This window comes from Nyctibius grandis, chromosome 19, assembly GCF_013368605.1.
Source record: "Nyctibius grandis isolate bNycGra1 chromosome 19, bNycGra1.pri, whole genome shotgun sequence".
NCBI classification, from domain to species: Eukaryota; Metazoa; Chordata; class Aves; order Nyctibiiformes; family Nyctibiidae; genus Nyctibius; species Nyctibius grandis.
The window spans coordinates 8658948-8782218 of NC_090676.1; the positions used below are offsets into that span (position 1 = coordinate 8658948).

The 123271-nt window shown below is 49.6% G+C and overlaps 5 protein-coding genes across 8 annotated transcripts; 2 read left to right on the forward strand and 3 right to left on the reverse strand.

Moving 5' to 3' along the window:
• Positions 1-32637: 32637 nt before the first annotated feature.
• SNAI1 (snail family transcriptional repressor 1) lies at positions 32638-35477 on the reverse strand. Its single transcript, XM_068416326.1, has 3 exons — positions 35386-35477; positions 34270-34773; positions 32638-32991 (listed from the first exon to the last, which is right to left on the reverse strand). Exons 1-3 carry the CDS (start codon positions 35462-35464, stop codon positions 32810-32812), a joined length of 765 nt encoding a protein of 254 aa, XP_068272427.1. The 5' UTR covers positions 35465-35477; the 3' UTR covers positions 32638-32809.
• A 4544-nt stretch (positions 35478-40021) lies between these two features.
• RNF114 (ring finger protein 114) lies at positions 40022-46821 on the reverse strand. Its single transcript, XM_068416193.1, has 6 exons — positions 46673-46821; positions 45876-46026; positions 44685-44791; positions 43813-43927; positions 42795-42902; positions 40022-42018 (listed from the first exon to the last, which is right to left on the reverse strand). The coding sequence occupies exons 1-6, from the start codon at positions 46795-46797 to the stop codon at positions 41953-41955; spliced, it is 672 nt and encodes a 223-aa protein (XP_068272294.1). The 5' UTR covers positions 46798-46821; the 3' UTR covers positions 40022-41952.
• Positions 46822-47692: 871 nt separating this feature from the next.
• SPATA2 (spermatogenesis associated 2) lies at positions 47693-56771 on the forward strand. 2 transcript variants are annotated; one of them, XM_068416194.1, is made up of 3 exons: positions 47693-47920; positions 50855-51280; positions 53058-56771. In XM_068416194.1, exons 2-3 carry the CDS (start codon positions 50963-50965, stop codon positions 54309-54311), a joined length of 1572 nt encoding a protein of 523 aa, XP_068272295.1. In that variant the 5' UTR covers positions 47693-47920; positions 50855-50962; the 3' UTR covers positions 54312-56771. The 2 variants fall into 2 exon arrangements, with proteins under 2 accessions (XP_068272295.1, XP_068272296.1); XM_068416195.1 differs by having other exon boundaries at positions 47693-47910.
• A 25389-nt stretch (positions 56772-82160) lies between these two features.
• Positions 82161-89021, forward strand: LOC137672334 (opsin-5-like). Its single transcript, XM_068416484.1, has 6 exons — positions 82161-82242; positions 84101-84188; positions 85820-85982; positions 86590-86717; positions 87337-87665; positions 88467-89021. The coding sequence occupies exons 1-6, from the start codon at positions 82240-82242 to the stop codon at positions 89019-89021; spliced, it is 1266 nt and encodes a 421-aa protein (XP_068272585.1). The 5' UTR covers positions 82161-82239.
• Positions 89022-93628: 4607 nt separating this feature from the next.
• Positions 93629-118589, reverse strand: SLC9A8 (solute carrier family 9 member A8). 3 transcript variants are annotated; one of them, XM_068416128.1, is made up of 16 exons: positions 118481-118589; positions 117623-117801; positions 115709-115789; positions 110691-110749; positions 109129-109212; positions 108088-108189; positions 107361-107395; positions 106134-106277; positions 104703-104841; positions 102759-102864; positions 101803-101919; positions 100182-100264; positions 98339-98450; positions 97679-97899; positions 96459-96605; positions 93629-95213 (listed from the first exon to the last, which is right to left on the reverse strand). In XM_068416128.1, the coding sequence occupies exons 1-16, from the start codon at positions 118486-118488 to the stop codon at positions 95106-95108; spliced, it is 1725 nt and encodes a 574-aa protein (XP_068272229.1). In that variant the 5' UTR covers positions 118489-118589; the 3' UTR covers positions 93629-95105. The 3 variants fall into 3 exon arrangements, with proteins under 3 accessions (XP_068272229.1, XP_068272230.1, XP_068272231.1); XM_068416129.1 differs by lacking the exon at positions 118481-118589 and having other exon boundaries at positions 117473-117715; XM_068416130.1 differs by lacking the exons at positions 117623-117801; positions 118481-118589 and adding an exon at positions 117334-117402.
• Positions 118590-123271: the final 4682 nt, after the last annotated feature.

A 123271-nucleotide genomic window follows, 5' to 3' on the forward strand; every position in this document is an offset into this window, starting at 1 on the left:
CATCTGCCTGGGCAGCCAGAAGCGAAACGCTTCACCAGGACATGAGTATTTTGGTGCTTTTTTCCTGGGAGAGAGTCAAAATGACTCAACACTGACGGGGGTTTTTGGTGCGATGATGTCCATGCCTGATTTTTTAAATAAGTTTCCAAGTTTCATTTCCACATTATTCTCTTGGTTAATTTTGCTTCGATTTTTTTCATGTTAAGCACTGTGCTAGATACTTTTGCTTCAAATTTTCTATAAAATGATGTGCTAAATACATTGTGAATGCAATAGATTACATGGACATGGTCATTTGGATGGCACAAAATTTGATTTTATATAAATTGCAGTCCAGGAATGAGAAGGAGGGTGCATCCCTGCGGTGTCACATGGAGACCTCATCCCTTCCACCATCTCCTCCACCGTCTCCTCCACCGTCCCCATTGCTGGCCAATCCCAGCCCTGCTTCTCCCTGTGGGCCGAAGGCAAGTGAAGACCATGGTTGTGATGCTTCATTAAGAACAGAGTGGGGAGGAGAAGGGAAGTGACTCGTCTCTGTCACCACTGGGCTGTGTGTCACCGGGGAAGGCGGAAAGCCATCCACCTCCGGCCCATGAGCAGCTGGCATGGCCACGTTCACCCGGTCCAGCTGCGCCTGACCCAGCACCGCATTTCTGCCAAGCAAATAAAACCAAGATACCCACGAGCTAAATAAATAGATGCTGCTTTGGTCCGGGGGGGTGGGAGGGTCTCAGGCGAGGGGAGACGGTGAGCGGGACCACCATTGATGCCAAGTTTTGGGTTGCACCTTGCAAAGGCTGGGCAGGAACTGGAGGAAGCCGCGGCGGCCGACAGTGTCCCTGGGAGCAGGGAGAGGAAACCGAGGCAGCCCCAGCGCCGCAACCTTTCCTCCCTCCGGGAATGTGCTGCCTCAGCAGGAAACGCCTCGAGCTCCCCCAGCCGATGGGCTGCTGCTCCCCGCGATGGCTGCGGGAGCCCGGGGGGTCCAGGGAAGAGGTTTGGAGGTGCCCTGGCCAAGGGCATCCTTTGCAGGGGCTTGGGAGGGGCGGGAGGGCTCTGCTGCACAGCGGCTCACCCGCAGCGGCTGCAGCAACCACACACCGAGTCATTTGATGTCTCACGTGGGTAAAAGAAAAGGGATCTGGAGCGAGTCTCGGTGCCAAACAACCCACCGTGTGGGTCAGGCTAGCTCTCACATCCCACAGAGGGGTTTTTTGGCTTCCAAGTCCCGGTAACTAACGTCTAGCCTTTTTCAAGTGGTAACGAAGTTATCTGGGAAATTGGAGCAAAGGATGGGAAAAGCTGACATCGACTCCTGGTTTCTGTTCTCCATCCACACCGTGATGTGTTTCTGGGGAAAAGCAGCATCCCACTCAGGGTGCAGAGCTGCTGGCCCCACTGCAGGCACCTGGGCAGCCCACGGGGCTGCTCTGCGTCCCCCAGCCCCTGCCTGCTCCTGAGTTAGTGGTGGGGATGAAATACAGGATTGCCAGAAGGACGGAGAACCTGGCTCGGCTGGCACAGCCCAGCATGTGGTGGGTGAGATCCTGGGCTCAAACACAGCAGAGCAAAGCTCAGCCCCAGCCATGGAGGACGGCGTGGTGCAGGGGTGGGAACCACGCTGTAAAACCTGTGTGCTCCCCTCCAACTACAAACCAAAATGCTTGCTGAAGGAACAGCCCGTGCTCGCTCGAAACTCAGCCCAGGTGAGCCCATAATGGGATCCAGGCTTCCGCTAAGCCTGGCTGGAGGTTGCCAGAAGTTCAGGCTGGGCTGGGGTTGAAGCTTGTGATGAAACCTGCGGGTCTGGGGGCTGCTCACAACCATCGAGCGCAGGGACTCCACCGCTGCTGCCTCCGCTTGCCTTCAGCTAAGGGTAAACTCGGAAAGGGTTTTGGTTAGCGCGGCACTGGGATGGGGAGGTGGTTTGATGGCAGCAGGGTCAGTCCCCGTAGGTGAAATACCCTGAGAAGCACTGGTGCACAGGCAGCAGAAGACACCCTGCATCGGAAACGGAGCCCATTCCGGTGAGGAAGCGGTGCGAATGCCATTTATTCGCAGGGTTTTGTTTTCATTGACTCCAGCGTGAGTCAAGCCCTTCCTGCCCGCGCTCTGCCCGGCGCGGTGCCTCCGGCTGGCACGGCCGCTCTGCGAAGGCGCCTGTCCTTGGAGGTGGGAGCCGCAGGAAGGCAGGACAATGTGGCTGGGGCAGGTGCTGGCTGGCCCGTGCCGCTGGCGATGCTGCCACCGGAACAGACGTGTCCATGAGCTGTGACCCAGGGAGGCCCTGACGAGCTGCGTGAATCACGGGCTGGCGGGGAAGAGGGGAGAAACACGGCAATGACAGGGGGCGGCTGCAAGGTCGGGGGACCTGGGGCCGTGCCTGCGCTGGGAACTGCTGCCTGCGGGACGGTTAGGGCTGATTTTAGGGGTGGGATGAAGAGGACACCCCGGGGCCAAGCTCTTCATGCCTTCGCTGCTGTGGGCAGTGTGGTGGGCTGGGTTGGAGCCACCCAGCCCGTATCCTGTCTCCTGCAGCCAGCCAGGAGGGAGGCAAGGGGCGAGGGTAAGAATAGCCCGGCCGTCCTTCCCGGCACCCCGTGGGCCAGGGATTTCCTGAGCAGGGCGGTGGCCCCGCGGCTGACGGTGGCCATGGCGCCGTGGCTGTGCGCGGCCACGGGCCGGCCAGCTCTGAGTGTCTGTGCCATCCGTGCAGCTTGGTGCCAGGCAGTTGCTTCTCCTTCTGTCCCATCCAACAGCAAGAGCTGGTGACAACCAGCTGCGGGCATTTCAGGTGGCAATGCCAGCAGGAGCACGATGGGGGAGGGGATCCAGCTTGAGGTGCCGTGGGACCATTCCAGCTCTGAGCCATTTCAGCTCAGAGAATGGCCCCTTAGGGGTGTAGGAACGGGGGCATTTAAAACCAGGCTGGTGACAGCCATCAGAAATACCCTGGCAGGAATGTGTGATGGTTTCCTAGCCAGTTCGCTTCCCTCCAGAGATGCTCCAGCGTGGGTGAAAGCAAACTAAAGACCAGTCGTAAATGGCTTTTACTCCTCCAGCTGAGAGCTGCAGCCCCCCGTGCCCTTGCCCTACAAGCACTAGGACACCACACCAGCTAGGAAATCCATAGCCAGCCACTCGTGCAGCCCCGCATCAGAGGGAAACAGGGGCCGCTGCAAACCGTGCAGCCCCGCAGACCAAAGGGCTTTGTGTGAGAAGCAGCCGGTTCCCCGCGGCTTCCTCTGCCCTGCTGCCTGTGACCCACCGCGTCCTCCGAGCCCGGAGCCAGCCCCGGCAGGAAACAGGTGGGATAAATATTTGTGCAAACCAGAGTGAAATTTCCCTTGAAGGCCGTGCAATGTGTTTCCCTCGCGGTGGTTATGAATGGGAAGGTAACGGCCGGCGCAGCGGCAGGTGCTGCCAGGGAGGTGTGGGAGAAGTGCTGCCGTCTTCCCGGGGAAAGTGAGCGCGTTGCTCTTACTTCATCGAGAAAGCAGGCTCGGAAAGCTGCTGGGGGCTGCAGGAAAAGCAATCCTGGAAAAATCTATGCATTTAATTGCTGTGGCTCAAAACCAAGGCTTGTGGGAGCCCTGCAGGGTTGGGGCCAGCACACCCCACCCCAGGAGAGCCAGGGGGCTGTGGGACCGGCACATCAGACCCCATGTGCTGGGAGGGAGCAAAGGCTGCTACAGTCCCACCATGATGTTTCTAAAGACCCACACCTCCCCTTTGCGAGGCTGGTTAAGAAAAAGCACCGAGGACAACATCCCCCAGCAGTGCTGCAGGCACAGCCGGTACCCACCGCACGGCGTGAGTGGGTGGCCGCGGTGACAGCACACCGGGGCCGGTGTGTGCACGGAAACAAGTGTCAGTGATTTGGGGTCAGATACCTGTTTCCTGCCGTGGGCTGTTCCCCTGCAGATGTTCCCCTGCCTGCTGGGAGGGGGCCGGGTGGTGAGAGCGTGAGGGGCTGCGTGGGTCTGGTGCCCTCTGCAACCAAGGTGTCGCTGGAAAGGATGCGCTGGTGGGGCTGGGGCAGATCCAGAAGGTCTTGCTCTCCCCTTGGAGAGCAGTGGTCAGGATTTGGCCCTCTGAGCCTACCAGTGCCAATGAGAGGAAGGAGAGGAAAATGCACTGCAGCGATGCTGCTCCATCTTCCCGAAAACAGGCTACAGTGGGAGCCTGCGGCTGTGGCACCCACTTCTGGCAGTGTGTAGGTAGATTCAGAGGGCTACCTTCAACTAGAATTAAAATTGAACAAACTTGAGATCCCAAACAGCTTCATGTGTCTCATTTCATAGCCAGGCGGTGGGAAAGGAGTGGGAATTTTCTATGTAAATGAGTGGGCGAGGGGCGCCCGGGCAGCACAGGATACAGGCGGCTCTGAGCTAACACGCACTCATTACAACCCCGACATCTGCTCTCTGACCTCTTGAGCTCTGATTGCCAACAAACCTGCCACCGCTGCCTTCCCCTCTTGGATTTCCTCCTCCTCCTCCTCCCGCCTGTGGCGACCAGGAGCTCCCTGGCCGAGGGGCAGGTGGGAGCCATGGGCGCCCACATCCCCCCTGCCGTGCTCCGGTAGCTGAGCCCTGTGATTTGGGGGCTGGAGGGTGGGGACAGACTCTGCAAACCAACAAGGCTTTCACAATAGTTTGCTTAAGGGCTTGTGACTTACAGGCTTGTGCTCAGGTGCTCCAGGCAGGCAGGGAGCAGCCCTGGCCTGGCTGCCCGCAGGAGCCTGGCACACACTGCCCCGGAGGGGACCGGGGCCCTGCATCCCCCTCGGGGCACTGGGGATGCTCAGGGAGCTGTCACCATCCCCTCGGCACCCTGGACCTGCCCGATGCAACCGCAGCAAAGAGCTGCTCATCACCCCGCATCGCCCGGGACCGGGCGATCCACCCAGCAGGAACCAGCACGGCCGATGCGATCCTCTCCCCTCCTTTAGCTCTTCCCCTTTTTTCCTCCCTCTCCTTCCCCCCCTTCCCCCAAAAGCTCTTTGTCTCGGGGCTCTGCGGAGGAAGCAGACCTTCTGAAAATAAACTCTTTCTGCTTTGATCTGGTTTATGGGCACGCACTGTTTATAGCTCCGCGCGTACGACTTGACACCTTCCCACCTGCGGCCCCAGCAACTGCTTCTTATCACAGCCACTTTGGATATTAACAGGCCGGCGGGGAGGGTGATCTGGAGGTCCCCAAGGCCCCCAGCCCTCCCCACACCTCACCGCCCACCGCTCCCCAGGCAGGAGGGAGACAGGCTGGTGTCCCCCTGCATGTGCTAATTGCATCAGCCCGTGTTTATTGGGATGTTTATCTAGACTGGTGATGATGGGAGGGTCCTCAGGGGCCAGATCCATCCCTTCCCCACAGGAATTATCTCATTTGACCTGTGCTTTCAGCACAGCCCAGGCCGGCATCGGGTTCCCGTGCCTTCCTTCTGACCTGGCGGATGTACGCGTGTGGGAAGGGGGGGCAGGAAAGGCCTGGAAAGCCCCTGATTTGCTTTATTTTGACCTGCTGAAGTGTATATTGAGGCAGGTGTCACCCACCTGGGCTGGGGAGTGGAGCCCACGCAGGCACTGCAGCCCCGCTGGGGTCAGCACCGGAGCGCTCGGCTTCCCGGCAGGGCCATCGCCGCATGAAGGGGTGTGGGGGGACAAGCCCTGCACCAGGGTACGGGGGGCCGCGCTTCAGCTCCCCGCAAACCTGCGAGCTTGGAAAGGAGCTTCGCCACACAGCCCCGGTCCTGCTGTTGGGCTGTGGCACGGCAGTGACATGGGAACAGCCATGTCAGCCCTGTCCCTGGCTGCTGCACGCCACGTCTCCTCACTGCAGAGCAGCTCTGATTCTCCGGGGCCAGGACACCAGCTTGTCTGGGGCCTGAGGGAGGGCAGGTACCGCTGCTTTCTCTGGAGCCTGTTTCATGGAGCTTTCTGCTGTACTACAGCATCCTGGAAAGGGCCCGAGATGTTGCAATAAAAATGAGTCTGTTAATAAACAACGTCAAGCCTGAGCTGTGCTCACAATCACCGTTTATCCAGGCTTGCCTTCAAAACATCCGCCAATGGGGCACATCTGCTGCTAACACATGAGTCAGCGGCACGGACCAGACAGCGGGCCCAGGCAAGTCACCTGCGAGGCCTGGCCCCGCACCAGGCTGGCTCACCCACGCTGGTGGGGAACCAAGGTACCACGGGGTTTGCACCAGCACTGGCCCTGCCTGAACACCCCCAGATCCCCCATGGGACCCCAACATCCTCCCACCTCCCACCCCCAACTCCTCCACCCCCCCCCAGGCAGCCGTTGCTCCCACCCCAGGGCTGCGGAGGTGGCCCCGATTGCCGCGTTTTGGCACTGACCCCACGTGAGCCCCCCGCCACCGTGTCCCATGGAGCTGTGGCTGCGTCCCCTCTGCACAGCCCAGCAGCGCTGGAGCAGCACGGGTGATGGCAAACACCTGCTGTGCCACCCGGGTCAGGAGCTGACACAGAAAAGCAGTTGAAGTTTTGGAAGTCTCCCCTCCGAAGGGTGGGGGAAAAAATAAATTAAAAAAATGTCAAGGCTCATTCCCAACAGAAGGTCTTGAATTAGATCAGCTCTGGTCAGTTCTTCCATCTTCCTTCAGACACTTCTGAAGTATTTAGGTTTTGCTTTGAACATACAGAACGTTTTTAAGTGCATTGAATTAGCTTATATTTCATGGGGGAAAATATCATTTGGGCTTGGAAAAAATGAGGTTTTTGACAGAGCTGCAGTGGTGGGGGCATGTTTTCAAGCAGAGAAATTAATCAAAATCAACCTTTTTCTTCTACACTCATTGCAGCTCATTGATAGTTTCCAGCTAACAGCACCTCTTTAAAGCGTTCCCAGCCGGCTGTGGTAGCAGCACTTATTTCCTACCTCTTGCCACACAGAAGGAGATGGTGGGTAACACTTGGAAATCCCATTTAAAGCCAACACACAGGCGTAACGGGGGGACTCCCTGCCATGAGATACTTCCGAGGTCCAGCACCCGGGAGCAGCCTGGGGAGCGCTCGCTGCCAGGGGCAGGGGATGCTCCTCAGCCCCCGGGGCTGGGACAAGGGGCTCACAGTTACACCCTGGCTGGCGAGCCGGGGGGAGTGAGGGGTCCTGCCCGCGGGTCACGGGCTCTGCCGCAGCACCTGCTCCAAGGTCTCGCGCCGGGGTTACCTAATCTCCGGGCAGGCTAATGCAAGCGGTGTCTTGCACAAGTGGCTGTTATCGGCATATTTTGGGGCTTAGTGGTGGCGTGCGGTGAGGGGTGGGGAGGGCTCTTGGCTGTCAAGCGCCCCGGGCTGCAGCCTGGCGCCGGGGCTGGGGGAGCAGCCTGAGCTCTCGTGCTACAAGCCAACAGCTCCAGAGTACGGAGACGCGTGGAAAACGGCCCAGAAATCCCGAGGCTTGGCCCAGCGCGGGGAATGACTCGCCCTTGGCATTCTCCCCCTGGCACATCGCTGCCTTCCCAGCAGCCTGCAAGGGCAGGGGATCCCGCCACCCTGCAAACCGTGATCCCCCAGCGTGGCAGAACCCGCACGTGGAGCTGCTGCTGGATGTGGGAATCGCTGTGTAAAACACCCAGGGGAAGATCTGATCCTGCCACGCACTATCTCACACAGGCCCTGCATTTCTCACCCTCTACTTTCCGCCCCACCTAGCTGCGATCCAAGCCCCGGGTGAGGGTCTGCGGCCAGCCAGGCTGAGCAGGGGGTCCCTGCCACCTCCCTGGGGAGCGCGTTAAACACAACATCCCAGTGCAACCCAAACCCTCCCCCTCACAGAGAAACCTGGCCATCCTCCCCAGCAGACAGTTGCCAAAGCAGCATTGCATAGGAAGGGGCCAGTTGTGCTTCATGTATTAAATATCTGGGGGGAACCCTCGGGGAGCAGCTGCGCCAGCGCCATGGGGACCTGCAAAGCCCTGTGCACCTGGAGGATGAACTCTGGCCTGAGCGAGGGGCTGCGAAGCGGCTGGCATGCTTCCCCTCGCTCTGCTGCTAACTTTATCAGGGTAAATCGTGGTTGTTTGCTGCGGTTGCAGGATAATGCTGTGGGAAGGCCCTCATGCTCTGCCACGGCACGTGCACATACAGCCTCACAGCACCCATGGCGATACAGCCCCCCCGTGATCTCACCTGGCCCGCTCAGGAGGAATTCAAGAACAGGTCTACTGCAGGAAAGACCGACACCGAAATGAGAGCAAACAGGTTATTTTCGAGGCAGGAGAAGCTGCCCTGACTGTGCCCGATGCACAGAGCCAGCCCAGCCCCGCTTCTCAAACGTGGTCACCGTACTGGGGAACCAGCTGTGAAATAAGGCAGGGGTTTAGTTTCTAAGCATCATCTATGAACCCCAAACAACTACAACAGCAGAGGAAAGCGAGGCAGCTCTTGTTACGGAGCCTCCTGGGCACACACCGGCACAGGTCATGGAGGAGTACCAGCATCCAGGGCTTTCAGGGCAGCTCTGGGGCACGCGGAGCAGGACTGAGCAGCCTGCCCACTTCCCACGGGGCGGGCAGCGAGGAGAAGTCAGCCCTGCGTCCCTACCAACCACAGTTCAGTGCAGAGGCACCTCTCCCTTCTCCTCCACAGCCCTGTGTTTAGGTGACGAGGGCCAGAGGAGCATTTTAGTGGCCACATCCCCAGCTGTGTGCACAGGGGGAGCAGGGCTTGGCCGTGCCCCCCAGAGCCTCCATTGCCCCCATGCTGCTGGCATCAGGGTCCCCATAGCCAGGGGCGGCAATGCCAAGCCACGAGCTAGCCATGTGCTATCAATCACTGTTGAGCCACGCGGTGCCTCCCACCCCAAGAGCTCCTTGAAAGAAACTCCTAATTTTCAACACCTACTTAAGGCTCTTCAGGCTGCGTCGCTGCTGGCAGACGTGAGCTCATGCTGACGCTCACAGGCATGTGCTGCCCCGCTCCAAGGCTTACGCCCACGGCAAAACATCTCCCCCAGCTCTCCACCCCTCAGGCAGGCACCAGGCAAGCACCACCTGAAAAACAAAAGATGGGGGCACAGGCAAACCCCCCCCACTGCCAGTGTTGATCCCAAGGCATGGCAGCCTCATGGGTTTAAATAAGAAAGCCTTAAAAGGACCTGGCTCCTCCTTTGCACTCACTCAAGCCCACGTTCATAGTTCACTTGGAGATGCAGGTATTAGTGGGTGTCCCCTAACAGGGGGGCACAGGAGAGGCCTTGTGTTTGCATCCCCTGCTGACACAGGGACTACCCCAGGCCCTGCAACATCACCGAGTTCACAACTCACCAGCACAGGGGTTGGGAGCAGGGGTCATGCTGCCCTCCGGCGCTTGTGCCAGAGTGTGGTCCTTGGGATGGTGCTCCTGCCCACCCCAGCCTGCCCTCTGGGCAGCCCAGACCTTCCCTCCCCGGGTGATGGTCCTACTTCAGTGGGAAGCTAAAAGGCAGACGGCTTTCAGCTGCTCCTGTGCCAGGGTGTGAGCAATCAAGCCCTGGGGCTCCTGCTGAAGGGTGCCTGTGCTTAAACACCACTTCCCTGGAGGCACTGTCAGTGTGTCACCACAGGGCGCGGGTGTGTCACCCAAGGGGCTCCTCCGGGCATGCGGAAATCATGGGTGGCACCCAAGGGGAGGCTGGTCCCTGTCCCTCAGCCCTGTGCACAGGCTGGACGTGGCGTAAGGCAGCAGAGCCCAGCCCTGCTCCCCTGTGGGGCCTGCCACGGCCGGGAGGTCCCTGCCCCTGGCATCCCGGGCTGGGCGAGCGTGGCCAGGACTGGACGGCTCTCTTGGTTTCTCACCAGTCCTTGGCTACCACAAATGTTTTCTGCTGGCTAACCACAGCCCTGGCCGCGTGTGAAGGTCCCAGGCCCTGGGGGAGGGAAGCCTTTGGTGATTTCCTCCTGCTTCATGCAAGCCGGCCTCCTGCAAACACCACATGAAAGAGCTGGGAGGAGGAGAGGGCACAGGAAAGGTCCCAAGGAGAAAAAAACTTTGCACCCTGGAAATGGGCCATGTTGCCAAGCCAAAATAAAGCTGGCCAGCCAGAGATGCCAGGTTGTCCTAAACCACCCAGGCAAGAGATGCCCTGTGTGCAGGGCACTGGGCATCCTCGGTGCACGGATTCCCAAGGCATTTATGGTGTGTGAAACACAAGAGGTGTCGGATACCGAACACACATGTGGGGTGAGGTCCCTCATGGGGCTGCACCTACAGAGTCGCCTCACACCCCAGAGGAAAGGCAAGAGCTGGGGAGGCTGCTCAGCTTGGGGGCAGCTCCGCATCGCAGGACAGGCGGAGGCTAGGTGGGGATAAAGGGGTTAAAAATCCAGGAAAAAGCTGCAAATGGATTTCACAGATGGCCCTTTGGCAAACCTTCCCAGGTTGCACGCTCTGGCTGTGCAGGTCCTTGGACACCAGTGCTGCCCTGTGGGCGCTGGGGCAAGGGGGGCTGCCCCACTCTCGGGGACCCCCGTCCCCTCCGGCACCCCCCGGAGACAGTGTGGGGCCGAGGCTGGGACGCAGCAGCTTGGCCTTGGTTTCAGCAGGAGGCATGGAAAGAAAAAAAGAAAGATGAGGTCACTGCAAAGCAGTGGTGTAGGATGTGATACAGGAGTGGGGCGTACGGAGGAACAAGGAGCTATTGTAACCCTGCAAAGCAGGGGAAAAACCAGCTGCGGGGATGGCCGCTCACCTCCTGCTCCCGCCAGACACTTGGGGGGGTTCACGTGTCTGAGGGCACGTAAAAACGTCTAGAGGAGGAGTGGGTAAAAGGAGGTGGCTGAGGTGGGGTGGGATGCTGCGGTGCAGGCATGGGCACAGCTTTTCTCTCCATTGCACCAGCCCTGCTGCGGGAAAGTACAATGTCTACCAGTGCTGCCAGCTCCAGTACAGTGAAACAGCTGGAAAACACCTGGCACAGCCCTGGGAATGCCCCGTGTGCAGATCTGCCCTGTTCAACCTCATCCTCCCTGCTCCCGGGGTGTTTGCTGGGGTTGGGCCATGGGAACGGGGCTGGTCGGAGTCCGTGGAGCGTCTCTGAGCCGTGGCGGGGGCTGGAGCGGGCTCCTGGGGACAAAACCAAGAGCCTTTCCCTCCTCCCACCACGCTTTGGGCCTCCCAGAGCGCTGTGCCTGGTTGGCAGAGGGTGGCTCGGTGCCGTGGGGTTGGGCATGCCTGCACCATGGCACGGGCGACCCATCGGGGCTGTTACCCCGGGATGCACGGGACGTGCCCATCGCTCTGGCCGGGGCCACACGCTGACCCGAGCCTCCAGCCCCAGAGCAGCCCCCTTCCCTCCCTGTGCCCCGACACCGCGCCGCAGACCCCCAGCCCTCCCGTCGCCGTCGCCCCGGCCCTGGCCGGCCCCGCGGTGGCACGAGGCGGCCGTGCCGCAGACTTTCTGTCTGCACGGGGACTTCCCGTCCCCGCACGGCTCTGCCGGCGCGAAACCAAAGACCGGCTTGTTCGGCTGCCTGAGCCGCCTCCGCGCTGACTGCCCTGCTCTGTTCCCGCTAGGAATAATATACCCAGAGCTCTGAGCATAAATTGAGTTTCCCAGAGCCAGGCTGGTGGGGAGACTTTAATGGGAAGGAAAATAAACTGTGTACTCGGCGTGCGGGGAGAGGTGTGGTGCTGGCGCAGGGGCGCCGGGAAAAAGCTCCTCTTGGTTTTCTCTTTTTTTTTTTTTCCCCTGGCTTGTTTGCAGAGGGAGCACACGTATGCATGCCCTCCTGTGCAAGTTGTTTGCTTCCCAGGATGCCAAGGAAAAGAGACGTGTTTTAAAGTAGCTGGTTGAGAGCTCTGATCTGCCAAAGCGTATCGGCGGCTCAGCGCCGAGCCCGGCCCTCGGAGGAGGCAATTACTTCGCGAGAAGCTGCTGCTTTTCTCCCCAAGTTGCTCCTCTTGAGCCTGAGTACCCTGAGCTGCGGGGCTCCAAAGAGGCTGTCGTGGCACAGGCACCAAGGAGGGACCCGCCAGGAGGGATGTTGCCGTGCCGGGAGGGTGACGGCGTGTTTCTGATTTCTCAGCACAATGCTGCGATTCAGGGCTTGGGAAAGCGCGTGAGTCACGCCGCGAACTTCCCCGGCCAGTCACCGCTGGGAAACACGCTCGCATCTGCTCAGCCAGCCTCAAAACACCTCCCGCTCAGGAATAATCCCCTCCGCTTCTCCCTTCCCACCCGCTTGTGGTGCCGGCTGGGGCTGGGGCTGCTCCTGGGAATGTCAGCCCAGGGACGAGGGTACAGGGGGAGCGGTGAGAGCATCCAAGGGGGGAAAAACAGTGCAGGATCTGGATGCCGGAGAAGAAAAGTGCCCGTCTTTAATTGCTTGGCCGTGCACGGTGGACAGCAGCAACCCCGGGTGCTTTTGAGGCAGCTGGGACCTGCACCCGCCACGTCCCCCCCGGCAGAGGAGTCTCTATTGACTTAACTCTAGGGCTGCCCCTAGTCGTGTTTGCAAAGCCTTTGAAGTCCTCGGGGAGAAGAGCAGGGCCTTCAGATGTGCCTGTGACTCTGTCACTCAGGAAAAGCCAACCCTCTATGACCAATAATTATACCGAGCAGGAGCCAGGAGGCCGGGGGGGTGGCAGGCGTCCCCCCGACCCGCAGGCAGCCCTGGGCTGGCGGCAGGAGGGACATGGATGGGCTTCCCCAGGGCGATGGGGCGGCTGAGAAAAGTCCACAGGTTCGGGAAACAGTGGTTCTCTGAAAATGTTTCCTGTCAGCTTTCACCAAACGTCAGAAATACAAATGGGAAGTGAAATCCCACTTTTATGAAAATATTGCCTTTGAGCTGTAAGGAGGCTTATTAAGGGGAAGGGCGGGTTTGAGTTTCTTTTCAGTGTGATGCTCCACTGTCCGGCTCCCCATGAAGGCAGCATCCTGCCGTGTCCCCAGGGCCACGTGCTGGTGGCCGTGTCCCACCTACGTCCCCCCACTTCTACAAAATCCAACTGACCCAAGGCAGGTGGCCGCAGGGGTCCTGGGGAGAGACCCCGGCATGGCTTGGGGCAAGCTGCCACTCACGGGGGGTGAACCCCGCAAAGCCCAGCCAGGAGCGTGGGGAGGTGCCCCCCGTCCCGTGTCCAGCTTCCTCCGAGGACAGCCATCCCCCGGCGCCGGTGACTCTGTCTGTGCCGTATCCTGCTGAGTAACGCCGGTCCACATCCATACATGGGGAAGAGCTGGGCGAGAGGCTTTCTCCCCCGTCAGACCTCTCCCTCGCTCAGTAAATAACATTCCTGCTAACGCTGGTATGTAGAAAACTTTCCAGCTCTCGGGCTAACGTCAGCGTCACGGCTCCATCACCCACCCCCCGTGAGCAGGGTCTGTGCTCCCCTCGGGGCGAGGGCTGCACCCCGGCCGGACTGTGGGGTCCCCGCTCACCCACCCCTCCTGCCTCTGTCTGCACGGGCAGCATTTTATTTTGGGGAAACGTGAATCTTTCAGACAACTTGTGGTTCCCTGAGCCCCATCAGGGGTTGATGAGGGGGTGCCTGCGAAGCCATGAGTCCTCCAAGTGACTAAGGCACCTGCACAAAGCCTCGGCTTGCGTTAGCTCCCTCAGGCCAGGCTGCACAGCCGCCTCCTGCCGAACCCCGGCTCCTCCGGACCCCAGCTCCAACGCTCCTGCCGCAGAAGCTCTGGGGTTATTCACGGGGTGAGAAAGAGCCGAGAGAAGAGGTGCTGGGTGCAGGCAGGGACCAGGGCGACCCACCCGCGTGCCGCTGCCCGGCCCCGCTGTGTGCAGCCCGTGGGTGACTCAGGAGTGATTCCCTTCCTCCTGCCCAGCCCGAGCTCAGGCTCGTTTACAAACCATCTCCCTTTGTGCCCGCAGGAGCAGTGGCAGAGGAACGAGTTGGGGAAGGTGGTGGTGGGCTTCCCTGCACCCCCCCCAGCCTCCACCTGCCGCCAGCTGTGACCCACAGCTGCACCGCTGCCCCATCCTAGCGTAAAGCATTGGCATGGCCACCGTCAGTGCCACTGTCACTGTGGGTGGCACTTGTGTTTGCTGCTCCGTGCTTCAACGGCTGTGGTAGACAATGTCGGTCTAACATGGGGCTGGTGCAACACCGTCCCGGGTTACCCCGTGATGCTCTTTGCACAGAGCTGCGGCACTGGGCTGGTGCTGAGGTGTGATTTCGATGGCTAATTAACAGCAATCTCTATGCGCTCACAAACTGAGAGTTTAGATTTGCCCAAGAATTGCCTGGGACAATTTAATGGTGTTAATTCAAAGAGCGATCCATTCCTCAAGGCTGTCTTGAGGACCCGACAAGAGCCAGCTCAGGTTTGCCAGGCAGGAATATTTGGGGTCACTCACCCTCCGCATAAACCAACCAGTGCGGGGGAAGCTAAAAACTGACCCCAGGCCCATGGTGGCAGTTAAGGTGGTGTTGGCAGGTGGAGCTGAGCTACGAAGTCCATGGAGGGTTCATCCACGAGCATCCTCAAAGCTTTTGGGTTTTGGTTCCAGTTTTATCCCCTCCTGGGATGCAAACACAGCCCAAAGCTTTGCCCAGCGCTGAGCATCTGGACTGGCCTCATCCCCAGGAGCGGGTACCAGGGTGTCCCTCCCTGCTGCTGGCAAGCGTGGCCCTGGCCTTCCCTGGCACATGCTGTGACACATCCCTGCAGCAGGTCCAACCCCGCACCAGTCCCGGGGCCACGGAGCATCCCTGGCTCCACGCTTCAAGCTCGCTGTGTGCTTCCCGCGGCGGGGAGAGGCCGGGTCCTGGCGCGGCGTCGGGCTGCGCTCTCTCCCGAGGTGGGTGTGAAGCCAGCAGTGCTTCAGCAGCGGGGACCTGGCCCTCTCCGCGCGCCTCCCTGCCAGCTTCTCCGTGAGTAATGACACAAACGTGCTTCTCGCCCTGTCCCCAGCGCTGGGCTGCTCACCGGGGCGTTCGCAGGCTCCGTTCTCGCTTCCCCGTCTGTTTTACATCAGAGCAGCTCCCGTCCGTCTGTCTGTCTCCTCTTCTCCCCCTGACGCATCTTCCAGACGGTGTTAAATGCCCAAAAGGAGAAGCGAGGCAGGCAGGCAGGCTGGAGGCAGATCTGGGGTCAGGCAGCCCCCCTGGCACCGCACCCCTAGGGCCAGCCCTGCGTCCCCACCGAGGTGACAATAAGGACATTTGCTAGTTGGCAAGTGCCGAGAGCTAATCCTGCCCCCGAGTGCCAGGAAGGCACCTGGGGACTCGCCGACAAGGTGAAAACTATCAGCGGGCTCCCCTGAATGTGGGGGCACCAAAGGGGATCAGAGCAGCCCCCTACCCTGGTGGCACCCACTGTCACCTCCACTGCCATTGAGGGATCAGCTGCGCCAGCGTCGTGCCCCGGCTGTGCCGGAGAAGGGCTGGCCCTGCTCGTCCCGGCGGTGCAGCCCCAACGGGAGGAGTAACACAGCCTGAAATTGGGTGGAGGAAGGATCCACGTGGGTGAGAAAAGGGGCTTCTCCCAGGAGGGGACTGACAGTGAGAGCCCCGCGCTGCCCCGGGTGCTCCCGCCCCGCTGCCGGGCATTGGAGGACAGATGTTACAGCTGTGGGACCACGGATCAACACATGGATGGTGGGATCTGGGGAACTTTGCACTGGCAGCCCAACTGCTCATTTGCTGCGGGTCTCCACAGTAAAATACTTGTCTTAAAAGCAGCCTCTGGAGCTGTAGGGTTGTTGAGAGACACGCTCGGCTGTTCACGCTGGAGAGGTGGGGGAAGCGCTGGGCTCCCATTGCCCCCAGCAATGGAGTAATTCGGACCGGGCGATGTGGCCAGTGAGGGGTGGCCATGGGTGCTGCCGGACTCCCTGCAGCACTGCCTGCACCGGGAGGCTTCGGGGATGGGAAGTGGGTTCATGACGAGCTGTAGTTATGAGGAAGGGAAATGAAAAGAAAAGCATGGTATTTCCAACCATCCCCTAACGTGCCTGAAAATCTGGTGGGATGGCTGTCTCCATCAGCACGCCAACGGAGCCTGCCCTGCTCCCCGAGCCCAGCCCGGAGAGGGAGAGGAGTGGAAACAGCAGGGAAACAGAGTGTTATTGGGGGGGAGGCATTAGAAAAGCTCAGAGGTGAGGGGAGAAGATGGAAAATGCCCTCCTTGTTTGGGACCCTGGGCCTGTACAGCCTTGTGTAGTGGTCAGTGCAGTGTGAGCAGCCCATGGTGCCAGAAGATAGCTTGAAGAGTTCATGGATGTGTGAGGGAGGCAAAGAGGGAGCCCAGAGCCTGGGCAGCCACGTAACCCAGAGCCATCCATCTTCCAGAGGCTGACCAGCACATTTAGGGGTGTGAGGGACACTGGCCCTTGCAACTGGGAGGCTGCTCAGCCCTCCCTCTTAGAAAAATCAAACCCTTCCCAGCAGAAAGGGAGATGCTGGGCAGAAGCCTGTGAGAGGGGACGGCCGACAGCACCCGCTGGGGCAGGGACGTGGGATGCGGGACGTGGGACATGGGACACAGGACATGGCACACAAGGACCTTTCCTTCCAACAGACCCTTTGGGGTGTCAGAATGGCTGATGATGCTTGTTAGGGTTAATAAGTATTAATTATTAATAACTATAATACTTTGACCACCTGTGTATAAGATGTGCTTTTTTTCACCCTTAAACTTCAAAGCTCTTTAGAAAAAATGAGTCAGGTTCACTAGAGTTGTACTATAGATGGGGAAACTGAGGCAAGGAGGGGACTGAGGCTGGGACCACATCTGCCTGGCCAGCCAGCAGCACCAGGAGAGGGCTGACCCGTGGGGACATGGCACAGGGGCTCTCCCAGCAGCAAGAGAAGCCCCACAGCTCTTGCCCTGTGGTGGGATCAGCGCTCTTCTCCTAAGCCCTGGATCAGGCTGCATTTCAAAAATGCTCCCAAGTGCTGCTGCAGCCCAGCTAGCGGGACAGGACTGAGGAGGAAGATGTGGCTGGGGCCTGGCTGCAATCCCTGCAGGAGCCCAGGGATGCCAGCGAGATAATGAGAGGGGATGTTAAACATTGCTGCAGTCACAGGGCTATTTATCTGACATGAACAGAGGCAGCCAGGAATCCTCCAGGGTGCACAGCTCAACTTAGACCCCATTAAAGTTCCTTTTATTCCCTGTGTTTTGGCTGAGGTTAAAACAGCGCCTGAATCGCTCCTGCGGGAGCCGGCTTCCACGCCTGGCGTCAGGGCTGCTGCTGGCTCCAGCCACGGCCACGGGGCTGGGGCCATGCTGCCCCCGCTGCGCCCATCTCCCTGGCACCCCTGGCATCCCCGGCACCCCCAGCACCCCCAGCACCCAGCCCAGTGCGGGTGTTGGGCTGAGCGGGGCTGGGATGGGCAGCTTCGTAGGGCAGGGGACCGCAGGTGCGGGGCAGAGCACGCAGGAGGGGAGCTGATATTCCCCCTTGGACTCCAGCTATCCTGGGACCCGGAGGGCTCCCGGCTCTGGCAGGGCTCTGCGGGACGGGGAGAAGAGCCCGAGCTGGGAGGGAGAAGCCGAAGAGGCCGTTTTCCCAGGAGCCAGGCTTGGGCTGCCTGTGTGCTGCCATCTTCCTAGTGCTGGCACTGCCATGAAAGGATCTTCCCATGCCCTGAGATTTTCTGGGGCATTTTTTTTTTCTATCCTGAAATAGGAAAAAACCTGAAAAATCTCACAGAGATCAGCACAGCAGGCTGAGCAGAGCCTCTCAGCTAAAGAGCTTACCTTTCAAGCAAAGCCTGCTGTGAACTAGGGACCTATTTAGTTTTAGAGGTGGATACACCAAAATGAGACAATTCAGAAACTTCTCAAACATTTTTTGGACCCCTGAGCTCCTGTCCCACGTCTCCCCACCAGCCGCTCCTGGACGTGGCTTTGGGGCTACAAAATGACTGTGGTCAGGGACAGAGGTGACACAGAGCTGCTTTATATGGCCACACTTTATATGGCCACACTTTATATGGCCAAAATTTATATGGCCAAGCCAGGTGCCCACAGCAGTGCTGAGGGGATGCCCAGTGAACACGAAGTGCCACCACCCCATCATCACCCACCACTGCCCACATAGGTGAGCAGGACCAGGAGCTGTTCCCCGAGGCAGGGCAAGGCAGGAGGGCAACGAGGCGGGGAATTCGGATTCAGAAGAGGAACAGACAATTTCCAAGCCGTCGTGTCAGTGCGTGGTGATGAGCCGGGGCTGCTTCAAAAGGAACCAGCTTTAAATGGATCAAGCCCCGAGCCAAAAGCATAAACACTAGGAGGAAGTTTGGCTAAAGTTAAATCATGTTTTATTTAAAAATCTCCCTCTCCCTGTTGTAAGATGGAAACTCTCCATCTGAAAAGTGAAACTAAGATTGGAAACAGTCCGCAGTCATTAAGTTTATGCTACTTTTTTTTTTCTCTCCCGCTTCTCAAGTAAAATATCAACTGGCTCCACTGTCAGGGACAGGAAACATTAGTAATAAGTTCATAGATTTACATTTTCCCCAGGGAAATACAGGAATATCAGAGATCAAAAGTTGGAGAAAGGAGTTATTTTTATACAGAGTGATTTGCAACCAGCATTCATTGGGGGGAGTAAATAAATTACAGGCCCTTCACTTTGGGGTTGTTTAAGTTCTTTTTCTTTAATGTCATCCCTTTTAACTACTGTAGAGAGTCTGTCAGGACTTACACAGAGCAGAGAGGCTTCCCTGCCTGTGAAAACGGTTGTTTTCCAGCAAAAAAAGTTAGTCACTGCCATTAGTTGTCGTAGGTGAACATCACGTACTGGCCCACGGGCGGGTGGGTGCGAGGATGGCTCGGGGCCGGACAGGGGACAGGCCAGCTCAGCACGGATGGGCAACGCAGGGATATGGTTCCGCTGGCCAAAAAGGTGCTTTTGGGGCTTTTAGACCCAGCATAGTGTACCCACGGGAGGGGACACTGGTACTGGGGCTGGGCGCAGCGGGATGCTCAGCACCAGGGCTGTTCGGACCTCGCCTCCGCCTGCCCCCATGGGCGATAAGAGGCCCCGGTCAGGGCTGATTCCATGAGGGCAAGGCCATGGCCATGGGCACCCTGTTCTCCAGGTGGGCAGGGATGGCCCCGTGGGCTTTGCTGCCGCCCAGGCTTGTCCTTGTTGCAGCCCGGCGGGTGGCTTGCAGTATCCCCAGCACCTCGGGGTGTCCGCTCTCTCCTCGGGGTTCCTGGTTCAACAGCACCGAGCAGGAGCTCCAGCCCGGGTACAACCTCCTCTCCATGCGGGGTCCACAGCAGCAGCTCCTGCTCCCCTGGGAGCTGCACCACGGGGGACTGGAGTTCTTGGTGGCCGTGTCCCCTTCCACAGCATGGGGGACCGGAGCTCTTGATGGCCATGTCCCCTTCCACACCATGGGGGACCAGAGCTCTTGGTGGCCGTGTCCCCTTCCACACCACGGGGGACCAGAGCTCTTGGTGGCCATGTCCCCTTCCACACCACAGGGGACCAGAGCTCTTGGTGGCCATGTCCCCTTCCACAGCATGGGGGACCGGAGCTCTTGATGGCCATGTCCCCTTCCACACCATGGGGGACCAGAGCTCTTGGTGGCCGTGTCCCCTTCCACACCACGGGGGACCAGAGCTCTTGGTGGCCATGTCCCCTTCCACACCACGGGGGACCAGAGCTCTTGGTGGCCATGTCCCCTTCCACAGCATGGGGGACCGGAGCTCTTGATGGCCATGTCCCCTTCCACACCATGGGGGACCAGAGCTCTTGGTGGCCGTGTCCCCTTCCACACCACGGGGGACCAGAGCTCTTGGTGGCCATGTCCCCTTCCGCACCACAGGGGATCAGAGCTCTTGGTGGCCATGTCCCCCTGCCCTGGAGGGGGGTCAACCGCCAGGGCTGAACCGTGCCGGCAGGCTCTGGGGTGGCAGGGAGCCAGTCCCAGTTGTGGTGGAGACACTGGAAACTTTGATCAGCTTTTCATCTCGTGTCATTAAAGGTGAGGCACTTGCTGGCTGGGCAGGATAATGAATGTTGGTCTTAAGTACCACTGGAAAAACAATAAAATACTCTATTAGGGTGACACAGCGGTGAACAATGAACGTTAAACAACTTCACGGCTAGCGGAGCTGCACAGCAACACTTAGCCCCGGCGTCTGATGGATTCCTGTTTGGAGTGCGCCTCGCAAAGCGACTCTCCATCCACCCCGGGCACGGATGGCTGGGAACCGCTCTCTGCTTCTCCTGCTTAAAAATACATCCACATAAAACGCACTTTAAGAATCCCTTAAGGTTCATTAATGTCACAAGTAGAGGAGGAGAAAAGAGCTGGAAGACCTTGAAGTACATGTCGGAAACACTCCAGAGAAAACTGTAAATGCTGCTGGGATGAACTGCAGGCTCTGGAGGATCAGTCGCACTGGAAGACTATTTATTTTCCAGTCTATTTTAAACACTGGACTGTTTCAGATAAGAGTTGCCTGTGGTGGCAGACAGGATCGTGGGACTGGTGTGCAGGAACTCATGCCAGATTCATTTCTGGGGAGTATTTCCTCCCTGCCTTGATAAATCTGCCTTGTCTGCTGTACCAGGTTACTTCCTTTGGAGTTCTCTCTCCTTATTATTACTTATTAAAATTGCCTGCAAATAGCACTTGGGCTTCATGCAACATCCTGTACGAACAATTCATCCTTCTTGTTATCTCGAAGCTGACAATTCCCACCAGAGCCAGAGAGGATGGGTGGAAAAATGTCTTGAGAAGAAACAGAAATGGTCATCCCTTCTTGCAAGGCTAGAGAAACCACAGAGGGGAGGCTGGAGAGGGCAGGAGATAAGTGGGGTCTTCCCCCCTTCAGAGACAGAACCATGAAAGGGAAGAAAATGAGAAGAAATGCAGCCGGCAATGCCGACGAGCACCCTCCTTCACCTGCTGGTGCTGGGGTCTTGGGCTGGTGTTCAGAGGGGTCAGCGAGCCCCCCGCGACCTGACCTTGCAAACTCACCCCCGCTTTGCCTAGATCTTATCTAGAAAATCGCTCTCATGTTACACGGCTTGTTCGGTGCCAGGCTTTTAACTCCCCGGACAGCGCAAGTGGTGACCGCAGACAGCAAACCCGCGTCTTCCCTCTGCACCTCCCAACACAGACATGCAGGAGAGGCCCAGACGGGGTCACCAGCCCCTGGACTTTGAAACTTCGCTGCATCCCTTTCCGCAGGGAAAAGATAGGGCGTTTCGGTGACCCGGGGCCACGTGGAGGGGAAGGGTTTGGGAAGTCGAACAAGGACACTTGTTCCTCCAGTGGTCTGCAAAAGGCATCTGTGCTGGGGATGCTCTCCAGGAGGATGGGCTCTCCTCGCCCTCCTGGCCTCCACTGCTTCATCCCCGGCAGCACAAGCCATTGGGATGCAGCTCCCCAGCCCTCGTCTCACGCAGTGCTCTCAGCTTGATGGAGCCAAAAAGTCCAGCTCGGGTCCCGCAAGTGTGGGGCATTGCCATCAGGGGACCTGCGCTTGGTCTAAGACCATTTCCACCCTGAACATCACTCGTGGACACACAGCGGGGACAGAGGCAGCTCCCTGGCTCCATCCTGCCAGCCCTCTCCAGCGGGGCTGCATCCAGCCCGAGCCATCCCCGCCCAAAGCAGCCTTTGCTCCAGCACATGCCCTCGGTCCCCCAGCGCGGGCACCGCAGCCCTGCTCGGAAGACGGCACTGCCCTGCGCACGTGGGCTTAATCACAGAGCATCTGCTTCCCATTGCGGCCGCCCCGCGCAGGTTTCCCCTCGCAGCCTCCTGTGAGGGTGCTAATTTTATATACACCGGCTGCCTTCAGCGTGGCCGGCGGGAAAGCTGCGGGGCTGGGTGGCAGCATGGGGGGACAGGGGGCCAAGGCGGTGCGGGGGGGAAGGCTCCTCTTCCCACTGGGGCTGTGGGGAAGCTGGAAGCAAGTCTCAGAGATGCTTGGCCTGGCCTGGCAGTGTGGAGAGGTGCCAGGGACCACTTTCAGAAGCCTCAGCAGTGGTAACGTCCCAAGCCCGGGTGATGCCAGCCCGGTGTCGCTGGCACAGCCCGACTCTCCCGAAAGCCGGGGGGTTGTGCGAGGTGACTCCTCGCCGCGTGGTGACGGGCAGCCCCAGCGCCAGGCAGGCACCTTAACTAGCAGTTCCCAGCCACAGCTGGCAGAAATAGCAAATGCCAGATAACGGATAACGGTGCCAAACGACGGATAACTGCTCCAGACATTTTGGAGAAACCTCTGGAAAACAGCCACTTCAAGGGAGCTCAGTTTTGGCTTTCTAACTTGAGGCTCCCCACATTACTTTTGGAAGCATTAGCCATTATTATTTTTCTTCTTTCTGTCTAATCACAGGGTTTTGCCCGCCGCTCGATGATAACAGGCGTCTGAGCACTTCATGTCCCCCCCAGAGCAGCCACGCACCGTCACCCTCCCCAGCTCCCACACTGTGGTGGTCACCACTGCTGTGCCAAGCACTGCCATCACCCTCCACCCAGGGGCAAGCCCAGGTGATGCTGAGCAAGGGGAGACCCGGCAGCGCCTTAGTGAGGGGCAGGGGAGCTCTGCAAACCCGGGCACAGTGGTGGGCGGCCAGTGCAGGAGCTCGGCGCCGAGTGATGCCGAGGGTCCGCAGACCCAGCCAGGTGCCTGCCCGCGGGAGGAGCGGGGAGAAGGAGGTGGCTGTGATGGGGTGGGGATAACCCTGTCCCCGCGGCCAGGGGCTGCTGACAGCAGCACGCCACCCTCTGAGAGCGCTTTGGGCTGCGCGAGGGAAACCTCAGAGTGCTTTGATCTGCACTGGAGCTCCTTGATGTAACGCAGGGACAGGGTGAAGGCGGCTGTGGGATCAGCCCTTCGGCTGCCACCTCTCCCCAGCAATGCCAAGCAGCAAGGCAGCGCTGGCCTTGCCAATGGGGACCGTGGGGGCACCCGAAATGTGTGTGTGTGACCAGGCAGGGCTGGGCTGCACGGGGATCAGAGGTCCTGGTGTCATCTACTTTAGGGGATGCTTTGCGTCCGCCCTCGCAGAGCCACCAAGGGCCATGGCAGAGCTTTGTGGTGTGGGGCTGGGGACGGATCCTGCTCAGCAGTGCACCCCAGACCCGGCACTGAGCCCCTGGCTGGGGGCTGGCAGACCAATTTAATGGGGGAAAATGGGTCACAGGAAGCAAAGGGCCAAGCCTGGCGCAGCTGAGAAAGCTCGAGTCTCTGCTCCAGCTAGAATGAGGCCATGTTGGCAAGATCCCACAGAGCCCAACAGCAGGGGCTGCAGAGGGGGGCCCTTGCGGAGAGTCCTTCACGATGCACTGGAAATCCTCCCCGCAGCACTGCACCCAGAGAGCAGCTTAAACCCCCGCCGGCGCAGCGCCCCGGGTTAGCAGCCAGCTCCCTGCTCCATCTGCCAGCAAAAGCCAGCTAAACCCTGGGCAAAAACATACCCGGCAAGTGTGTGTGCAAAACTCCGTCTGCAAACCCCGTCAGCTGCTAACACTGCAAACCACCCTCAGAGAAATTTTTAACTCTAGAGCAGAGCCCTGTGTGCAGGGCAGGCAGGTCACACCACGGGCTCGGGGTGGGACCGGAGCACTGCGAGCGAGAGCATCCTTATGCGGTGCCTCTGACCGGCGCGGTGCATGTGGTCCCTATTGAATTGGCTGCTTTGCTGCTGGATCGCTTTCAGAAGAGTTTTTCTGCAATTATTTTAAGTTTCCCCAGTGCAGATTGGGAGTGAACTTGTGCTTCGGGAGATAAACTGCAAATCGTTTGGCATCAAGGGAAGCTGTTAATTTGCCAGCAGCAGAGACAGAAGGAAAATGAAAATGAAGAGAGATAATTCATTCCCCTCGCAGCTTGGTTTTGAGAGAAAATAGGGGCTGCGGGCTGGGGAGACGGAACTAGAGTTGGTTATTAATGGCTCAGCGCTGAGGCCAGGCCAGCAGAGAGAAACCTGCAGCCGTCAGAGCCCCGAGCCACAGGTACGCGGGGCCAGTGGGTACGGGACCCATGAGGGTCCCCCGGGAGGGTGCTGTCCTGGTGCCCCTTCTCGTGTCTTGGCTGGTCTGCTGGGCTCGCCTGCTCCCCACCACTGGGCTCAGAGCCCCATACGGCTGCGGCTGCGGTTTGATACCCGCACTGTGCATAGAAAAGAGCACACGTGGAGACAATGTGCCACGACCAAGGATGCGGAGTCAGTGCCGGAGCTGGGATGTGATACCTGTGCCTGCTCAGCTGCTCCCTGTGCTGCTGACCTGCCCTCACTCAGTGCCATGAGGGGGGTTTGCAGGTGTCCCCTACCTGAGGCTCCTACTGCAACGGGGAAAGAGCTCCTGGTGCCTAGGAGCCCGGGCGTAGGGCTTGGGCATGGGGCTCACCGCAGGGACCGCTCTCAGCATGCCCCCGCCACGCCGGGCTGGCCGGGAGGATGCTCCAAGGGTGACAAGGAGAGGGCTGGGGGTGCCCCAGCTGTGGCCGTGTGTGAGGGGCTCCTTGGCACGCGTGTGCGCCACGGCCCCTCTCTGCTCTTCCACCCACTGATGTTATCCTCCGGCCGAGAGCTGGAGCACACCGGGAAAGGCTTTCTGCATCTGCCTTGCCTGCGCTCGCAGCTCCCCCGCGCTCCCTCCCACCTTTATTTATGGGACAGCTATTTCCTTTCGGGGAGAAGCAGCCAGTGTTATGAAATGGCAAAAGGGTTTGAAGGAAAACAAGGTGTTTGCTTAAATTGTGGAAGATTTGGACTTTCCTGTAGGTGATGGTGTGTGACCCCCAGACTTCCCCGCCAAGGGCTGCCCTGCAGCCGGCGAGGACCGCAGCCTCTGTCCCTCATGCACGTGCCAGCCACTGTTTGGGCATGGTGCTGCCCAGCTGTTCCTGGGATGTTCCTGGGATGCTCCTGGGATGCTCCAAAGACCATTTGAGGGAAACCAGTGTCTGCATTTAAAAATAGGCCCTCGGGTCCTGGGCTGAGTCACAAGTACTAATAAATAAATTTTTCCAGCAAATGGGGTCCCCACATCGCTCCCTCCAGGCTGGTGGAAGTGGTGATGGAAGGCTACTGCTCCAAAGTGAGGGTTTAAGGGGGAAAGTCTGGATGATATTGATCACAGACAGCAGCTGCCGCAACCAGGGCAATAAACTTTCCCACCCAGGTACTTCTTTGACCTAAAATAACTTCTGTGCTTGGGCTGAATCTTTCTGGAGTCTGAGCAAGGTTATTTTTTATGGGGGAGGGAAAATCCCCAAGCCCAGCTCCTCCCACAGCAGCACGGCATGAAGGGGGCATCTGGCTGATGGATGCCCCAGGGAAGGAGGACATGGGGTGGGCGAGGTGCCTGCGGGCTGGTGTCCTGTGGGGGGCTGCAGCAGGACGAGGCCCCAAGCACCAGCTGTGCAGCTGTCTCGTGAGGGGCCGTAGCTGAGGATGCTCTGGCCGTCGTGGTGGGGGGATCTGGGGGACCAGGTCCCTGCGGAGCACAGGAGCCCAGTGGTTTTGAAGCCAATGGGGTGGGCAGAACACTGGGAACATTTCCCAGCCCCGTGGTACTACCCTGGCTGGGCACCTCTGCGCTGGCTGGGAGCTCCCTGCACCTCCGGGTTTGCTCTATCACCGCCTCAAATAGAAGCCGATACCTTTATTTACAGAGGAAGGGCTCCATTTCGCTTCCTGCCCCTCTCATCGGTGAGTCGCCGGCAGGGTGGGGGCAGCTCCCGCGCCGGCTGTTCGCCCCTCGGTCCCACCGCCGGCGCTGACATCCTTCCCTGACACACATGGGTTTCCTGCGCGAGGCTCTCGCACCACTTCCTACCCCGCTTCAGTTTCCACCGAGCGCTGAGTGTCACAGAGCGGAGGAAGAGAAAAAATAAAAATAAAAATAAATAAATAAATGAAAAGAGTGGCTTTTCTTTCTGCCCCCACCGTGGGCTGAAGTGAGGCGCAGGCTGGGCAGGCGGTGCCTGTCCCCACAGCTGGTCCCCCAAGAGCATCCCTGGCACCGGCTCACCCATCACCTCCAGCCGGGTGATGAGGGGTCACGTCCTCAGCTGCGGCTGCCCATGGTTTGACACCAAAACTCTTTTGCTCCCTGGTTAACAGCCTGATTTCAGAGGTTGGTGAGCAGGGCAGGTGCTCTGCACCCCCGCACATCCCCAAGCTGCTGGGGCTGGGTGCTGCCACCCCTGTCTTGGTTTTAGGGTGGTGGGGGGCTGCCCCGGCCGCGGTGGTGGGATCGCTGCCCCTACCCTGCCCGTCGCAGGGCCACTCTCCAAACCTGCTTTCTGCCTCATCGGGAAAGCAGGGAAAGCGATCAGTGGCTCCAGCCCTGCCTTTAGAAAGTGGATTAGGGCCAGTGAATAGGAACTGTCTCTCTAATGAAGTGCTATTACCAACAGGCTAATTGAGTAATGACATAACGCAGGCCCTTGAAGCTCTTTATAACGGGCCATGACTCCGTGCCGTGACACGCCGGCACTTCCTCGCCTCGCCCCGCTCTGCCTCCAGCGCATCACCCGTAAAGGAGGCTTAATGTGCTGCACAGTCCTCCCGGAGTGGCCACAGACAAAGTGTCGCCAGCGTAACCCTGCGTGGAAAATGTGGAGGTGGAGGGGAACCCGGATTAATTAGCTCGGGAGACGCCGATCTCCTCGCATGTGAAACGTGAGCCTTTTTATTGGGAAAAGTAAAACAGGCCCCGCATTGCTTTCAGGGAGCCCAGTAAAACAGAAGGTGATCCATAAATATGTATGTTATGCTGGATTTAAAATACTTTCTGATGATTTTCTAGGCAAATCTCCAACGAGTTACAGCACAGCGTTGCTATTGTAAAGGGGTCGGCGCAGGCTGGTGACTCCTGCGCTTACATTGTGGGGAGGACGCGGGTCGCTGCTGTGCGTGCGCTCGTGTCCCTTGTGCCGAAGTGCTCATCCTCAGGTGGAGAGAGCAAGCACAGCGGCTTTATGGGGTTCATTTTTAACCCACGGCTGTTAAGGGAGCGGGTTGTGAAGTGCCTGGGGCTCTGGTGAGGGTGTCTCTGCAGAGAGGCTGTTTGCTCAGTGTCACCCACCTGCCTGCACTGCCCCCGGGACACAGACCCGCTCCCACCCCACACGAGCTCTCACCCGCTGTGGGGGCAGCGCCAGAGGCCCCCAGAGCCTTCCCCATCCCCGGGACTGGCTCAGAGCGAGAAAGGAGAAACAACCGTTTAACCCACAACAGCATCAGGCTTCTCCGTCCCCCTGCGGCGCCCCGAACCCTCGCGAGCGCAGCTGGGGGCTGCCCGTCCTCCCGCCAGCTGCAGCCACTGCCTCGGCGTGTGCGCAGGGGACATAAATAGTCGGAGGGTGAGACAGCCCTGGGAAGGTGTTTCTCAACCCTCGAGTGGAGCTGCCCCACGCGCTCAGGGTGAGGAGTTTGTGCTCGCTTCGCGCAGGAGAAAGCCGGTGAGGATTTACAGCCTGACTTTTGAGCCAGCGAGGCAGGCGCTGGCGATGCTTTGGCAGGTGGCCGATGCTTCGCCGGGGCACGGTGCAGCCCCGGGGCAGGCATCGCCCCTCGCCCCGCTGTGCTCGCAGGCAGCGTGGCCGGGGAGAGGCGATGCTCTCGGAAAGGTGAGCGCAGCTGGCGGCAAGACCACAGCGACGCTGCAACCCAGAGCACCTGCACCCGCAGGGAGAAATCGCCTTTATTTTAACCCTCCAGCCTCGCGCCCCTTCCCCAGGTCTCCCTGGCTCCCTCTCTCCGTGTTCGCCGTGCTCTTTGTCTCCATGGGAAGACTCGCACCTCCCCAGCCCCACGCTATCAGTTCATCATCCGATTAAAGATTAATTTGAGATTATTGCTCGTGTCAATAGCCCGGAGCCAGAAAAACAATAGCTACACCTGCAGCTTGTTTGTGAACCCCGATCCTTACGGCGAGCTGTTAATGGACGGAGGCTTTCACCGGGGCTGCCTGTCGACAGCGGCTCGCTGAGCCCTGCTGCCCTTCTTCTCCAGCCGAGGATAAACATCTTCCAAGGCAGAAGTCCCAGGTATCTCGAGTGGGAAACTCGTGTTGTCTCTGCTGATCGCCCCACAAACCATCCCAGCTTCTGCCATGAAGCTCCGGTCATTCCCTTCCCCAAACCAGAAACAGCCACCCAGCAACTGACTTTAATAACGGGCCTTTCCCTGGATCCTGACTGGTTTCTGTTTGTTTATTCAGCTTTTTCTAGGTAAGGTAAGAGCCAAAGAAGAATTAGATTGCTACACTTTGTAGGGGCTGAGCTTTGGCTGCCTTCTGGAGATGCACACTCGAGTGCTGGAAACCCTCCTCCGGAGGCTGCGGGGAATCTGGGAGATCACGATGAGAACATTTCCATTGAACAGTTTTGCAACGACAGGAGAAGAAAGTGGAAAATTTTTTCCTCCCTACTGCCCTGGAGGTGGGGGAGGCATTTTGGGAGGCAGTGGCAGGGCTGTCCCCCACCCGCCGCCTGCTCCCCACCTCGAGGTGAGCTCTGCATGGAGCCCCCAGCGCAGCTGAGCGTGAGACAGGCTCCGTGTGTTCCTTGTTTAAACACTTCCCAGCCCTTCTTCTTGTTCCCTCTTTCCTCTTCCCAGTGCCCGGATGCCTCATGGGGGGATTTGCCAAGGACTTTGGGTGCACAGTGGCCCCGGAGCTGCTCATCACCCTCACTGCACCAGGGCCAGGTGTGACTCGTGCCCGTCCCCGAGAGAGATGGGGACAGAAAGGGGTGAAAAAGGCAGTTTTGGGAACTGCAGCCCCCAAATCACCAAGCAGATGAAGCTCAGCCTTTGCAAAGGTGGCCATAATCTACCCGCTTCCCTTTTCATCCCCTCTGGGGTGCTCTGGGTGCCCGCAGAGACAGGACGAATTCAAACAACGGTGTGGAAGCCTTAAAGCCCTTTTTAACCCACTATCTCTGTGTGGGTCTGCCCCAGCTCTCTGCCCCAGGGGGGTCCCACGGCAGGGCGGGTTTCCAAACACCCTTAAGTCTCCATTGGGTCAGGGACGGGGGGGAAAACCTCTCTGGAAGAAAAGGCACTTTGTGGTTTCCCCAGAGCCTTTGAAAGGGCTCCAGGAGCCGAGGGGCCGTACGTGCTCATTTAAAGGTCCCGTGGAGGTCCGTGGAAATGAAATGGCGGAGTTCAAACACTCGACGCCATGGCCGCGCGGCCGCCCGGGGAGCACGGCAGCCCGGAGCCGGCACCGCCTGCACCCTGGCACCGCGGCCCCTGCCAGCAGGGCCCCCCGCTACCTGCCGGGCCCTTGATTGAATCCTGGGTTTTACGAGCGCTGACACTGTAATCTGTTACAGATGGTCACACAAGGTGGTCACCAAATGGTTCCTCCCATTAATCGCCGCCTGCCGCCCCCCCCATCACCCCCACCTCCAAAACTGCAGCCTGCGCTACCTGGGTGAGACAGCGGGGCTGCGGGCAGCGGCTTTACAGTGTGTTGAGTTCCTGTGGCATTAAAACAGAGAGAGGGGGAAAAACAGGGAAAAAAATCTGCTGAGGTTTTGCCATGAACCCTCTGGCTTTGCCATGCAGCGCTCATTGCCTGGGCAAGCGCAGAGGACCGAGGGCAAGGGGACCACAGCTGCCAGCTGCCCTTGCTGCCAGGGATGCTGCTCTGGGGGGGGGTTTCCTTCTGAAAATGAAACGAAAAAGCAATTGCAACTTATCCTCAGGCCCAGCTCCTGGGTGCAATTCTCCATCACAGAGTCCCAGAACTCTATGGGGGGGCAGAGAAAGGACAGAGGGGATTGCCCACGTCCGCAGCAGGTTTGAGCTGGACACAAGGGTGTCCTTGTCGTGGGCCCCAGCCCTCCGCTCACCCCAGCAGCCCTCAGTGTAGAAATAAGATACTTTTGCAGTAGGAAAACAAGCAGCCGGTCAGAAGAGGAGGGATCTGGGTCACATCCATCACCCTGCGATGGGGCAGCAGCTGGTCCAGACCTGGGCATAACTTGGGGAGGTCAGAGGCACTGCCCCAACCTGCAGGACGGCATCTGGGCAGCCGTGGGTGCCCGGGGCGCAGGGTGCTCCTGCCTGGGCGGCCGTGGGCGCCCAGGGCGCAGGGTGCTTGGGCAAGGCAGGGAAGGAAGCAGATGCAGCAGCAGCCCCAGTGCCAGTGGGCTGAGCTTTTGTGATTCAGAACAGGCAGCATTTCTTTTTTTTCCAGTGTTTTAAGGCTGCATTTGTGTTTGAATGCCAGTGGGATTTGTCAGTCGGAGCCTAGGCTGTCCTCCACCCGGTTTATACCTTCTCTCTAAAAGCCTTGCGTCCCAGCCAGGCTCTGGACAAAGCCAGGAACACAACTGAGAGCAGGAAAGATTGCTAAGGGGGTGGTTTCTCACAACTCTCATCGTCGAAGCCCATTGAGAGGGAGCTGGCAGGGTTCCCCTGTGGGTGCCAGCGCAGGGAAGAAGCAACAGCCCCAACGACGTGGGGAAAGGGTTCCCATCCGAACCGGTGACAGCCAGGGGTGGGGGCAAGCCGCAGCCTGTGCGGCGGGGCTGGACGCACGCTGCAGGGCCCCAGAGCCAAGCAACAACTGAGGGCTCTGGCGTGTCAGAGCCCCAAAGCCAACCCTGACCCGGGCTGGCCGAGCAGGGCTCAGCAGGCTTCTGCTCCCTCCTTGTCCACTCCTCCACCCTCCTTTCCAGCTCCTGCAGGTGGTCCGTTCTTAAAATTGGTCTTTTTTTAACTATTTAGCTGCTTTTGTGGCTCCAGGATTTTATGGATGGAAAGCTGAAAGTAATTAGTGCCCCTCCCCCGCTTCCTGTTGGGAAAAGGAAGAAAAAAGCACCGAGCAAACCCAAAACTTCCTGCCCTGCTTAATAATCAAGTAATGAGTCCAACTCGGCTGGGAAAGTCGGTTTATACTGGGTGAGCTCTTAATTAAAGCCGGGGTGAGCAGCAGCTCTGCTCCCTTTTACAGCCACACGCATCTTCCTGCTCCCCTGACGCCAGCGGGCTGGAGGGGGGATGAGTGCTGGAGGGCACATGCTTTTATCTCCTGGTTGAAAGCAATGTCCTGGAGATGGCATCGAGGAAACGCAGGGGAAGCAGGACAAAAATCCCAGCACCTGGGCACCACGACGGGCTGCGCTGTGCCTGAAGCACCCCAAACTCGAAGGTGGCTGCAAAGGTACAAGGCATTGGGAACGTTTGTGCATGGCGTCATTAGGAAACCCCTCCCTGGGGTATCCGGGAGCACCTGCCACTCTGTCCCCTCCTGGCTGTGGGCATGCAGGGGACAGCCCCACCTGCACACGCTGGAGGGCTCTGCGGTGACAACAGGATGTGTCACCTCAGTTGCCACACCACCCACATCAGGTCACCCACCCGCAGGCTCAGCTCACTGGGGTGCCCGGCGCTCCAGCCTTCCCCAGGGAGGCTCAGGGGCTGCCAGGGGCCAGAGGCAGTCCCACCACCCCAGCCAGGCAGTCCCCTGCTCCCCAGGGAGCACCAAGGGACACAGCCAGGCTACAGGTGCTCCAGTAGCCCCGTGGGGAAGCCAGCATCCACCCAGGCACGCTGGGAGGGATGTCCAAGCCCTTGCACTTTCCCATGCGGAGCCAGGCAGATCCGCTGCACCCCCAGCACCCCTGTCCCCCCCAGCCTGCATCACCACACAGCTGCCCCTTCCCTAGCCCCACGGCAGGAACTGACTCAGCCTGCCTTTTCCTGCCCTGAGAGGCGACTGCTCTGCAGATCCCCTCCTCTCAATGGCACTTGCCCTTCACCTGCAGCCAGAGGCCAGGAGGGCATGGTGGGAGCAGGATAGTTGAGCCCAGCACCCCCAGCCAGCCCAGCACCCCGGTCCCTGCAGCACTCCCCCACCTGCTGCTGCATATTCACCCCAAGCACCCACAAAACCCTATTATAAATTAACCATTTTATTGAATATCAATAAACTGTATATAATTATATAAAAAGTTTCATCAGTACAAAATTGTAGCACAAAAATATAAATACCAGTGTACCTTTGAAATGTAAACATCCTCTTTGTAATGATTCCGTGAAAACAATGTCCAAAGAAAGATGCATTCAGGAGGCACCTGTCAATACCCATAAATAGGGCTTTTGGCACACACCTGTCGATGGGCAGCCTTGGGACAGGCCACCATTGTATCGGCTGACAAGTGCCTGCTATTAGTCACAGCTCTCTTGAAAAGCAGTTGTTAAGAGTCATATTAACAGGTGCTTGAGTGCATAGCTGCTCTGTAAACAGGGCTGGTGTTTGAAATGGCTACCCATGCCTTTTATGGACACTGTTAATCTCGCAGGCATCGCAAATTGTCATTGTGCTGGGGAAGAAGCAGCTGCTTCACAACTACTGGGATACTGTATTATTGCATAGTTACACCTTCTACAGGCAGCGTATATACACTTGGGGTGGGGGGGAATAACATTTTTGTCCTTCGTTAAAAAAATATTGGTTCTTAAAAAGTTGCCAAGTGGTTATGGTAAAAAAAAAAACCAAACATAAAAAAAACCCAACCCCCCCAAGCTACAAGTTTGATAGGGGCAGTGGGGTGCAGGTCCAGCCCTGCAAGGTGCTGAGTGCGGGGGCACCTGCCGAGGGGCAGCGGCAGCAGCAGGGCCGGCTCAGGGCTGTGCCCCCCTCACCGGGTTTCACGCACTCGCTTTGCACCGGGGTCCAACCCTGCACCCTCAGACGCCGGGACGGGAGAAGGATGAGGCCTTCGCATTGCACAGGAGGCACCGAGCAAGGAGTGTGAGGAGAGCTGGAGTAGCTGCGTCCGGCCCGGCGCACGCTGCGATGGCGACGGAGGAAACTAACTCCTACAGAAACTAGTTATAACATAGGGATTTGCGTGGTGAGCGGCCCGGGGAGCGGAGTCCTCAGCGGGAGCCGGAGCAGCCCGTCTCCTCATGCTTGTGGAGCAGCGACATACGGGAGAAAGTCCGGGAGCAGGTTTTGCATTGGTACTTCTTTACATCTGAATGGGTCTGCAGGTGGGCTCGGAGATTAGAGCGGTCAGCAAAGGCCCGGTTGCAGTGTGTACAGGAAAAGGGCTTTTCACCTGTGGGACAAAGAGAAACGCTCCCAATTAACCAGTGCATCAACACATGGGGAATATCAAAGAAGGAGCCATTCATTAGCCCAAGTGTGTGAGGAGCACAATGAAAAGAAGTGCTGGCTGCTATGGTTGGGTGGGAAAGGCGGACTAGGTATGTAGAAAGCCGCGGACTGGGGAATTGCCTACTCCCAGAAAAACCTCTCCCACGAACCACAGCAAATTCATGCTGGAAACATCTGCAAGCAGCAAGGCAGCCACACATACAAACGAAGACACAGTATTTGTCTCCCGCCTGGAGCCAAGCGCAGCATTTGCAGAGCGGCAGGAAAGCCAAGTGCTATGTGTTAATTATATCATAGCAGGCAGCGGCTGGAAGGCGCCAGCGCCAGGGCAAGTATAGCTATTTCCTCCGCCGAGCCCCGCGCTCCCCCTTCTCCCGCCCCGCTCGCATTGAAAACCCTGGCCAGGGCGAATTCCTCCCAGAAAGCCTCTTTTGGAGGAAACAAATGTGTATGCTCAATTTGGAAAGCACAATTAAGTCTTCTCGGCTTCCTTCAGCCATCATCTTTAGTACATTAAGAGGGTGTGAAATCAGTGCCAAGTAACAATTATGCTATCCCCGCAGCCCCACAAAGGATGCTCGGGAGATGCATTGTAGGGGCAGCCGTGGCAGCGGGGTGGGCTGCAGCTGCGGCACCCGGACCCGCACCAACAGGTGTGGGGGGTGGCCGGCCCCGCGCCCCCAGCACCTGCCCGCTGGCCTCGCCGAGCCTTGCTGCAGTGCATCGCGGCAGCGGGTGCGCTTTGAGCTGAGCTCATCGCTGCTGAGCGGGGTGGCGGGTTGGAGGCCACGGTGGTGGGCAGCTGGGTCTGGGGAGCTGCCCTGGCTGGGGAGACTGGCCAGGAGCCCTTGGTGTGAGCAGGGAGGGATGCTTCGGGCATGGCAGCGCACAGGGAGGGAGTGCTCCAGCTGTCTCATCGCCCCAGTTTATGAAATTGAGCTGAAGTGTGTGTTGTCACACCATGGCCGACGGGCTGGCTCACGGGCAGGCACAGCACTAACAGCAGCGGCACAGATTTACGAGCCAAGCCTTGACCCTGCGCTCAGTTCCAGCCAAGAGGATATTTAAAGGACATTTTAGAGAGATGTGCCAAGGGGGTTTGGGAAGCCCTTATCTTCACAGATAACACCCAGCCCACCGATTCGCTGGGGGCCATGGAGCTGGGAAGCAGGAGGTGATAAGGGAGGGAGGGAGGGAAAGGGGCAAGAGCCAGCGTTACCGGTGTGCGTCCGGATGTGGCCCTGCAGCAGCCAGGGCCGGGAGAAGGCCTTGCCGCACATCTTGCAGACACAGGGCAGCGTGTGGCTCCGGATGTGCATCTTGAGAGCCCCCAGGCTCACGTACTCCTTCTCGCAGTACTTGCAGCTGAAGGATTTCCTGGCCTGGGCGTCGCAGTGCAATTGCTTGTGCTTGGAGAGCCCGGCGAAGGTGGAGTAAGCCTTGGCACACTGGGCGCAGCGGAAGCGCTCGGCGGCGGCGGGGGCCGAGGCTGGGCTGGGGGGCCCCGAGCTCTTGCCTTCATCCTCCTCACTGGAGAGCGTGGTCAGGTCCAGCGCTGGGGCCGCGCCACCCGCCGCCTCGCTGCCCGGGCCGCCTGGGAAGAGGCTGGAGAGCAGCCCCGCGTCCCACACCAGTGGCGGGTAGTAGGCACCAGGGCCGAGCACCTCGGGCGGGGGGATGACGGGCAGCGGGCACGTCTCGTAGAGCAGCGGGGTGGCCAGCACTGCGGGGGGGGCGGCAGCGCTCAGCGGGGGCCCGATGCTCCCCGTGGGAACGGGAGCGAGGGGACCTCAACCCACCCCCGGGGGGGCCCCGCACCCAGGGCAGCGGGGTGCCCAGCCCATCCCCGCGGGGCTCCGCACCACCCCCGGGGCAATGGGACCCGACCCCAGGCCATCCCGTGGGAGCCCCGCACCCCACCCCGGAGCCAGAGGAGCAAAGGGACCCCAGCCCACCCCGCGGGAGCCCAGAGCCCCAGCCCACCTTGCTGCGAGGGATGGGGCGAAGGGAACCCCGCGCCCCTGCCCACCCCCGTCATGGGTTGCTCCCCGCGCTCCCGTGCCCACCCCACGGGGGAGCCCCCAGCGCCTCTGCCTACCCCGGGGTACCAGGGGGCGGCTCCACACCCCGGGACACGAGGGATCCCGCGCCTCACCCCACCCGAGATGCACGAAATTGGAAAAAAAAAAAACAAACCACCCCCGCACCTCTGCAAAAGTCAGTCAACCCCCCGCTCCCGTGCGCGGACACGGGGCGATCCCGCACCGCAGCCCCCGCCCCACCCCGCGGAGCTCCCCACGTGCGTGGCCCGTCCCGCCGCGCCCCGTCCACGCACCGGCCTGGCTCTCCAGCTCGCTGTAGTTGGGCTTCTTGCTGGCCGAGAAGTGCTTCTTCACCAGGAAGGAGCGCGGCATCTTGCAGCCCCGGTGCCGCCGCCCGCTGCCGGGCCGCCGCGCCGCCGCGCCCGCTGATATGGGCCCGGGGCCGGGGGGGCGGTGCGGGGGCGGGCGGGGCGGGGCGGGGCCGCCCCCGGGCCCCGCAGCCAATGGGCCAGGCGGGGCGGGCACCGAGCCGGGCCGAGCCGTGGGGATTGCCCACGGGGGTCGGCTCCCGCGGGACGGAGCTGGTGCTGCTGCTGCTGCTGCTGCTGCTGCTGCTGCTGCTGCTGCTGCTGCTGCTGCTGTTGATGATGATGATGAACGAGCCACTTCTGGCTTCTCCCCGGAGTGTTTCCCTAGTGCCACGCTTCCCGCGGGGACCAGCCGGTGTCCCGGAGGGAAGCAGGGCAAGGGACCATGCGACAGACCCACGGCCTCTGTGCCCGAGCCGGGGAGACCTACAGCAACGGGGCTGGAGGAAGGCACTGTGCCGGGAGGGTGATCCCCGGGCCTCCCCCACGCGTGGCTGTCCTTGTCCCTGCCCCACTGCTGGGGACTGCGATGCAGATGAGGACAAGCCTCCGCCGTGCCCTGCTGCTCCAAAGCACGGCTGGGACACAGCCCGGGGGGGGAGCACAGTTCGCTGCAGGTAATTAATCCTCTGAGAAGAGGCAATATCTTGGGGGATGGATCCAGCGCAGCCCTTGGTGTTTCCCTCCCCCAGGCAGGGCTCCGGAGCACCTGCCCAGACATGCTGCTCCCTTCTGCCAGGCAGGTCTCAGGCAGTGCAGCCTCCCCGAGCAAGCTGCCCTCCGGTTTCCTCCCCTCCTGCCTTCCCAAACTCCTTCCCCACGAGCGGCGGTGTGGGTCACACAACCCCAGAGAGGCACACACTCCTTTTGGTTCTCTGCTCCCAGGGACACGTGCCCATGGGAAGGTGCCCAGGCCTTGCTAGCGGGTGCTGGGGGTCAGTGGTGAGCAGAGCCAGAGCGGTCCCTCTGGCCTGGCAGTTAAAAAGCCCAGCCCGGGCTTCCAGCGCGCCCCGTCCCTCCGGCTCACGCAGGGATTTCCCCGCTGGAAGGGCTCAGGGCACGGGTCCAGCCACCTGCTGCAGGGGCCACACTCAGCTCGGGCCAAGGCAGCTGCTGGCGGCGGGCGGCTGCGGGAGGAGGAAGAACGGGACCTGCTGGGAATGCCTCCTCACTCCTGGCCAGCACCCAGCCCTGCCACTCGAAAAAGGGCCTGTGGTGCCGGTCCACTCGTGACGCAGCCATCACACACCGCTCCGCCAGCCCCCGCTGACCAGACGTTACAGTTTAGCCACAACCTGCATGAAATGCAGAAGTGGGGAGCAAAGCTTTACACTGGCACAGCTGCAGTGCTGGGGGCTGAGCTCACTGTCAGTCTTTCCTCAGGGCAGGAGCAGCTTGGAAAGCTTGTCCTGCCAGCCACAGGCAGTCCTGTGGAGACAGATGCGTTTGCAAACTCTTCCCCTGCAGCCACGTTCTCTGGAGCTGGATCCGTTCCTTCTTCGCTGCAGAATTGCCCATGGCTTTCAGCAGGTGTTTATCTGCACAACTCATCTCCGGATCAGCCTGAAGTTCAGGGGGAATTGTGCCCCTGAAGGCCTTGGGGGATGCAAATCACAGAGGCCAGGTCCGCCCCATTTCTCGCAGGGATCTGGAGGTGCAGCACCCCACGGGGCAGGGGGCAGCAGCCCGGGTGCTGCCGCAGGTGCCTCCCCCCGCGCCTCGCCGGTGCCCCCCCACGCTCCTCCACCTGCCGCGGATGTGGTTATACTGGGGGCACTTGTGCGAGGAACCCAACGAGGTGGTTTTCTTTCAAGAAGCAAAGCTTGCTCCTCTGTTCTTTCTGAAATGTTAATTATCAGATCTGTTCCAACCACTGCGCGTGGAAAAAAAGTGCATATGCTAAAGAAAAAACCGAGATCAAGGTAGAGAGTGACCTGACCTGCCTGTGCCCGTGAGCCAGCAAGCTACAGGACAGAAAGCAGGCGACCAGAGGGGAGGGGAAGCTCTGCAATGATTCACGGGCTGGAAACGGCAGTGGCTTCTCCGCCGTCCCAGCCTGCACCACAGCACCGGGCTCTGGTAGCTGCTGAGCCCCGCGCTGGTCAGAACAGCCCTGGCACCAGCCCGTGGCACAGCTTCAGTCCCAGACCCACATGGACCAGCCAAAGGAGCTCGCAGGCACATGCTAACCACCTCCAGAGTGGCAAGTCTGCTGCAAATTGTTCTTTTTACCTTCTTTGGCCCCATGGCTACACGAAGCGTCTCAAATACCGTGCTGCAGAGCAAAGCTCCTGCTGCCAAGGGAGACTGTGATGGGGTGAAGGGAAGTTCTGGCCATGAGGGGTGGGGATGAGGCGTGCACCGCACTGCAGGGCCAGGGGAGCTCCGTGAAACTCACCGCAGGCCCCTGAGCCGGGTGGAGGAGGACGGGGCCGAGCACGGGGCCAGGAGGTGCGAACCCTGTCCCGTCCTCTCCAGAATGCAAGACCTCCCTCTGCTGTCGGCGCACGCCGTGCCTGAAGCTGCTGCAGCGACCAGGGTGGGTTTATTTCCCCTACGCTCAGCTTATGGAAGGGAAACTCATCGCACTGGGATACCAAAACAGCTCCCTGAAGCTCCACTGCATTATTTTTTAAAAGCCCAGTGTCTGTGTACTAGGTAAAGACAGAACAAATGTGAGAAGAACTAGAAGGAGAGACCTAAGCCGCTTATTTTCACTGAGTGCTGAGTATTTTCTGGAGTTTTGGAGAAGGAGTGAGGAAGGAAATGGAATTTTTCGGAGTGGTTTCAACGGTCCTCATTTGTATCACCTGAAGAATAATGTAGTTTACCCATAAAAAATGAGTTGCTTCTGAAGAATGAATCATGGACCAATGCAACTGTGCCACGAAGCTCTGCATTAGAAAAACAAACAAAAACCCAGCCCCAAACCAGGCAAATGCCCCATTGTCATTTTCAGTATATTTAAACCAAACAAAAGCTTTAGGACTGCGAGCACATCCCTCATTTTCTTTTCCATGACTTAACACAGCCTCGGTATTGCGAGAGGTTAATCCTTCTTATGCTGGTTGTGGCCATCCAGTATAGTTGGCCAAAGGCAAATTTGCTGTGCCTTTGTCAATCAGGTGACACGAGGACCCAGAATATACCATTAATGCTTTATTATAGATGGGATCCTTTACAAGATTTCATCCCCCCAGCATAAGGAGACCAGGGGGATTTATTGCTGTAATTCCAGATGAAGCGATGCCTTTGTGTTAGGCAATTAATGCTGACAACAATTTATCAGACTCATTAAGACCAGTCTTTGACAGATTAATTTAAAAAAACAGCTCAACCACAAGCTTGTCTCCTCCCATTCTGTCCCTCTCGTCTGCACTAATCATCCTCCTAAGGTTGACTCCCTGTGCCAGACATGGGGAATTTCACAGGTCCAAGGTGGCCCGATTGCATTATCCCCAACAATGGGCACTTTGGATTTGCTGCGGCTCCAAGATCAGCTGCTGACGAGGTGAGAGCAGCTCTGGCAGAGTACTTCACTCTTCTGCAGTAACACTCCACTGGATTTCAAAGCCCAAACTAGCTTGTTCTAGAACAAGGCTTTTTTTAATCACAAGTTTCTGTGCACAAATGAGATGAATCAAGGCTACACACAGAACACACGCGCCTCTTGACACAATGTCTTATTAAACCAACCAGCAAGACATCCCACAGCAGGTGTAAACACATTTGTATTTGTTGATGTAGTCAGCAGCATAGACACAAAGCTCTTCAGCAGCTGGAGCAAGTGGAAGTCTACGGCTAGGTTTGTCTCTGAGCAGTTCTATGGATGCCCATCACAGCACACAAAGCAGTGCTGTGAATCCTGCTGTTGCCAAGCTAGCAGGTGCCAGGATTCCAGGACATTGCTCTTACTCACGCACTCATGTAATCAAAGTTAAAGTAGAACTAGTGTGCATTTTCCAGTCAATATTTTTGGTCTGTACCTTCTGTGAAAGAATTCCCAAGTAATAAATTGATGCAAATCAAACCCAAGTTGCATAGTCAAGGGATGGGTCTGCACAGGCGGTTAGGGTACAGTCACTCAGCACCAGCAACTTCTGACCGGTCGTTGCTGCAAGCCAGCCTTCACCTCCTCATTTGGAGCTACCTAAGCTGAGGACAACACAAGGATGTCAACATCACAAAGATGACAGCCAGAGGAGTTAAAGCTATGGGAGCTGTGACGATTTCAACAGAAAAGCCTGGCTGGACAGTCACACCTTCCTGATTTAACAAGGTCCAGGGAGGTTTGTTCCTATGGCTTACAGAAGGATTCACATACAAGACTGCATCTGCAGTATTCTGGCCAGCTCTAGAAGAACTTGCTCTGAACTCAATCTGAACTATTTTTCATAACCTGTGTAGTCCACTGTTTGGAATATTATTTGAAGTCTCTGCATTTCTCAATGTCTGTTGTGCTCCCTGAAGCATTATGCAGCCGGCAAGAAGAGTTTCTAGGGAGGTGCTGAAATGAAATGTACAGACCACGAGGAAGAAATTACAAGAGTTGACACAAAGATAGGATTTTACAAATAAAGGTCATTTAATTTATAACTTGTCTTCAAAAGTCAAAAACATGACAGAGTAATTGCTTGGAAGCTTCTAACTACTCCTTAAACATTTTATCAGAATTGCATGGAAGTGCACTTAGAATAGTAGCAGAAATCTGGATTCCGGTCAATGGGTACCACCAAACTGTTCTAGCCAGAACTCAGAAATGCCCATCCAACCACTAACACACTGCAATCTCTTTGCAGGTCAAGCATTAAAAACAACCAACCCCAAACACAGTACTTTTTCCACAGTACCATGAGATTCTCCCCTGCCCCAAGACTCAGCTTCCCGTCACCAAGCAGAACCTTAAAGATGAGCCTGTAATTGCCCATACCAAGTTGGGGAAAACATACTAAAACCAAGCTCAACTTAAATATGTTAGAGGTCTGTCTGGACACAGAGTTTAATCAAGAGGTTTTAGCTGGGGTGTGTTTCATTGTTTTAAGGGTAAGGCTATGCTGCAGTCTGCAGAGTGCAATGGTATTAAGTTTACTGGTCAAATAAATTAATTAGTACTCAATTCTGTGGTGGTGCAGGTCCACTGCTCCAATTAAACACGCTTAAATTAGACTAGACATCTCAACACTACTGTGATTTACAAGTTTGGTCAGGTGTCTTAGATCGTTAGATCTCAGCATCTGGACTGTGCAGGTAACGAATATATTAAACTAAAAAGTGAAAGAGTAGACTTGAATATAGAGTATCCATTTGCCACGTACTGGAACTGTCATCCTGCTTTCTGGGTTATATTTCACTTTTTTTTTTTTGGAAAGCTATACCTGCATACTTCCCATACAATATTATATGGAAAACAATCTAAGTACAGCTTCAGCTACTTCAGCAGCATCTACAAGAAGAACAGGAATTCGAAATACCTGTTAAAATCTGTAATGCAGGAAGGTAGTGCTATGCAAGTGCTATGAACTACTGATAAGTTTTGCTACCAGCTTGCCTTGAGAGATGGGAAAACTAGGAATAGATATGAAAATTTTAGTTTAAATAGAAAGCAGAAGTATTGAAAAAAACCTTCTGAATTCCCCTATCAACATAAGGCTTAAAATCACTAGAAAACCAGTTTCAAAAACACCAATTTAATCATAAAGCCCGCAAACATCATCAGTATTTGCTAAGATAGTTTAAAAATGATGCATTTTAACTAGGACCAACATTAAAGTTTATTTTCTAGGCTATAAATTATGGTCAAAGTATGGAAGAAAGTAATAATCATGCATAGAACTAAAATATTTTGAACTAGTTGCTTACACAGGTGCAAAGATTTGCTAAGACAGTTTGTAGTTTGAAGACTCATACTGAAGACATGTTTTCCATATAGTTGAGAGGCTGAGTGTAAGAATTTAAACACTGGGAAACATGAAATCACAGGCATCATAGGTCACTTTAAATGAGAGCTGGTCTGACAACTACAGTTAGCACCTAGAGGTCTCACTAAAGGAAAACAGAGCTACAAATACACCTCTCATACTATCAGTTAAGATATGTAAATGAAATTGGGAAGATATATTTATTAACTAGTTCAGGCCATTCCATTTGGAATGGTTTTGGTTTTAGACAGTCAAATGAACACAACTGCAAAAGAAACTAAGAAATAGGCATAGGTAAACAGATTTGTCTCCTCCATGTTGACCTACAATTAAGCTTTGTGTGAGGCAAGTAAGAAAATTAGGCTGACAGGGTTGAATGGCACAGACCATATAAACAAAAGACTGAGTGGTACAGAAATATCAAACCAGGATTTGAAACAGAGCTAGGGATTAAAAAGTCTTCTGTATTTCTGGATGCCTGAGTTCGTCTTGGGATGTACAGGGAGAAGTGCAAGGATGCTGGGCATTTCCCCCCTCATGGAAGCTTGGTTTTACAGTTAATCTTCTAGTTGGTTCATTTATCCCGCAAAGAACGCATCAAAACCTGTGCCATCATATCATCTTCATCAGCATCATAATCCTATGAACAAAGGGTACAGAAATTCTTTTACTGCAACAGCCATGCTGGTTGATACAACACCAAATAAGAACAGGAAAAAGCTGTCTCTTCCTTTGACTTGCCAATAATCCAATTTCTCTCTGTCACGGTTTAACCCCAGCCGGCAACTAATTACCACAGAGCCGCTTGCTCACTCCCCCTCAGTGGGATGGAGGAGAGAATCAGAAGCGTAAAATTGAGAAAACTCGTGGGTTGAGATAAAAATAGCTTAATAATTGAAGAAAAATAATACTAGAATATACAAACAAGTGATGCACAGGGCAAATGCACCTGCTGACCAATGCCCAGCGATCTCTGAGGAGAGAAATCCCAAAAACACAATCCTGGAAAACAGAGAGAGTGCTTCCTGGCCAACCCTCATCTATATACCGAGCATGTCCTTGCATGAGATGGAATATCCCGTTGGCCAATTTGGATCTGTTGCTCAGGCTATGCTCCCTCCCAGCTGCTCGTGCACCTGCACACTAGCAAAGCATGGGAAGTTGAAATAGTCCTTGATTTCTTAGCAACAACTAAAAACATCAGTGTATTATCAACATTCTTCTCATACCAAAACCCATACTGAATCCAAAACATAGCGCTATTCTAGCTACTAAGAAGAAAGGTATCTCTATCCCAGCCAAAACCAGGACACTCTCATACCATCTGCATGGATGAGGTTTCACAGTAGTGGCTATGTGGAAAAGCTGGGTTTTAAGAGTCATCAGGCTGTATTCCAAGGGAGAGGAAACACATACCACAAAAGTATCATATGAAAAGCGATGTCGTCTTTGAAGGTGCTCCATGAAGTTAGCACTCCTGTAATTTGGATCTCCCCATGGCATTGAGGCACAAATTGGGCAAACCTTCAAGAAAAAAAACCCCAAAAAGCCAATTAAGCCCCAATGGTTAAGTGCTTTAACATTTGCAGTAGGAAGGGCAGGACAGAGACAGCATGGAAGATCGAAGTTTGAGGTCTGTGACAATCACTATTCTATATGCAAAGTGATGTCAATTAGTTTGCTGGGACATTTAATACAAAAGCCTCAGATAGCCCTGAATAATTTTAATTCAAGTCTTAGACCTCTGAACTAGAATGGCTTGCTCTCCTCTCTACATTCTGAAAATCAGAATTGACTACAGCTGTTTGCTTTAGAAGATTTCAGCCTTTATTTCCCAGTAACAGAAAAGTTCCTTGATCTCCTTTGCAAAGATCACTTCTCTCCAAGGGAAAAAAGGAACTTCTTTTCTAAATAACTTGGAATTCCGAAGAACTTTCCAGAAAAATGCAAGTTTCAAATTCAGTTTCATGTTTTGCAATTCCTTTTATATGAGAGGGAGTATCAGCAGATAAAGACTACTAGAATGATATGCTATTTTTTGCAAGCATTCTTCCTAATAGTTTATAATATCTTCTTGCTGAAAACAGCAGAGGGGAAAATTAAATGCCTGGCATTTTTCTGAAATGATATCTTATTAATTTTATGTTTGTTACTGTGCCTAATTAACTTTGAATGTCTGCCATTTTTCAAATATGAGAGGAAGAGGTGACCTAGCTGCAAGGGGAACAGAGACTAGTCACCTCCAGAGAATGTATCGAAAACCAACATTACGATTATGTAAAAGTTAAATGCACAAACAGCATACCCACATTTGACTTTAACGGGAGTAATTATAAATACGTACTTAACTTCAAGAGTAAGTCTCTAATTCATTGTTTCAAAGGGATTTAACATTAGACTTCATTGCAATTCTTGCACCAAGACTTTTTCTTACCACTTGTTTTGCATCCATGCTGTGCAATGTTTTGCAGTGTTCAACTAGTCCTTCTTGATCAAAGTTTTTCTCGCTGCAATATGGACAAGGAAAAGTAAAGCGATTCGGAAAGTTCCTGGTTGGGGGGAGAAAAAGAGGTTATTTATTATTGTAAGAAAGTTAAAAGCAAAAGCTTTAGGATTCAATACTCAAAAGTTGTCTTACTAGCTCTTAAGAATACAAATAATTTAAAGCAATAGTCTTATTCTATGCAATTAAGACAGGCTGATTTTAAGAATCAGCTTTTTAATTCCCAGCAATAGCTTAAGGAACTCTTAGTATCATCCGTATTTACACGGAATGAGAGCTCTTCTAAAAATGTTATAAATGCCATTTATCATCTTGGGTTTGTTTTTTTTTTTTTTTTTTAAATGCACAGGGTACCAACCAGTATACTACAATGCAGATGAGTGCACTGCAATCAATACCAATTTCCCTTCATTATCAGTTACGACAATCAAGAGACAGAAAGACAAAGGTTTTATTTTAAAAATAGCTACATTTACAAGAGTACCCTGATCTTTAAGACGTCTAGTGCATAGACCAGGCAGAAAGCAGAATAGCTTGCCTGTGCACAGATACAGGATTAAGGCTTAGTTTTTAACAATGTGAAAGGATTAAAACAATTAATACTCAAATTGAGCAAATAGGTAAAAGTCTGCTTTGACTCCAAAATTCTACAGTTTGCATGAAACCCCATAATGCAGTTAATTTTTTTAAAGATAAAAGGACTCTTCTCAGAAGAATCAAAATTGAGATTTCCTAACAATTAATCAGGAACAGCCCTGTTTTTGTGGCAAAAAAGAAAGTATTTCCAGAGAAGAGCTAATTACCTGGTGTTGTGAAGTGGTTCTTTAGTTACAGCTTTCACACCTTCCATTATATAATTCTGGTACTTTGAACAAGAAGCTGCATGGCTACGCATCTTTGAGAGATACATCTGTGCAGGCAACAATTGCATAGCAAGGTTAATATAAACTATTTGCAGTTACTCCTACACTTTCAAGCAGAAGGAGTAAACATCCAAAACAAAGGAGCTTTCTGCAGACAGTGTTAAAGCAGGAAAACCCAAACACTTCAGCTGGTGAGGCAGAAAGCTTCGAGATTATATAGATTAGTTAACCTGTAACTTTGCTGCCTGTAATATTTTACAAATACAACACTGTTCAGGACAACTCACTTTTCTTAACCTGTACTATAGTCTAAAAAAAATATGCTTCATATAAAGCCAGTTTACCTGGTCACTGAGGAGAAGAGACAGTGTATGGAAAATAACGGGGCTTATAGTACAGATTTGGTGTAGATTGATTGCTAATTGCTCAATCTCATTAATGAAAATTCAAATTTACAATAAGGAAATCTGTAATTCAAGGCACTACAGTTTTCTATCAGTTGGAAGTAAGAGAGAATGAAGATACTACCCAGAAACAAAAAGTGAAACTAACTCAACTGTTACCCTCACCGGAGTGTGTCTAATTACCCATTTCTTGTTGTTTTGCCATCTGCTAAGATATTTTCCTATACATTCAATTAACGCTAAGAAGCCCAATTTTACAAAGAGAAAGGAAATGACAGGAAGGATGCCATACAGATATTCAACACGCAAGACGCTAACAAACAGTAAGTCTATGGAATACACCACTCACATAAGACAACTTTGACTCATAACCATTTCAAAGAAAACAAATAAATTTCACTATCTAAAACCCACATCTACTGTTTCATTACAACATTCCTCCCACAGAGACATGCTCACAGAAGCAACTTCAGAAGCAATATTTTACTGTAATTTTAAAATCAGTATCTTTCACTTGAAATTCACTTCCTGAAGAGGTAACAATAAATAACTGTGGAAAGAACGTCAACATTTGGGTGCTGCCTATATAAAGTATCTTCAGCACTTATCAGAACAGACATTTTGACCTGATTCTGCAGAAAGCTGAAAAGCAAGCACTTTATTTCCCTCTAAGCAGTACGGCCAAACAGGCCCATCTCATGCACTTAATTTCCAAATACTTTCATACTTTTTTATTGCAGCCATTGCAAGTGGTTTCTGTCATTTCAATTTGCTTTTCCAAATCCAGAGCTCGGCTACCAGGTGACAGGGTGCTGCGGCACACACCACAAACCGGCTTTTTTGGCTTAAGACATTCCTGCAGGCACGGAGTGCAAAAGCTAGGGAGGGAGAAAAACAGTACGCGGTGAGAACAGCCCTCCGGAACACGCAGCGTAAACATCCAGAGCCCTTCCATGGCTTCTGCCCTAAGTGATAACGGAGGCTCAAGAAATGGTATCTAATAAAGCAGCAGCCTGCTGACATCTGTGCATGAAGGGAGGAGTACAATTCTAGTTCGTTATGCTCAGGGTTACTGACTCTTGGACAGTGCTCTGCTCCCTCGGTTTCCATAACTTTCAGGAGGGAAAGTAATCGAAAGTGAAAGAATATTGGCTTTTTTCCCTTTTTTTTTCCCCTTTCATGGAAGCCCCAGGCCACCCACGAGACGCTGCTGAAGAGCGGAGCTGCCTGCCGAGCCCCCCCGTCCCCAGGCAGCGCTGCCTGACCCCATCACCCCCATCGCGACCCAGCCCCCGCCGCGCAGCCGGCGGCCTTACCCGTCCCGGCCCGCCCAGGGCCACCCCGCTCCCGAGGGAGCGAAAGGGGAAGGCTTAGGGCAACCGAACCGCGGCTCCCTCCAAGGCCTCACAGCCCCCAGCCCGCGGGCCCAGCGCCAGCTCCCTCCCGCCGAGGGCGGAGAGGGCCCCGAACCGCCACCGCCGCCGCAGCCCCCCACACCGCGCCGCCCCGCCGGCAGCCACTCACACGTGTCCGCAGGGGACGCGCACCGGGCTCTCGTACACCTCCAGGCACACAGGGCAGGTGAAGCGCGACAGCGGGTCGTGTCGCCGCTCCGGGGAGCGGGAGGAGCCGCCGCCCGCCACCGCCATCTTCCCACCGCCGCGCCCCGCCCCGCCGGCATCCGGGTGAGGGCGTGGCCGCTGCGCAGGCGCAGCACCGCCCCCGCGCCGAGACAACGCCCACGGGGGCGTGGTCACACCCGGCGGGCGTGGTCACGCCTAATAGGCGTGTGCAATGGGGGCGTGGCCCGAATCTGCTCCGCCCCCGCGGCGCCGGTGCCGGCCCTCGGCGGGGAGAGCGGGCAGCGCTCCTGCACCGCGTGGGGGGAACGACCGAGTTGAACAGCAGCCCAGCGGCAGACAGCGGCACGGGGGCGGGTGCCCGCCGCGGGCTGCCGGGTGAGCCCGGCCCGTGTGACACCGTGAGCCGTGCGGGGGCGGAGGCACCGCGGAGCTCCGGGACGCGCGGGTGCGGCTCCTTCCTTTGGCGTACGGCAAAAGCCTGATTCTGGCTCTGGAATAACCACGGGCCGCCGGAGTGAAGGGCAGCGCAGCTCCTCTGCGGTTCCCCAGCCGCGCCAATACAAAACCGTTCATACAAGAACCACGATTCGATAACCGATCGCTGTCACGGTCAGCGCACAGACACACCCCGCAGAAATTAAACAGCCGCTTCGCCTCCCGGTTGCGCCCCCCCCCAGCCCCGGGACAGGCCCGCGGGCCGGGCGGGAGGCCTGCCCGCCCTGTGCCCTCACCCCGGGCCCACCCTGACGGCCGTGGCCTGCGCCTCCGGCCCGACCGGCCTCTGCCTCTCCCTCAGCCCCGCGTCCCCCCGCAGCACAGCGGGCCCCGGCCCGGAGCGGCCCCGCGGCCCGGCGGGCCTTGAGGAGGTCGCCCGGCCCCGCTGACGTCACGCGGCGGAAGTGCTCCCAGCGGCAGGCGGCGGTACTCCGCCCCCCGCCATCCACTTCCGGGGCGCCGCTGTCAGCCGCCCCCTCCTGCTGGCCGCCGGCAGCCCCCGGGCCGGTGCCGGGAGGCCGAGCCGTGAGGGCGGGCGTGCCCCGCCGCTGGCAGCCGGCGGCCCTTCCAGGGGGGTGGCCTCGACTGTGACGTCGCGGGAGCGTGTGAGGGGCCGAGGGGTCCGCAGTCCGCATCCGGGTCACCGGGCGCTTCCGGCGGAGCGGCGGCGGGTCCTGGCGGCAGGCGCGGAGCGGTGAGGGCCGGGCCTGCGGGGCGGGGGGCTCTGTCCGCCCGGGCTGTAGGCCCTGGGCGCAGCGCGGGTGGCTGAGGGGAGGGGCCGACGGGTTTGTGGGCGGCGGGCGCTGCGCCCCGTTACCGGCGAGAGGCAGGAGGAAGCCCTGTGGGGCCGGCCCCGGGGCTCGGCGGCCAGCAAGTGCCGCTCACGGCGGAGGGGCGAAGGCGGTGTCCCGGGGCCGTGCCCGCGGCTCCTCGCACCGGCCGGGCTGAGCGTCTGTGCAACAAGTGTCTCCGTGAGAACCGAGGAGCGAAACGGCTTCGAGCGAGTGTTAATTTGTGTGTTGTTCCCTCCTTCCCCCGTGTTTCATGGTCTGGAACTCCTCAGCGGTGCGGTGTGCCCTTGTGCTATTAAATAGCCTTTGTTTTCGGCTTAGTTTTCTGTTCAGGTGTCGGGTGAGAGCCTGGCGTTCCTGGGCGCCTTAGCGTGGCGTAGGAGAAGGTTGTACCTGTCCCGTGTTTATCCCCTATTGCTGTAAAGGTTTTTGCGTGATCGTGTCCTGGCGAGCAGGCCAGGGTAGGTAGGGGGGCTGGTTCCCTCGGCTGAGGTTTGACCCAGGAGATGGATGGAAACGTCGTATTGTCTCATCAGCAGAAACTGGACTCGGATCAGAACTTATTATTCACGCATCTCTGAAACCTAGAGGTTTTCAGTGAATAATTTGCAGCAAAACGGCCTTGTCACCTTCTCCGTTCCATCAGCCACTGTGTTTCTTAAAACTATATTTATCTGTGCCTGCTCACACAGTGAGGTTTTTATCGAGCCCTGTAACCATGGTTGTTAGCAGTTCGGAGCCTGCCTGGCGCTGGTGGGCTGCCGGGGACGGGGATGTTTTGCTTCTGGGAGCTCTGCACGCAGAGGAGCAGCTCTGCGGAGGCTTGTTGGTGTGTTTGGTTTCTCGTGTTTTGCCTTTCAGCTCGGTGAACTCTGGCTTGTGTACAAACCGCAAGTCAGAATCGGAGCTGGCAGTGGCTTTGGGTGTCACAGTCTGCAGGGCCTTGATGAAGGACTTTAATTTGGGGACTTCCCTAATGCTGACATCTTGTACATGTAACCAAGCGCTTTTGTTTAGTCGTTATTAACAGTGGAGGTGGAAGAACTGTAATACTTAATCCAGCTCCTTGTCAGCACAGGATCCTTCCTTGTCCTGGGCGTGTGTTACTGATGTGCCAGACAGAGATCTTTCTCTGAAATTCTCTCGTGGAGCTCCTCGTGCTGAGGAACAGGCGTTCTGTTGGCTTTGTCCACAGACTTCATCTTGCACGACTTAAGGAGGAAAGATCTGGGGAGAGAGAAGGGTTTACTCCTGTCCCTTATGCTCAGATGTTAATTTAGAGCTCCCCGTTTCCTGCGATTCACAGCTTGTCTCTTGACATCAGTGCAATTTCTGAGTGTGGAAAGACCGAGAGCAGTGTGCCTTTGAGCAGAAATTGAACTGCTAGTTAACTTTTCCCACACGATGTTGTCGTTAAGTGCAGCCTTTCGTCAAGTAAATTAACTGCTAGGCTGCGGGTTTTGTTTGTTTGTTTTCCTGACCTCTTGGTTGTTGGTTTGTGTTTCCCCCCCCATCTATTTTGTGTTCTGGCTCCTTTCATTCAGTTAATTTTGCTCTTAACAGTGATTTTCATTTTAACAGGAGTGTGTGGGGGCATTGATCGGTATTCTAGAAGCTGCAATTAATATTGGGTGGAAAGTCTTTTCTCAAGTGCTGTTTCAGACTGACTATAACCGAAACAGTGCATTGATTTCCCCTGCCTCCCCTCCCTTTGGTTCACAGCTGGGAAGTCTGTAAGGGCTGGATTGCATTTTCATTTAAAAAACGAAGCCTGCGGTCTGCTTTTGGATCACAAGTTCTTCAGGCAGTTGAGATGGAGTCCGTTGGCCCATTAATTACCTTCCTTTTGATAAAGTAGCATTAGGAAGTTGCTTTTGTCACAAGCTTTTTTCTGTGTAGTATGTGAGCTCAGTGAGATGAAAATGTAAATCAGTATATACCTAAAAGCAACTATCCCTGCGAGCAAAAATGTACATGATGTAAAAACAGAAGGATTTTGCTCTGTTCTAATAAAGCAGTGAAAAATGTCAGGTGTAGCTTGTTGCTGAAAAGATGAGAATCATCTTTGCAGCTGCCAGCATTCAGCTGAAACTTTGGCTGTCCTTTGCAGTGTTCAGGGGAGTCTGGTCTCTGTGGGATGGCTGCAGAGTTCTCCCAGCAGAGTGATGGCCTGGGTGTGCCATCAGGTGGAATGTGAGTGGCAGTCAAAAGCTGAGAAAATGTTAGAAATAGAAAGGCAAGGTTAATTAATCTGCTCAGTTTATGGGCAGTCCTGTGCCCCTAGGGACAAAAAAAAAGTAGCTGCTTTCCCAAGTTGAGCAAAATGAAACTTCTTTGTGGGGTTTTTAAATCTTCATAGCACTGTGCAGGGCAAAACCAAAACAAAACAGTGACTGATTAAAATAATGTTTGTCTAAGTAGTTTGAATTGAAAGGGCAAAATAAAATGCAGAGAAGAGACCCTTAAAACCTGGTACTTCTCCTTTCATTTTTTTGCTGTGGGTTACTTTTGCCTTGGTTCCCGAAGCCAAGGAACCCTCAGTATGGGCTTGAGCCTACACCAGCTTTATCGTATCAGACTCTCAGTGCCTTGCTTGATGTAGGTTTGTTGTGCTGTTTTAGGCGGATAACTGGAAGAGGAATAGAGAATGACAGTGAAAAGCAGGACAACGGCATTTCTGTAGACTCCTGCGCTTTTTCAGAAACCTAAAGAGGGTGTTCTGGGAGCTGCTGCTCTGTGAACCATTTTATAGAACCCTGTGAAGCAGTTAGATGCTGTGGACATCTGGGATTTATGCAACTGTGATGACTTGTCTTTGTTTTCAATTTTTATTCCAGAAGAGTTGCCATTACTGAAGATTTTTAATGCCAGATAATCGACCGACTGACGAATAACCATGAAAGAGACAAGGTAGCTGCCCAAGTGTGTGATAAAAACTGATTTCAATGGATACAAAATATAAAGACGATTTATTTAGGAAGTATGTACAGTTCCATGAATGCAAACTGAATGCCTCTGACAACAAGCAGCGTCCTATTAATGATGAGTATTTGCGGGTGGCAGCGGCAGCCTTCCTTTGCCTTCCCAAAGTTGATCCCTTTTATAGATTCCGGTTGATAAAGTTTTACGAGATGGCTGAAAACTCACTGAGATCTGTGAAATCCTCAAGTTTACATTCTCTCCAGAATGCATTCAGCATGCTCGAGACAGTTGGAATTAATCTCTTTCTCTACCCCTGGAAAAAGGAGTTCAAAAATATTAAGGTAAGACATTTTATGTGTGGCCATAGTGAGAACATGATTTGTTATTCTTTCTTTTAACACATTTCATGCATTTCCTTTAAATACTCCTTTTTCCCCGCCTGTTAGCATAATGTATATATTTGTCTATATGCAGTTGGTAAACAGAAGCCGTAGGAAAGTTTCCATTTAAAATAAGTGAAGTTTGTGCTGGTGAGAGTATCCTGAGAGCAGAAGTACAAGTACTATCCGCATTTATATTGTAACCGTAAAATAAGAGGAAGAGCTTATTTAAGGTTTTTGTTAAGCTGACCCTGCTACAGTGTCTTAATTTCTACTTGGAGATGCTTTCACTAGTGTGAGTGGTCAAGTTGTGTTTAACCTCAGTCGAAGTTTGATTTTAGTCTTGCTACAGCTATTAATGGAGCACAAGTACTAACAACCAATGCATGGTTTCACGTGGATGCTTTGCTGAGGTTCCCACAAGTTATATGATAATGGTAAATGAACTTATCTGAAAGAATTGTTTCCAGAATATCTTTTATCTGCTTATCAGTTCTCAAATCATAAAGTTTTTATTTTAATGTACTTTCAAATTATTTACCTATGCGAGGGTCGTGGAGGGAAAAGTAGAAACTTGTATATTGCTCAGCTTGGGTGCTGGAAGTCAGATAGTGAGTTCTCTGCTCTTGATTTTTCTATTCTGTCTTTTACCTGTTCTTTTATGCTTATTTAAATCTGCTGCAGCATTTCAGTAATGAATGCTGCAGGTGACTTACAAGAGCAGTTTTGAGACTTGAAAGCTGGATAAAAACACTGCTGGTGTAGGTGTCTGAAGTCATTTGCAGGTTGTGTTGCACTAGTGATGGGTATTTTGGTTTGTTTTTCTTAAAAAGACACCATTTCACTATTTAGCAGAGAATTTGAACATTATCAGACCATTTGAGAGTTCTCTGTTTCCCCAAGGGGAAACTTCCTTTCTTCAAGATCTCTCTATAAATCTTCATCATTGTGCTTAAGTTCTGGCCTTTGAAATGTTGGCTGATCCACTGAGGATATCACTTGATGCACTGCTGATATTGGCTGTGGTTGTGCACTGTGGATCCAGAACCTGTTCTGTACAAAGATGTGATAGGCAGGCTACTCTTGCCTGCAATCCAAACCAGTTTGAACTGGGTTAAGAACATACCTCTGGTATGCCAGATGCTAAGGATATTTCAACTTGCACAAACTCGTATCTCTGTTTTTGGGGCTTCTTTAGTGGAAGTTCTTGACCTAATATAAAATTAAATAAAACAAACATTTGAAATTGCGTAGTAACGCTACACAAAAAAGTGCACACCTCAAGTATATTTAAAGCTGAATTGAAGAGGGCTTCGGTACTCCCACAGTAATTCCTGTTATCTCTAGCTAGCCCCTGTCCAGGAGCAGTACATGAAATATCTGCTTTTTTACCTTTCATGGTACACTTGCTTGTAAATGCAAGCATGTCTGCTACGCATAAAAGTTAATGTCAGTGTATAGCATAGTGATTTAAATCAACAGGGAGGACATTATGCTAATCAGAATTTCAATTTGAATGAAAACTCTCCTACTTTGAATTTGCCTCATGCAGAATTTCCATCTTCTGAACAGGAGGGATGCAGAAATGGAGTTCATCTTGCCATGGGAGTTGCATGTGTTCACTGTCATTATTATTCTATTTAATTTTACAGTATCTGTCACTGAATTATCTGAACATCTAGTCCACCACTGAATTTGTAACCTAGTTTTCCTTTTATTTCCCCCCCACTCCCCTTAGACCTACACTGGACCCTTTGTTTATTATGTAAAGTCTGCTCTAACTGAAGATGATGTAAGGCAGATTTTGAACTACATGGGCTATGTCCAAGAACTGGGAACAATGTATAAGCTCAAAGAGCAGGTTGATGCCATTCAAGTGAAAATGGTTTCATTTGAACTCTTTTTGGCCAAAGTGGAATGTGAGCAGCTTCTTGAAATTCACTTGCAAGTGAAGGATAAAGGTTATTCAGAGATTGATGTCATAAATGAACGAAAAAATAGCAATGAAGATGTTAGAGGCTGCTCAGAAGCCATGAAACGGCGTGCAGAATGCAAAGAAAACTTAAGTGCTTCCATGGCACGAATGGTACTCCAGAAATCGGCGAGTGAGCGGGCCTCTAAAGATTATTTTAAGCCAAAGGTGAGCAAGCCTTCTAAATCAGTGGACACATACGACAATTATTGGGAAAGTAAGAAACCACCTTTGATGAGCTCACTGAGTCTCAGGAAAGAACCAATTTTAGTTGATGCAGAAGATGACATTAAAGATGAAATTATCCGTCCGTCACCCTCTCTTCTGACAATGTCAAGCTCCCCACACGGGTGTTCAGATGAATTCTTGCCAACTTCATCTCATCACAATGGCATGCTAAGAACAAATGCCGCTTACAACTCCTATTTTTCTGCTCAAGAGGACTTAGATTTATATACTGATCCTGATTCTAGAAGTATGTTAAATTTTAAAAGACAAGAAGCTGTTAAGCCTGATGTATGGCTGTTGAGAAGTGATGCCAACCCTGTTTACCACAAACGCACCCACCTAGCCAAAGAGACAGCTTCCCTCAAGTGCCAAAACTGTGGCGTACCTTGTGGCACTTCTGTTTGCCAAAAGTGTGACAATCTGTTCAGCTCCAGGCAGGAATACCCAGCAGTGAAACAGAGCACCTATTCAATCAAACAGCTTCCAACTGATGGCTTGTCTCCTGCGTCTGCTTTAAGGGAGAAATCTCAGTACACATCACAGACTCAGAGTCAAGAGAGAGCTGCTCAATTCAGTTCCAAATCCAAACCTTCAGGCACCTCGCGCTGCGGCTTTTGTAACCGATCTGGAGCTGCAAACACTTGCACGTTTTGCTCCAAAGTCTCATGTGACAGTTGCCTCAATGCTTACTATTACGATCCCTGCTGTAGAAAAAGCGAGCTTCACAGATTCATGCCTAACAATCAGTTAAACTATAAATCGTCCCAGCTGTCCCATGTAGTTTATAGATAGACTTGATTAGTCTGTTTTGGAGCGGAAGGAAAAGGGGAGGGGAAAGGGCTATCCTGACTAATGTACTGACTCCACTGATACAAAAATACACCGACCTCTTACAAAAATGGCATGTCCAAATATTTGGAACCATAGTTCAGTGATCAGGTGCCAGTTCTTGATTTTTGTGGCTTCACAGATGCTGCAGATACATTAGATTTCATGCTGCTATAATTTAGGTAACTCCTAAATGATCATTACTTTTCAATTTACATGGGGGAGAAGAGCACATTTTTCTTTAAAACTTGGCAGCTGTTGCGTTTTAGAAAAGTGACATCGCACTTTTCTATTACATTGCAGTCATCTCCTTGCCCAGATAAAACCATGCAAGGCTTGAAAAGAAAATCTAAAAATTAAGATTCTCGTTTTCTATGAGTGATGGAGCTACTGACGGTTTTTGATAAAAGTATGGCTTTAAAATGTACAAGAAATACATGGCTTGTTTTGCCAACAAGGACTATTTTTTGAAGTGTGTCTGCATTTCTTGATCTCCAAAATGCAAACACCACAGCATCTCTTCCTTTCGTCTTTATCTTTCTTCCTTCTCCCCTTATGTCCCGGTTGTTTATCCCAAGCTTATGTAATCTGAATCTGGACAACACATGCGTTATTTTCTGGTGTTGCCAATATCATCCTACTGGTTTTTACTGTACGGTATTTTAAAAAAGGTGAACATGTATTCATGTCACTTAAGTTATGCCCAGAGTGTTGTCCTTCCAGATGAGTACTAATTTTCTTTACTTTCTGTTGCACATGTTTTAAGTACTGTTCTTTGTACTGTAAATAGGTAATTTGGAAACAGTTTATTTTTAATAAATATTTAATATGTTGAGTTGTTAAAAGTGGTAAAATCATTATAACTATGAAGTCTCTCTGGGTTATTTGTTCAGATGACATTTTGTTTTTCCTTGTACTGTATTTCATAGCTTGTTATAGTCACTGTGGCAGACTGATGTTCTTGGCTCTGATCAATTTTTGGTTTTTAATCTGACATTTTTTTCCCTCTGATAAGGCTACCACTTGTCTAAGTGTAGTCTTGTCTAGGAATTGCAGGATTTTGGTTCTCAACGCATGCTTTTCCTTTGTGGTTCTGGAAATTCTAAGTAGAAATGTTACACTTGCTTCCAAATTCACTACGAAGTCTGTAGTGTAGTCCAGCAAGTAAAGCACTGGCCTGGTTAAAAATCAGAGCTCGTTTGTGCGTCCTGTTAAAGTAAACCCATCAGTTACGGATGTTAATCAGATAATATTATTTATCTGTATTACTGTAGCACATAGGAACCCTAGCCGAGAACCAGGATTCTGTTGTGCTGGGCTCTGTACAGTTTGACCCCCAAACAACACCTGATTATGAGTAGGCTTTAGTTTTTTATTAAAAGGAAACCCACAAGAATCCTTCTAACTTCCTTGTTCCAACTAGCTAGTTAGAACAGAGTATCAGGCAACCTAATTTGATGTGCAGAATTAAATGTGTTTAAAATATCTGTAAAGAACTCTAGCTGAAATGTAATCTATTGTAGTCCACTTTGCACTAAAATTATTCACTTAGGGTTTTTTTAAACACTGTTAGAGTCTAGGCTTCTAACTTAGATGTCCATTGATCCCTGTGTGACAGAAACATGCATGAATGATCGTTTGTCTTACATTTTTTGGGTGGGGGGAGGGCTTGAGGTAGGTAAGGGGGAAACTATATAGGCTAATGTTGTAAAATAGCTAAAATAATTTTTGCCATAAATGGGTGTCAGAAGTATTATGGAAATAAGGTGAAACCCGAGTCTTACAGAGGGCTGAGAACAGTAAGTTGCTGTACAGTTTGCACTAAGAAACAAAGTGAATGGTGTGTGTTTAGCAATCAGGGAAATTTCTGAATCAAGCGACTGCAACTGAACGTAATGTTACAGGCAAGTGTTGCCTTGCTGACCCTGAAGGTTGGGGTGAATATTGTTTAGGTGAATGGTTTTAAGGTTTTCAAGATCTTGTATGGTTTTTTATAAATATATATATATATAAATATGACACAAATGTAGATACATTATGTATATAGTGAAGAATTTAAAAACAATTTTACTATTAAAATACAGTCTAAGGGTGGTTTTCATTTTGGTGGTTATTTTGTTTTTGTTCACCTTCTGAAGTGTCATGCCTGTTTGGCTGCTATACAGTGTTATCTCCTAGTTCACTAGTTCAGTTTCTATATGGCTACTCACACTACAGTGAATAACTAAAACTGTGATGCCACGTAATTTTTACGGTGAACATAGCAGGGACTATACTTGCTTTGAAAAAGTCCTGTGTATATATGTCATGGAATACTGTAGTACAAAACTGTGTTGAATTGAAGTGATACCATGCTCTATTTTTGTGTATCTTACTGTATGAGGTTGCTGTGATTGATACAGTAAAATATATGCTAATTTAAAATGCAGGTGTTTTGCATCTGATTTGTTTAAATTATGTTTTGAAGGAATTTAAAAATAAAGAGGCCTTTAAGAAAAGGCTTAACTCTTTTCTTAAAGTTGAGTGCATGTAGCTGTCTGTTTCACAACTGTTTTGCATGCGGAAATGAGTTGGTGCACAAAGGTAATCTTGGGGGCAAAACGGGCAAGAGCGTGTGTATCGTGAGCCTCAGCTTTATGAAATGGGATGTACTGCCTGCAGAATGCAGGGCTTTTTAAAAAACATTTATTTTCAAGTCTGAGCAGCATGACTCAGTTTGTTCCATAAGAGCATGTAAGCCAATATGTCAGCAGTCTGCAGCAGACAGACTAACGTGGGGTAGAGTGCAGGCTTCGTGTGCGATGGGAAGCTAACCTACACTGATTTCCAGCCTCGACTCTCGATGTCATATGCACTTTTTCTGACTAGCTTCCTGATGTGAGCTGCATCTTGCAGAGGATGTGGGATACTATTGGTGTGCTTTTTGGCGCTTGAGTTCGGCCTTCTGTCTCCTTTTTCATCCTGCTAGCTCTGGAGCAGGATAACTTCTCAAGTTCCAAACTAGATAAATTTTTTCGTTTGTTTTTTTTGTGTTAAAGCATGTCAGGTGAATGCTTAAAGGCCTGAAGTGCCATTTCTACAAGTCCTCTCATGATCTGTCGAGGTTACTGGAAGTATCAGAAATGATTATAAAAGTCAGGCTCAAGGTAACTAAAATATTCTTGCAGGAAATCTTATCTTACACCGCTATGCTTCTTGTGCTGCTGTATTTCTGGTGCATATAAAACAAGACTTCATGCTGTCTTACTGTCTGATGTTTCTGACTACAGACCTATATGTGTGTCCACTGTGTCTTTTGCTCTCCACAGAAGTTTAAATGTTTAATACACTGTCAAGTAGTTCAGATTTGATGGTTTGATCTGACAGCTCCTTATATTTACTTTTTCTGGAAGACAGCTGTGGATTACAAGCTTTTAGTACATGTTGCTAATTATGCTGTAGAATCTTTTTAGGGGAAAAGATTCACCTTTCTAGTATTTGTTTAAAAACAGGAGCTAATCTGAGCGTGGTGAATTGATACGTTGCCAGAGTAACTGGGAGAAAAGCAGGAGGTGACTGGAAGTTAAGGTAACATGTTGATGTACCTGTTTCAGCTCTGATTTAGTTACTTCTCTGAAATCAGTGGGAGTTAATTATGCCTTTTAGCATGGCCATTACTGTGGTATCTAAGCAGCAACTAGTTGGGCTACAAATGTTCCTGAGTGTTATTTGTGAAGAATGTTCCATGCTTCCTTCTGAAAATCATGGGATGTGGTCGTGTTTGTCTAAAGATTAAGTACGTGAATACCTTAGAGCTCTTGTATGAAATTAAGTAAAATTGGACATTGCAGTTACCTTTAATTTTTTCCTACAGTTGATCATATTCCCCTAGAAAATATTTCCTGTAACTTGTCTTGCAAGTCTGAAAATGTAAGGGCAGGGAATCAGTAATTAAGTAGCTTTCTGGTTTTGTACTCCTACACCCCTGCCGTGAAAAACAAACTCCGAGGGCAACCTTTGGCGTTGAGCCACCATATGAAAATGAACAGACTAGTGCATCAGATCTTCTTAGTGCCTAGAGGAAGGCAAAAGGTTAAAGTATGTGCTATGGCAGCAGCTCTTTTAACTCTAAAATCCTGCAGACATGCCACATAATTGAAGCTCTTCCATCTGAGGAGAGGTGTAGGAGAGCCAGAGAGCAGCTGCTTTGTTTGACAGGCTTGCTGTACAGATTTCAGTGTGCTAATGCGTGGAAAGCGAGGCTGTTCCTTACAGCATTGAAAGCTCTCTGCATTTAAAATATCTTAGCATATTTTATGCTGTGTAGTGGGTCCTTGGTTCAGACCGGAATCTAGAGCCCTGCGACAAGGTAACCCGTGTAGCGCTGGAGGCAGACGGTGTGCTGATGGGCAGCTACTGCAGCCAGACTCTGTGCCCAAGTCAGGAAAGGCAGTTGCAATACCAGGCTGTCCATGTAGAGCTGTGGGGATGATTGACCCGTAACCAGGAATTCATGGCACATCGCAGTGCCCAAAGTGGAGCAATCCTTATAATTCCTTATCTTTCCCCTCCTGCACTGCTTTTGCCACTTTCACAGTGTGAGACAGGCTGTGGGAGCTCTGGCATTGCTGGGAGTTGTTGCTTTTTTGGGAACAGCTGCTTTGCTGCCATGACCTCTTCAAAGGAAAGGATCTCATCTCCTCAGGCGTCCCTGCAAGCAGGGGAGATACTGCCTTGCTCAGGGACAGTGGGGTGCTGCCAGTTGGTCTCTGCCGTGTTGTAAGGCAGAGTTGCTCCAAGCTTTTTCAAATGCAGGCAAAACGCTTCCCCCATCTGGGCCATGCTGCCACTGATGCCTTCCCGGAGAGCTGGGTTTGCTGTTTCCTTACCCTGAGGAACAGCAGGGTTAGAGGCTATGGTTACTGCTGGTCCACCACTACTATCAGCTGCCCCTACTCGTGATTCTCTCTCAGCTGGCAGCAGTGGGTCTGGCTTTCCACTGTGGTAGCAGAGGCAAAGGGGCTATGGAAATCTTCCTGACACCCAGCAGCATCCTATATTGCCTGTGCTTAAAGCCAGGCATGGACTTCCACTGAACTTGGAAAGGCTTTGTGCAGAAAAGAGGTGGGCAGGTGGAAATGTTCCAGATAAAAATGAAACAACCTGCTCTGATTTTTTTTTTTTTTTCTCCTTAGCATCAAGAAGAAATTTTTCTTCCAGCATTCAGGATCTGGAAGGCACTGAAGTCATATTGCAGGGACCTTCAGATGAGGTTAGAGATTGTTTTAATTACTGATATTTCTTATTGGTGGGATCCTTTCTTAGTGCTGCAGATCCTGAGTGTAAGTGGTGGTGGTCCTGGTACTTCTGTTCAGGCTGAGCTCTCTCATAGCAGTCCCTGCTTTGAGATGAGGATGTGAAATACCTTCTGACTTGGGTAATACCACCCGTTTGTTTTTCCTTTCTTACACTGGGCTTTTAGTTAATTCTGCATTGTGCAGTTCACTGCGTTGAAGACAACGTCAAAGCTCCAAGTAGTCTTAAGTAGTGCAGGATCAGAGCTGCAGTGTGTGGCTGACAACTTGCATGTGGCAGCTGCTTTTGCTGTTGTGGGTGTGGGGTTGTCATGCTTCCTGCTTTAGAAATCATTCTCATGATAGTCATACTGTGCTGAGATTTTTCATCATCAACCTGCTTTAAAAAAAGAAAAAGAAAAATCAACCCCACAACTGCTCATCAGCTCCTTAGTGAAAAATGTTGCTTTCCCCCAGAGTAAGTAAAATCTGTTTTGTAGCTTTGTGTGCAATATGCTGTAATTTAACTGCCTTACCTGAAATTTTCACAGACCAGCTTTCTAAAGCATGGCCAGTACTGGTGAACTGTCTTCACCTAAGCAGCGATCTCTGCACGTCTCTCCATCATTGCACACGTGTAAACTCTGCTCTGCACTTTACCTTCCAGTTAGGCAAGACTGAGCTTCTGTAGTGACCCAGTTGTGGATTCTTGCCAGTGGCATGTGTAAACCCCAAACCCTAATAAATGAACTGTTAATCAAAATAGATTCCACCAACCAGGAAGTCTAAAAAGAACAGCCTGTTTGCATGTCTTAATGCACTTATGCTAACTAATATATTCATGGTGAACCTTTCCACAAGGCAGCTCTGTGATGGAGAGGAGAGGTCTCTTCCTCTCCTGTGTGGTCTGCTGTGGGTGTCCCTTGCACCACCGGGAGCGGTGGGTGTGCGTGTGGTCCCACAGCAGGGCCACAGAAGCGGCTAGAAGCTCACTGACTAATAACAAGAATCTGTGTGGTCCCTTACAGGGTACAGAGGAACCCTGTTAGATACTCACGTTAGCACAGGGTTGGAGCATCTCCTGAAGAGCTGAGTCCTGGCATGAAGATTTCCTCTGTGTTCCTGGGTGGAGTGTGGCTGGGTGGGAATGCTGAATGCAACCCCTGGAAATAGCTGCGTAACTGTTGCTCGGCAGTTCCTGATACTAGAAGCCAGCAGCCACCTGACAGCACTGTGCCGGCTTGGTTGGAGCGTGTAGGTGGGGCTGTCTGACTCTGAAGTGGTGGGGTTTTTGTTTGGCTAGGTTTTTTGGTCATATTCTCCATTACAGCCAAGCATGCAGTGCCGCCTGTCGTTACTGACATGGGGAGGGTTGTGTTGTGACCCCAAAGGGATGGTGCGGGGAATCGGCACAGTGCCACTGACGGCTCTCTCCATGGCTGGCACCACCAGTGCTTGGGTGTGCCCAAGGAGGAGGGTGGCTGTACGGCTTTACTGGCCGCAGCTAGCGCGGGTTGACTCGGTGGCAGAAGCAGAAGGGGACAAGGATGCCATCTGCCACATCACCTGTTCAAAACCTGTTTCCTCAGGCTGCCTTGCTGGGGTTAGCCTAAACCTTTCTGTCCAGAGGGGTCAGCTCAGCACCGCTGTGAACCGCCTCCCCAGGAGCTCAGTTTACCTTGGAAAGAGCTGGTTGAGGTGGCTCATGATCGGTCCTGGGATGTGCACTGAGGGGAGAATGCCATCTCCATCCCTCTTTGCTTTATGCTTGGTTCCTGGCTCTGAAAATGCAAACCTGTTCTAGCATCTTTTCACAGAGTATTAAATGAGAAGATGTATTATAGCTGTAACAAGCCTGTTTTATAAGCTGGCTTTGGGCCACCTTGGCAGAAATCAGTGGGCTGTATACATATGCTCTGCCTCTCCTTTATAGGGGAGAGTGGGGAGAGGGGCTTTATTCCCCACACTGTGCCTCTCACTCTGGGAGAAGTAAAGCCCCTCTTGGGGCAGCTATTGTTACATCTTTTGCTATGATTAAATTCTATTATTCTCCAGACCTTAATGACAGAAGTTTCTCGGAGGGGTATTGCAAATGCCAGGAAGGGGAATGAGCATGCTTATGCATGTTCTACTCTGCTTTGCTGCAAAGTCATGTGAAATAGCTATAGATGGCACTCTGGTCTTGGTTACTGCTTGTGCCTGCCTGTTTTCGTGCAGAGAGGACAGAGCACAGTGAGACTCTGTCTTGGGAGAGTAAGATCAATTTGGCCACCTTCTAAGAGAAGATTTATGTGTAGCTTCTGCAGTGAACACGGTGTGGGCAAGGCTATAGTAAAGGGTACGAAGGGTAGAAATTAAGTTTAAGAAACAAGATGAAGCTTAGGGGCAGAACAGCATCCTGTTATAAGAATACTGTTTCCTTCTATACAGATTTTTATAGACAGTACTTCCGTGTAGATGATCTGGCATTTTGGGTCTTGTGTTGATACAGATTTAAGGAAGCTTTGTACCTCATTTAAGGGGATGTTTTACTCATTGTCTGCCAAGGCTTTCCATGCTCAGGGGTTTGGCTGTCCCAGTGCTGCTCCTGGGCAGAACTGGGGAGGTGTTAGCTGACCAGAGGATGCCGTTAGGCTCTGTCTCCCACTCCTAGGTCTCTAGTGGAGAGTTTCAGCCTGAGAGCGCAAAACCTCTTCATGTAAATCTCTATTAGAAATAAGATTTAGAATGAGTGAGTACTTGAGGGCCGAAGGGGGTGTTTGCTCTGCATGTGGCCCTTCTCCTTCTGGGGAGGGTCGTACGTCTTTGAAGTTCGTTCAAACTTGAAAGGTGCTTTACGTGCACAGTCAGCCTCGGGAATCCCTTTCTTTCCCTTTCTTACTCCTGCATTTCGATATTCAGGTAGAGAAGCACTGATTCATTTGAAATGCATTCTCTACTGCAGAGATCACTGCCAGGCTCTGTGACATGTCTGCCATGTCTAGGTTTCCAAAACTGCTGTTCGCTTGGACTCTTTTAGTGACTTCTGCCTGTTCCAGGAATTAAAGTCTGATTCACTTTCCATTGCGACTCGTAAAGTCTTGGACTATTTAGAGGCATATCAAAAATTAAAAGAATCTCTTCTGGCAGCATCGAAGCCTGTGGTGTTTGAATCTTTGATATGAAGATTTTTTCATGCTTGGAGAATAGTTCATTTAAATGCTGTGAAACAGAGCGTGTCAGCTGTGCTGCTGTGTATACTGCGGTGAGCATCATGTGCTGCTTAATAAAATGATGCTCATGTCCAAGAACTTCCTTTTGTAATGAAAGAGGGAAGGTGCAGTATTCAGATACTACTAACTCACACCTAAAACTTTAGGCACAGGATTGTCTTCAGTGTAATTGTACTACCTGCAGCTGGAGTTGAATTCTTTCTTTGTGGTTCACTGCTTACTGCTTAAAGTACAGCCTGTTAAATGTTGCAATGGTCTAGATATCTTTGGAGCATGGTGTCTGTCTGGTCTTGCTCTGCAGGGAATTTGCTAAGCAGAAGCGGGGCCGAGACACAAAGACGTGGTGTGCAGCCATCGTTCTACTTGGGTTTAGCTGTAATACAATGTAAAGCTGAGGAAGAAAACCTGTTTTCCATAAAGTCATTCTTGAGATGTGTTAAAACACTGTGAGATCTATAAACATGATTTGGGGGGAAGACAGATGAGAGATCCTGCACAGCTGCAGCAGTGCAAAACGTACAAGACTTTGCCACCAAGAACTCGACCTGCTAGGAATGATCAAAACCAACTGTTCCTTGTTGTAGTACAAGCCTACGGTATAATTACCGTGTTTTGCGTCTTGGCTGTTCCTGAGATTGTAGTCTTGGGGCAGCTTGTAGGCATCTTTAGGTACTTCTCGGTGTGTGATTTAAAAATCATCTTTTTCCTTTCATTGTATTTCCTGCTTCTTTTCAACGGGCTCAAAGCCTGTTGGCAAAATTACTTTTACTGAGCTCAAGTGGGATGCTCACATGTCTTGGGAGTGAATGTAGTTTTGACACCGATTTGATTCTGCTCTTTCTGCCTGCAGCTTATCACTCAAGCCCTCCGATGAAGGACTTCGTTTCCTCAGTCAAATATTTTCCATATGACTAGATAATAGCTAGAGGCAGTGATTTTTCTGTCAGTGCTCGGCACTGTGGATCTTCTGTTCAGAAATCGTATAGCCATCTGAAAAGTAGTCTTAAAACCAAGCACTGCATTTGTTCGGAGTGACAGGATAAAATGAAGTGATGGGATATTTTTATTTCCATGGCACTTAAAATTTGTCTTTTTTTCCCCAGGAAAGCTTGAAGTCACAGAGAGGTTCATTCGTTGTCAGCAAACACCTTCCCTGTCAAACTGAAAGTCATGTCCCAGTTTCTCCATTTGTGCTCCCTGGAACATGGTGCTTGTGAAAAGCACCAGCTCAGCTGCTGGGGATGTCCAGATTTCACCCACCTCCTCGATGGGCTGTAGCTGTAAAGTTTTTTCCCTGATGCACTAACGTCATGACACCCGGCAGCTTTGCCCCAGAAGCAGCTTTGTGAAGGGGAGCCTGATTTCCAGTTCTGTTCGGTCAACGGCTCTCCCATCGCCAGCAAACAAAGAGGTTTTTAAGTGGGTTTGTGATTAGGGAAAATTGCCTGCTAGAAACCTGATTGAGACGCCCAACTAGCTTATGCACCAGTTGCCAAGGCACTATCTTTTAATCATGACTGACACAGTTTTATATTGAAAACAAAGCCTGGCACCATAATCTTTGTGCTGGTGTTATGCTAGTGGAGGACGACTGGTTACAATGCGGTTACACCTGATCTGTGCAACAGGGAGAGGAACTGAGGGTACAGAATTAATACTAGATAAAACCACAGGCGTGAAAGACTCATTAAAAACTATCAAGCCACAGAGTAAAGAAAGAAATGACACCAATGCCAAAGAGCAGTAAGAGTAGGAAGATAAGGAGAGAAAGTTATTGGCCTCACAGTCCATCGGAGAGAAGGAGAAAAAACTGGCTTAAAAATTGAGCCCGATAATGAAGTGGTATCTAATGACTCTACATACAAAAATGACTAGAGTTCCTAATGCAGAAAATTCTAATGGGAAAAAGTGAGGTAGTAGCAAAGGAAGTTGACAGATTTCAGAGAGAATATTAATTAGGAACAATTCAAAAGTCCAGCGAAAGATCTATTTAAATTGATGCATTTCTAATGGAAATTAATCTGCCACGTGTTTTCCTAAAATAAAATAACTTGGTAAGATACTAAGTCTGCACGTGTTCAAAGTAGACTTTGAACATTAGAAAAAAATAAAGCAAAAATCAAAGGAGTTCACTCCAGAGTGTGAAATGGCCGGTCTATACTGCTGCCTGGTGTAGGGCTGGGTGGCTTCGTCTGTGCCCAAGGGCTCGGCTTGCAGCCCTTCCCAGCAGTGCTGCTCTCAGGGCTAGGAAACTCATAGAGCTCTTGCTAGGAGGGGCTGATGTGAGTTCTTCTGTCTTTCCATGATGTTTAGAGCAACAAGATACCGATTCTTTTGTAGCTTGTTAAGGTGGGAGTTAGCACAAGCTGTATGCCAAGGAGCATGGTACCTTGCAGTGCTTTTGTCAAACTGGTAGCTAACGTTCAGTTCTCGTGGGAGGAGCAGGTAGGGCTGGGAAGAACAGGTGGATGTGGCTTTCAGAGAAGAGGGGAGATGATGTTTGGGGCATCTCTGTGTGATCTGTGGCTGGGAAGGAGGGCAACTGAACAGTAACCAGTTTTCTGGTTATGTGTTTGCCTCTTTCCTTGATTTCATGTTACAACCCTCTGTCAGCCGCTATATATTGTTCCTTTGGTGTTGCTTAGGGCTGTGTTTGATTTATGCCAGTTGAGAATCTAGTCCATAATTGCTAAGGATGAAGCCTTACTCACCACTACAGAGGTTATATTTCTTGTTGGGTCATTTCACACATGTGGGGACTTTTACAAAGCCACAGCACATAGATGTCCGTGCACTTCCATTTGCTTGTGTTGGGATGTACTGGATTTGTCACGTGGCCACATGGTGTTTGCAAACTGAAGCATGATGTACAGCATCCTTGTGCAACTGAGACCCATGCTCCCTTGGTGACCTCTGGAAGAGATAAAGTGGAGAAAATCAGCCTTTGCAGTTGTTAATAAAGCAGAGCACCTTGTGGAATAGTTTAGTGAAGTGATAGACCTAAGAGGATTTTCGAGTACTAAATTTTTCCTTTCTTGGACCAAAACCAAATTCTTGGCACCAATGCACCTTGGTGCCAGCAGGATTCTGCTCCTGTATGTGTGTGTGTGTTGAAGGCCATGAGGCATGCACTGCTCTGCCAGTGCTGGGTGCACTGGTTCTGCTTTGCAATGCAAATGTGAGACACGGTGAATGTTAATGTGTCTGTCTGCATTTTAGAGAAAATTAGACTTACAGGCCTAATGCATTCAATGTATCACAGGAGTCTAAAAGTGTGCCAATCTTTTCAGTTTTGTTGGGAAAAGCAGGCAGGTACGTGGCATAAAGGAGACACCGCAGTCGAAGGACACAAGGGATGGCTGACACAGTAAGTGCTCTTTGATCTCAGCACATCTGTTCCCTTTGAGATAACTTCATGAAACGCACAGACCCTTCGCACCATCCACACAGCTCAGCCCTTATTGTTGCTATGAAATGGCCATGAGCTGGAAAGAGTTTTCTCTGTACTGATGTTTAAAGGCAACTGTCACTTATTCCTCATTATAACCGGGATAACTACAGTCTCTGTGGATGGTTCTTAGCTGGTCTGGGTGCTTCCTACTTATATTTGGAGTTTATGCCTTTTGCTTTCCAGGCTGTTACCTGATCCTAGGAAAATAACCCCATGAGGCACATGCTAACCCTTGACTCCCCACATCAGAGCCTGTTCCAGGACCTTCAGCTTGTGGCTCCACAGATGTTTGCCCCTCTCTCCTCTGCTTTGGTCTTTTCGCTAAAGTTTGACTGCTGAGAAACTATGTCAAGGGGTGAGATGAGCCCTTCCTGGCAGGAGAAGGTGGAGAGGGAGCACCCTGGTTACTGTGCTGGCTGTTTCCTCCTGGCAGTGCTGACATTGGTGGGATCCAGCCTCTGGAGTGCTCCCAGGGATGCTTTGCACTGTCCTGTCTGGGGCTGTGGAGCTGAACGGGGCTGGTTTAGAGAGAGCCTGGGAGAGGATGTTGAAAGTTAAGGGTTAAACTCTGACCAGCTGGACTTTAAGTAGCAGGCAGCATTCAAAGCACAGCGGACAAGTGGGATGTGAGAAGCCAGAATATGCAGGCACTGGGAATTGTGGGTGGCATTGAAAAGCCAAATACAAGAACAGAAACATGTATTTTAATATATATTTCCATTACAGTCACAAGCACAAATTGTGAGGGGAGAAGTGCATCTCAAGAGCAACATATGTATTATCTCATGCCTCCATCTAAGTATACAAGCATGGGATTAATGTCTATTTATCATAAAGCTGAGAGTTTGGTGTACAGATGGTAAGAAGTTGGGCAACAGCATGTGTAGCTTGTAGCATAGATCGGTCTTAAATGAATGCCATCACCTAGCGTTGTTTCTCACAAAATGTTACCCTTCAGATCCATCCCTAACCCACTTGCAAAGATGCTGAGCTGCCTCTTCAGCACAGGCGTACTCAGGAAATTATTGGCCAGCGACTCTGACCTCAGTCAGGCTGGGTAAGAATCTAGTGACGATAAAACGAGATGAGAACACAAAGCAGCAGGAGAAATATGAGTTGATAAAAATCAGCCAGCATGGCTAAATCTTGTCAGACAAATGTAGTGGGGTTTCTCCCCCCGCTTTTAAGGTGATGATGCAGTGAGCAGAGTCGCACACAGGAAGTGATGGACCCAGACATCTGTAAGACACTTGACACGGCGAGGCACAACAGGCTGATGGGTAGGATTAGTAGGTACAAAATGTGCCTGGGAGATAGCAAAGGAGAAAGTGTGACTGGCATGCTGAAAACCTCGCATGCAGATTTCAGAGCCATGCACAGACAAGTGATAAGCAGGATCTCATACCAGACTCTGTGCAAAATAAATACTATTAATGCTGTTTGCAGGTGGGGAAACAGAGGCCTGGTGAGATGACATCATCCACCAAAAGGGAGAGCAACAAAACTGGAAGTAAAGCTTTTCAGCTTCACTTCATTGGTATTATATACTGTGACTGTTTTGGTACATCCCTGCTCTAGTCAAATAATCGTGGGGTACTGAGAGAGGGCATGGGGCTCTATAGAGAACCACAGCAGGCTTCACATCGCCTACCTTCAGGCAATTTTGCTTCAGAGTTTTCTTCTGTGCCTATTTATGGTGATTTTCTTTGTGTTTATGAATCTGACCAAGCCTATTTTGAAACAGAACTTATCTTTTAATCTGCTGTTGGGGTCAAAGGTTAGGAGCATGCTTTTAGGGAGATACTTTGACCTTGTTGATTATCTTTTAGCTCTGTCTTTTCTAAAGCTTAGGACAGACACTGCTTTATGAACGCAATTGTAAACAGTGTTTTTATTCTCTGCTCTCCATTTGCTCTCTAAAATTAAATGCTCTTGTGGTCTGAGTGGAAACCAAGAGTGGTAGTATGCAACACTTCAGCTGCAGCTGGCTGGCTTGGAGACCTCTCAACTGGTCTTCACAAATTGTCTGCCAAGCGGGGATGACAATGCTGCGCTAAGATGCCCTGCGCACGCGTGGCAATGGAGCTGGGAAGTGACTTACAAAGTATCTGCTGTGTTTAGTCCCTTTGAGCCTCTCTGTAAGGGGCATGAAACGGCCACTTCAGCAGAATCCAAAGCCCTCTCTTCAGTTCCACGCGTTTTATTTAGTGGATCAGTTCTGTTTTTTCCATTGTATTTAAAATTAATCTACTTGTAGAACCCTGTTTTTAGCTGAAATAATCCCCAAGTTGTCCTTCATGGGCTCTATTCCTTCACAAATGATCCTTTTTAACTCATCACTGCTTATTTTTTTAGACCTTTCTGTATAAAACACTTGATAGTTCTGTGAGATATTGGCCTATCACTTACCGAAGGCTATAAATTTCTTTCAAAATCTTTTTGTTGATTGTCTTGAATTAATTTTGCCTGGCAGCTGCCAATATTCCTTTAAAATTTCCCATGACAGACTTAACTAAAATGTCACTGTGCTGGTAGCTTTGAGGTTTCATATTCCCGGGCCAGTCATGGACTGCAGGCAAGTCATGTCAGTGTTATCCACCCTGTTGAGTGCTTACCAGTAAATGGGTTTAAGAGTAGGGTTTTCACAAGAGGTTAAACACCACCTCTGTCAGTGAAAGGTTTTGTCTCTAATGTAAGGAAGCACGAGTGAGGATTTGTACTGACCTAACTCTTCATCTCAGTTATGGCTACCAAATCTTCATATCAGCCCAAACCTTCATATCACCCCAAGAGCTGGAAAAGGTGCATCGTCAGCGTTGCGCAATGGAGGTGACAAGGCAGAGTTTCAGTCGCTTGACTGAAGTTACAGAACAGTTCAGTAGCAGAGCTTGGAGCTGTTCCTCTGGATGTGTGCAGCGAGGTCTGTAGCTTGCCATGCAATGGGCAGGACAATACAAAGGCTGGAAGAAGGCAGCTGGGAGAAATGTCTTTGTCCAGGAAAATGAGTTCTCAACACAGGCTGAGGAATGCTGGAAAAAGCGTTTTTTATCCAATAGTTCTGCGGAGGTGATAAATGTTAGTGGGAACCTGATGGTGTGCAGCCTCTAATTCTGGGAATTATGAGGGAAATCAATGTCAAGACAATGTTTTCTGTGTTTGTATATGTTCAGAAATGGAGGTTCCACCTTGGCTTTGGCTGGTGGGCAGTGTTCCCACCATCTAAACACTGTGGACTTCTGTGCCTTGAAAAACGAAGAACTTTTTTACTGTCCTTTGAGATGGGATGTTTTAAGGATGCAATTTGTCTGGAGAGTGGAAGAGACATCCAGGAGCACGGACCTTCAGTGGTCTAAGCCAGCTGTCTCACAGTGGAGAGGTCATTAGCCCACTGCCAGGCACATTTTCTTTGTGTGATCAATACAGGCATTTACTTTGGTTGCACTGCAGGAACAGTATGTGAGTAGGTAAATAATTGTTTAGAATGGCTTCTTTAGCCTCACATGGCCTTTTTTGCTCATACAAAGTGTCAATGAAGGAGCAAGTCCTCCTAAGGGTTGCTGTTTCCTTCAGCTCACACCTGAAGCTTCTCCGTTAGCTCAAACAGGTTTGGGCTGCAGTTGTGCTCATGGCCATGCACAGAGAATATCAAACAAGGGCAGAAGCGAATGCCTAGCAAGGCTGTCGTGCAAGAGTCACCCTTTTGTTCTGATACTGCGCAGCGTTGTGCTCTATGCGTGATGGGCAGAGCAGGTAAGTGTGCCCATCTGCATGTCGAGGCCTTTCTGCCCGACACGTGGCTGTTTGGTTGCTGCCCCTCGTGCTCAAAATAGAGCTGTCTCTTAGGGAACCTCCCTTCCTCCAGCTGCCAGCGCTGGCCTGCACGGTGGAGATAATGTTTGCATCTGGAGTGGAGCCTTTTGCTGCCTGCAGATATCCTCGGTATCGGACACAGCTGTTAGGACAGTTCTCTGAGTCATTAATCCAGGTGAGTATTGAGATAGTTTCCTCCCAATTGTCTCTTCACTGCCTTGTCCCATGAATACATCCACGGACTAATTTTTCATTCGACTGAAGGACGAGGGTCCTTTGAGCTCCCTGACAACGCAGGACACGGCAGCATTTGGCTTGGGCAGCGCAGCGCAGCTGGCTGACTCGTGTTCCTCGTGACCGCCCCGTCCTGGCAGTAAGACCCTTTCACGAGGCTGTGCTATTTCTAGCCTGTCTCAGATTTGTGACTGTGTCCCCTTTCACACAGGAGTTTGAATTTCCATCTCCTGCTGACGTGCTGTAGTGGCTTGCCTGGGCTGCCTGCTCCTGCACACGTTTGCTCTGTCTCCTTGCTCTGTCTCCCCGAGCCTCCCGCTTCACAGGTCAGTGACTGTGGGGCACAATAGCTCTAATTCCAGCTCTCCATCCCATTACACTGCTGCTCACCTGCTTGGGAGATGATGGAAAGGACTCGTGTCTGAAACACTGTGAAGGGCAAGGCCACCCCCAGAGTCTCCATCTTCCCTGGACAACACAAAGTGATTATTCAAGCCTCTCTCTCGTGAATAGTTTTGATATCGTGTTCCTTGAGCACAATATCCTCAGAGCTGTTTTGCTGCTTGAGCCCTGGATCCCTCCTCCCTGTCACTTTATTTTTGCCTCTCCTGACTTGATTATTGATGAGAGCAATTTGCAGTACGTGCCACTTTATTTGGCAGGGACAAACTAGGTGTGCAAGAGAGAAAAGTATTCCCATCCTCTTTGTAGGAGGTTGAGCAATGTGCTTCCAGATCTCTGCACACATGTACTGTCATTGATTCATGTTTCTGTGGACGACTCTGTCATTTGCATGCAAACGACTGTGGTTCTTCCAGGCTTCGCTACGCCTCGGGCTGCAGCTGGGCTTCATGTTCATGCTATGGAACATGTTCCCAATCTGTATCTGTCACTGCTACTTAATGAAAAAGCTAAACATCGCTTCTCTTGCAGGCTCCTCTAATAGTTAAATTTTAATTTGCGTGTTGCTGACTGATTTTCTGTTTAGGCTATGATAAATAAAAATTAAACATTCAGAACACATCCCTAGCTAGTAATTTTGCAAATTTAAACTATGCCTCACAACATCCCTGCAGTCCACTTTCTCCTGAGAGGGAAACTGAGGCAACCAGAGGTGACCAAGGAAACTGAGAGTCTTAATGCTGGAATGCTGAAGGGGAATGATATTTTCATGTACTGCTCAATACCCGAGATTCCAACATTCCTGGATGTTAGTAAGTGTTATACTTAATTGTTGTCTCTTTACAGTTTTGTTATAGAAGTTCCTGTCCCTTTTTAAAATTGAAATGTGTGATAAGAAGAGTTGTCTGGGTTTGAGTTGAAGGTGTAGGCTGCAGCTCTCATTGCCTGTAAAGGTCACTCATGTAAGTAGGAATAGCTATTTGTAAGCAACATTATCTGCAAGCAGTACAGGTTTGATGGACATTTTGCCTGAATAACTACCTGTGTTCATACTGTATTCAGTACTTCCATTGCCAGAGACCTTTAAAAAGGGTATAACCATGTCTGGTTTCATAAAAAGGAGAAGAAACGCTATGGCCTAAGAATGAGGACAGAAATGACATCACTTATTACTTAAATGACATTACTAATCACTAACAGGTCACTTACAACATTCCTTAGACCCTGGAAGTCCATGGATTTCAGGATAACCTCAGTCTCATGATTGACTGCAATGATGTAGAGTCCGTCCTGCCTCTTAGTCCGTCAGTGCTTTTAACAGTGACTGAAGTGCTCGTGGAGGATACTGGATAACCTCATCTAATTTTAAAGTAAAACATTTGTACCACCAAAGCACTGAAATCCGACAAATTCACAAATGACCTCCCAGCTGTAGTGCTGTGAAAATCCTAAATGGAAATCTGAACCCCATCACCCCTTCACTTTAAAACAAAATCGATAAATACATGGAAAGAACCAACAGCAGTTTGGGAACGTAGGAGGTCTGTGCGATAAAACTGGCACTTGCTGCCTTGGCAATGGATCAGTGACAAGGAAAAGCCTAATAGCACTTTTATATAGCTGAAGCAGCTTGTGGATGCATGTAGCATGTCCACAGGGCTTTCTGTTCAAAAGGCAGAAGCCAAAATCTCAGCCTCTGTCATTAAAGCACCATCATGGACTGGAAGAGCTGCTTCATTCACTCTTTGAGCAGCACAGCCCATAAGGGAGCTCCCTCAAACCTGTCACCAGTGCCAACATGACCATCTTGCCATGGGACGCAGGCTGGGAGAAGGGGTTGGCCTCTGAACGGCAGATGTTCACGGTCACCAGCAGCATCGACCCGCAGAGCTGTCTGGGGCCTCCTGAGCCTGGGCTGAATCGCAGGCTGAGGTGGGAGAATTGCTACGAGTTGCTCACTGAGAAGTGAAGGGTGAGGCCCCAGGGGTGCTTAGTGGGGATGTAACTCAGGTCCGGTTGAAGGCATCACCCCTGCGTGACAGTGACTCTGTTTTCCTTTGTGTACACAGCCTTTGATAGAGGAAGAGCAAGATATGAATAAGAGTATGAAAATTTGAGTTTTAGGGAGAAGGTGCACAGTTCATGCTGTCTTCTTAGGGACCCTGGTTTAGTTAGACCTTTCTGTGGTCATGACAGGTGGTCTGGACTTTTGTGTTGTTGAGGAAATTAATGGCTAATTAAAAATTCTTTAGTTAGATTAGTACCAGATGTTTCACCAGCACTGTTACAAACGTCTGTCCAGCTGCCTTAACAAAATCCAGTTTGATAATGCAGAGTCCTACAGGTCTTCAGTTTGAGAAAATATACTTGATGAAGGTTTCATTTTTGGATCAAGTTGATGTAAATATTTAAATATTTCTCAGATTAATAGGACTTTACAATAACTCCAGAAACACTCTTCTACTTCACGAATGCAAGTAGTGTCTTTCTGTACACAGCAGCAGCCTCTGAAGATGGATGACACCTCTCAGAACTGTCAGTTACATGTTTATACTGTGTTTGACAGATAATTTTTTCATGGTGATTTACTCTTCCTCATAATTAGATGTAGCAATTAGAATATCTTGCATATTACGCAGGAATTTTCTTCTAATGATGCTGTAGCTGGATGGTCTCTCAGACACCTGTTCCACAGCAGAGCGAGCATGGGAATTAACTCTCCACCACACCAATCTGTTTGTTTCTTCTTTTTTTTTCCCCCTTTGAAACATTTTAGTCTCCTGGTATTGGGAATTTCCACTGTTTTCCCAGGATATTCCCTATCCCCAGTTGCTGTTTCTCATCTTTATCTAAGTTGCTTCCTCACAGATCTGGACAGCTGGCTTTTGCTGGGCAGCAGCATCCCTCCTCCTTGGTCTCTGAAAACAGATGCTCTGCCATGTCCCTTTGGTACCCCAAGGAATGCTTTTTCATTTCACTGTCAGTAAAAAAAAATGGCCAGAGATGGAAGAAACGTAGAGAGAACTGAGCACCTGGCAACACTGGCAGCACTGCCCGCGGCTGTGTATCCTCTTGTCCTTGGCCTCTTAAAAACAGCTTTCCCTGCTCGCCATCGCAGAGCACGTGCTGCAGTCAGGAGGAGAGCTCCCGGCCAGGGATTGCCGCTGGGACAGCACTCGGCGTCGGGGTTGATACGCAGAAGAGAGGCACGGCTGTGTGTCTGTTTTCCATGTGCAGTTATTGCACAAGTAAATGAACTGTAAACACACATCTCCGTAACGAATGCTTGTGTGTCAAAACGCCTGGTTTGCATGGGAAAGGTTGTAGTATCTGCACATACAAATTAGGTGCACAGTTATGTCGTTTAAATGACTGACTGCACTGGTACACTTACGAACTCTTGCAGTCGGTGGCTTCCAGCACAGAGGCAGAGCCACAGGGAAGGAAATCCAAATGCAACCAGACTAGTGGTTCCCAAAGTCTCATCTTCTTATCTCCAACACCATCAGAGTTGGCTGCCGGCATTTTAATGAGGGGCTCCCAGGAAAGGGTCCCGTATCTGGTGGCGAGCTGGTGGTTTCTAAAAGGCAGAGGGATATGAGTTTCAGGTTACTTCCCACCACCTGGACTTCAGAAATGCTGAGCTGAGGCTGGGTGAGGACACAGCACTGCAAAGCACCTCTGACAGGGAGCAGCTGGGCTGCACTGTCCCTTCTTCACCTGGTGCAAAAGTGATACCTGCCTCCTCGCTGGGCAGCTGGGGAGCAGGGGAGCCGGCCCCGCGGGGGAGAGCAGCGTGTGAGGAAGCAGAGACCTGCCCTGGAAGGCTGAGCGAGCAGCAGGGAATATAATGTTTCATTGGGGCAGCTGCAAAACAAGGCAACTTTCGTAGATTTTTGTCACTGCGTGTAGAGCTGGTTGAAAGCTTGAGGAGGTGAGAGGTGTTGTTCTTTGGCTATAACATGACTTACTGGGTTCCTATGGACAGGAGGATGTAGCATGTGTGCATGTGCGTTTTCGTCCCCTACCAGCTTCCCTTGGCTGAAGGAGAACCCAGATACCTGTTTTGAAGGCCATAGTAATTTGATTTCATTTGTTTGTTTTAATTTTCAAGTTCTTTGTAAGAAAAAGAGCCCATAAGCTTCATTTCAAAGGTGGAATCTGGAAGACTTGCTGCTGGGTCTGGAGGCTGGTGTTGTTAAAGGGGAGGTCCTGCCAGCTGCTGCAATGTCCTCCTGGCTCACCGGTCAGCAGGGGAGTTCCCATGTCCCTGTACTCACTGCTGTTCCCCTCAGTTTTCTGCAATTATGCTGTAAATTCTGCATTCATATGCTTAAAACCCTAAATGTTTAATTACATGAAAAGGCTTGTTTGATTTGATTAGCACAGACTTATAAAAGCATCAGGAGAAAGTATCTTCCAGCAGGGAAGGTGTTCTTGGCAGGAGAACAGGATTAAACAGGCATTTAGAGAGTTAAACCCTGGTCTCTTTTGGAGGAATAGCTGGAACCTTAGACCAACAGGATCTTCTGTACAAAGCTGCCGCAGCTGGTGCAAATGGGCTTCAATGGTCTGGGAGCAAAACTCAGTACTTACAGTCTCAAGATTGAACTGGAGTAGGTCTCTTCAGGAGGTGACCAAAGAGGAATCAAGAACTTCTGGTCAGCCTTTGCCTGCGGCCCACGGGGCAGAGAGGGAGAGACAGAAAAATGAAACAGGGTCACAGTCCCAACGGTGTGATTAATGTTGGTGTTGGAAGGGGAACATGGCTCTCAGAGTCCCCTGCCTAATGATGGGCTGTACGTGCTTGGCAGGTCTCTGCCGCTGTAGACTCTCCTGGCTGGCAGCCAGAAACACTCGTTCTGGGACAGGTGACATTGTGGAGGTTTGACATACCTCTTCTGTTGTCTTTGTAATGCTGCCAGCGTCCTGTGGTCATTTTCTGTCGATTGGGCTCTTGTTCCTTTGGGGTGCTGGTGGCTCAAATATTCTTTCTTTCTTTCTTTCTAGATTTTTTTTTTTTGGGGTGGGGGGAGAGGGAGGAAGAAGAAGGGAGAGCTTAGAAAACAAAAACAGATGCTTGAGATAACAAAGGCTATATCAAAATCTCTAGGATTCACAGCAAAGAATTATGCTTCAGGTCAATTGTGATTTCTAGAAACCAACCTGTGGGTTAAATCCCAGATCAAAAGTACTCCTTTAAAGTCTTGCTCTGTGCCTCGACCATTGACATAAAAAAGCAGTGTTGAAAGAGTGTGGTAGGTCTGGGTTTAAGCACGACTTAGGCTTTAAGAAAAAAAGCTGTTCCATGAACAACTGACCTCACGAAGTCTAGTTTCCTGCAGGTTTGGTCTTCTGTCTCGTCACCTCTGTAACCCCTGGCTCCTCCATCTCTCTCGACAAATCTCTTGCAGACAAGAAGGGAGGCAGCAAGCAGGGGTCTGTGGGTGCTGCTTGATCAGCTGCCTGCCCCACGGTATCTCCACTGAGCTTTCTCACCTTCTTAGCAAGCTCCTTTGGGTCTTTCCCCACTGCATAGACCAAGTGAGAACTAAATTATCTCAAAGACTTCAGTCCCTCTTCCAAATCTGGATGAGAATGGCTGATGAATGAAGTGCTATTGGGGAGGAGTGGTGTTGTTGAAGGAAGACAGACTGAGATGGAGGTCTGTTTCCCAAGGGAATTATGCTAAAAAAAATAACGCAATTGTGCAAACGTGCCCACAAAGTTTAGTAGCTATTTGCAGTCCCTGTGTACAGCGCGGTGTGGAGTCGGAAGTGCTGCTGCTCCTCTGTGAGCTTGTGACTCTGCTGAGGACTGTCTGTGTCCCTTGGCATGTCACTGAATGTCGTGCCTCAGGCCCATCCCAGGTGAGAGGGAGAAAATGGGGCACGTTCTCTGAGGGATGTGGGGCTCTGGGGGTTAACTCTGGCCATGTGGAGGGGACTGCACAACGGGGCCTCAAACTTGGCTGAGGCCTTTGTGTTTCTGGAGCACAAACAACAACTAACTTTCAGTTTATAATAATCTCAGGATGTATCTATTTACATAGCTGTTTAGTCCATAAATGTTTCTCATGAAGGCTCTTTCCAAAGCACGTAGGGTACGTAAGGCTATTGCTGTGCTATTGCTATCCATTTCTCCAGCTTCGGGGTTCCTTTCTGAAGCAAATTTAAGCACCCGAATCCAAGCTGACCAGCAGCCCTGACAATAGTGGGAGCTCTAAAAATGAGCGCTAGGATTTTTGATATTGTTCCCGTTTCTTACTGGCAGCCAAGGGAAAGCTCTTGGTGTGGAGAGAATTAACAAAACGTCTGGTTAAGTGATGGTGGTGACTCGTGTTTTGCCAAGCAGAGACAGGTCAAATGATTTGGGTGGGAAACAAAACCCGGCTCCGATTGGCAACAGGCTCCGCACAGCGATCCCCACCTCCTTGTCTCCTCCGTCACTCCAAGCATGTCCTCGGAGCACCTCACAGCACAGCATGGTGTCCTGCTGGGTGGCCAGCCAGATCTTCGGGGAGAGGTGAGTGAATTGCCAGCCTGCCTCCCTTGAGGGGGGATGAGAGGAGGTGGCCGAGGGGAGAGGGAAAAGTGAGCCTGGGGGTGCTGAGGCCACGGGGTGCTGCTTTAAACTGCGCTCTCCGTGCCTCAGTTTCTCTTGCTATGAAACTAGCATCTCCGAGGGCAGTTAGTGGGGGCGTGCGGCTGGGGAGGAGGGTGCAGGGGCAGGCGGGTGCCCGGGCTGAGCTGGGGCTGAGCCCGGTGCGGGCAGGGCAGGGCTCGCCCCGGTGCGGGCAGGGCCCGGGCAGGGCGCGGCGGGAGCGGAGCTGTCCGCGGCCGGCGGTGCTGAAACGCGGTGGCAGCCGCCGCGCTCCCGCGGGCGCGGAACCTGCGCGCACCACTCGCTCCTCCTCCCGCCGCCCCGCGGAGCTGCCGCGGGAGCCCCGGCAAGTTTCTGGCGGCGGAGAGCGGACCGGGCTGCGCCGGGGGCTCCTCCGGGAAAGGTAAGGGGGGCCCGGCCGCGGGGGAGGTGCTGCCCCCGGCATCCCCGGCAGGGACACGGTGCCCCCGGGCATCCCCGGCTCTGCGTGTGGGAGGACACGGTCCCCGCGGGTGTCCCGAGGTGCAGGAGGGCAGGGAGCCCAGCCCCGCTGGCTGTGTCCCCGGGGCTGTGGGAGACACACTCCCCCGGGGGGCGATGGGGCACAGCACCGGGGCAGTGCGTGTCCCCGGGGTGGGCACGGGGGACCAGCCGTGCCAGCCCTGGGTGCTCTGGGCATTGGTGCGTGTGTGTGAGTGACACATCTCACTGAGAGCTTTAGGGTGCGTGTGTGCATGGGGTGGCACCCCCTCTCAAAGGGGCTTGCAAGAGCCCCGGGTGGCTAACGGGGGGGAGGCAGAAAGCAGACTTTTTCTGTCTGTAAGCGATTGGGATGGGCAGCCCTGGCACTGGAAAACTCTGTAATCTACAGTGATTTTGGGTAGGCGACCGAGGGCTGCCATTCCTTGCAGTACGATCTGCCCTTCAGGTACTGAGCAGTCACTCCGCGATGCTCTTTTGCTCTTGTATGACTTTTTAAGGCTTGCTTTATTTGCTAGGCAGGCAGCAGTGTCTAAGCTTCCCCTGTGCTGGGAATTGCAGAAATCGATTCCTCCTATTTACTATTGAAAGAAACTGGAGGTCAGCGGAGTTTTCCAGGCTCATCAGGTTTCCTTCTCCTCTCCAAGAAAGGCTCTGGCTTTGTGGCATGTTGGCTGGAGAAAAGCAACTGTCCCAGTCTGGGGAGGAAAAGGGAAAAACCAACCATCACACAGAATAGAACATAGGGTTTTCCAGGTAGACAGTGCATGTGATCAGACCAGTCCAGCCATGCCAGTGACCTCCCAGGTGCCAGATATGGACATGGGATGTAGGTTTAGGTTTGATTCTTCCCATGAACACAAGAATAGGGTCCGGGATGCAGAATACGAGGGTTTCCTGGTAATGTACCTGTGGCAGCAGCTGCTTGGAAAACTTCATCTCATTTTGAAGTCTGATTAAATTGAGGGGAAAGGAGCTTTCACAGCCTGTCTCTTCTCAGAACAGTCTGAGCAATGGAGCTTAAATCAAATTCAACAGCAGCTTTGTATGCCCAAAGACTACGTGGTCAAGCAGTTTGATTTTAAAGGGCTGCGTTGTGCTGGCTGGCTAGCCCCTGATGGGACATTCTTGTCTGAAGTCCCTCCCAGAGGAGTTACAGATTTAGTCTTGATGGAGCATAGTCATGTTTTTGAAATGCTTTTGAGTTGGAAGAAAACTCCAGCAGCTGTTTCTGTCAGAAATGAGTGTGACCGTGTTCAGTACCTGCACCAATGCTTCTGCAGCTTGTGACTCTCCACTACATATGACAGAAGAGGAGGTGGCTTGTGCAAGCTTCCCCCTCCGCCACACGCTCACCTGAGGGAGCAGCTCAGAGCAAGCAGAACCAGAACAGGTTTGTGAATTGGCAGGGAAGCAGGTTACTCACCATCTTGTTTTCCACAAGGGTAAAGACCATGTAAGCACCTCCTGGGCCCAGGTGTGAAGAGGTCCCAGCATCCCCCTTACAGAGGAGCTCAGACAAGTGCTCCACCTTCTAGTTCATCTAGGGGGAAAGACTTCACAAGCCCCAGTGAATGCAGCAGGGGAAAGTCTGAGATTTTTGCAGTAGTTTCTGTGCTGATCCTAGCCTCACTTGCTGCACATAGCTATGGTAAGTTTCCAGGATCTAGTTTGTGATTTACTTTCAGATACAAAAATGATAGCTCTCCACATTCCTATAAGACTGATTTGTTCTCCGTGTGTCAGTGACATCAGCATGTCCATCAGTGCAAGAGATGCATTTTTATCATTTTCTGTATTACAATGAGAGATGTGTGCTTTACAAATAGCTCAAGCACGACCATAAAAATAAGGCCTATCCCAAGTAATGTCAGAAATAGAAGTTCCTCTCCCCTGGATTATTGTTACTTTTTGCCAGCTTGATCTCACAGGACACTTGTAGCTCTCCTGACGTATTGCAGGATGGAGACCTGCCAGGGATCTGAAGGAAATGAGTCCTGCAAGCTTTGCCAGTTCCCTCCTTCCTTTGCTGCGTGTGTGCATGCATGCTGAGGAGCGGGAACAATTCCTCCCAGACTGTTTATGCTGGACCATGCCCTGTCTCGTCACCCGTGCAGCTGTGTGACCACAGTCCCTCCTTTTTCCCAGGCTCCATGTTCTTAATGCACGTATGCTCTGCTGAAGTATCTCGGAGAGGTGGTGTGTGTGTGTGCTGTGTTCAGCATGTTTGCTTCAAAGGGCTCTTGAGGAAGAATGAAATATGGCCTAGGGGGGAACTATGCATTATGAGAATTTCAGGAATGATTTGTTCAGCTCTAAATAAAGGTTGGTTCCAATTAGGTTAATGAAGGACATCATTCTCATGGCTAGAGTCACTCGGTCTGGTACAGGGAGGTATAAATCACCTGTCCTTGTACCATGGACAGTCTTTACCCTCCAAAGAGCACAGGAGAGTAAAGGAGATTATTTTCACTGTGCTGTGAAGCATTCAGCATCCAGGGTGCTCTGTGGAGGAGATGAACCCAGCAGCCCCCTTTCACCACCAGTGCTTTGTCCTCCTGCCCACCCATAGTACAAGGGGGGCTGCCAGTGTCCAGCACCTCGACGTTCTCCTCTCCTGCTGGATTCACTCTCCCCTGCCCCAACTTTGCTCCCAGGGTGAGTGACTCCCAGTCCCATTCCCAGGTGTCACTCTGCAGCCTGGGACATCACTCCAGCACTCTGAGCCCTTGGCTGGGTCTCAACACTGAAGGTACTTGTATGGACAAGTGGTGCAACTCAGTGCCCCAGACAGAGCTAGCCTGATGGTGTGTGCAGTTATCCCAAAGGCACAGGCTCATATCTTAGGGCATGCATCCAAAATGTGCCTCTGGGAGATCTGTCCGTTTTTTATCTGTTTGTGGTTAAGGGGAAAGAGAGAGTCGCTTTCTCAAGGAATTCTGAAGAGAAACTTAGAAGCTGATGAATATGTAGCAAAACCTCCTCCCTCCTTCCCTTTCCACATCCACAGTGTCGTACTGTGGGTCTAATAACTTCGTGGTTTTCTAATAAATTTAACCTTAGCATCAATTAAAATGCTTTGACATACTAGGAAGGGAGAGGTGGGCTTCTAAGGACATTCATCATAGAAAGCACATTGAGATTGGATTTTCGTTAGCTGTGAAATTAAATACTCTGAAGCAGCTTTTTCACCCTGACAATTATGAATATGCATCAGAGTGATGTTCTCACCCTGCCCTGTCTGCTCCTGCATGTGCTGGTGAGGAGGAAAGCCCATTTCTTCACAAACCTTTTAGAAGGTGGCCTGAAAAAGGGAGAAGTTGGACTCCAACCTTTTCTGCTTCCTTGTGGGCGAGAAATATAATCTGATAACTTTTCTGCGTTGTCCTGTCAGTACCTTGGATCTTACCTAAAGCCTTAGATCTCCTAGTTGTCTGTCTTGCAGCCAGCAAACTTTAGTCTTCCACTAATGCCCAGATTTGCCATTGCTGCTTTTTCTTAAGATAAAATTACTCACAAGGTTTTAAACAAAACCTGAACACAAACCCCATTTATTTTGCTGTTCTTTATGAGTCACTGTGTAATATGGTGAGGATTTGAGGCTAGGGACAAGATTTGCACAGAGCAGGCGAAGAAAGGTTGGGAAATGTTTTGCTTTTTCCTGCTAGGGATTTCCAGCACTTGTGTCCAACAAGTTGGGATTGTCAGTGAAAATCTTGAGGGAGAACCTCAATCTCCACTGGACAGTCAATAAAGAGACAATAAATTTCTCTGAAGTGAAAGATTGCAGCAGGAAGCTCTTTTGTACTAGGGAACCCAAATAGAAGTGGTTAGACCTTCAGGCTGTGCGTGTTTGCCTTCACGATGTCCATACAATGCCACAGACCAGAATTTCCAGACCCAGGCAGGAGGATGGGGCATTTCAAACCAGTACAGTATCACTTTCTCATCACCAGAAGCCAATAAATGAGTTGGGGAAGGAGGCAAGTGTGCCACACAGCTTCCTCAGAGCCTCAGTCAGTTTAGCAGGATGATATAAATGGAACTTAATTTAAAATCACATTTGTATCAAGCTGTCAAACCAGTAACCTGGGCAAAACATGTCTCAAGGATGTGGGAGCCTGCCAGCAGCACAAGGCCTTTGGCCATGTCTACTAGAGCGAGTGAGCCAAAACCTGCCTTGCTGTTGCTCCTTCTGTCTTCAGTGCATGACACCTCTTCCTGTGTAGTGCCCACTTGCTGGGACTCTTTTGCACAGACCATTTCTCTTGCTTTCCACCACTTCTGTTCATAAGGGGAGCAGGAACCATCCAGAGAGGCCAGAAGTTCAACAGCGTGAGTTGAGAACCATGGATGACCATTGCAGCTCCCATTAACTAAATGAACCAGCATCCTGCCTGGCCTGCAGAGGCAACTCCGTCATACTCATGGTATGTAGGCACCGACCATAAAAGTATTTGATCACTTAACATGAGATGCTTGAGATAGGCTCACTGAAAAGTAGCAAGTGGGACTATGTGAGCTGTAAACATCCCATAGGTTGTGTGCCCACCTAACCCAAGAAAGCCATGAAGTAGGCCAGAGGAACCATGGTCCATCGGTATTTGGCTGTATGGGCCAGTAACACTGGCCCATAACAATGAAGAACTATTGGCAGGATCTCTTGGCAGTTTAACACAAATTAGTGTCTTGAAATACATTTACACTCAAAGTTAATTTACTCATGACTTCAAGTAATCAGCTCCATCTCTCTGAATGCAGCCTTGGGTGTGAGGTGGACCTTTTAGCCCAGGTACAGATAAAAAGGGCGGTTGTTCTGTTCATGAACTCCATGTCAGCAAAACCCGGGGGAAGGAAAGGCTCCGTCCCCACGGCTCTCAGCCCGTGCCATAGCTCCCGAGCCGCCTCACGGCTGTTGGAGCTCAGGTAGGGATCTGTGCTGGGGCTGTTATTGTTATCCACCTCCTCCCCACAGGGCCAGATCCGTCCCCTGTTCCAGCTCGCAGCATGGCCCTATGAAGACCAGGCTGTGGGGCAGGAATAAGCAGCCCGTTGCTACTTGTGAGAGTCAAACCATGCCGTGGCTGGCCCCAGCTGCCTTCCCCTCCCCAGCCCTGCTCCCTGTGCTCGGTTCTCCCGCAGCGTGCAGGTAGGGACCTTGGGGAAGGAGGCAGGAGTACTGCATGCATTGAACATCCCAGCAAGCGAGCTAACAGCTATTGAAAGATATAATTAAACCATTATTTTCTCTCACCCCCTCTCTTTTTTTTCTTCACCTGAGCAAAATATTTTTCCATTTATTTGTTATCAGTGAAGGGAGTGAATATACTGAAACACGTCTGCTGTTCCGCTCTACTACCCCCTATTAACTTCTTAAGCACTTGGGAACCTTTGGCTCAGCTGCACGAAATAACAGAGAAACTAATTAGGTCGATAAAACTCAGTGATTGAGTCAGGCACCCCGAGAAAGGGAATGACTTTTTACTACTATTTTATTTTTTTTTGTTAATACGTGTGTTCACCATCAAGTTCTTCACCGCCTGCACTGCTGGCAGCACGGACCAGATTCAGTAACAGTAGGAGAAGGAAGGTCCCAGGCAGGAGCAGTGATGATTGGGGTGACAATTCCTTTCTGTCCCCAGCTGTGGGGTCTCCTGGTCTGGGGTTTGATGAACAGCTTGTTGCAAGTCCCCTTGTCTGCATGGGCCCTTCTCAGCACACACAGTGCACATCTCACCGGAGAGGCAATTAATGTGCCGCCGGGATGGCACATGAGCAGGTCTTGGCCGCATCACAAGGAGAGTTTGGGCCAAGACTCTCTGCTGATGCAGACTCAGGGACAGGCAGAGGCAGGTGAAGGACGAGGCAAGCTGGAGGAGGCAGGGGACTCTGCAGAACACGAAGCCTCCAGCTCCGAGCAGCCGGTCCCCGTGTCCAAACACGCAGCGCCTGCCGCAGTCAGCACACGGCTGAGACTTGCAAAGAAAATGTAGATCCCAAGGCTAATGCTAATCAGTAAAATCTGTAATCGAAGAAAAGGCGATCAAGTGAGATTCCCAGCCTGATCCTGTTATCGGCCGTGCCCACCCGCTTGGGTCGGTGCTGCCCGCAGCGTTAATGAAGCCACCCCCCGCAGCCATAGGGCTGGGGGGTTGCACGCTGCTGGCTTGGTCGTAGCCCCGTGCCAGGAGCGTGTTGCAGGGCTGTCCTCCCTGGGAACCAGGGAAGCTGAGCGCTCCTTCGTTAGCCAAAATTCACTCTCACTTGTACTTGTGTCTTGCTTTGCAGATGGGAAATGCATCCAACACCTCGGTGTTCATCTCCACCTTATCGGAGAGAGAAGACCTGATTTTTGGCACGCTCTATTTAATCTTTGGTAAGGAAAGACAGCCTGTTATACCTCTCTCCTGCTGCGGGCAGCCCAGGTGCCTGCCAGGGACATTCAGGCCCTTGGCAGTCACTGGTGCTTCCAGCAGTGTTATTAGCAGAATAATCAAACTGGCCCTTCCTACATTAGCCCTCCCGACATAACTCAAAAGGATGATCTGGCCAGAGCTCGGTGACTGCATTCCCCTCTCAGGGGAACTGCCAGTACCAGTTATGTTTTTAGATGTTTGGATAGAACAACCTTTGAGGGATGTGCAGTAACTCCTCCTGCTGCCACCTGATGTGAGATGGACAGGGACTCTGTTAGCATTGCCAGCCTCATGACTGTTGAAGGTGAGTTGGACCTCCAGCTGGCCCTTGCTTTCAGCAGAAGATGCTGGTGAATGTCCTGTGATTTGGAGTTAGTGGCACCACAAAGACAGCGGGAAAACTGAGGGGCTGGGACGTGCTCTGAGATGGCCTAGTCCTGGTTGGTGTGGGCCAGAAGTGAATGATGGGCAGAGAAAAACCTTCCAGCTTCCTGAGCCCTGAGCACGTTGTCTCCCAAATGCTAGAAGAGTTTTTCATGCCTGCGAGGATGGGGAACCCAAGGGATGCTCATGCCACTGGGACTGCCAGCAGTCCTACGGGCACCTACAGCTCCTAGGAGTTAGTAAAGCTAATCAAGTGTGCTTAGTACAGATGTGAGACCAGCTCTGTGGGAAAAACGCCTCGTGAGGCTGGGAACACGGAGAAACATCTCAGTACTCTACCCTCCAGCGACTCCAAAGCCTTCAAAGCCCCGGATTTGGCCAGGTCTTGTGTGGGAACCCTGTTCCTGAGAGGAACTTTAGTGTTGGCCATTCAGCAGCTTTGGAAGCTGGTTCTTACCATGATATTTAATTTACAGCCTAATCCATTAGGGAGAAACTCTTGTGCTACCCAACCTGCCCCAAGAGCAGCGAAGATTCCCCTTCTGAGGACACTGAAACCTCTTTTCAATGAAAGCACAATTACATAATTAAAAAAAAAAAAAGAGAGAAAGCCCTTGTTATAAAATTTTAATCACCACTGTTTAAATACACTAATAGCAAACAAAGAGCCTTCTTTTGTTTAGTCTGGATTTTCCTTGATCTTCATAAGGCCTTTCTTCTTGTTTATCTTGTTACGGTGATATTGGACAACACAGACTCACAGGAGTGACGTTGCCAGGAAGAAATTAAAAAGGCGAAGGGGCCCAGCTCCTTGGCCTCACATCAGAAGAGCAATCGCACAAAGCTCCCGTTATTTATCTAGCTGGAAGGAAGTTCCCGCTTTGCTCCTTCCAGCTGGAAGGAGTGAGTCTGGCCAGATTCTGCACCCGGAGCCCGTTGCAGTCTCATCCCATTGCTGCCCTCCTACCAAACGCCTCTGTAGGATCTCAGGAAGGGCAAGGGATCAAATTCAATGTAAAGCAGCTCCAGATGTGCTCACAGAGCTCTGCAGGTCCCGTGGGCTCCCCTGCTCAGCCCGCTCTGGAGGGGAAAGCCTGGAGCCCTTTCCACCCTCTGTAGACGTCTCCAGTGTTTGCTTCCAAACATCTCAAGATGATGCTGGCTCCTTTCCCGGCTCTGTTACACTGTTCCTCTGCCTTCTCCGCAGGCATCGTGTCCTTCTCTGGGAACTCGCTGCTCCTGCTGGTAGCCTATCGGAAGAGGTCCATGCTGAAACCTGCCGAGTTCTTCATCGTCAACCTGGCCATCAGTGACCTGAGCATGACGGTGACGCTCTTCCCCTTGGCCACCTCCTCCTTCTTTGCACACAGGTACCTTGTGGAAGCAGCTCTGCACTGGTCAGTGGCCCCGGGTGCAGTTTGCAAACCCTGTATTGAAATGGGGAGATCCCTGACAGGGGGTGTGGAGGGGCCCAAGGGGTCAGTGTGGTGGCACTGGGGCACTGTGTAACCTCACAGACATCCATCCTAAGCAGGGTGCTTTGCTGTTCCCTGGCCCTCCCGTTTATCACATAGACCTGCTGTAAAAGGGGTTTGGTGGTGGGTTTCCGAGCTGGCACCCACGTGGTGTGGGCACTGCAGTGCTCTGTGCCGACATGGATCAGGGCAGCTCCTGCACCCGTGGCTCCATCTGTGCTCATCACTGGGATGCTTGTCACAGGGGCCACATCATGCCCATGTCTTGGGCAATCAGGTGCTGGTATCCGTGCAGCCCGTTGCAGCCACGCCACGCGTGGCCAGCTTTGCTTCTGGTGTGGAACTGGCACCTGAGGCCCCACCACCAGGAGAGCAGCTGGGGAACACCCAGCCTGCCTCCAGAGCAGGGGCCACGGGGACAAGTCCCATCCACGCGGGGGCTGTGAGCCCGCCACTGCAGGCAGAGGGGCAGGGCTGGTGTACCCGCAGCTTTCCCTTGCAGGTGGCTGTTCAACCAGGCAGTGTGCACTCTCTACGCCTTCTGCGGGGTCTTGTTCGGGCTGTGCAGCCTCTCCAGCCTGACGGTGCTCAGCACAGTTTGCTGCCTGAAGGTCTGTTACCCGGCATATGGTAGGTGCTGGGATGCATTACCTGATCTGCTCTTACACCCCTCTCTGTTCACATAACCCTTTTTTTTTTCCGCACTTTATACTGAGCTCTTAGAAGATCAGGGAGTTTTAGATTTGATGGGAGATGGGACAAAGAGGAAAAAACTCGCCTCGCCCAGTGCTTCAGTCTGGCAGAGAGGAAAACATCCTTCAAATGACAGTGTCTGGGATGGCTCTGAGCAGTCCCGGAGCCAGCCCTCCCTGCCCAGTGCTCAGGCTGCTGCAGCCAGGCAGCCTCCCTCCCTCCCAAGCTGAGCGAGGCTGCGCTGCTGATCCTGCCGCTTGCTGCATGGGTTGGGGCAAACCCTTATGTTTCTCGTGGCTCCTTGCTCTGGCCGCCTGCCCAAGGGGATGAGAGGATGCCCGGGCGTCCCGGGGCCATGGGGTGAGCATTGGCATGGCTCTGCCCGCTCCATGGCAGAGCCATGGCAGCTCCTGCCCTGCCCAGGTGGCCCCAGCCGTGTCCCAGGACAGCTGGCCTCATCCCCAGCGCTGGAGGTGTGGGCAGCTCGGGGTCACAGCCCCTCTCTGCTCCCCCTTGCCCGTGGGAAGCCAACCTCATCCCCATCCCTCTGCCGCAGGCAACAAGTTCTCCCCGTGCCACGCCGGCGTGCTGCTGCTGTGCGTCTGGGCGTACGCCCTGATGTTTGCCACGGCCCCCCTGGCCGAGTGGGGCAGCTATGGCCCCGAGCCCTACGGGACAGCCTGCTGCATCGCCTGGAACGCCTCGAGCAGGGAGGCCACGTTCTACATCCTCGCCCTCTTCATCTTCTGCTACCTTCTCCCCTGCCTCCTCATCCTCATCTCCTACTCGCTGATCCTCTGGACGGTGCGGGTGTCCCGGAGGGCCGTCAGGCAGCACACGTCCCCCCGGCGCAGAGCCCACAGCGTGCACAGCCTGGTCGTGAAGGTAGGGGGGTGCTCGGGGTGTCCCCTGCCCCACCGCCCCGTGTGCAGGTGAATGCAGCAGGACCCCTCTGCCAGCCAGCCGTGTCTGCCGCTCCCGACGGGCTCTGCGGGTCCTGGTATCAGTGTGGGTAATAGCACATTTCTCCTTGCTTAAAGCCATCAGGTGGAGGAGTTTTCATTTTCAATTACATTGGAAAAGATCATAAACGGAGCTTGCCTGAGTCATTGTTCCCCAGACTACACGCTAATACTGTAATTTACCAGGGATATGTCAAAAAAAAAAAAGTAGATACCCTTTAAAATAAAAAACACGAAGGAGAACAGCTTGCAAGCCTGGCCTTGAAGGAAGCGTTTGTGTCTGCGTAGAGGAGGGGGGTCTGAGCATGGCCTATTCCCAGAGCCCCTCGCTCGGTCCCACACACGTTGCTGGAGGGATTTGGGCGCTGCTGAAAGGCTGTTGGAGCCCGGTGCTGGCCTGGTCCCAGCCGGGTTGCTGGGTGCCGCGGCGGGCTGAGGCTGTTCCCGGTTTCCCGGGTGGGACGGGCGTGAGTCGCCTGAAGCGGGTGCAGGTTTGTGTGCCCGCACGGGGACGTGCGGAGTGGCTGCCCCGATGTCTGACGCCCCGATGCTGCAGTGCGACGGGTCCAGAAGGCTGAGCACCCTTCCCTGGGGACGGGACCGACTGTGTGGGGTCCTGTTGCACAGAGCAGTGTTGTCAGCCTCTCAGTTTGGGGGGGGTCAGCATCCCACCTGTGCCGCAGGAGGCTCACGGCGCTGCCGTCTCCATCTCCTTCTCTTCCAGCTGAGCATTGCTGTGTGCCTGGGGTTTCTGGCTGCCTGGACCCCTTACGCCATCGTTGCCCTGTGGGCAGTCCTCGGTGATGCCAGCCAGGTGCCGGCGCTGGCCTTCGTGCTCTCGGCTGTCTTTGCCAAGTCCTCAACGCTCTACAACCCCCTGGTGTACCTGCTCTTCAAGCCCAACTTCCAGAAGTTCCTCTCCAAAGACGCGGTGCTCCTCCAGGCCATCCGCACCCTCCTCTGCTGCAGCTGCCCCAGTGCTGTGCTCCAGCCCTTCCCGTCCCCGGGCTTTGGTGACCACCCCGGGGCTTGCAGAAACTGCGATGACACTTTTGAGTGTTTCAGTAACTACCCCAAGTGCTACACGCTCCCCCAGGCGCCCAGCAGCTCGCCCCGGCGCGCTCCCCTCGCCGTCCTGGCCGACGGAGCTGCTTGCCAGCCAGGGCTGAAGAGGACGGTGCAGGTGATGGTGCTGGTCACACGGAAAAGGTCAGGCCTGGGCGCTGCGAACGTGGCAGAGGCAGCCCTGCCGTCGGGTGTCATGAAGGACCTTCTCTGAGCCCAGCTGTGTCCTACCAGCGCCCTGGAAGACAAACCCAAGCGCAACTTTTCTCTTACCTACGTATCTGATGGGTTCCCAGCGTGTTCTGCAGATGAAGTGACATGAAAACTGAAGACCAACCTTGCCTCCCCCTCTGGTTTGGCTCTTGCAACTCTGAGCCTGACTTTTGCACTTGCAAAAAAAAAAGAAAAAATAGACCCCAGTGCCTGAAATCTGCCCAGGGTGCAAGTCCAGGGTGCAGCTTTTCCTGCGCCTTGCTCTCTGGGCCCTTGGCCTTTGTTTTTCCATCCTGGTGCTCTGATGACCAAGTAGGAACTCGGTTGTCACAAGAAACTGTGCCTGGCAGGGAGGGCTGGGGGCCAGGAAGCCCTGAGAGGCATCCTCCTTCCAGCATTTCCCACAGCCCCCGCTGACCATGTCCTTTCCCATCGGGGAGCGGGACCACGCCGCTCAGCTACCTCACTTGGGATTACGAAGCATCTTTATATACCTCTCCAGAGACTGCTCTCTGCGCAGGCTGGGTTACCCCACTCCCTCGATTTGAATGCAAACCCAGCCCCATCCTAGAGATCGAAATGGGAGCTTGTCTTTAGAGTAAGGATTTGGGGTTAAAATAATCCCGGTGCGAGTAATAGCAGTCCCAGGTTGTGCTCTGCGGGCAGGGGATGGCGAATCCATGGCCAGGCACCATCCCGGAGCCAGGGCTGTGGCTGGAGGGTGTCTCCTGGCAGCTGGGACAACGGGGCATCATCTGGAACAAAAAGGACCAAGAGGCTGTGACGGGGCCCGATGCAAAGCCATCAACAGAGAAGTTCGTGGCAGGCGCGGGGCCTGCAGCCCCCTCTCTCCTGCTGGCGGCCCTGTGGTGAGGCTCACCCGGAGCTGGGCTCGGGGGTCCCCGTCCCATCCCCAGCACCGAGCCGCTTGTGTGCCCTGCCTCGGGCACAGCGGGAGCTGGTTTTGCTTTGCAGGGGCTGGCTAACACAGCCAGGGTGCTGGGAGAGGGTGGTTATGCCTCCAAAAAATTAAAAGCTGCACCCAAAGTGATGAGAAGAGTCAGTAGCAGCGGTGGGAAAGGTGCTGCCCTGTGGCACCCAGCCGGCCGGTTACTCTTGGGAGCGCTTTACGTTGTCACTGGTCAAGGAACAAAACCCTGCCACAACCCATCGCCGGAGCTGCGGCATTAAATCACGGACGTGCTACATGGGAAGAGGGAACCGTTTTGTGCCCCGGGTGCTGGGGAACCATCACTGGCTCTGCCTGCCTGTGCGCTGACCCCCAGCTCTCCCTCCGCTCTCCAGATGCAGGTGTCACTGGTTTTAGCCGTCGATCCCAGAACCGGGAGGTATCGCTGCCTTTTCTCAGCACAGACACAGCAGCCCCCACTCTTCCGAGGACACAGAGCACTTCACAGCAGACCCGCTGGCTGCAGGGGTGTGCGGAAACACGGGGGGCAGGCGGGGTCCCCGGGGGAGCAGACCGCCGGTCATTTAAGCTACAAAATTGGTACTGCTGAACCCAGGCGTTAAAAGCATCAAGGTTTTTGGCCTCAATGTTGTGGCCCAGCTCCAGCGGAGGTGGCACCGGGGCCAGTGCGAGCTCTGAGTGGGGAAAGCGCAGACGCACCCAGCGAAGCAGCGAAGGGTGCTGGGGTGCGGGCAGTCCTGCCCTGCTTTCCCTGTGTGCCATCGTTAGCGGCTCCTGCAGCACAGCTCTGATGAGCGCCCGACAGCACGGCAGCCGTGGTACTTGCTTTTGCCCCTCGGTCATTTCCATGTAGCCGCTTTACCTCGCAGTTTCCCCGTGACAGGAGAGGGTCACCGATACCTCTGGGGTGCACTCGCATCCTCCCCGGGATGGTTTTGCCCCTGTGTGATACCTGCAGGTGCAGACGGTTGGGGCAGGGCAGGGTTTATGCACAAGAGCCAAGGAATAACTGAAAGGCCACGCAGGGAGCGACGCTCCTGCCTTTGCTTCCTACTCCTGCTATGCAAAAAACCAGCCTAAAGATGTGCAATATATTAGCAAAACCCAAATCAATTTAATTAACTCCCTGCACTGTGGCCAGGCCAAGCAGCAGGTCCACGGTCGCTCCCCTGGCACGACCCCAGGCTGCCATAACCCAGGTGACTCCTACCTGCAGGGCTGGACCCCTCCCCGGGGCACAGCTGGGGCTGATGCAATCAGTGTCCCCAGCTGGGAACAGGGCCACCAGCTGCCACCGATTACCTGAGGACAAGAGCCTCCCCCTCCCTGCCAGGGCAGCTCCTGTGGTGGCTGCTGGTGGGGTGAGCCTGGGGCTGTGAGGAGGAGGATGGTGGCTTTGCCCCTCAGGGCTGAGGTAGGGTCTGTGTGAGCGGCTGGGGTCGAGCAGGGTTTGGGAGGTGGTTGCTGGTGTTGGGAACTCATTTCTTTGGCTTTTGGTGCTGCTGTAGGACAGTCCCCAGCTCTGAGCTGGAGGCTGCAGTGCTGTGCTGCTGCTTGGTCAGTGCCTGGTCCTGGTGCAGGGAACCAGCCAGGGCTGCCTTGGTTTGGGCTGGGTGCACGGTCCCGTGTGTGGTGGTCGCTGTGTTTCCCACTCGGTGCTGTTAGGCTGAATAGTCTGACTGCAGTTTTAGTAGCCCCAAGAATCAAGCAGCTCAGAGGGGGCTTTGCAAGGGGTGTTTGACTAGTGGGGAAACTGAGGCACAAAGCAGGCATGTGAGCTGGCAGTGGTGAGGGGGCAAAGCGGGTTTGCTGTCCTCCTGAGTAGTGGAGTGAAGCCTGGGCAGAGGCTCTGCAGGGTGTCCTGTCGCCTCTCCCATGGCATGGTGGTGCCAGCAGGCACCTCCTGGGCGAGGTGGCCACCTGGACTGTCCCCTCCTGGTGCAGGGATCACCTCCTCCTGGCACAGCCTGCAGGGAGGGAAGGGGGGTCTGCTCCCCGCAGTCCCCACTGTGTCATGGGTCCTTGGGGACCTTGCCTGGCTGTGCACTAACTGGTGGGATGAGAGCCACTGCTGAAACACCTTTCTCTTGTTTGCTGTGAGTGGCTCTGTTGCATCCTTAACCAGGCAGGGCTGCGGGGCTTGTGGAAATGCCTGCCCTGTGCCAGCAGCCCCGGGGTAGCTTGGGGAGTTTCGGTGACTCCCCTTGCTCCTGGGCCAATGCTGTGGCCACATCACTGGCACAGAAATGGGGACCCGGGGCTGGGCTCAGCCCTGCCTGGCAGTGGGAGCTGCTGGGTGCCATTGCTGTTCCCCACTGTGGGTGATGGATTTTGCCATCAGCAGCCAAGGCACCTTGTCGTGTGCTAACACAGGGCTGCAGGATGGGCTGAAAGTGGGAAAAAATCACTTCTGGGAGGCTCTGAGCTGCCAAAAGCTGTGCTCTGGGCTCCCCCTGCCTCTCCTTTGCACGGCTCCTTGGTTGTCGGGAGAAACAGCCACTGGGTTTGTAGCTTGGCAGAACTTTGGGGCCTCTGTGATGAGCAACACCTGCCTTGTACTTCCTGGAGGTTCCATATTTGAGACAGCAGAAAAAAATCAAGTTTACACTTCCACAAATTTGCAGATGACACCAAGTTAGGCTGGGGCTGCTAGTACTTGTGGAAAGAGGATTAGAGTTTAAAATTGGTCTGATAAAATAGGAAATCTAAACTAACTGCAAGGCAAGTCAATATGGATATAGGTAACTTTTCTTTTCTAAACATACTACTTTAAGCAAAGAAATCCAAACTGTGAAGTGGTTGTCACAGAAAAGTTAATGCATTGATAAATGAATACGAAAATTGGTCACTGAAATAATGGTAAAAACGTCCTCTATTTGTTCCAAAGTAAGGAAGTTAGTGCGTATTGTGAGAGAGAACAAAGCTGGTTTAATTCCAAGTTTTGACAAATGTAACATTTTCTTAAGCTTTAGAATGATTGCTTTTAAATTAAACAATACAAATTTTCTGCGATTTAATTGCTTCGAAATGATTTCATTAGCTCTGGCTGTATCAGTTAATTGCTTCAATTTAATGTGTAAAATGATCCCAGCAAAGGCTCTCGGGAGCTGCGGGTGCTCCCACCGACCGCCAGGAGAGGGCAGGAACCGATCGCTTTACCTCGATGGGAGCTCCCCAAGGGCTGATCTGCTTGTCCAGACCTCTCTCTGTTTCACTGGAAGAACAATAGAAATTAGAGGCTATTTTGTACTTCAGCACGACTGTGGCCTAACACTGAGCCCAGTGTAATAGTGTCTAGATCAATGTGCACCTTCCAGTGACAAGAGAAGCTCCCAGAGTCCTTCCAGCCAGCTCCTGGGCTTAAAATGCTCAAGTTGAGAAACAGAATAAGATGGCCAGGTAACTAAAATAGAATTAAGTCTACTGTTGTCTAGAACGGTGAAGAAAAAGTCTGATTTTTACACAGATCCTCTCCTAAGGATGGAGCAAGCACCGACCGCTTTCTGGTCCACACCAGAAGCTGAGCTCATGCCCCATTCAGGCTCCCACCAGCGTGTGTTGCAGCTCTGAGAGTAGCAGAGAAGTTCATTGAGCTAACACGGAGGGGGGAAAAAGGGGAGAAGGGAGGCCTATATCAAGATGTGTTGTTTTGAAAAAAACTGCTCAGACAACACAGGTTTAGGGTTCTAAATACATTCTTGAACTTTTATTCCTCCCAGCAGGTAAGCAGTTGATTAAAAACCTTAGTAGCAAAACCAGAGCAAAAACCAAGTCTCACACTTTGAGAAACAAACACGCGCACTTGCATGTCAGGCCGATGTGCAGAGCTACAATTCACATTTCAACAGTGAATATGCAAATGACTAATGAGGAATTTGGGTTGGCAGTGAGAGCAAACTGCTGCGTGTGTAACCACAGCAAACGTGCAACAAACACTGCGTGCCTGTTTAGGTGTATGCAACTTTGAGCAAAGGGACCAGGCCATGTAGAAAAAGTGAAATGATACTGCGGATTTTTTTGAAACTGTGAGCAGAAGAGAAAAATCATATTAACAAACAGGACAGCTTAATGAAAGCTGTTGGCACTTCCCCACGGAGGCTGCTTCAGCGATGTGCAGTATTAACCTTTCTGTACCTGGATTAGATTTTGTAAACTCTTCTTCCTTATGTACACATCTAGTTCGGCAAGCAAATGATAAGGAAAATGCTTTTATTTCCTCTAGAACTCAAAAATTCCACTAGTGAATTCTGGAGTGTTAGGGACACTTCCTGAATTAGGCAAAAAAAAAAAAAAAGCTGCTTTGAAGCCAAAGTGCCAGCAAGGAGCAACTGTCAACTACAGAAACCCAACTGCAACTGGCTTTAGCCAAAGAAAAAAAACACATTAAAACTAGAATTTCAAATGCAGTTCTGTACTGTGTCATAGAACCCCCCGCTCCCCCAAACCATGCTATAATCAGTACTGTGGATTAGATACCCCAGCATAAAAAAAAAAAAATCCCATAAAATAGAAATAAAGAATTTCTTAAATGACAAAACCACTGGTTTTCAGAGGTGCTTCCTTTTATGTGCAACATCTGCTTTTTGTGAAGGTATGCATCTTCTCTGGATTCATAATGTGCAAATCCCATAAATTATTTATTCCAGTCAGATTCCCTTACTAGTGCTGAAACAAATTCACAGTATAAACTGTCAAGACTCTCCATGCTCTGAATGAATATATATATATATTAAAAAAAAAAAAGTAAAGTGCAATTCATTCTGTTTTGCAAAGTCATACAATGGCTCTGTACTTCAGCATATGTTTACAGCAGATTTTGTAACAGGAAGAAGACTCCCCCATTAAACAATGTCATCACTTCAAGGCAGATGTTTCTTCTTTTCAGTAGGCTGCATGAAATTTGCTGTGCTGTAAAATCTGAACGAAAGGTTCTTCATACAGTCCAGTGTCTGTCACTTTGGGGTTTCCATCACTGACTAGTAGTATCAAGCACAGTAGATCTGTGGTTTTATACCTAAACATGTAGCACAAGATATGCCTGAAATCAGAAAGGTCATTCTTAGCTTTCCAGCTTTTGTGCAGTCAGACTCTTGATACTTAAATCCTTTTTCTAATGCTCTGATGATAAACTCATTGCACTCCTGCCCCGGTCTGCTATAGCAGCTCTTGCTCATCATCTTCAGATCCTGAGGGTCCTTGTCGTACCTCTTCATACCATTTGTTTGTGAGGGTTTTCATCTGTATGCGCCCGTGATGCAAGTCCTAAGGCAAAAGCAAACCACAACAGTTTGTTACTGGCTACACCACTACTTGTGTGTTAGAGCAAAAGAGAAAGACTAGTTTAATGTACTTCTTAGGAAATCATCCACTCGTGGGCTCTAAGCATGCAAAGCAATTCCATTTCCTAAGAGAAAATATTTATCAAGTGCTCAATCAGTCATTATTTCCACGGACGATATTTTTGATGACATGTATTTTTACCTGTGTTTTCTAGACAGTTCTGCTCTGTGGGTTTCAACAATCCTAATGCTGCCTGGATGGCCTGGCTTTGAATCCCCCCCCCTCTATGTGTTCCCAGGGACAGTGGGAAGCTTGTGGCCTGCTTTGGTGTTTCACATACTTATGTTTCTAGCCTTTGGTTGCAATCTGGATGGCTGCCTGTGCTTTTGGCTACCAACTACAAATCAGATGCTTACTCTGGTTTCTCGATTCCTTTTTGGTTTTGCAAAAAATGCCTTTAGGTTTTGTGGGAAAGTGATGAAAGCATTCTTTTGAAAAGAAAGGTACAAAACAAGAGGAAAAATAGTACGTTTGTGCAGAGTAGGAAAATGGAATGTGCAGACTTCACACAAAATGATCAACTCCACAGCAAAAATGCTTAATTCTATGGCAAACTGGAAAAACAGTGAATTATATAGCCAAGGAGCCTCAGGTTTCTGAGGCGTGGAGTGAAAATGGCATAGTATTTACACCTCTCGGAGCCACTCAGTGTTAAGTTACACATTCAGTCAGGTGTCATTTTGCATTTACAGCTTCAAAGTCTTGGTCTCCCAGGGAGGAAGTCTTAAAAGTGAAGGCTGCAGTTCTGGTGCATATTTCCAAGATAAAAACTGCACTCTGCAGAAAAATCACAACTTCAGAATTCACAGGACCATATACAGTAAAAGGCAGCAACTTTGTGTGATAGCACTTTAAAAACTCTGCATGAGTGGCAGCAGCTTTTTCTAGCAACAGTAGGAACTAGTAACTCCTGATACTCTTCATGGTACTCTGCAAGATAGATTAGTTTAATTGTGGTAGCCCTGAGAGATGCTCATTTAACCCAATCTGCAATTTTACAGTGCAGCTTTTCATTACAGCTGCTCTACATATGCAATATATTAGATGGCTCACTGCTCCTAATGTTAGAAGTTTCATGACTATACTATGAGCCTTGAATGGTACAGAGTGAAATGACAACCAACTGTACTACAGTTTATTTTCTTCAAGAAAAGAAGAAAGACTTACTTCTTGTGTGAGTCTTCTGGTGAAGAAAGGATTCAAATACTTGGCATCAAGCCACATAAACCCTTTGAGGTCCTGGCGTTTTATGTAGTGGGCTTCATACTCCTCCTCTGTGAGCTCTGATAAATGTTCAGATTCTATGGTATTTCCCTAGAAAGATCACAAATATTGGAATAACCTGAGAAATGTGGCAGTCATCCCTTCAGCTTGCTTCAGCCCCCTGCTCTGTGCTCTCCCTTCTCACAACCAATTCCCATGCTGGAACAATATGTAAATTATCCAGCCTACCAGGGCTTATGGCTGTATGAATCTGTCTAGCTGTTGATTCACAGAGCCACTTAGCTTCCCTTTTCGTGCTGAAAGGTAAAAAAACCTCAAATGTTCCCTATTTTGTATTGTTACTATTGCTGAGAACAGATTTCTAGTGTGCAGGTTTTCTCTTGTGAGCTGGACAATGATTTTATCCAGCAAGCAACACTAATGTCATTGTCTCGCTGAAAACAAGCCCTGTATCAGAGCCCACCCTATCCCTGTGCTTTTCCTATACACACTTCCCTGTGTGGACAGAGTAAGGTAATTCTGAAGACTGCAAGCTTTTTGAAACCTCATGCCAAGAAGAGCTGCTCTTCAGACCCTACAGAACAATACCCTGCATGTGTTGTTCGATGGTTTGGGGAAAAACAGGCAAATGCTCTGGGATACTTCATGTACTCCAGCCTTTTGCACATGAGGTTTCAGACTGGCTGTTAGTTTTCTTCAGTACTCTTGCTTAGCCAGAAATTGCTTTAAAATAAAACCCAGTCAGAGGGGTGCTGTTGTCACCACCTTCCCATGGCCTTTGCTTTGACTTTTTCAAAATAATTCCCATCTGCCTTTTATGATTAATTCATGACTCACGCTGTACTAGCTACTTTCTCTCTGTATATGACTCAATCCTGTATCATCTGCTTCATGCTTTTGCAGGGGTTACTTTAATTTGTATGGATCAATTTATAATTAGATTGAGTTAAGAGGCTATTTCCCCTCCCTTTGTCCAGTTACTTTGTGTAAACACTAACCAAGCTCTGTCTTTGGGATATTTTAAAATTATATTGCTTGGCTTTTTCCTACAACACTTCCATTGCTTTCATTTTACTTTTTAGTAAAAAAATGATTTTTTTACATTGGAAAATGGAAAAATTAAAAAAATCAGTGATCTCCTAAATAAAAAAACCCAAACAAACCATCTTCTCTGTCTTGCTGAGATTAATGTCCTTCTTGTTCCTCTTGCGTGCTTTGGAGTCCTCAATGTCAATCAGTCTGATGAGGGGCATGGTTCCTCCTCCCAGCAGCAAAATCGTGAACAGTACTATAATGATTGTTGTTGTCCCAATGAGCTGCCGCTTCTCTATTGGTTCCAAGCCCAAATGGAGGCTGAGGGCATAGGGAATTGCACCACGTAAACCTTAGCGGAGAGAACAGTAAATCAACGAAAAGTGCATCAACACCTACATTGGTCCTCAGCACCCGAATAACTCAACAGGAATTTTCCATCTTTAAGAGATTTTTATGATTCTATACCACGTCCTTTTATCTATCATTTGATTACCACCCTAAAATGAATCTGAGCTCTTCAGATACTGTTTTTCAAATTGTGAAGTTGCTAGACCTGGATAGAAAAGTAGACTCTCTGCAGAAAAGCATTAGTGGGGAGTGCCACTGCATGGCCCTCTAGCACAAAGGGGAAAGAGAATGTATCTATTGCACTTGGGTTTGAGAACAGTGCAAATGTTCAGTTGAGTTTTGCTCCACAGATGGAAAACCAGTTCCTCCCAGTGTAGCCCACCCAATGAAAAAGATAAAACATAATTTTCCAGTGCTCTGTACTTCGAGCTTTAACTTACCGCTAAACCACATGATAAACATCATTTTGGGGGTGATTTTATGATCACGGAAAAAATTGAGTAGGTAGGAAAGTGGGAAAATATTCACTGCTCTACCGAACAGAACAAGTACCTGAAAAACAAAAATCAAAGCAAAAGACCATTTGATGTGTTACATTTGTGCAGGTTCCAGGTGCATCTGGTTTGTACAGGGTAAGGTGAACACGCTCTTTTCACTCATGAGTCTCGTGAGTAGGTGTGCTGCTAAACTAACACAAATCTCTCAGCATAGGTCAATGTGGAATTCAACTTTTTAAACATTTTGTCTGCTTAACTGAAACTAAACCAGGCTTGTCACTGACAGAGACCAGACACCACTCTACTTAAATAAATGAAACCCAAGAGGCATTCCAGGGAGACCAAGAATTACTTTGGGTAAAAGTTCCCCTCAGTTCAGTGAGTTCTGCTCCTTTAATCATTCTCTTGGCCCAGTAGCTAAGAGGCAATAAGATATTTCTATTGTCTCCCCACGGACCAGTTCCTCAGAGAAAAAGGCCAGAAGCCAAACAAATAGCATGTAATCTGGTCCCTCAACACTTCTCTGGGTATGGTTATAAAATATACCACGCACTGAAGCAACATTGAGGGGGGGAAGTACTATTGATTTAATGGCAGACAATGCAGTGAAAACTTTAACTCAGAAAAGCAAAGGTTTTCACAATGGCATTGCTTTTAAGCTCCACCACAAACAGACCTTGATAAGATAAACATCCTAGAATTAGTCAGCAGGATCCTTCAAGGGCTGTGCTGTTTTCCTTTATGAATCACCCCTAAATTATTCAATTTGCATTATGCCTGAGGGCAATGCAGAAGGAAGTGTCACACCTTAGATATATATTAGATAAGGAAGTAGGGTGTAATGCAGTGAGAGCAGTTCCCCATGCTGATGTCACTATCTGTAAATTGTAGATAACAATTTTTCCCTTGAACCAGGGACTAAAATGTGCTAGTAAACGTTGCTGTGCGCAACTGGAAATGGATTCACATTTCCCTCCTTTGACTCTGCAAAAGAGAACTTACTTTTCATGTCTATATTAATTATAGTAACAATAGATGTAGGTAACGCCCATGTGACACATAATTCAAAGTACCACTACATAAAGCTACACTGAAATACAGAATGAAAGAAAAACAATTAAAAATGGAGTCAGAGATTGAATACACATGGGAGAAGGTTTGAGTAAGGACTTCCTCTGAAGAAGGTGAGCTCAGAGTGAAGAAGTGATGAATGGACTAAATTGGTTTATGTAAACAAACGGCAACAATATACGAGAGAGAAAGACTCAAAAGCTGTAATCCTGGAGAGATGAAATGGAGTGGAGTTTGATACTAGTTTACACTGTAGCTTCTATGAACTGCCCATTCGCACAAATCATTCATATGAAGCTAAAGATACGTAAAAACTCAAGACTGTTTTCTGGTAAAATAACTTCTGGCATAAAGTGGCATGTATAATAATCTCAACATCTTTTGAGATTTATTTTAATAAATCTAATAGGGTCAAAACAAGCAAGGTTCTTTTCCTTGTTTTTAATAATCTTATACAGAAGGGCTTCAAAGTAACAGTAAACTGGAATTCCTTAAAGAAAACTGATGTATTTGTACACCAAAGTGCTGAGAACAAGAATAATTTCATTCTATTAGTAAGAGTTAACTTTGTGCAATATCTAAAAATATAAAAGTATTTTCATAAAAACTTATAAACTATTTTAGAACAGTTGTTACGTTTTAACTGTAACATGTTTCCCCCCTCCCCAATACCAAAACTGCATCTAAACAAGTATGGAAGAAAGTAAATACCTACTATGCACCAGATGACAAAGGACATTTCAAACTTGTGAGGAAAACTAAAAATTGACAGGCCAAGAAATGCAAAAACACACGTTTCTGAAAAAGAGAAATCACATCTTAATAAACAATTCCATAAAACCTTTTCTACTCCTATTACAAGTTACTACATATGGTACATAAAATAGTATTTCCTGACTTGTGAATGCACAAAATAAGCACAAATGTCATTATGCAAAAAGACAGATTCTTCCACTCTCGCTGTCAGTGGACAGCACCTTAGCCTGTGTATGTAGGCTTTTTTCAGCTGTAAATTACTAATGAGTATCAACAAAGGTAGCAAAACCTTGTTCTAAAGACTGAGGAATTTTTTACTTGAGGAATATAGGACAAGCTGCAGAACACAAGCTACAGGAGCAACTACTAAGGACTTCATAGCTTTACATCAGGTTCTATATAAAACTGAAATGTCAGTTTGCAATCTCATATATTGCAAATTGAACACTATTATAAAGTGTTCATTAAATTCTTATAAACAGCAGCAGTTCATTACTTTCTTTGTAATAAAATACTGCACTGTATGATCTAACAACCCTTGTATATTCTAATAACCTCTAGAAGTGATATTTACAAATCTGAACTAGTACCATCACTGCACGACGACTACAGTAATCCAAACATTTTATTTCCACAGCACCAACCCATTACCATCAGAGAGTCAAGATGTTTCATCAGTTCACTGCTGTCCTAGCAAGGTAGGTCCATTATCATAAAGGCAGTTAAAAACAGGATGGTTTTGGACAGACAGTAGCAATACCTGAGTTACTGCAGGATAAGACATTGTTTGGTCACGCAGTGGGTACCGGCTACTTACATTTGCATGTTCAAAACCTGCTGCAAACGTGTATGAAATTCCACAGTATCTTAAATAACTCCTTTACAGTGACTTCAATGAATATGTGCTTTTTTAGCATTTGTAAGAGATTAAGACCAAATCCTGATGAGCTACTGGTACTCAGGTAATGAGTGGTTTAAGTTTAGCTTGCAGCAAGGCCACTCCCTGACCATATTCCAAATGCATGTTCCAATCCAATACGGAACATATTCAAGCCGTCCCCTAAAAAACAGGGATATATTTGTAATACAGAAGCACGTAATTTCTTCAAAAGTTTGGCTTGTAAAAGGGAATGGAAAGGCTACAGGATTCTGAGCTGCTTGTATCACTACTTCCAAAAACAACTTCTCAATTTGTGAAGCTATTAGTTTTGCAAGTAGCTTTTTATGTCCAAAAACATTTTAAAAAATACTGCTAAAAATTCATCTCCTAAAACTAAAAATAGACCAGAGGAATACAGGCCTCAGAGATCTCTATTCAGTTATCAATCTTGCGGCAAACCTTAGCAGGAGCCTGCAGGATAGGAGAGATTTACTGTATGTTTTATCCAGTATGGCAGGAAAGGTGACTTTTGACTGCCTTCCAGCCTTCACTATTAGGAATTCTCTTAAAGACATGCACCACTGACATACAAAAGGCTAGAAGGAAATTCACACCTCTGCTGCTCCCATCAGAATCACCATTTCAGGCACATAAAATTTTAAACTATTAATATTAGATATTTATAGTAGGTAGCACCTACCACACATGAAAGCAACAGTTCTCAGTGTCTGCTGCATTAAAATCTGTGTAACCGGGGACAAGTTATGGTGTGTGTAGTGAGACATCACGATGCCAGAGAAGAGGATTGCCATGATACCTGTAGATAAAAATGTGGCAGTCAACAGAAGAAGAATAGCTTGTACTCTGCAAATATTTGTGTTTATAGCCTTTACTAACGCAAAAGCTTATGAAGCAATAAGTGGGGTTTCTATTACTATTGTTATCCACCAGTCTCATTCCACTGATCATCTTAAATACTAGGAGGTCCAGCACAGGTCACTTGCAAGCTAGAATAAATCCCTGTTATGTCACGTTTTCCCATACAAGTGGGGGAAGTAAAAAGCCAATTCTTGACTGTTTTTCCTGCTTTTCACACTCCTAACAGGTAAAGAGGTGAGATCAAATGAAGAATAAAAACAATTTGAGAATAGTGGGGCTATCTGTCTTTGTACTTGATTCTACAGAATGATGGAAGAAGTTCACCTGTTAGTCTCTTGTCATGGCCTTCAGCAAAACTTCTACCAGTATTCAGAGATATACACACACATAGTGGTCTCAGCTGATTTCCCCACTAGCACTGAAGGCCAGGCAGAAAAACAGCTACAGGGTAGTAGGCTGGACATTATCCAAGTTAGCTGACGTAGCTGAGATCTACAGCGTGCAGCTGAAATTTTAGTTCTGTGCTAGGCAGAGGTAACTGGGGAGAATACTAGTATTTATGTTGGCTAACTAATGCTTATGAAAACTGCAATTCCCTTTTCTATGCTTTTATAACAAGTAGAGAATAAGTGTTTATTTAAAGTAAGTCAAAGTTAAAAGTAAGGGCACAGGTTAAATGAGAAAACACATAAAAAACCAAGGGCCCTCTTAGACACAAATAACACCTACTCCCTAAATTTATCAAAGAAACTTGCACATACTAATTTTGCTACTCACCTGAGAGTGAGATACCTTCTGCAAGTCCATAAGGAAGGTAAGCAAAGATAATCATCATCCCAAACTCTAGGGAGGGTGTCTTCCTTAAATCAATGTGCTTTAGCACGTACACATGAAAACGTTATGGAAAAGTAAATTTAAAAAAATTCAAATAGAAACTTAAATGTTTCATTCCAATACAAAACAATGATTATGCTTAATGTACTTACCTACTGAACAGCTAATAAAGTCTACACATTGGCCTTTGACTCAAGTATGGAAAGATTACTACTAATTTCTTACAAGCAGTGTTTCTTATAGAAGCTACTGCTGGTAGAAGTCTATCAGAATGGACAGACCTAACGACAGAAAAGATCTGTTACTGATGTACCTGTACAGTACTAGTAACAACATGCCAGATTGTCTGTTGGGATCTAGAAGGGCCACTTCCCTACACATTCCGTCTTTGAAATCTCTGCTCCAAAACTATTGCAGAAAATCCAAGAGAATCATTAAATAGTAAGGGTTTTTCTAAAAATAGGGGAGAGCTATGAAACAGCAAATTAAAATAGCTATCGCTTGTTTCAACAAAAATAATGTCCTTTTGATAAGATATTTTAAACTTACTTTACATTTGTAGTCATAAACATGAACATTTGTCAAGGGCCGCAAGTTCTGCTTTGCACCTCGTGCACAGTTCTGCAGCACAGCTGCCAAGTACAAGTACATTTTGCCTCAGACATTATGTGCCACACTAAGCATGCAAGCAATCTCCTCTGTTCAGTCACTAGAATTCTAGTTACTTTCAGATGAATATGACAGATTTGCAGTAATATCAACAGTGAGGGACACTCCTTGAATCACGTCCTTGCCTTAACGCTTAAAATACTCCACCTACCATCTTTGTTAAAATTCGGAGGATTAGATGCCTGTGATGTGGAAGTTCACATTCTTCCTGGGTCATGAACCAGCAACAACCTTCAACTGTATTTACCTGCTGTCAACTAATAAGAGATGTCCTTTGATGCACTGAAATTTTGCATGCTTAGGGTAAATCCAATACTTTGAGGCACAAATAACTGTAATAGGGCAAATAAGCTGTTCTTCTCTTTGTCTTAATAGAAAGAAGTGTTGAACATGTCTCCCTCTTTTGTTGTGATGTATGGAATAATCTAAAAGTTCATGGAATCAGGCTAATGAACCAAGAGAGGAAAGAGGTCTGTATTTAATCAAACACACTGCTTTTATTACTTACAAACAAAGTGCTTAACAGTATGTCCCAGATGACATGAATAACTGCTGTACCAGCCTAGCACAAAAGATTACCTACAGTGAAGTCAGTGTTAACATTAAACAAGCTCTGAAAAGTAACAAAGGCATCTGACTTACAACAAACATCGTTCTTTATCTCAGCAGAGAAGCTTCTGGGTTGATTAGCAACCAGTTCATGGTAGTGGAAGAGGCAAAAGTAACTCAATGTAAATTCAAGTAGAACAGTATGTGCATTCAGCTGCCTCAATACGATACGTAGGGGCAAATGAGCCAGTCTGACTCAAAAGCCCTTGGGAAAGCAGCTTTTTTTTTCCTTTTAAATTAACTCTTTTATATATGTAAAAAAGGAGCCATATGCTTGTAAAAATGGATCAGTATTGAAATAGAATGAATATATTTTGAATTTACGAAACAATTACCATATTTTATAACACTCCAATGCACGTAATATAAGCTACTACACAGCATTTCAGACCTTAATTATGTTCATAAAAATTTGATGTAATATTTTAATACACACCCATGCACACTAACATAAAACCAAAATGAGCATGAGAAAATCCTCAGCCAACAAAATAATGTCTAATAAGAAATATCCCCTAAGAAACACTGGAGAAGACGGGAAATAAAAATACTATTAGAATGTTGTTCACCAATTTATACATGTGTACCACCAAAATTAAAAAAGGATATTAATGCAGAAATAAGACCAGTAAGTGTGCCAAGCGCTGCAGAGCCAAAGAACATCTTAAGAAAGTAGCCCAGTGCCTGTAGAAAGGTTTGCCATCCACTTACATCTGACATATTTTCTCTTGTCAAACCTTCTGCTGTGCTAGATGTAATTAAAAAATAAATAAAAAGAAGCAGTTATAAATTCTAAGCCTGGATCCAAAAATACCAAACATCTTTTGAGAACAACAACAACAAAGACTTCCATTTCTTTGTTGCTACCACTCTTAAAAGGCTTTTACTGTGATAGATATAACGAGGAATGTCAAAAGATGTTAAATCAAGTCTTAGTGTAATCCCCAAAGGGAAACCTAATTCTGCTAAAAATCTGGAAATCCAGCAGTGTTCTTCTGAAGAATCCCCAGAATGGCGTAAATAGGCTATGATAATGCCCAGTATTACAAAACAATTTTCAAACTTTGAAAAGGAAAAGAAAACACACTTAGCAGGGATAAAAACTCAGGGCATGAAAAAGAAAAGAGATGGATCATGTGATCCTCAGAGAAGAACAAAGGAACAGGAAGACCTCTCATCAAATATTTAGGTGTGGATGAGAGACAAGGCCACTTAAGAAACACAAGGAAACTCTTGGGAGGAAAGGGGAGAAATATCTTTGAATTTCAGGAATGTGTTTCATAGATTTCCACGCAAAGAAGACATGGATTCTAACTAGTGTTCCTTTTGACTGCTGTTAGCCTTCATGGTCTTCCATAAAAAAAACCACAACTGTATTAAAAGCAATTAGTTCACTGAAAAATGATTCTAACTTCACCACCTTCTTAGTGTATCTATTTTTATACGTTCATAGTCACATCTATTGACTTCAGCAATAACATGAAGACATAGCTGTATTTTTTTTAGATCTTTCAGCCCCAGAGAATTATCATGGGCAAAGGATAAGGATATTGGATGTTCTTCTCCCTGTAATAGCCCCAACATAAATATACAACTATTGCATGGATGTTGATGTATCCCACCCTCAGCTAAGTGTGACTCTGGGATAAGCCAGTGACACAGGAGACACAGCTGTGTATTTGGCAAAGTAAATATTTTTGTGCAAGCCTGAAAGGACACATGTTGGTTTTCTGTTGTCAGGACCCTCAGATGGAAAGAGAGCTGGTGAACATATGGACTTAGAAAGCAATCAATTATCTGGGGTCAATGAGATGGGCACTGAGGCAGTGGTAATAAGGCATCCATTTACTGTCTTCTGCCAATGCAGTTTATGTTATGGATTGCTTTTAACAAAGGATCATACAAAATTCAGCTTTACACCAGAAATACATGATTTGTTCCAAATGGAGATGGAAGAATTACTGTATATCTGAATAACTAATTAACAGAAAATAATGTGGTTGCTGTTTCCATAAACAGGTGTAGTTCAAACGCACTTACTTGGTCAAGACAATAGAGACTGCATCATTGAGAATGCTTTCTCCAAAAACCAACATGTTAAGAACAGGATCCACATTGAGGGCATTGAAAATGGCAATCGTAGCCACAGGGTCAACTGCAGATATTAAAGAGCCGAATGCAAAACTGGGAGAACACAAAACAAAAAAGAAAACTAGATGAAAGAAAAATATGTACCTAGTAAACTTATATGAACAACTAGTAACAAAGACGTTATGTGTTATAGTTTCTACACAGAGAAAAGTTATGCTCTCTTCCCATTCATAAGAACTTGGAAGTGACAAAAGGGAAGGTTTTTTTTTTCATTTACTGATACACCAAAGAGAAAAGCTGTTGTCCAGCTGAAAGAGATGTTGGAGAAACACCTATCTCCCAGCTCTCAACAACAGTATCAATATCTTATTCCAACTAAACAAGAAAAAATCAGAGGAATGGGAAACCAAACAACTTTACAGACACAGCCCAAACAATACACGCATAGCATTACCTGTTCAGGAATACTAGAGAGGAACATTTAAAGGAAACTGCTAAAACTTCATTACTTTGGAATCCAAATATAGACAATAAGGAGGCAATGAGACTGCTCAGCTGTGTAAAGTCAAACACTGGAACCAAGTAAGGAAGATTTTTTTGCTGTTCAAGCATGTATAACCTGTTACATTTCTTGCTTGCCACCCAACTTATTTATGGATTTTAACAGAAAACTGCTGTATTGGCTACACAATAAACAAATAAACAAAAATCCCAAATAAACCAGGAACTACCTTTATTTAATGGTAGGGTGGTGTACTCCTAAAAAACTCATTAGATCCTTTGCAAAGTTGTTGAAAAAATCTGCATTATTGATCCTGAAAAACTCATTCTATCTTATAAGAGAAGATTTAGACAAGGAAGTTATGCCCTTATCATATATATTAATAATACCAACTAATCAAAGTTTACATATTTTAACTTTAAAGGTTGGTTAAAAAAATCCAGCATCTTTCCTGTCTAGAAAACTCACGGAGCACAGAATACTATTTGGAAATATGGATGTAATAAATAGGGTTTACAAGCGTGTGATCTATTTATTAGTTTCATAGACCATGTCGAATCTAAGCCATCTAAACATTAACCAGAAGAGCTGGCCAACTACAGTGCATTTCCTACATACAGTTATCTTGAAGAATGCTGCATTTCATATACTACACCATTTCCCCAAGAGCTTACCTGTCTGTCATGTTGAGTTTATAAATTACATCAGCCTGAAAGAATAGGTAAAACATAAAAAAAAATCACAATCAACTGTGTTTTTCTGCTGTTTTTAAAAATGAAACTATTAATCAAATTCTAAGTTCGTTATCACGAAAAAAAATCACAGTAGTGATGTTACCCAGTCTAACACTGCCCTCCAACAGTGATCTACTGCTACAATTCTGGTCACCCAAAATCAGGGAAGACCAGATGAAACTGGAACAGATACAGGTGAGCAGAGTAACTAAGGCATTCAAAGGAATGGAAATCTGAGAGGCAAAGAAGAAAGTATGGATTGTTTGGCCTACCAGAATGAAGTCTGAGAGAAAATATAATTGCCTATGTCTATATGTAATCAATGAGGAAACACCAAAGCAGAGAAGTGAAAAAAATTCTTGACAGAAGAACAAATGAGTTTAATACTGGAAATTAGAAGATGGCTGTAGAGAATACAGGTTTTGGAACAGCCTTTCAATAGGAAGGTTAAGTAAGTAAAAAAAAAAGTAAAACTCAAGTCTTAATTGCTTTTAACATGAAGCATGCTGTATCTGTGGAAGGGATTATGTAACATTGCCTCTGTGATAGCAGAAAACTGGACTTCGTGACCCAGGAATTCACTTTCACCATATCTGCTGCTCTCGAAAAATGGACTTTTAAAGGGCGAGCCGGATAAACTTAAGTGCTTCAAAGCAGTTATTCTTACCTGGCCCAGGAAATAAATTCCTCCACCTACAATGAAAGCTGATATTGCAGTGCCAAATACAGAAAACAGAGTGATGGAACCGATATTCTGAAAAAAATTACCCTGGAACACAATAATAAAGTAACTAAATTAGTGAAAATGATCTGAGGGAAAATTCATGTTTGGGTTTGCATCTAAATTAGGTTCTGACTCATAACTGGGCTTCTGATAATAAAACTTCGTTAGTTTGGTTCCAGGTACCCCAGGGCATACACCCATACCATCTGCCTAAAGAGCCTGCTCTCTTGAGGACAAGAGCAAATCCCTCTGATGCCCAGGACAGGACGTCAGTCTGGTACCCTAACAGCAAACCAATCCTCAGACAAACAGCTGGATATTCACCAGTGCTTTGACACATTTCCCACCTGACAGAACTGCAAATTAATCCATCTACAGTAGACAGGGCACGCGAAAAAGGCTTGTAAATTTCCCAGTTGCTAGTCCATTTCTTAGGCTATGATTTTGTATGAAAAAATCTTCAGTGTTGGTACCAATTAACGCTATTACTATCGCCCACTGCTCACTCTCTCTCCTGCAGCACAGCTCAAGCAGAAAGGCAGCACACAGGGAGGGCCAGAATCACTTCAGCCAGGACTAGTGCTGTGAGAAATGTCCACAGAAACAGACTCCCAGGCAAAGGGTGAAAACCCTTGTAAACATTTTCCTCTGCTTTAGCTACGGAGTGACCCCACCCTTCCCACTTCTGATCCTACTCCTTCCCACTTTGCCTCCTTCACATGAAGCCCTTGTACAGCTCTGATAAGGTAAGAAACCTCTCCAACCAAGGAAAACAACCTCTGCGCAGTACCTAACAACTTGGCCAATATTCAGTTAACAGTTACAAGATACATTCCCTGTATTAAATTTTGCATTCTCAATTCCCTGATGATTAATACAATGGAATTTAATGTAATTATTCTAAACTTCATGAAGATAACTAAAAGCAGAACGTGTTCCAAACAAAAACTCAACATATAAAACGAGTGCCTGGCAGGGGCTAACCTTGTGCAATGAATATCCAGATTCAAATATAATAGGTGGAAGCAAAAGCAGAAAAAACATATTTGGACGAAACATTTCTTCTTCCTGCAAAACAAAAATTAAGTATAATTTCAAGGATATCATAATTATTGAAATAACATAAAATCTTCCAAAAAGGAAATTATTAAAAAAAAAAAGTTGGAAAATGAAAATGGCATTAATCTTTCTCCCTTCTTATCACAGAAGACTGAAGAATAGTAAACTACTCCCAGGCTGTTACTTCTATTGGATTTTTTTAATCCAGTGACAGAAATCTAGGCGTTACTTATTTTAAATTACTGTCTCCAAATAAGCTGCACAGAAAACAGTTTATGGCAAAGGAAAAGTCTTTCTGTGTCCACAAAAAGTATTCCCATTTTATCTCACAGTCTCAAAATCTGTAAGGACTGTCAAGGAACGATGACCTTCGCTACTGGTTTCAATATAATCTAGGTTAACTGTGACCAAGTGCGGTTTCACTAGAAAAGTCATCACCTGACAAGAAGAAATCAGATCAAGTGAACAGGCTCACGATATATACCACTGTTAAAGAGTCTGAGGCTCGATTCTTCTTGGCAAATGTAATTTATGCCCGTAATTTAATGGTACTATTCTGATGGTTCTTTTTTACCATCACAGTGATATAAATGAAATCTACCATGAAGAAGTACGGAGCTGTATCCCCAAACCGGCACCCTGTTTTTTTTCTGCTAGCAGACTAAGCAGAGAGGGCAAATTAATGACAGCTGAATGTGCCTCTCTCTCTTTATCCTCCAGGCTCCCTCCTGGTCCCCACAGTTCTGAATTCAACAGAACTTGTCACCTTTGTAAGCCACAATTAATTTGTTTAAATCCAGGTTAAACAGCTGATTGACTGTTCTGATAAAACACCAGCTTTCAAAACACAAGTACTCATCTCTTTAAAGTCTCATTCCTGTCTGTACCAGCGATAATCACCTTAAAGGATTTGAGGGACTTAGAAAATAAAACTCATCCCTTATACTGAAATGCTCTGTCCATTATTCTGCACGCACAATTCCATGTGTCTATGGCTAACGCTACCTGGTTTCTGTCAATACAGTAACTCACTAGAACAACAAAAACCCCACATACCTGATTAATTACACAGCTTAAAAGCCCCTGAAAGCAGAGCTGGATAAGGAGGTGAGAAATAATGAAAAGGAAGGACTGCATTTGTGCTGCACTGAAGCAGAAACCAGGAAAGTAAAACACAAGGACTGTAATTATCAGCCATGCTAGCCATCAAGAATCATCAGCAAGCACAAGGTCCACTGAAGACTTAGTGAGGCAGGACCAGGACCTCAAACTGGCTGTATTATTATTAAAAAAACCCTGAACTTTGGCATCAAGTATAATGCACATAAGTTTCGGGAAATTACATCTAAAGAAACTAATATTACAAACAATCTTATTTTAAACATTTAAGGATTGGACTAGATGATCTTTCGAGGTCCCTTCCAATCCCTAACATTCTGTGATTCTGTAATTGTTCTACAATTAAAAATAAATTGCTTCAAATATACCTTCCAGTTGGCCAGCTTTTGAGCCTCTATGATTTTTATAAAAGCTCCCATAAGGATACCTAGGAGAGAACAAGATAACATTCTGAAATATTCATAAAACACATCACTGCTTCCATTAACTGTTTATTGACTCTCAGTCAACAAAGTTGACACAAAGTTTCACAAAGTTAAAACAAGGGAAAACATAAATCAGCAAGTGTTTCATTCCTCAATACACAAAAACACAACGTGGTTTTGGGTCAGATATATGACAGTTTCCAATACGTTACATAATTACACAGCTTCCCTACATGAAAGATTGTCACTTGGGATATCCAAATACTGAACATGCATATTGAGAGTGCTGTGTTTATTGGTTCATAAAGGTAACAGGTTTAACTACTCAAAAACACTTCTCATCTAAGCTGCATTCAAACAGAATTCCACCATTCTTGCTAAAGAATCAGGAAGTTATGAGTTAAATATCTGTGTGATAGCACAAAACCTTCATGTCACTTCAATGCTATTTGCAGTGTTAACACAGCTTAAGGGAAATCAATCTTCTCCACAGAAGTGAATTTTGTCTCTATGAAATCATAGCACTTACTGGCAATGAAGTAGGCAACAAACTCCGATCAGGGTGGAGACACTGTCAGAACTGTTTCCCAAATGAATTACACATCTTTTAAGTCATGTAGAAATAGTAATTTGAGTATAAAAGAATTTTATCAAGGGTGCTGCAAACTCAATGGTTAAAGGTTATTGTGCTCTTTCCTCCTATACATCTTCAAATAGGTAAGACACAAAACTCCAAACTAACAAGATTTCTTCTGGAAGGCATGAAGATAATTCATGAACTGTCATTAATTGCTTTCAAGGAGTTATGAGGAATTTGTCTTTAGTCAGATTCCAGATCTGTGTTTCTGCATAGTTGTGTTTTATTATTTACAGAATGGAGGCTTCACAGTCAAACACTGGGATGCAGAAGTGAAATACACTGAATGAAAGGTAAAAAGTGGCTGAGAAGCTTAAAGTATGCTTTCCTGTAACTCATGTGTTTTCATTCTCTCATGCCGTAGCTATCAAAAGAGTCTTACAAATAGCATCACATGGATTACTCCTGATGGATGTGTCATGCGCATAAAGCCATGAGGCTTAAGCCTTCTTTCATAGAAAAGTATGTGAAGGCATTGGTCCCAGAGGATAGAAATAATTGTTACATGAAATGGTTTATATGGAAAGGAAGAGCAAAACATTAATGAAGGAACATCAAAGGTCTGCTGTTCTTTGAAAGAGGATAGAATGCAGATACAGCCACTCACATGCCATATAGACACATGTCTCGGTACTAACAGTCAGGCTTTCCATTCTGGGACAGAAGCTGTGTCAGAAGCCAAGGATTAGAAAATTTCTTATTTTTGCAGAGCAGCAACATTGTCTTCAACTGGTACAGGCAGTGCTTGTATCACTTAACGAGAAGTTTAGGTGAGGAAAAACCAAACCACAAGAACCAGAGCCCACACATCTGAAGACACAGACTTCAGGAAGTGTACTTCCTGAACAAACTTCCAGTATTTTATGAACTCGTATTGAGAGCCCTCACATAAAACTATGTTTAGAGGGGATTTAAAAGAAAAGAGAATCCCTTAACTCACTTCTGCTGAAGTGGAAGGGCTCCAGCACGACTTTGAAATTGGACCCCTGTAAGTAGGCCAGCCATGGCCTGTGGGCTACAAGCTGGACATCCCTTTCCTATGAGCTCAAGAGGCTTAAGTAAAAGGCTGGTCTCAGTCTCTTTTTTAGAGGAAGAGCTAATCACAAGCTGACCCTAACAACAGTGTCGCGGACAGACAAGGTCCTTTCATGATATCAAAAGTTAAATGAACAACAATATAAATGTAAGGCAACAGCAGAGGTTAAGGGAAAAGGATGAACCTGAATCATACAACTTACACCTTTATACAGCACAAGTTATTTCTAGCCGCATATTACACACAACAGTATTACTAAACTAAGATTATGCTAAGCAAAGTCATGAAAGAGAGCTGCGCAAAATAATGCATCACCAAGAGGGTTTAATAGCAGCAGAATCAAACTTTGATGCTGGTTTTTAAAACCTGTCCCACACATCTTTACAAACTACTCTTCTTTTATTATTACATTAATTAATGCAGTTTTTGTTCAGCTGGTTCCATCTATTAAATCAGGTAGATCAGTTTTGTCAAGGGGCTAATTGCAAAGCTAAGTCTGTAAGAGTTAATCTGTAAGAGTTAATCTAAGCCTCATTCTTCTGAAAACGTTATAGGAATTTTCTTATTACAACCAACCTCTATTTTTCCTGAGAACACATTAAAACTCAGTAACAAATCAAAGAGAAAAACTTTTACTGGCAACTATTTTTACCAACAGAATTCCAGTAGCTTTTAAGGACCAACATAAAAATCTAGCCTTAGAGAATGCACTCCTGCCTTGTCCACCAGGAGAGTAACATGACCTAGAAACTGTAAAACAGAAGCTTCTGAGCAGCTTACAAAATGGGAGGAAAACCAGCCGTGAAAATCATATTTATCTTCTCTGCAGCCATCTTTATTAGCCTTCAATAACTGCCTGAGAACATTTGCTTAATTTACCAGTCAAAATAGGACACACCTCACTTCTGGCACTGCTAGCAAAACTGGATACTTGAAACTCAAGCTGTGCTCTTGCAGCTGTGCAGATCATTACCAGTAACAGAGGTTCACTGACCAGCAATTAGCTGGCAATTCCAATGATTATACAGATGCCGTGTCCTGTCAACAGAGCTGACAGAAGTTTAAATATGACTGAGTCAATAAACTAAATAAATAAGGCTTAAGTGAGACAGGACATCTGCTAGCTGGGTTGCTACTGCGTATAACGCTCTCTTGACTTAGTGGAATTGCATTTGCTGGCATCACCTCGTCTGGTTTGGGAGATAGACTACAGCTACGCTGTGGTTCACATCGAGAACCAAACTGTGCAAGTTTCCTATATACCCTCTATGTGAAAATACAAGAGATGCAATGCTGCTCCTTCTCACCCATCTTGAGTAGCAGTGACAGCCCCAGCCCAAAAACTTAACAGTTTCTTGAACAAGCTTTTGTTGGGACTCACAGGAGCACAGAACATACCAGCACAGCTAAAATCCTTGTCCAGCTGCTGAGATGCCAAGAACAGGAAACAGAAAGAAAAGAATGTCTGTGCCTCTGCTGCTCTCTGCAAAGCTCAGCAGGAGCAGTGACACCTCAGCTCAGCGCTGCCCAGTAGCTGGCTTGGGGCAGAATATAAGGAATGATAGTAAAGAAAATCCAAAACTCTGCTAGCAAGAGCAATCAATATACTGCTGCATTTTAAATTGGGGATTATGCTTAAATTTAGATTAGCTATTTAATAACACTGGTAACTAACCTGATTAGACACCTTTCACCTGGATTTTTGCGTACAAAGAGGAAGGATACCAAAGGGATAGTAACGTCCTTTTGGAACCTTTCAAGACACCGGAAGATATACAACACAAGACATCTCACCCATCCACAGCAATAATGTAAGAAGCGAAGGGAAGAGAAGTGTGTCAGCAGTGAATCAAACACTGCATGGTTTCTGTGGGAATGACAAAGTAAGTCAGGATGATCTGCAGCAGCTCTGATCTTTCTGTGTCATACTATGGTGGGCAGAAGCATAAATGCACAAAAGTCTGGTGGGTGCTGCTCCTACAAAGACGAGATGTGGTGCAATACCCAGGAAATCCGTAACAGCACTATGACAGATTTCTTACAGGTCTTCTTGTTCTTCAGCTGTACAGAAATATTGAAACTCAAATAGGGCCTTTTAAGTGAATATCTCTTTCTTTAAGCTTCAGTACCTTCTACTATGCTAGTAATGCAATGTGGTCTGCATCAAATAGAGTTATCAAAAAATTCAGGGAATCACATCTGCATGAAAATATGTTTTCCTTTCTGCTAAGTAACAGCTCTAAGATTTCTCAATCTAGCACCCAAGGTGCAAGAAGATCCCTGTCTTCCAGAAAACATAAGGTACTGACAAGCACCAGAAAGCTCACCTCCTCTCATTGAGAAACTGTGTGAAAATGCAGTTAAGAAATGAGAGAGAAGAATGTACCAGCAAAGCCCAGGAGAAAGTAAAATCTACCTGCTCAACAAGTACTACACTCCTCCACGCTACGTTAGGATTATAGCTAAGCACCTTTCTCTTTTTGTTGTATTTTTAGAATGGATGTCAGTGAAAGTGTCACTAATAACAGAAGCAAAACTATCACAGATTCTTGTAAACAAGTTACACAGACAGCTGAAAAACTATTGCTAGGATTGGTTAGACCAGGTTCTTTAAACATTATGTTAGACAGTATGTAGAGAAAATAATAAATGTATTTGGCCTGATTTCCTCCTTATTTATACATTTATAAATCAGAAGCAACAACATACAAATAAATGAAATTACCCTAACGTAAAATTACAGGCTTAGGAATACTCCAAATTTAATTCAAATTAAGTAAGCACTTGACCTTCATTAAGGGTGGCATTGTTATAGCTCAAGTCATAGGAAGAGCTCTTATCATGGTACTACAGGGATAGTTCAGTATCTGGCAGTCCAGGCAAGTTTTCAGGATACAATTACAGTCCCCAGCTAGATTAAAATCACATATCCGGACATAATTCAAACGAAACTAATACAAACACATGTACCACTTCAAAGGGAAGGCCAGAGTCTCACTGCCAAGGAGTGCTGCAGTACCTTGTCCTACAGTACAGACCCAAAAATAGAAGAAGCTCCCAAAGTACTTGGGTAGTGACATCCCTATAGTGCCTATATATGTCATTTTACTGGGCCAGTCTCTACACATATGCTCATTTCTTGATTTATTCCATGAATTTAATTCTATGAATTGGTTGTTTTCTTCACTGCATACAGCTTGCTGCACATTTCTAGTGATGGTTAACACATAACAGAGCATTACTTCAAGTATATTAACACAAATTCAATATAAAAATATCCTTACTCACCTAAAGAAACAACAGCCACACTCTCTGGTAAAAAATGAAGTCGGTATCTTATCAGTAAATGCACCAATATGATGCAGATAGCTGTGAAGGAAAAAAAAATGTAGATTTAGAAGTGTTAGAAGAGAATAAAATACACTTTTAAGTAATATTTCTAAAATATATGCAGCAAACTTCTCCTAATGATTTAGTAGAAATCCACTAATGTAAGTAACCAAATTTTAGTTCAAACCTAATTCTCACTGAAGTACATAAATGCATCTACAAATGACAGAAAATAACTAAGGCAAATTTTAGGACTTAAAATTATCTTGTAAAAATACTAGCATTAGTACTTTTAGAGCCTGAATCAGCTTACAAGAAAACCTTCTCTGAGCATTTGCGTGTCCCCTTAAGGAAGAGCACAGTAAAAGCATATAACATAACAGAAGGGAATTCATGGATCACATGAACATGGCAGAACAGAGGTATGACTTTCAAAGTGGTGTTTGAACAGATAAACAAGCCATAGAAATCTGGGGTCAGAGACTAACTCATGATACTTCAGGCACTTTAAATTTGGGGCTTGGCTTTGACACAACACAGCTCAGAACGGATCTGCTTCTGGGTCTATTCCAGTTTAGAACATTTTAAAGGCCATTTTACAGCTCACGACATCCAGATTAGACATTGGAAGGGGCTGCCCACGGAGGTGGTGGAGTCACCATCTCTGGATGTGTTTAAGACAAAACTGGACATGGCACTTAGTGCCATGGTCTAGTTGACAGGGTGGTGTCAGGGCAATGGCTGGACTCGATGATCCCAGAGGCCTCTTCCAACCTGATCGATTCTGTGATTTAAGAGTATGGTATACACATTCATTTTCACCCTTCCTACATTCTTAAATCAGAGATTATGAATGGGAATAACTATGAACCATAAGCTTTTATACTGGCTTTACTTTGTTCAGGGAACTCCCTTGTCCTGAGGGTGACGCTTTTAAGATCCATTATCAGACTGGCATAAATAGGCTGGAACACAGACAAAAAAAATCACAGCTCTGTTCTTAAGTCCTAGGAATACAATTTTACCATGAATGCCCCTTTCAAAATCCATGAGACACACCTATTCAGAAATCTTATTTTAATATTAGGAGTCTTCTGATCTACTGCATTTTGCTTTGGTCTGTCTTTTTTTTTTTTTTCTGTTCAAATTCTAATATGCCACTGACCTCTGGGAAAACATTAACCCTCTTTGAAGACAAATAGATACTTTAGAAATAAGCAGAAGCCTTCTACTTTTTGCTGCACTTAATAATAGTTATTTACAGGACACAAAATTTTATTTTTTTTTAAACCCAAAATGATTTGCAGAAGTTTCTGCATTGCTGTCCGCTCCATACCTATTATTTTCTTCATTTCCTAGTGGAAAGAACAACCACTTAGAAGACTAGGTGACCCATCTGTCACAGAAAAGTCTCTCAGTGTAGCTTACTTTGGAGGAACCAAACACACAAACACACAAAGGAGAACAGACAAACCCTTAACCCTCCATGAAAGTTGTTATTGTTACAGTTTTGACTACAGCATTGCTCTAAGCAGATGGCGAGAGATAACTATATTCTATTAAAGATAACAGCCCAGACTTACAGAAAAGTTGGGCGTGCATCCACCATTCAAAACACCTATATATGTACAACAATGTTGTCTGCACTTTGAGACCATGATGAAAAGGTTTGCAATGGTCCTCAGCTTTCCACAGGTTTGGGAGGTTCAGGCAGTTACGTACCAAACTTTCTAAATCTCCGTGCTTGGGCAATATTCCACGTCATAGAAAACCAGAGGAGAAATACAATCCTATGATTTTGAAAGCTGGCCTAAGTCCTCAGATACAGAGTACAATTAACAGAGATTAAAAGACTTTCAGTTCATCATTCACCTAAGACAAGAAGACTAAAAAAAATCGTCATGCCACTAGATTGCTCCTCTTGCTGCGCTTGGACTCCAGTCTGTACTGGAAGGATAGGTTTAGCAGGTGTAGGTACCACCAGTTTGGTAGTAGCAGCCAGCGTAGTGTGGAGGGTGACATTGATGACTTCATGTGTGGCATTTGCAGACCTGTCAGGGTAATATAATACATGATTATACTGGATGGGAGCAGCATGATGAAGACTTTTCCTACTAAAGACACACACATGAAACAAGTACCAGATTATACTGAATTTGTATTAGTGACCAACATGTTAAGGTTATTTTTTAAAAGCGGTCTCTGATCGCTGACAAACACTAGAAGCTCAGATTCACGGAGCTGATTATTGCCGAGTTCCTTCATGCACTGCAGCCACCAAATATTGTGCACTGCAGTGTGGGATGCAGGTGAAAGCCTGACACAGAGAGGATGAACTACCCCCTCAGCCTGCCGAGTGTAAGGCACCCGCAGGGCTGCCCTCGCCAGCTCCCACCGCCCCCCGTGGGGCCGATCAGAGCCGCCCCCCCGCCCCCGCCGGCAGGATGCTCCCGAACCACCTCCCGGGGCCCGCGCTGCAGCCCCGGCCCAGGGGCAGGCACAGCCCGTCGCGCTGCCCCCGCCACACGGCGGGCCGCCCCGCAGCCCCCAGCCCCGCGCTGAGCGGAGGGGCCGGGGACACCGCACCCCCCAAGCCCCGCTGAGGGGAAAGGCACCCCCATCGCGCACGCGGCAGCCAGGCCCTGCCCCGAAGGCCACGCCTTCCCGCCGGCAGGGCCCGGAGGAGCGGAGCGCGCCGACCCCCCGTGGCCCGCCCGCCGCCACACTCACTCCGCCATCTCGCCGGCCGCCGGCTTAAACCTCCCACCGCGCTCCTGCGGGGCCGCCCCGCACGCAGCCACTTCCGGGGCTCCCAGGCGACGCTCTAGCGGGCGCGTCCGCAATCTCTATGGTAGGACTCAGGGGGGTCGGGAGGGGGCGCAGCGCGCATGCGTGCACGGCGGCCGCCTGCCGCCGCTGTCCTTCCGGCGGGCGCGTGATCGGGGGGGGTGAGGGCGGGGGCGGCCGTGCGCGCGCGGGCGGTCCTGCGGTTGCGTAGCGGCGCTGTGTCGTCATGTCTCGGTGCTGCGGCGTGACGTCACCCTTCGCGCGCTGCTGTCGCAGCGGCTCGCGCTGGGGACAGGCCTTCGGCCGCCATCACCACCGCGGCCTTGTCCCTCAGCCATGGCTGCCTGGTGCCGTGTCCCTCAGAGCTGCCATTGCCCACCTGCTCCTTGTCCCTCAGCCATGGCTGCCTGACACTCTGTCCCTTGGCCACCATCACCAAGTGGCTCCTTGTCCCTCAGCCATCGCTGCCTGGCGTCATGTCCCTCAGAGCTGCCATCGCCCAGTGGCTCTTTTTCCCTCACTCGCCGTGGCTTTGCACCTCATTCTTCAGTTGCCATTGTCTGGTGGCATCTGCTTCAGCTGCCATTGCCCCACAGCTCCTTGTCCCTCAGCTGCAGTCACCTGGCAGCTCTTTGTCCCTCAGTTGTTACCTGGCAGCTCCTTCCCTGATGCTATTGCCTGGCTCCTTTCCCCTCAGCTGCCATCACCCAGCAGCTCCTTGTCCCTCAACTGTCATTGTCTGGTGGCTCCTGTTCCCTCAACTGCCATCACCCAAGCTCATAAGTAACCCCTGGTGCTTAAATGGAGACCGAGATTGTGGTGGCACAGGGTTATCGTTTCAGAGGGTATGCTGGAAACCTGGGTATAACGACTGTGAAAGTGTGCTGAAGCATAACGTCAAAATATTCTGTGGTGCCTAAAAGCAGGAAATGGATCCTGACTTTTTAAATAAGACGTGTTCAACCTGCAGCTCCTCTAACCCTTTCTAGCTGAGCAGACCTGGGTAAGCACACAGCTGATCCATGCTCACCTTTCACTGCTTAACCACAGACTGAGAACTGAGCCTTACAGCAAAAAGAAAGTGTCAAATGAGCATTTATCCAGTTAACATCAAGCTGAATCAGAAAGCCACTGCCTCAAAATCAGCGTCAAAATGCTCTTGAATTAAAATATCATCCAGTTGTCAGCCTTACCTGATGTAAGTTTCAAATGCTCTCCTCTGGTGTAGGCTGCCGCTGTGACTTGGGTCTCTAAGCTCTCCTGTACATCAGTTCTTACCTGCAAATGGGGCTAATTAGCACCTCTCAGCTTACAAAGGCAGCCATGGACATACATACATCCAGTTCCTGAAAGTCTGAGGTGCAGGGGTGACAGGCACTATAGAAACAAATAGTATGACAGCATCACATGCATTTCTGTTCATTTCTGGTTTGACTTCCTCAGGGGAAAAAAAAAGGGTTTGTACAAACAGATGTATTGGTTTGTATACCTTGGGTCATTTTGAAGGCCCTTTAGAATATCAGCTGTGCACTTTAATCAAAATGGAATTGTAGATTCATGGCACAGACACAGTGACACTCGTGAACCGTTTACATGAAAGTGAAAGCCATTCAAATAGGTATGAACATGCATGAGCTTTAAAAATCAGTGAGATTTGGGCAGCAGCTGGTTTTCTCTTTGTGTCACAGGCGGGGCAGAGCTGGAGAACGTTTGGTTTCCTGTAGCGAGACTGAACCCACACCTCCTTCTTTGCTCTCATCTTCTGATGTGGTTTTGTGGTGACCTACTTAGATAGTCTTACTTACTTTCGTTATAACAAAATATTTTTTTCCACACTGGCTAATTTCCGACAATCTGCAGTTAGCTAATCCCCATCTGCTTTAACTCATTCTCTCCACCCTGGTAGTGTTTGGGACAGTTTAGAGTGCATGACTTCAGCTTAGGCACATGTGATGTGGCGCACCTAAAGCTCACTGGTGCCTGTGAAAGATGAGGATGGCACATTGCAAGGTGGTGCAAGCTGATTTCCAGAGGTAATGTGCACATCTTACTCCATTTGGGAACTGGGGGACTGTAGGCCTCCAACACATCAGAAGCTCAGGTGCTTCTGCTCTTTGATCTCAGTTTTCACCATGCTCTGGAGTGCAGATTATGAACACCACTTCATCCATAAATAATGAAGCTTGATCCGGAATGTGTTACACTTAAGCTGATGAAACACAGGAAATTTCCTTGTGAATGCTGTCTTCCTTTTTTGTGCAAAAATAAAAATTCACAGTTTGCCAGGCCTTGGCCAGTTTTGGTATTTGTGAAGTGCTCCAAGTGTGCTGTGTCCTGTCCACCTAGAAATCAGAGAAAAAAATCATTGACAGCTCTGGAGAGCTCCAGTCCATCCTTCTGCTCAAAGCAGGACCAACTTCAAAGTTAGAGGAGGTTGCTCAGGGCCTATTCCAGAGAAATTTTGAAAATGTCTAAGGATGGAGGGTCCCCAGCTGCTCTGGGAGACCTGTCCCTGTGCTGCACCACTCTCAGGGTGAAGAACTTTTCCCCTGTTGTGCAGCTGGAAGCCCCCTTGTTGCACTTCATGACTGGTGCCTCTTTTGTTGTGCATCTCTGACAAGTCTGCTTCTCCTCCCTGAGCCCCCTTCCTCTGTATCTTATAGCTGGGACAATGCTGCTCTGAGTTAAAAGGAGTAGCTGCACCTGTCTGCAAGGGCAAAGTTTTTTAAAAGCAAATCAGCAAATGGTGGAAGATGTAGAGCCATTGCAGCAGTGTCGGTCAGGGAAGAGGGCATGGCTAGAGTCCCGTGTAATCTTCCCCTGTTGCAGTGGGCTCTTGCAGTTGTCACCAGAGCGATGTTCAATTCTGTACCAGGCTGGTGCAGAATAAAGACAATCTTAAAACTGTCTTTCCTGAGTTTTGCTTGGCATGAAGAGTAGGTCATCTGGCCTAAGAACGAAGGCCAGAAATTTTAGCTGTTTGCTTTCTCTTTGCTTTTTCTTTACTCTTGTTTTGTTTTGGGGTTTTTTGGTTTTGGCCCTCGCCTCATTTTTTCAGTTGTTTTTGTTCCTTAAATCTTTCAACTGGCATGATCAGGAAACTCCACGCTTGTTTTCTTTTACTGGCCTTGTAGCTGTCATGTGCTTTTACTCATGAGAGATTGATGTAGAAAAGGGATGACTGCAGATGTAATTCTTCAGGATGTGAGCTGACCTTCTCCTCACTGTGCCTGCTGGCCCTGGCCAAAGGGGAACCACAGATGGGCATTGGGGGCCATGGGAAGGGTTCAGGAAGGGTCGTGGAAGGAAGGAGGATTGAGCCAGGAAAGTAGAGGCCTGGGAACCTAGAGAAACACAAACCCAGGACTGAACCTCACAAAAGCCAGGATCTGAAGGAAAAAAATAAAAGGAAAAAGGTAGAAGGAGGACAAGGATCCCAGGGAGCCCTGTAGGAGGGGGGAGCATCAGAGCGGCTGGAGGGATCAAGGGCTGCTGGGTCTAGTGACTGTGTGAGAACAGGAAGCCCCGGGTACCAGGAGGTGCAGTTGGTCAGTTACAGTGAATTGTCACATTTCTACTGAAATGAAGTGTCACCTCTCAGAGCAGCGCACTCTGGGTGAAGTAAACGCAGGTGATATCAAATTATAACGTCTAAAATGTTCTGTGTGAAGCGATGGTGATTTTCATGTCTCACCTCTGACTCATCAGCAGGAAATATCACTGCTTGCTTGACTTGTTGTTGCCACTGCGAAGGGGTAAGTCGGACTTACTACCACTAAGAAAACTAGTGAACCAAACACTACTCTAGCGTCGTGGTACAGATGGTTTTTCAAGGACTCAGTTGCAACAGAAAGTAACCATTTTGGCAGGAGGCCTTTCAGCCTGCTTCTCACTTGTGGTTTTCTGAGGCACGGCTACTGAGCATCTGTTGATTAATGCGTGCGCTGAATGTTGCTTTTAATAGATCCCAGGAATTTCACAGTTGTTTAAGCTCATCTAAGATGATGTGGCTGTAGGTAACACAGTGTTTAGTTTTAATTCTTAAATTATACAGAGCAGCCTAAATAGATAGCTATGTGGAACACTGAGGGCTGGCACAGATGAGTAAGTGACCAGCTGTAACCTTGTGCTGGAAACGTAGTGGAAGGCGCTAATTTACAGGCACAGGGCTTTGTTCTCTCTTGCGAGTGGAGGCTGTGGTCTCTAAAGTGCGAGAGCATGCCAGACTTACTCTAGGGAGTGGGTTTAGCAGTTATGGCAGTCTTTGGCCTTGGAGAGATCTGGGTTATCTTTTTAGATTATCTATAAACCCTATGATCTCAGGTGCGTTGAACAGTCACCCTTGATTCAAGTCCTTCTCCTGAAATAGAGCGTGCTGAACTTCCTCCTGCAGTGCTGGGTAGTTAGACAGTGGGAGGATGTTGTAGGGAAGGTGGAAGTGCTTCACCTAGATTTACTGTAGAACTGTCCTACAAGTATTTAAATATTCCAGTCACCTTCATAGCTTGGCTTTATAGTAAAAATAAAATATTTCCCAGGGTGTGGAGAAGGGTTCAGCTCTAAGCTCACCTGAAGCCAGATTCTGATTCTGGCATGGAATATGGTATGGGTCAAACAAGAAAATGAGCCTGGGATTTCAAAGACATCGGGCAAAATCAGCAATATCAACAATACCAAAATCAGCAGTAGCCTTAAAATGTCAGTATCTATAGGCTGTGTGTGAGGAAATGCCCA

What these genes read in the sequence shown, in the direction of transcription:
- SNAI1 (XM_068416326.1), bottom strand. Translation starts at nt 35,464, where the DNA reads ATGCCGCGCTCCTTCCTGGTGAAGAAGCACTTCTCGGCCAGCAAGAAG. An exon ending in CGAGCTGGAGAGCCAGGCCG is followed by an intron (nt 34,774 to 35,385) that starts GTGCGTGGACGG and finishes CCCCCCCCGCAG; the next exon opens with TGCTGGCCACCCCGCTGCTC. An exon ending in CCACATCCGGACGCACACCG is followed by an intron (nt 32,992 to 34,269) that starts GTAACGCTGGCT and finishes TTTGTCCCACAG; the next exon opens with GTGAAAAGCCCTTTTCCTGT.
- RNF114 (XM_068416193.1), bottom strand. Translation starts at nt 46,797, where the DNA reads ATGGCGGTGGCGGGCGGCGGCTCCTCCCGCTCCCCGGAGCGGCGACAC. An exon ending in CGCGTCCCCTGCGGACACGT is followed by an intron (nt 46,027 to 46,672) that starts GTGAGTGGCTGC and finishes CTCCCTCCCTAG; the next exon opens with CTTTTGCACTCCGTGCCTGC. An exon ending in GAACCACTTCACAACACCAG is followed by an intron (nt 43,928 to 44,684) that starts GTAATTAGCTCT and finishes CCCCCCAACCAG; the next exon opens with GAACTTTCCGAATCGCTTTA.
- SPATA2 (XM_068416194.1), top strand. Translation starts at nt 50,963, where the DNA reads ATGGATACAAAATATAAAGACGATTTATTTAGGAAGTATGTACAGTTC. An exon ending in AGGAGTTCAAAAATATTAAG is followed by an intron (nt 51,281 to 53,057) that starts GTAAGACATTTT and finishes CACTCCCCTTAG; the next exon opens with ACCTACACTGGACCCTTTGT.
- LOC137672334 (XM_068416484.1), top strand. An exon ending in CACGCTCTATTTAATCTTTG is followed by an intron (nt 84,189 to 85,819) that starts GTAAGGAAAGAC and finishes CCTTCTCCGCAG; the next exon opens with GCATCGTGTCCTTCTCTGGG. An exon ending in TGCACAGCCTGGTCGTGAAG is followed by an intron (nt 87,666 to 88,466) that starts GTAGGGGGGTGC and finishes CTTCTCTTCCAG; the next exon opens with CTGAGCATTGCTGTGTGCCT.
- SLC9A8 (XM_068416128.1), bottom strand. An exon ending in AGAAGGTATCTCACTCTCAG is followed by an intron (nt 101,920 to 102,758) that starts GTGAGTAGCAAA and finishes TTTTATCTACAG; the next exon opens with GTATCATGGCAATCCTCTTC. An exon ending in GTTTATCATGTGGTTTAGCG is followed by an intron (nt 97,900 to 98,338) that starts GTAAGTTAAAGC and finishes CTCTCCGCTAAG; the next exon opens with GTTTACGTGGTGCAATTCCC.